Source organism: Leptosomus discolor, chromosome 9 (assembly GCF_034619465.1).
Source record: "Leptosomus discolor isolate bLepDis1 chromosome 9, bLepDis1.hap2, whole genome shotgun sequence".
In the NCBI taxonomy this organism is placed as follows: domain Eukaryota; kingdom Metazoa; phylum Chordata; class Aves; order Leptosomiformes; family Leptosomidae; genus Leptosomus; species Leptosomus discolor.
The window spans coordinates 44,873,387-45,017,565 of record NC_141399.1 but is presented as its reverse complement, the minus strand read 5'-3'; the positions used below and the strand labels follow the sequence as shown (position 1 = coordinate 45,017,565).

The following is a 144,179-nucleotide window of genomic DNA, read 5'->3' as shown; positions in this document are numbered from 1 at the left end:
CTTGTGAAAAATACAGTTCTTATCAGATGTTCAACAGGGTAGGCTTTCCCTACTGTATTTGGAATCAAAAAGTTGCATCTTTGATACCTGTTCATCAGTTTTGAGCAAATTTATATCTGAGTTTTAGACATCACCAGTTTTCAATTCTTTGATATCCTAAACAGTTGTAGCTTGTCAAACTGTATTCAGAAATATTTCCTGTAAGATTAATCAAGAAATCAGTTCACAAATATGATCCCAGAAAGAGCATACAGAACCGTATTTGCGTGAAGGAACCAAAGTTCAGAGATAAAGCAGGTGACAAACTGACAGAAGCACCAAAAATTGTAATTTAGCATAAATATAAATTGTAAAACCTTTCCCCTCTTTATCAAGTGGTCTTACTTTCTATGAAGCTGCTCTAGATTTATTATGCAGCTAAGAACAGAAAGAGCCTCGGAGAAAGGGGAATGAAGTACACTCATATCCTCTGACATGCGAGAAGTAATTTTTTGCAAGGAAAGCACTTTACCTCCCTTTTTTGCTCTTAGAACTGTAAGATAGAATTCCCTTTCCATAGCTCATAGAAGGAAAATCAGCTAACATGCACAAACGCATGACTCCACCCGAGCCTCCCATTTTAGGCTGCACCCACTCCCAAAATAGCAGTGCTTGTGCCCCTCCGTGTCAGTTCACTCAGCAGCAGCTCTAGGGGCTGTATTTTCATAATGGACTGTAGACACAAGGAGGAGAGCATTTTATTTATTAACTGTGTGAACAGTAAAAACACAAATTTTAATTTACAAAGGGATAAAAAAATCAAGCATGTTTACCTAAGAAATGTAATATTTGCTTACAGGAAGTTTGAGAATGAATACAGTTAAACACGTATTTGAGCTTTGCCCACGCAAATGTGAGCAGCCTTCAGCAATCTTCTTTGTTATCTGTACTGATCCATTACTCCAACACATAATTATTTTAGAAATATCACGATGACATGATGTTGTTGCAGAATATTATCTGGTATTCATTTGAAAACTAATCTCTGTCAGCTCTCCCATGAAACAGAAGAAATAAGATTTTCTACAAACAAACTCCACCCAAAGTAACATTTCTTCTACTATATAGCAACTTCCTTGGCTCCAAGTATTTGGAAACAAATCAAAACCTCCCTAAAAATACTGGTTTTTCTTTTTCCACATAAGTAAGCAGAGGCAAAGGTATTTTAAATGATTTAAGTGTGAATATAATCCAACAACCCATTATAAACACTGTCTTTCCAGAAAGCACCTAAGGAATTACCCCTGATTGCCGAGATATTTGTCATATGATTACCAAAACATATTATGAAACACTGTTCCGTTTTTTAAATCTTCAGATTTACGATCAATAATAATGCTAATTAACTCCATTAATGACATTTAAATCTTATTGCCACATACAAACTAGTTTGCAGGCCTTGTAACTATACATTATAGTTCCTTTTGGCTCGTCTATTAAGAAGTGGTTCGTAAACATGTGGTTAAATTGCAGAGATAGTGGCTTTGCCGGATCACAGACGTTCTGAGCTTGTATAATTAGAAGATGAAATTCCTCTGAGGTGAGTGCTTTTTAGACCTGGAAACACTGGGATGGCAGAATGTCTCCTGGGTCCAATAATAAAGCGTTTGCTCTGGCAACAATTGAAAAAGTGTTTTCATTACCCCACTAACAACTGCAGAGGAGTAAAACTGTAACAACTTCAGAAATGGTTAATTATACACTGTATCACACGCAGAGTCTTCTGAGTTACTCACATCAACAGGAAATACAGCAGATAATATAGCAAACACTGTGTAGAGGATGTAACCACTATTATCTTTAAAGAAATATTAATGACGACTTCTTTTAGGAATCTCCTTTTATTTCCTATGAAGGGAATGACAGTTCAAGATAGAGAAATCAAGACAGATGAAACAGTGGAGGACATGTTTGTCAACTGAGTAGGAACAGAAGTTTTCTGGATGAAGATAAAGGGAGTTTGACTTAATCAATAGGAGCAAAATAAACGGAAATAGAGGAAAGGATTTTATTTTGAAAATTTCCATGCAATTTTTATTTTCCAAAGTTTCAGAAATTCACTTTGCCTTTTATCTTCAGCAATCTCTATGTTACTTGCAGATATTTATGCCCCAAATTTGTCTCTGTCTTCGAAAGATTACATTGATAGCTACATCAATGACAGAGCTAACCATCAACAGAAATTAAATCCTCTGGATTTCAAAGAAGCTTTGGAAAAACAAGAAATATCAAATTCAAACTAATAAAATTATTATTTTGTTACATTATTATTATGTTATTTCTGGGTTTTACATTTGTACTGTATGTGTGATACAATGAACATTTACTTAATTTTTTTTCATTTTAATTTCATCAATTTCCCTCTTAATTTTTCTTACAAATAAAAAATTTGGGAGCAACAAAGAAATAGGACAGAGAAACTGTAATGATGACCATATCTTCCTACTGACTTATGCCGAAGGCAAAAGAAAAGGTACTGAGCAATTAATAATATTAACTAAAGTATATTTATATTACTTTAATACTATATCCCACTGTCAAATTCTGCATGTTTTCCACTGTTGTCATGAGGATACTGATGTCAATTCAAGACAAAAATCTTTCCTAAATGGACTGCCACAGACTGTGGATCCAAATTTACACCTAACCACTGGAGGAATCTGGATCCAATTCTAGCAATAGAATGTTTCCTTAACACCATAGCAGGCATGACTTCAGCACTGACTCAGCTGTAATGATGAAACCCTTTAAACCACTGACATCCTTTCTCGTAATACGATGAATTTTTCTTACACATCTCCCATTCAAGTACAGACGAGGACCAACTCTGCTTAGTTTCTGAGATATGACATGATCCTACCTCAACCACAAAAGCATTTAAACTAACATACTTATTAGCTTTCTCAAAGTGATTAACATGTTACCTCTTGCTAATTTAGTGACTCAAAGAACAAGATATTTGGCATTGCTCATTTCTTGAGTTTTGTCAGGTTTATTTACTTTTTTCACTATTGCAGCAGTTGCAACCTACATGAAATGAGACACTATGAGATACCTTTTCTATAAAAATCTTTTTCAATACCTAAATATATATATGTATTTATTACAGAGAGGTAGTAGTATATGTGTAACAAACCAAAAGATTACCTCAAGTCCTGTAATATACTCAATGCTACTGCTGATTATCTAATGACTAAATCTATTAATTTAGACACCCATAATCTATGTTTATAAGGCCTATATTAAGGGGTTTTTTTCTGTTCTGGAATACTTGTTCCCTAGTGAAGATGCCTTGCACACGGATATTGGGCATTACTAAACAGACATGCCGGCAGACCTGAACTCACGCTGCTTCTCTGTTACGCTGAGGCAAAACCAACTTCGGGCAAAAAAAGTGCACAGGTTAACAGCCTGGTTGAGTTGTTGGATGACTTAGTCCAGGCACACGATCATGCTAACATACCTGTATGGCTTCTGGATGCCACAAGGTTTCTTAGCTCTGTGACAGCACAGAATTAATGCTTCTGAGTCACAGCTAGATCGTGGCTATCTTGGACCACAGGCATAAAAACTTGGGTCTGACTGCACAGACATGCCTAGACCCATTCTAGTAAAGATTTCAAAATGGATATAATCTATTTTGTGATCTTGAAATAAATATATAGGGCCAAATACTACCCTTACTTACAGAAGAACAAATCAGGCATAACTCATAATTTCTGTATTTAATTTGCAGATCATTAACTTCAGGTCTGCTTCTCCAAATCTGCCGTAATGCCACTGAAAGATCTGCTCCTGTAACCTGGGGGTGGCAGAAGCAACCGCTCATCCATTTCAGATTCCAGCTCAACATGTGTGAATATTTACCCTTAAGATAGCAGCATAGAGGACTATAAATTTTTAATGGAGAGAAATTTGCTGAATAAAGTAGGATTAATGCTACTGTTAAGTTTAGTTATTTAATTGATCTTAGAATGTGAAGGACTAATTAAAGGTGACTAGAATATGTCAAGAACAGCCAAATTATTAAAGATCTCCCTTACCTCTCCCCTTCACATCCTAATGCCACCAATTCCAGTTTTACTCTTTCAGTTCCAATCTTGCTACTACACAAATGATTGCTCCCACTTTTTATACATGGCATTCTTCATGGGTAAAAAAATATTTTTGCCTTCCTTCTTTCACTCTTTCTTTCCTCATTTTCCCTTCTCAGGTTCCACTTTGATAGTCTTCTAGAGATTTTAAACTACCCTGTGTATCAGACACTTTGATGTTAAACAGCGTCAGCAAGGTCATTCTGACAGAAGGACCAGAAGGAATGTTTGTTTAGAAACTGAGAGCTCTGTTTAAATCTGTTTATTTCTGTCCTAAGTCTAGGCACTTTGAGTTGTCATGATGACTCAAAGCAAAGTTGCAAAGCCTCAGTTCTACAAAGAGATTAGTCATGTTGTTTTTTTGCACCGAGCTGCTCTGAGTCAGCTTCACGTTGTTGCACACAGAGTACCTGGGTGCAGGTAACTTTAGTGCAGATTTCTGAGAGAAAAGCAGGCTCTGTATATCTGAGCAACAACTGACTAGCTACCTTCTCTAACATCCCCAAATAAGAACTGGGGTTTAGAATGAAAAAAAATTGTAACAGTGTGAATGTTGATCTACATTTTTTCTCTTAGCCAAGGAGAAACTTTAGGGTTAGCAGCCTAAGTTTAATAAACTCTCAGTATATCAAACAATCGGTTGAGCTGGGCTCTTAATTCATTAACTATTTCAGCGATTAGAAATTTAGACACCAAAAGGTTCACTTCATTTTTTTTTGTCCTTTCAGTCATTGGAAATATTTCTTCTGCTTTTGAATTTCAGCAAAACTGAGAACTAGGTGTACACAGTTAGGCCAGCTGCTTTCCTTGATTGTACACAGTGACACCAAGTTTACCATCATTCTAAACAAGTGACTCACTTGTATAGATCCGGTTTTTATTGATTGTCTGGGCTATATCTTTTCTTTTACTGGATTTGCATGTATTTGTAGTGTGTGTGTATATATACGTGGATGTATGTGTGTGTGAATCCATATTGTTGATTGTATAACGACTGGGGTTGGTGTGGTATATTCTTTAGTCTGTACAATTCAGACCATTGACACTGTATGTCAAAACTCAGTGTATTTGCAACACAGGGTGTGAAAATGAAGGGTATTACTGTTGTATAAATATTTTACATCTATAGATGTAAACTCTATAAACTCAACAGAAAAATACACTAACCCAAATCTCTAGCCAACAATCTCATTCTGATGCTTTTTGGAGAAAAACCCCACAAGACATCTTAGAAGAAACTGCCAGACTTCTCTGAATCACACAGCTGTATTAATGCTTGTATGTGGGTCTGCAAGAAGTGTGTAAAAATAACCTGAACAGTAAAAGCAGTGAACTTCAGAGAAGGAAGGAGAAGGAAGATGACCCAATCCACTTGTCAGTTATGACAAATCAGTGCTGCTCTAAGGCCATTTTGAGCTATTTCCACCTGTAGGAGGCCTGCATTGCTCCCCTCTCCTGACAGTATGTTAGCTGCCTTTTCATGGTGGCCCTCCTTACTTGTTTTTCTGTTCTTCAGACCATTTGACACATCCTGCTCTTTTACTAGGCATTCAGATGGCTTTAGCATGCCTTCTGATCATAGCACATTAAAGAACAAGCAAATGTTCATGTCTTCATTAAAACTAAAATATTAATGTCACTAAATTATTTTCAAGGAAAATATTGTGGCTATTTATTTTTATTTAATTAATTTTCTAGAGAAAATATTATGGCCAACACCCCTCAAATGTGTAATCACTGTATGAAGGAATCTTATCAAATATGACTTTTTCTGCATACGTCTTTGCCGCCGGTTTATACGTTGACTTATTTAACAACTATTAACTACTTATCAAACTAACAATAGGCATTGAAACACGTAAATAAGAATAAACATGAGGGTATTATCTATTGCACTTGTTCATTCTTTAAACTTACTGATGTGATTTACACATATACCCTTGATCCTGTTTCATAACTACCCACCTAAATGAGAAACAAAAATAGCAACGAATTCTATAAACTTATTTGGGACATAATTTATTTGTAAGACAGGATGAAATGCAGCTTCGTTACATCATACAATGCTTTTATGTTCAAGGGATTAGCACACAATGCCACGTTCACTTTTCAAGATTCAAAAACAATTGAGATTTGGAACACGAACACTTCAGAATCTGATTTAAGAAGCAACAGCAGAACGTTAGGTAAGATTTTGAAAACTTCTGAACACTATTCTTTTATAAACTGCCTGGAGATGAGAAATACATTGCTATGAAATGGAGTGTTACAAATTCATACCTTGTGTATTTTATCTTCGGGAGGTTTAGGACAGAAATTTTGGAGAAGTTTTATTTAAAAAAACTGAGGAGTACTTTATTTCAAAATACATCAAATGCCTTGATGGAAAAGAGACGCAAGCCTTTTCTAATCTAGTATGAAATATCATTTAGAGACCCCCCTGCCCCTGTGTCATTATTTATTCTTGACGCTGTGGCAGAGGCCATCATGCTGCACATTGTACAAATACCCAGCAATATCACTGAACTGCCACCAGTACCAAGTACAGAATATTCTATTGCTGAAAGCACAGTAGCAGGAGAAGCCCTGAAAGGCATTAAGTGATTGATTTTGCACCGAGACAACATATTTACACACACTCTTTCCCCTCCCCTACTCTCACTCACATCAAGCCACGGGTATAGGGGAAAACGACCCTATTCTCCGAGATGCATCAGTACGCAGAAGCGTTGAGTTCATCTATACTGATGTATCAAAAATAAGAACAATATTAAAAAAAATCATAGAAATGATGTGACAATTACCTAAAAAGGCACTAGAGATAACACCTCAGAACTCCATAAAACTGTGACTAATACCACGGAAGCAGACTATCACTTGTTCACTCGTCACATGGTACACCCATCAAAGAGACAGCCTAGATCAGGTTTATCAGTTTTACCTTCTACACCGTAAGGGTATATCTTTCAGAATGACTGCTAGGTTTCTAAAAAACACAGGCACATCATAATTTTTATAATTATGATAATTTATTATTCAGTCTATTCTTCATTTTCGCAACGTGATGGCAAGTAAAGCTTGGTAACCATAAAAGATTAACAAGAATAACGGATCAGTGCTGACGATCGAATATCAGGAGACAGAGGAAACAGTCAGTGACAATCTACTGTTGTTTCAATTTACTGCAACATGTTTTTCCTGGCTTTATTAGAAAATATTTTCTTTCGTAAAAATTTGTAGTTGTTGTGAAAACTACATGTGAAAGCTCTTTCTAAAGAACAAACGTAGGTGTAAGGATCATACAGAATGGAATTTCAAGTTGCATACTTAAAATCAGATTGCACAATCTGTATTTGTGTTGGTGAGCAGCTACTTACCCAAGCAGTCCTACAGGCTAAACGGAACAAATTGATATTTCCTCATGCATTTCTTCCTGTATTGATAGGTGCATAATTTGTCCCTTAAGTACATGGTTCGGGTAAAATTTTCTTACAATTTCACTACAAAAGTAAAGATGTCTAATATTGACACGGCCAATTTCAACATACTCTGTCCTATCTACTTTACATTTTTCTCCTCCATAAACCAGGAAAGAAAATAAATACTATGCACTGCCAGGCTTCATATAGAATTACTGTTACTATCAAATTAGGAATTATAAATGCTCCATTCCTGGTAGGTTTCCAGAATCATTAAGCTTTTTAACCACTAAGAACAATAGACCTTTGCACTGCTAGCGGATCCAATACTAACAAATGAACACTTTCATCTCAATTATTTACAGGTAAATCACTGTTCATCTGTAAAATCTGGTGTCTAAATCTGTTAAAAGTCATTGCAGAGCTTAATTAGCTGATCAGCTGATTATCTGCTGGTGTTATTCTTAAAGTTAATGCGCAGGAAATATTTTTTTTTGGTGGTTTGCATGTGAGTACAATTCATTTTTTAAAAAAAAAATCCAAGAACTCAGATTTGGTTAATGATATTTTACTTGGTGATTATTAGTCTTGCCAAATCTGCCTGGACTCAAAGGGTACTCTGCAAGCCACGTAAGTGTTGCTGATATATTCTCTCACTGTGACAGATTTCCTTCCTATAGGATGAAAAGTGAGTGCCCAAGGAGCAAGCATTAAGTTTCAGACTTGGCAAGTGAGTAGAGCATCCCACCTACCTACAAAAGAGCAGGAAAACATACTTAATAAATACACCAGGTGTCTGATGGTCACAAAGTGCTGTGTGGAGGTTGTAGGGCATTCTGGCATTCTCCCATGTCATCGCACCACCCTTCCTGAAAGCTGTACTAAGGGCTCTGTATTAATGAGCAAACCCCGAAGAGACATTATTTCCTTCCATTAGCAGGTGGGGAAGTTGTGGGGACCGGGTCGGAAGGACACACACAACCGTCATTTCGGTCCCTTTGGTGTCAGCAGAGCTGACTGGACACCAGAGCGAATGTGCTCCATCTGGCAAAGGGCTGACAGCACACTCCCCACTTGTGCAACGCCACAGCTCAGGGGAAATATGATTCAGAGGGCTGTCTCTGAGTCATAACTTCTTTCTGAGCTCCTTCTGAACTGGTAAGGCCACGCTTTGTCCTGCGCTTGGAACGACAAGCAAAGACTCCGTCTTACCCTACGTTTTGAAATGTGTCGAGGAGTTCAAACACGCTTTGCGAGGGGCACCGACACACGTCATTTTCTGCTGAGCGCTGCTTCACTTTGCAATAATTAAACAAGACCCATACGCGAACAAAACAGCAACCACCCGCTGCTAATGACTTTACACAGTAAAACACACTATATAGTACCTGTGTTTTCTAAAACGTCTGTATTGTGCTGCTACACGTTTAAGATAAGCAGTAGCTCATACCTAGCGAAGACATGTCCCTCACATACGCGGACAGCTCCTCACAGGTTACTGACCGCCCGCGCACAGGGACCCCGCACCCGCCATGGCGGCCGGGCCGGCGGCGGGGCGGCAGCTCCGCGCGCGCAGGGCTCCCCTCAGGCGCGCAGAGGCCCGCCAGGCGCCGCAGGTCTCGCGAGAGCCGCCGGCCAGACCTGGGCGTTGCCGCAGCAACCGCCCCCCCCCCCCCCCCCCCCCCCCAGCCCCAGCAGCGCGTCGGGTGGGGGGTTTGCGCGGGAAATGGGTGGTCGCCCTCCCAGAAGGAGGTGAGCTGTGGTGTGCACTCGGTAGAAAGCCACGTCCTCCCCACTCACCAGAACGGATGTGGCAACCCAGACTGAGCTCCCACGCAACCCCGCAGCCGTCCAGGTCCCAGGCTGCGAGGGTCTCACCGCTGAGGGATGGCAGCCGTGACAGCAGCCGTGTGAGGGGGTGACCAAGCGGAGGATCTGCTCAGCCTGGTGGCAGAGCTACAGGAGGGAGCAGAAAGGTTAAGGAGCATCAAGGAGTCTGACAGAGAGGCTGGTGGAGCCATGCTCTGCCCTCCCCAAGACAGAAACGGGAACAGCCACCAGAAAACCAAGATCAAGGGGATCCTGTATCCTCCCCCCGGCAGAAGGCAGCAGCTTAAAGAAAAGGAGTGAATGGAGGTAAGGTCACGCTCAGGGCAGGAGGTAAACCCCCTCCTTGCCCACCTCGCCTTCCCAGGTGCCTCTGTACAGCAGCTATGAGGCTCTGGATGTGGGAGGGCAGTCAGTGGATGATGTGGGTGACAGTCCACATATACCAGAGGCGTTGCCAAGGTCACAAAGGCCTACCCCCTGTATCATGACCACCTCCACGAGGAAGAAAAGACAGGTTATAGTTGTAGGTCATTCCCTTCTGAGGGGAACAGAGGGTCCAATATGCCGGACAGACCCTCCTCTTAGGAAATCTGCTGCTTCCCTGGGGCCCAAGTTAAGGACATTGCCAGGAAACCTCCTAGCCTCGTACGGCCCTTGGACTATTACCACTACTGCTTTTCCATGTGGGTGGTAAGGGCAATCAAGAGAGACTTCAGGGCCTTGGGGGGGTTGTTGAGGGAATCCCAAGCACAGGTAATTTTTCCCTCTACCCCAGTTGCAGGCACCGACACTGGAAGACACAGACGGACCCAGTCTATTAATGTGTGGCTCCACGGTTGGTGTCACCACCACAATTTTGTGTTTTTTTGGTAACGGGATGGCCTACATGACACCAGGCCTGCTGTTATCAGACAGGATTCACCTTTCTCAAAGGGCGAAGAGGGTCTTTGCTCACGAGCTAGCGGGGCTCATTGACAGAGCCTTAAACTAGACTTGAAGGAGGAAGTGGGATAATATCAGGCTTGCCTGTGATAAACTATGGGATGACACGCCCAGGTTAGAGGGATGGGGTGCTAGCGAGGGCGCTCAGCCTGTTGCTCTAAGACTTGCAGGGTACGCTGCAGCACACTTGAAGTCTCATGGAGCTGAGCCAGGGGCTCCTGAAGTAATGGGAGCAAACAGGGGAACACCGGTGAAATACCTCAAAGGAATTAAGGTGTGTTCCTCTAAGAAGGTGACACGGCCAACAGCCCAGCTGAAGTGCCTCTACATCAATGCATGCAGCATTAGAACTTGGTGGAAAATACCGCATTTTGAATCACCTTCTTCCATATGGCCCATGTGCACAGGATGTCCTCTGGATCTTTGGAGACCTTGTTATTATCTAGATCACTGCAGATGACTTTCAGCACCGCTAATTCTCTCAGGTATTGGATGCCTTCATCAGCAGATGTCTACTTTCCTGGGTAGTTCACAAGATCTTTCTTCAATGGATATCTTGAGAGGAGCCATCTCCAGAGGCTGCAAATCACTGCCTCTTTTTCAATTCCTCATTCAATTCCCTGGTTTGTAGCCAGGGATCCCAGCTGTCGGGTTTCCTTACCTTCCAATTGCTGACTGTTGGCCCCTTTATTCGAGCATCGGAGCAGCCTGGCAGCAATCCGTTCACCTGGCTGATGGCTGTCATCTTTCTGCATGTCTCGAAGTTCTGACGAGGTCAGGGACTGGGTAGTTTCTGTTTCCTGTCTGATTTTTCTCACTCCTTCCTCCCATTTCTTTGATGAAGGACCAGCTTTTTGATCAAACCCTCCTTCTTTTTCCTCCTCCCTTCACTGACCATGGTGTCTGCATAGTTGTTGCACACACATAATCCTTGAAATCCAGTAGTATCCTGAAATATTAACAAAAGCATCTGCATTTTTAGATGGCCTCAGAAAAACAACTTTGACAAAACTGTTTCTTGAGATACCTAACCCACAGGGTAGTTCATGGATTGCTAAAGATAATCCATTTGACAAACGAAAAGTTTACATTACTCTGGCAAGAGAAATTGCAGAGGAAATGTTTCGGCTTGTCCACAGCAAAGTTTTTTCTCAATGGATCACAGAAAAGACATAACAAAAATGTGATTTGTCTGGTTTACTCCTTATTTCTCCCTTTGAGGCTACCTGCTAGCCTGAAATGTCCTACCACTAGCTGTCTTCCTCATCAAGCAGTGCAGTACAACACGAAAAGTTACAGTGCTGAGGACACGAAGTCCATACTACACGGATTTCCAAGGTTTTACTTTACACTAACTTGAATCGGGCCCATAGATTGACTGTTCATTGGCAGCTGGAGAGCATCACGGGTACGTCTGCACTAGCAAGAAATATGGAACAGTAGAGCAGACCTGGAGGGCAAAGAGTCAGTGTTGCAGACTTGATGTCCACTCTACATGCGTTTTGCAGTTTACCTGACAGTAGTTCTAGCTGGTTCAATAAAAGATAATCCATCATCGTGCTGCTGTCCCACAGCTTTTGGTCTAATTTAATCTGAAAGGAATTCAGATTATGCACTCCAAGACTGCTGCACATTGCAAATCAAAGCAGGTGAGTAGGAACAAATGAAAAATTAATTTCAAAGGTTAACTTCCAATCCAAACTAACGTAGACACATCATGATAATACTCCTAGAATGCATCTTTTGGTCTAGATTCATCAAAAAGAAATTCAGTTTCCGTGCTCCGACTGTCCTCTTCAAAAGTGAACTCTTAAACCTACAGTCCTGATGCAGACGCTCCCTTTGCAACCCAGGCAGAGAGTCCTGCTCTTTGCTTCACCCTATGCTTTCTTGCAGAGCTCAGCACAATTTGGTTTTTTGGTAGGCATTTGTGCTTTAGAACGGTGAAGTTTTTTGCAGCAGTGTCATTTACTAGAACTTGTATCATTCCCAGTTCAATGGAGTGAAGAGACATAAACCACCCTTTTACTGCCTCGCATGGGCTACCTGTATTTAGATAACAGTGTGTAAGAGAAACACGTGCAGAGCCACTATCATCCTTTCCTGCAAATGTCTAAAAATGGCTCCATACAGCGAGGGGCAAAGGCACACTCCCCCTGCTTTGTCCCTGCGCTGCCTCCTGCAGTTACCACAGATACTGTTTGAAGAGGACTGAAACATTACCCTAAGCTGGCACTTCCTCTACAATGGAAATAGGCCATATTTGTTTAAAAAAGAAAAAGTAATAGTGAAGCTACAATATTATTTCTTACTGACAGAAGGTCTGGTATCCTCACAAACGGATTATGCAGCCTCTACGCCACAAGTGGAGGCATTTCTGAGCTGTCAGTTGAAGATACCGTACAGCAAAAAATACCAGCCCAACTTTTCCAACCAAAAGCTGAGACTCGGCTGAAAAAGAAAACAACATGTGGGAGTACCAGCTTCTGTGTGAAAAAGGATTCTATATGCCAGGATTCCTTCTTTAAAATATTTTCCCTGAAGTTAAATGATCTTTTCTCTTCTGAGAAATACTTTTCTCAAGCGCAGGTGATCATCTGTTGCTCCATTATACACCACCACAATTCTAACAAAACCTGACTCTACTCCACGGTCTTGTATCAGGAAGTACAAGAAATCTAAATAAAGAGCTGGTCAATTAACAACTGTGCACTCCAATTCTTTTTTCTAATTCAGTTGTCCATAATCATTTAAAATATATGCCCTTACAAAGAATGATAATTCAGACACAGTTAGGAGAGTCCACAGGAATTATTTTCAGAAATTTGTTTTGTTGGCCATGACTAGACTAAAAAGTCAATATATATTGCTGTACAGATGAGATAAGAGTTCTTCCTGTCTTACACCAAAAAGAAAGGACAATTTCTGTCAATTAGACAATAAAATACAGAAGCTAAATGAAAATGACACCACATAAAACTGTGTGATAGTCAATTCATTAAGTGTGGCTGCAGTTAAGACAAGCACATGCACACTCATTCCCTGAGACAGATAGTGCTGGAGAAATTCAGGTTAAAATCAATCTGACCTCCACTGGGATTCACGTGCTGACACCCCAAGACTGACGCTGCCATCAGAAAAAGCAAGTACATCAAACACAGAGCTTGCAAACTTCGGTTTGCTACCCTTACTGCTACAGAAACCTGCATCGGGAAAGGGAGACACAAGTGACTTGCAACTTCCCAAGTCAAAATACGAAACTGAAAGGCAAATACTTACTTTTTTTAACTTCAGGCATTTTTACAAGCGAGGATGGAGATAATAATTGCAGCAGCTGTAACACCCAGCATAAAGCTGAAATTTCTCCTTTAGAAACTTGTCTAGAGGGCATTTACTTTAACTTCCACTAATAATTTTTTTAAATCAAAGAATTAAAGACATGCTGGCTAATCAATATCTAACACCTTTTTGGTAGGTATGATGTACCAGCAAAGAAGGTAATAGGAAAGGTTCATTTACGCTCAGCTTGGGGAAAAAAATGCTTTTCCTTCATGAAAACAGTCCTGTCTGCTCATTACCAGTAATATTTGAAAACTGACACTAATTACCACATTTTATTTCCAGTTACATAAATGGGTATCTTTAATTTCTGTTCCACCCTGCTGTTCTCCAAAGACAATCTGTGAAACTGGTGACTAAAAGCCCGGTTGCTTCAGCAGTTTTCATTTCTTACTGACCTGGACGTACAGCCAAAAGCTGTGTGTCGTGAAGGGGCACGTTTCTGTTTCTTTCACTAAAGTAACTACTCTACTTTACATAATATTGCACATAATCCCAAAGCTATCATCACTATATGACCCAAATAGCAACTAGCCATAAAAAGGAGAACAAATAGGTAGAATAATCTCACTATTCATTCCTGATCCAGTGAGAAAACGTTTTGCAAGTTGGAGCGTATGCCTTTGAAAACCAATTCTGTGGTTCTTTTCACTGCATGGTGACACTATCCCCAACTATACAAAACAGTAAAGAAACCAAGCGACTGAGTATTTTCTGTAGACAATTATGTGATGGGATTAGACAGACGGTGAAAGGAGTATAATGGAACAAGTAAACAACCAGATCTTCATTATCAGAGAGGTGCTGAGTACCCGCAGCTCCCTCTAAATTACACTGGGCAACTCTTTAATATGTCTGCCTGTAATCTTTGTGCCTAAAAATCTTAAATTCAAATCTACGCATTTTCATAAATGAGCATCATAACAAACGCTGTCAATGTTCCTCCGGTACCTTATTTCCACACGGCAAGGAAGGCCTGGATGAGAGCAACAAGAGTGCGTGTAGCTCATGGCTGGAAAAGGCAGGTTTAGGGGACTCCTGACAGGCAGAGGATTCTACGCATTTGTAGGGATGAAGGGAGGCCTCCCGACGGCTTTTATGCTGTTTTTTATATAACCCTTGATATCATAATACATGATGTTCCTAGTTATTAACAGATTTTATCTCCAAAAACACTGTTTGGAGAAAGGGAGGAATTAATTCCATTTAATGACTAAGGAACTGAAGAACAAGATAGGTGGAGAGATCTGCTCAGGGATGTTGGGGAAACCTGCCACAAACCGAAGTGACAGCTTCGGATTCCTGATCTGTGCCTTAAACAGAAGGTGGGTTTGTCCTCTAGGTCTTGGTTAAGAAATGTTCATTTTCTCATTCTACTGACACGCAATGAATGGGGAGGTTTCCCCGTTTGCAGAATAACCTAGCTGTAACTGGTTAATTCAGAACCGCTGTTCTGTTTGATTTCGTGAGCTAACTCGGCCTCTTGAAAAAACCACAGTATGCCCACTCTGAGCACAGAACAGCTAAGAAGTGAATGAAAGCAGGCTGCTTTGGAGATGTAAAGGTAAAATGAGGCTCCCAGGGGAAGAGTTTGCGCCATAAATACACATTATGAAGAATTATATTAATTTAGTTTGCAAACTAAGCTAAAGTAGTGAATGCAATGTTAGGGACATGTAAAAATCTATAGTCAGTCAAACAGTGTAACACATGAAATTAAAAACTACGAAGCTTCCCTTCCACTCAACATCCTTTGGGTGCCAAATACTTCTGGGATATTTTTATTCTAAATTTCTACAGAGCGGTAATCTGGAGTTCCTTTCCGTGTTATGAACATGTCGGGTAAGAGTGAGCTCAGCAAAACTGATTTCATCAGGTAATTCCTCCTGTAGATGCAACTGAGGATGGGCATAATGTAGGCTGGGGAGACTAGAAGGAATGAGCAATAAATGATGCGACATTGTGTCCAAACCCATTTGCCCCCGATACCTTAACTGAATTAATAATACTGTGGAATTTCACGGACACCCACAGGAAGTCATTACTTGTCCCTCAGTACCTCTGCAGCAGATGACATACCTGGCCCTCCGTTTGGCTCAACAGCACGACTACCGATCGCTGAATTCCTCCGTATTATAGACATTAGAGCCACTTGTGGAAAGTTTAATGAAAGAAATGGTTTCACATTGCTGGTCTGCTACCGTGCCTGCCCCATGCAGACACTTGGTAGGGCAGAAGGAGCAAATAAATGAAACACAAAGCAAACACACCTCCAGCTCCAACAACTACAGGTTCTTCAAGTCTGGTGAAGATCAAGGGACACGGAGGGGATCTTCATTTCCCTTCACAGTTGCTGGAAGACAATGCAACCGCGGTTAAGGAAGCGTTTCACACGCAGCCTGTGTTGGTTTCTAAAGTAAAACGGAAGAACATAAAACTGGCTCTGTCCAACAGCGGGGCACTGACCTCGCAGAGTAAATCACGGCTGTGTGTTAGACCCGTAGCCAGACATGGTGAGACAGAAACCTGCAGAACTTTGTGAAAGTTATACTAATTTGGGACATAAAAGATAGTAAAATCAGGTCCCAGCCCATATCTAGACAATCAGTTCAGTAATGGCAGGGTATCATCTACCGACAGGTGTTCTCACACACTTTGTACGAGCTACAAAAATAAAAAAACATTCCTACGGAAAATTGGTAACTTTGATTCAATAACTGCATCAAAGACTCTAAACAAGAAGAGAGATAAAACAAATTATTCTTCCTACCAATGAAAGTTGAGAAAGCATATGCAGGTGAATGATTAATTTGCAGTTTGGGGAAGTACTCCCTAATAGTCACGTAGAAAAATACAAACAATTTAAGTTTTCTGGAAGCCCAAGCACTCTTTGAAAGCCAGAAAGGGCCCATCAGAAAAATCCGTGTCTCTTAGCCCTGCTCTTCGCAGCTGCCTGGGGTCTGATCACACACATCCACCACCCCAAAGCTGTACATGACTGAATTACGCACATGCTCCTTTCTCAGCCCCCAGCAAAACCATCTCAAGTGCAATGTAATAGCAAAAGACTTCAAAAGAGACCAGAAAACACGGATACATCTCTCCTTACATACAGTTTATTCATCGTTATTGTCAAGCCAGCGCAGAGGTTGATGACTAAAAAAACTCATAAACAAAGTAGGAAACCCAAGCCCTTTCTTTCAAATCGTTTCCTTTCTTCCTCCCACACGTATCCTTCAGCAACCAGCTGGAATAAGCATGTGATGAACACAGTTCACCTTGCTCTATAGTTTTAACATATTTAAAACTTGAAAACCACTTTACATTTTCATGTAAAGGTACAGAAAGAAATCCAAACAATATATGGAAATGTGTGAGCAATCTCAGCTCCATCCAACTGCTGGACCAGGTAGAACAGAATGAAAAATACAAGGACTACATCTCCAAAACCCAGCTGAATTCTACCAGGGGCTATCAACAATATAATGCAACGTAACTGCACAGCCATCGCATAGCAAAACCAACGTTACTGGAGGGTTTAGTTGTGTATTTTCCTACTAACAGGTTTGAATCACTTTAAAAACTAAATTTAATCTCAGTTTCCTGGTGTTTATAATACTTGTTTTGGGAATAATTACATTTCTGTCGTTACAACTTCCTCACTGTATTGCCACAACACTTAGCAGCTATAAGCACGGGCAAGAACACATTGTGTTAGACGCTGTAAAAACACAAACCCAAATGAGATCGCAGTTTGAACATGTGCTGAGCAGCCACTGAGCAGACAGAGAGTGGAGAAGTACCAAGGCATAATGAGGCATTGACAATCGATACGGCAAGTCCAGGACTTGGCAAGTCAGGTTCCAAACCGAGTAACTGGAGACTCCAAAAAATACCTGTTCCCACATCCGAGAGGCAGAATAAAAGAAAATATAGAGCCATTTATCCAAAAATTTAACGTGTGGGTGGTGGAAGTTGGTGTCAGGGACCGGCGAGAGTTGTCATCTCAATAATGAATCATAGGTGAGGTAGACAAAGAATGACCTTGAAAGCAAACCAAGTACGTTGTGTTTGAGTGGCAGGGCAGGGAGAGCTGGTAGAAGCTCAGAATCCCTGGGTAGGGAAACGATCTTTGCAGTGGTGTCATGGAAAAAAGATCATTTTTACACTTCCATGACTGACACGCACAAACTCCTGATGTGAGTTAAACACACCTTTGGCGGGGGCATTTATTACCGCGGGAAGGGGCTGTGGTGGTGGGGAACACCCTGACCCTCACCGCCACACTGCAGCGCAGGGGGCCCACGGCTGCTTCTGCTCTTGGCCACAGACAGGGTCACAGACGGGGTCACAGAACGGGACGGGGTCACAGAGCCGCTGCGCTTTGGTGCCAACCAATTGCCGCCATCAGGACAGCTAGGGAGCGGGCACAGGCAAGAACGGATGAGAAGGGGAAGAAGCACGTGGAGGGCGGTAAAGGGGTAGGAAGGGTTCCTCACCCCCCAACGGTCTCCCGTAAATGGTGGTGGGACACCCGTACACCCGAGAGCGTCCAGCCCTGGCCTGTACCGATACAACCGCACGCTAGATGGGGGGGGGGGGGGAGAGAATTCTACGGCACAAATCCGTAACGGGGCTGCGCAGAGAAGGGGTTCGCTCCTCACTCATCGTCTTTTGATCAGAAATTCAGGGACGGTGCCAGAGGCCCGCCGGGACACCGCCGCCCGAAGCCCACACGCTGCACCCAGCACCCGCACCAGCCCCGCCGGCGGCCGATCCCGCCAACACCGAGCGTGGCCCCAGACGCTCCCCAGCCGTGACCGCCGTCAAACGACGCGGTAACGTATCGAAGACAAACCGCGGCGCTTCGGAACGGGCCACAGACGTGGCGGGGAACCCCCCGCAGGGCGGGCGCGGCCGCTGGCGCGGGGCAGAGCCGTCCGTTGCTGCTGCGCCGCCACGGCGGGCCCCGCTCCCCGCCCCCGCCCCCCCCCCCCCCCCGCGCCCGGCCGCCGCCCCGGCTCCGCCGCCTTTGCACTCGGCTCCAACGGTCGCTCGCGCGCTGACGGGTTGTTTACTTCCTCCGCGGCGCGCGCCCGCGCACCCCTCCCTCCCCGCGCTCCGCCACCGCCCCGCGCGCCCTCCGCCGGCCAATGGGGGACGCCACCGGCCGCGCGCGGAGAGGGCGGGTCCCTCCGAAAAGGAGCTGGGCGAAGACGACGTCAGCCGGTAGCGCTCCTCGCACGGGATTTGACCGCTGATTGGCCTGGAGGCCTGCCCTTCTCCCCAAGCCCCCGCCTTCCGCTTGACGCGCCCCGCCGAATACACACCGCTCCCCGCCCCCGCCTCCCCTAGCTGTGTGTGTGAGGCGCGGATTGGCTAACGCTCCGGCCGCTCACCCCCCCCGCCAGTCAGCGTCGGCCCCGCCTCCTTCCCCCCTCACCCGTCTCCAAGCACAGGAAACGCCCCGACAGATCGCGGCCAGGCCGGGGCTGCCGCCGCCTTCCATTGGCCCACTGCGCTGCCCATCCGCCCGAGCCCCGCCTCCCCCGGACAGCGCGCAGCGAAGCCCGCCTCCCCACCAGCTCCGCCCGCTGATTGGGCCGCTGGGGAAGGGCCGCCGTTCTCTATTCGCTCTCTCCGCCGCCGCTCCGGCCGGCCGCCCGGCCGGCTCCCCGCCGCCCCCCTCGCCCCGCACGCCTCGGCGCCGGGGGCTCCGCCCGCCGCCGGCCGGGGCCCCGCCCCCGCCTCCCTCCCGGCGCGCACCCCCGCCCTCCGCGGGGTCACGTGATGTTTTCGCCGTGGTGCCGCCGCGGCTGCCTGCGTGAGTGCGAGTAGCCGGACGCGGCGCGGCCGGCGGGAGGGCGCGGACAGGGGCGGCGGGTGGGCGCGCAGGCAGGCACCGCCAGGCACCGCCCGCTCCCCATGCGCGGCCCGCCGCGGGGGGCGCTTCCCCGGTGAGGGCGGATTCCCGCTGCCCGCCCCGTCCCCCTTCCCCGGCGCTCCGGACCCTGCCTGGCCCCTAAGATGGCGAGTGGGATGAATGGCCCGGGCGGCGGCGGCGGCGGCGCGGCGGCGGCCGGGGGCGGCGAGGAGGAGCCGGGCGCCCGCCACACGGGAGGCGGAGCCGTGCCTCAGCAGGAGCCCGGCGTGCCCGGCGCGGCGGCGGGCGAGGGGGAGCCGGCGGCGGTGGGCGAGGGCGGCCGCTGCCCGTCCCCTCAGCCCCACCACCTGCTGCTGCTGCTGCGGCGCTCGCCCAGCGCTTCGCTCTACCCGGCGCCGGAGGCCGCCCCCGCGGCGGGCCGCGCCGTCCCCGCGGCGGGCCGCGGCGGGCAGCCCCCCCCGGCGGGCCGCGGCGTCCCCCCGCCCTCCGCCGCCGGGGAGGACGTGAGGAAATGCGGGTACCTGCGGAAGCAGAAGCACGGGCACAAGCGCTACTTCGTCCTGCGGGCCGAGAGCCACCTGGCCCCCGCCCGGCTGGAGTACTACGACAGCGAGAAGAAGTTCAAGAGCAGCCTGCGGGCGGCGGGGGCCGGCGGGGCGGCCTCCCTCTGCTGCCCCCCGCCCAAGCGGGTCATCCCCCTCTACCAGTGCTTCACCGTCAGCCGGCGGGCGGACGCCAAGCATAAGCACATCATCGCCTTGTACACCAAGGATGAGTACTTCGCCATGCTGGCCGAGAACGAGGCCGAGCAGGAGGCCTGGTACCAAGCGATCAGCGAGCTCATGAGCGAGAGCAAGAGGGGCTTCCTGGAGCAGGAGGACCATGCCGATCAGCAGGTGGACGAGGATGACGAGCACTACGGGGCTGCCCTCAGGCCCGGCACCGTCTTCAAGGAGGTGTGGCAGGTCAACGTTAAGCCCAAAGGCTTAGGACAAACAAAAAACCTCACTGGAGTGTATAGGTTGTGCCTCTCCAGCAAGGCCATCCACCTTGTCAAGCTCAACTCGGAGGTGCCCTCTGTCCATTTGCAGCTCATGAATATTCGCCGCTGCGGACACTCGGAGAACTTCTTCTTCATCGAAGTGGGCAGATCGGCCTCTATTGGCCCTGGAGAACTCTGGATGCAAGTGGACGATTCGGTGGTTGCCCAGAATATGCATGAGACTTTTCTGGAGACCATGAAGGCTCTAAAGGCCTTTGCAGAGTTCAGGCCCCGAAGCAAGAGCCAGTCTTCTGGTGGTGGTAGTGGTACCAATCCTATCTCCTTCATCACCACCAGGAGGCACTTGGGCAACCTGCCCCCTAGCCAGACGGGCTTGCAGAGAAGATCTAGAACTGAGAGCGTTGCCGGAGGGACTCCTCCTACCACCAAAAGCAGCAACTCCTATCGCTTCAGAACATCCAGCGAAGGAGAAGGAACCATGACTAGACCTTTTAGGTCGGTGACTGGGAGTCTGATCCATCTGAATACTGCGAGGATGAATTTGGGCCGGCAAGAAGGGAGTGGAAGGTACGTGAGAGCCGCTTTCAGCTCATCTTACCACACCAGGTCTGCTTCGCTGCCCGTTTCTCATTTTCCATCCACTACAAGTCCCATCAGTGTTTCTTCCAGTAGTGGCCATGGCTCTGCTTCGGACATGTTGACCAGGCCTTCTAGCTCATCCGTTTGTGGTTCCCCGAGTGATGGGGGATTTATCTCTTCTGATGAATACGGCTCCAGCCCTGGAGATTTCAGGTATTTTCGGGTCAGGAGTAATACACCAGATTCCCTGGGAAACACACCACCTATCAGAGAGGAGAACTGTCTGAGCGAGTACATGTCCATGAGTAAGCAACAGGCGGATGATAGCTCAAGAGATGACTATATGGAGGCTGAAAAGTGTTTCAGGAAAAGAACTTACTCACTCACAAAACCAACTTCTGTAGCAGTGCAGCAGAAGATGACCCAAACTACAGCTTCATTAGATGAAGATTCTGCGGGAAGTCACGGACGATTACTTTACTCTGAAACACCAAAATTGAAAGATAACCATGAATCGGAGTACAATGACACTAACCTTGATTCCGTATGTAACCAAAGCAGGAGTAAAGCCAGGGATGATGGGTACATGCCAATGATGCCAGGAGTTGCATCTTCTCTATCCAGCAACAGCGATTATTTGCCAATGACTCCTAAAAATATGTCTGTTCCGAAACAGATTAACAATTCCTGGTCACCGTCTCAGGTTGACTCCAGAGGATACATGATGATGTTTCCAAAGGCTAGCTCTTCACCTGTACGAAGTCCTTTAACTGGATTTATTTCTAAAGGAAGTAATGAGAAGATCATAAACAATGAGTATATGGATATGTCACCTGGTAATTCAGCTCCAAAGCACCCCGGTGATTCGAATTATATTCCTGCCACTTCTGTTTCCAAAGGTTTTAGTTCGTATTTTTCTTTGCCCCGAAGCTTTAAGGCATTGTCAGGACAGAACGGTGACCACAGCGAATACGTTCCAATGTCTTCACCTGGAAAACTCTTGTACGGTGGACCAGAAAGTGTAAAAGGGGTCAACAGCGAGGCTCTGGCTAACGGCATCTCTAAATTGCCGGTGGTGAAAGGTTCAGATGAAGGACTTGTGCAGAACAGGGCTACTAGGCCCACAAGACTCCCCCTGGGTACAAGAGGGAGTAACACTATCCCGAGAATGTACGATCGTACAGTTCCGCCTGAGCCAGCGAGTCCCGGTGAATACATAAATATTGATTTTAATGAAAAGGCGAGTAATACGCCATATTCCTTATCTGCAGAAGGATCGCCATCATCCCTAGGCTCAAGTAGTGACCACAGGCAGTCCCCGCTTTCTGATTATATGAGCGTTGACTTGGATGTACAGTCGCCGAAAGTAGCGAAGGAACTGTCGAACTCTCTGACAGATATTTCGATTTATGCAAGTTCCAGTATTCCTAGAAACCAGCCGAATCCTGACTACGCTAGGCTGTCATTTGGTACCGCTTGTGTTAGCACCGCGAGTAACAGGACTGATGACTACACGGAGATGACGTTCAACATGGCAGCAACACCGCCTCGGCCGTTTGCCGCCGAATCCGACAATGGTGTAAAGATGGATAGTCCTTCTTCCATAGTTAATAGACTGTGCATCGTCGATCGATACGCCGGTAGCGGTAGCTTCTCTGTTCCTAGCTCTGAACCTCCCATGGGACCGAAAGTGATTCGAGCCGATCCTCAAGGCAGGAGGAGGCACAGTTCTGAAACGTTCTCTTCTGCTGGGACTGTGACCACCTCCTCCTCTTTCTTTACCGATAGTAGCAAAAGACACAGCTCTGCCTCATTTGACAATGTTTGGTTAAAACCGGATGAAAACATTTCTGATGGTCAGGAAAGCAAAATGTCCAGGGATACCTCAACTGGATTTCAGAATGGCTTAAACTACATCGCTCTGAATTTGCGCGATGACCCTATAAGCTGTGAGGCAAGTACTACAGCGCCAACTTGCCATCTCCAAAATGGTACTTCAGGTTTGGACAGTGGAGCTTACGTAAGCATAGATTTCAGCAGGTCCGACGGTCTGAAGTGTAACGCTGCGAGAAAAGGTTTGTAACTTTAAAAACACTTTCCTTTTGTGCTTGCTTAAGTATAGGGATTAGGTTCTCTACTTAACACTAAAATGTGGTCTTCAGAGTGGGGTAAATGTTTTTCATAATTTCCTGTATGATTCCAGTACAGCCAGTCTCCTCGTAGCGCAGCATCCTAACCGCTAAACAGCAATGGAAGGGGACGTGGTCCTTGGCCTGAAGGATTGATGCGGCCCTCCAAGGCAGTTTGAGGGGTTATCAAACTGTCACCTGCCTTGGTTTTTTTAGAAAAGAATTTTGCTACTAGAAACATTAATTGTGTTTCATATTGTGAATTCTTGGCCTGAAGTTATGGTAGCTCTTTTTTTCCTTCACTTCTGTTTTCTTCTTTTTTTCCCTTCTTACAACTAGATGACTTTTCACTCTTTTTTTTTTTTTTTTTTTTGTGAACTTGGTATTTTTTAATTTCTGCTGTGGATAGGGAAAGCTGAAAATGGCTACACTGGGTTTAGACGTCAAAATTTGGGGCTTAGATTTGTTTCTTTCAATAAATGTAGGTGAAATGCATGGTTTAGGGTTTTTTTTTATGTGCAAATCTGCCCACATTTATTTAGTTGAATCTTATGTAAACAGGACTCAGGGCTTTCCCTTGAAGGTTTGCTGTCGAGCTGTCTCCTTTTGAGCTCTGCTCACCAAAGTATCAGTGTGTCCTGCGGAGAAGCCATCTCCTGGTGGCTGGCTGGGGTGGGGGGGGGCTCCTGCAGCCCATGCCCTCCACCTTCTCCACTCAGCAGTGTCCAAGGGTTTAGCTGAGCCCTGACCCTTCCCCGCTGTACAGAGGGATCTGCCTTTTGCGTAGCAGGTGAGGAATGCCCGTGATAGAGGAAGAGCAGGCTCTGAGCGGCGTCTTCAGGTCTGAAACTTGGGGGGGGGGGGGGAAGGCTGTTCGCTTTCCAAGGGATCAGTGGTGTGGCCCGACGCAAGGTGCTGCAGCTCGAGGCGTGCAGAGAAAAGAAGGGTGTTGGGGGTGGGCAGGAAGGATAAGGGAAAGAGGAGGGACGCTCCTATTCGTATGATAAGCTCTTCGCTCTCATGGTGGGAGTGAAAAACAGTAATCAGCTGTTGGCGGTATTACACACATCCAGGGCCTGAACAGCAGCGTTTGTGCAAGCGCCGCGCTGTAACTTTGGAAGCATAATCCTTATTTTGGTGTTGGTGACCCACTGAACTCCTTACAGCAGCTCCCCCGCCCGCATAGGAAGCTGTACGTGTTGGAAATTGTTTTCCCCTCTTTGCAAATGTACGTGCAGTCAATAATTGATGACTACTAAGAGGAAATATTTAATCGCTGTTGGACATTGATACTTGTCTACTTCTCTGTCAACAGAGAAAGCAGTAAAGGGGCAGGCTACTGCTGGCTCTTCTATTTTTAATGCAATCTCAAACACTGAAGTGATAGGGTCTTTTTTTCTAGTTTCACTTTAAAACAGAGTGTCTAAAGGCAGAAGGTATTGCAGGAGCTTAAAATTGTGTAGCCTTTAATAGTGGAAGGTATAAGCCTGACTCAGCTCGCATGCCATTCGCAGTCTGGCAGCACTGCTTGGGGCTGCTCAGAAATGTGTGGTTTGCCTCAGTGGTTTTTTTTCCTCTGCTTTGTTTTGTTGGTTGGAATCAAATTTAGAAGACGTTGAAAGTTGCCAGTCCAAAAAGTGCTTTCTTCCAAAGTTAGTCTTTCAGCACTTCAAAGATTTGTCTGCTAAGTCAAAGGCACACTGATGGCTGTAGCTGATTTGTTTGTTTGTTTTTAAAAGCACCCCCAAAGACAGCAGAGTTCCTACTTGCTCTTCCTCCCCTCATATGATTAAACCCCATGTTACAAAGTAAAACTTCTTGCAAAAGGAGGGGGGGGGGGAGAACAGAGATTATTTCCTTTTCAGCTGTACTGCAAATATCACATTTAAAAATGTTTTTCAAGAGAGAATGTATTTAGAAATTGTATTTATGGTAAACATTTTGCTTACTCCTGCTACAGCAGAAGGTCTGCAGCTCTGTGCTTGGGGATTTTCCCTTGCCTGTTACAGGTTGTGGAGGGGCAAGAGACTCACAGCTGCTGTTTTTTGCTGTGAATTGAAGTTTTCTGGAAATGAAACATGCATTAAGATGAAGTGAAAGAAACTGTGCAGAAAAACATGGGCTTTGGCAGGAAATTAGGCATGAGAATAGTAAGAGCTTAGGTTGGTGGTTTCTTTCTAGTCCTAAAAAGACAGACAGAATTTCAAAACACTGCTCCCAAACAAGGCCCAACAGTTTTCCATAGAGACAGCATAAAATACGGCTGGTCTGTAATACTGCTGGTCTGTAGTATGAGGGCAGGTGGGTGTGGACATTGTTCACTTGTAGGTGGCTCGTGGAGGGCTGAACAGATTTTGGACTAGTCCAGCCTCAAAGTAACTTGCCAGCCTTGGATACAGTGTTGTGAAGTGGTGGTGTGTGTCAGTCCCTTGGTAGTGATTTAAAATTCCTGATTATAAAGATGCCGGTTTTCATTCACATACTGGATCGTGTCTCTGAGCTATAGCGAGCGTAATTTTAGAAGTTTGTATTCTTTAAATAGCTTCTACTGCAATAAAGCTTTTATTTCAATATTTTAAAAGTTTTTCTGTGATCCAGAGAAACGTTGTCACATTCCTTTGGAATAGTGAAAACAAAGCTTCACTCTTAAACCTGTTGTATCCTGAAGAGGGGTACTGTGTCTCTGCGTAACTGATATTTTTAATACTTTAGGAGGCTTTCAGCAGAACTGAGTGCTGTCTTTCCTTTCCTTCTGCATCCCGCTCTTTTGGTCTCTTTGCCTGAAAAATGCTCTGTGGTTAAATCCATTCTTAAGGAGAATATTTAGCAGATGCGTTTACCCTTCCTCGAAGGGAGCTATCCCATATGTATTGAATTCGATCAGGTGGAGAGGTGCTCTTCTCCTTAAGCTGCAGTTTTACTGGAAGGAGAACGCTTCCCAACTTCGGATGGTTTGCTTTTTTATTTTGTTTTTGTTTGATTAAATGGAATATTGTGTTCTGTGACTGAACTGCATTCTAACTGCTGAGGGTGGTAGAGCGATTTCCAATGCATCACTGCCCCCTCATTGTAATTCCCAAACTGGGTCTGGTTCAGGTTCACTGATGTGAATCAAACTTTTTTTTTTTTCTTCTCCATTCATGACATGGAACGAGGAGGGGGAGGGCACAAACTTGAAATGGTAAATAGGCCTGACTTGTTACTAAACTTGTATTTGAAGTTTAGGCAAAATTGAGCTCAGGTTTTATGTTGATAATGATGATGGTAAAATGAATATAAAGTTCTGATTTTTAATGCTAGAAGCTTAAGGAGGTCATTAGCAAAACAGTTTCATCACAAAATTGTTACACAATATTGAAGCAAGCGGTTTGCAGTTTTGATTACATGAATCTGAGTCATGAAATTTTGTGCTAGGAGTACAGAACACTAAAGCTACTTCAAACAGGGCTTAGCTAATGTGTACCTTGTTATTGGACCTTGTAGAAACTGAGGAGGATAATGAGAATGGGGCAGTAATAAACTGCATAATGGGTCCTGTATAATGCAAGTTTCTTCAGTCTTAATTAGAAAATTGAACCTGCAAAGATACCCTGGTCTCCAAAACCAAACCAGACTGTTTAAATGTAATGTTCAGCTTAATATCAGCCCACCTATTTGACACCTGCTCTTTAATCTTATCTCCACCTGATACCCTAATGCTATGTGAAGATATTATTTCAGAAGTTCTCTAAAGTGCAGGATTATAATTTAAATGTTCCTCACCTTTTTTAATCTCCTCCTGTGCTAGACTGGGTGAGAGCCTTGTGTACGCTCTAGGGAGCTGCTGAGAGGAAGGAAAATGAGCACAGCTGTGAAGCAAAACTTGTGTTCCAAATTGTCCAGATCCTTTATGGTAACTTGCATGTTTCAAATGCAGAATCTAGAAGAATATAATGAACAATATACACTTTGAGACATTCAGAAGCTGGAAGTTTTAGCTATTACTAATATAGTAAATTACAGTTTACAGGATACCAGGCAAATAACTGCCCCTTTTGGGTTTCAGACTAGTGGTTTTAAAAACTTTGCTTCAAACTGAGGCTCTTTTGTATTGACAGAAGACTTAAGGCACGGGCCCATTTAAAAATAGCTTGAAGAACTGTACTGAAGCACATCCGAACGCTGCTGTGTATCCTACGTCTTTGATGTAATGCTGGGATAATAATTCTTTTAAAAAAAACCCAGCCCAACAACTGAGCACCAAACCATTTTAATCTTGCTGTAACAGATGCCACTTTAACAGTCTTGAGTGACTTACAGCTAGGCTTAAAAATACCCAGGGTAACTTTCTCAAGTAGTGCATGAGCTGCTGAAGGCAGAACAGATTTTTGCTGTGCAGCGTGGGAGTGAGCTAATTATGACATATTTGACCAAGAATCAGTTGGGTTTTACTTGTGCTTGGGTGAGAAAATCTGAGGCAAGAATGTTCCCCTGCCATTGAGAGAGAACGCTTGCTTGTAGTCAGTGTTGAAATACTTTTGGAAATGAGCTTTCCAGACTCTAAATCCATGCTTGCAGCTGATGGTGACATGTGTGGTTTTTGGAAGTCTAAAACTTTCTGCTCGTAGCGGTCTTGTAGGTTAAAGCACGGCTGCGGGATGCAGGGAGCTCTGGGAGTAATCCTGTACTGATTCAAAGTGCCTTTTTTTTTTTTTAAAGCCTTTTGGTGAAATCTTAAATGTCTTATTACCTTTCTAGTTTTCCCTCTAAAACTTCCCGTTTTCTCCTCCTCCCTTGGTGTCTGAGGGCCCCTTGTTCCTCGTCGCTTGGGGGGCAGGTTGGAGGAGCAGTCGGTGTGTGGCGCTTGCTCAGTCCTTCCAGCGGCTGTGTTCAGCCTGGGATTACTGGGGTGGTTTGTCTCTGGGTATTTCTTAGGGTTTTTTTGTATGTCCAGTGGCATGTTAGCAGTAGGTAGAGTTTGGGTTTGGTTTTTTCTCTGCATAGGCTGTTATTTTATGAAAGGATCTTTAATAAGTTTTCTTCATATAGATTGCTGGGGGGAGTTTATACCTTGAGGTTTTGGATGGTAGTAGAAAGAGTTTATAGTGCTGTGTTGTACCTTGAGGGGTGTGTGTGTGCTCTGTTTGCAGACCTGTGGTGCTCCCAAAAACATGCTGAATGGTGTCCAGTATGTCGATTGCACTAACAAGTTTGTTTTTCTGATCTGAAGCAGGAAACAAACTCTACAGTTTTAAGTCCTGCTCTGATCAAATGTGGTGTTCTTCAGCTCCGAGGAGAATGGGGTGATAAAACTGAAAGGCAGGTGAGAGTCAAGCTTTCTGCAGCCTGGGGATTTATTACTACTGCTGTTTTGTCCTAAAAATGCAGCGTTATCTTGTGACTCATCCTTAAATGGTATGTAATGATTTGGCTGGAGAGCTGTCCTGTGGCCCACCCTGCAAATTTGCTGTTTCACTTCTTTCACGTTTAGCTTTTGCATATTAACCACAGTCCAACCATCAAGTTGCACTGTTGTCTTAAAGCAACAAGTAGGGGAAAAGGAAAAAGTACGTTCTAGTCTTAATCAAGCCCTGCATCTCTGTAAAGGTCACTCAGCTTAGGGATGGTTATGATTTAGTTGAGAACCTTGATCAGTAGGGATTTGTGACATACTTGAGGGCAGTGGGAAGACAAAGGTAAATTAGCCTGACTCATCAAAGGCATTTCAGAGGTGTTGCTGAGTATCTTATCTAAATGATCTTAAACATACAAGTGTTTGGATTTGTGGAGATTTTGCTTCAGGTGTAGCATTGCCCCAAGAGCAGCAGTGCAGTAGACTTAGCAAGAATTTTCTGCCCTGGTTAAGTCGTGAGCTGTATCTGAAGGGGCAAGGGTTGCTCGTTTTGAAACATGATTTGTCTGTGGATTTAGCCGTACGGTTGGATGCTCACAATTCAGACTGCTTGTGTGCGTGTGTGTGTTGTGTGCCAGTGACTGGTGAGTTAAGTGTAAGGTCTAATCTTCTTTAATCTTCTGAGAAGAAAGGGTTTTTGAAAGAGATGGCTTATAGTGAAATTAATAGAGTTAAGATCTGGCTATAATTCCAAGGTGACAGTGCAATTTATTAGTGTGACTTAAGAAAGTTGAAAACTTTAAAATTACTACTAAAAGGTGAATGGTCCTTGTGTTTGCTGTATACCAGATGTATATTGTGGACTCACGTAAACATTGAATTATTATTTAGGGCATGAAGTAGGTAAGAATAGTGTTTCCTTTTTGCTAGGGCATGACCGGCTCATAAAGACGCTACCTGCTTGGAGACGGGCTTCCCTTTTAGTAGAACAGGACTTTGTGGAATGACCGAGGATATCAAAATACTTTTTTCTTTTTCTGAAAATGATGGGAAATAATAGCAAAAGGTGCACAAGCAACTTGGTAAAATTTGCTTCTAAATTTGTCGAGGCACTAATGAGTGATACCCTACTTCCCATACTCCCGCCAAGCCAGCTCGCTTTGTTGTTTATGGCTCTGCTGAACAGCTGAATTTACAGGATGACTTTTTGTGATGCTGGATAGCCTGAGCCTGAATTATTTTGGGGAACTAGTGCTTCTTTTCACACGGATCTCTTAGGCTACCAGGAGTTTGCAGAGTTCTTGGTGACAGTGAAGCAGATGCATCATTAGATAAATGAGAACCTGTTGCATACTAGTCCAAGAAGAGCTATGAAACGTGAGCTGTGTGGTACCTTATTTGTATGAAAACCTTCTTTAAGCTACTGACAGACAGGCATTGACAGCTTTTGTGGCACTTTATCGACAACTGAGCTAAAAGGGCCAAGACAAGCCAGGAAATGGTGCAGAGAGGCTTCTCCTTGAGTCTGGACACCCTTGCTTTCCTGGTCTGTGTAACCAGAGCCTGTTGGCAGGTGGGTTGGCTGAGGGAGTTTTTCAGCACAGGTTGGATGGAGGTAAAATGTCCATCGATACACATGAAGGAGCACACTTTAAGGTCTGTAAGTCTAAAACAATAAAGTTTCTTAAGTCTAAACTAATATGGGTTAAGGGGCCAAAAAGATACTGTTTGCTGTTTGGAATTTTTTTTGTATTTTGTCTGTTAGAAAAACTGTAAGCTGTTTCGGTTTTCAGCACTAACATCCACTGTTGAATTCAAACTTGCAGAGTATTTGCCGTTTTTTTGTGTGTGTGACACACTTTGGGAAGTATTTGCCATCTATATTCAACTCCATGGTGTGTTTTGGGGTGGGGTAGGTGAGTTTTTTGTTTGTTTGTTTTTAGGACAAGATGTTTTTAAATTGCAGATTGTGGCGAACAGGAAATCGGTTAGAAATGAGTTGAAAAAATGAACAGGTTTGATCTTGAGGTCATTCAGACAGTGTTACAACAGTGAGTCTGTTAAGGAAAGCTGGAAGCTTGTAGCTCCAGACGTGATCTCTGCTCGTTGTAGAACCTGAACAGGTAGGCAGGACGGAGGTCCCCTGCACCATGCCGCAAATGTAAATGTGTTGGTCCCTCTCCTAAGGAGCTTACAATTTAAAAGATGAAACTAAAGAGATGGATGAAACTTAATGTGCTGGGGTGGAGGGTAAGATAAAGATCAAGGCTGCTACCATTGGCAGAGTGAAGATAAGAGTCAGCCTCGCAGAGATAAGAGGCTGCCTGAGAGCGGCTGCAAGAGGGGAAGCTGGTAGAGGCACTTGGAGGGGTATGTAGGGAGCGATGGAAGGTAGCGAGCTATAAATACAGCGGTTGTAATGGTTTAAATGACTTGAAAAGGATGAGGTAAATGTCAGAACACTGGCCAGGATATTAATCTTGGTAAGAGGAATGCAGGCCAACATGTATCTCCGAGTTAGGAGCATGTCCCAATGTTTACGTCTCCCTTTTAGATGTGGAATGTGATTATTATTTTTTCTTTTTTTCTTTTTCCTTTCTGTAAGTTCGTTTTCCTGCAGCCATGTGACTGACAGATTGGGCGCAGGAATGCATGCTGGAGCACAGGATCACCCCGTGCAGCATCCCTAGGCGGTTAGTGTCATGTGGACCTGCGCCCTCTGTTCTTTGTGAGACTTTGCTCCAGAAGCAGTGAGGGTGATGGAGCTGCCTTGGCAGCGCTACTGGTTCCTTCTTGGTTTTGCAGGGGCTTTTTAGGTGGCATCTCTGGGTTTCAGGCAATCTTCTAGCGTCGGGGAGGAGGCAGCATGATGTGTCTTGGGAGATACATTCACCTTTAGGATTTGTAACCACTGTGTTGGAGTGTTTGGAGTCCAACTCTAACCAGGGAGGTCTGGATGGCACCCGCTTATCGCCGCTGCGGTGCTTCCAGCTGCGTGAGAGTAGCCTGCAGAAGCTGGAGTGCAAAACGATAGCTTTGCCAGGAGAAAGTTATTTTATTTCTGTGTTGGTAGATCAGGTTGAACAGACACTGTAGTGGTTGTGGGTAAGTCTGGAAGTGGTGCTAGCAGTGAGGCTTGATTCACTGTTGAGGGTATTAAGTGATTGAAATATTAATGTTGGCGTGTTCCACAGGGTAAACACTAAACAAGAGTTGCCTGCTGTTGATTAAAATGTGTTTGTGTGTAGACATGGTTAAACTCTGTCCTTGTGTAACTTGTCCTCAGCTGCTCCTGGGAGCTGAAGACCCTATCCTTGGCTCCTGGGCACGCGCTGTGATTTGAGAAGACCTTGCTTCACACGTGCGGTGCAATCTGAACCCTTCTTCTTCCTCCCCGGCATAAGCCAGGGTTTTGGGTATCCTCATGTTAATGCAGACTCAATACTGTAAAAAATTGATGCGTGCCACTGCTGTGTGTGGTAGCAGAGAGTGGCTGACAGCAAAGATTTTTTTTTTTTTTTTTCGTGCAGGCACACATGGGCAAAAGGTACAGCTGAGGAGGGTGTCGCTGTTTGGGTATGTGGCCGTGCAGTAACTTTGTGCCTCTGACAGTCATTTATGGCAATAGAGGGAAAAGAAAAAGGTGCTGCTGAACGCTTTCCGATGTCGATGGCTTAAGTGGGTGGGAGGAGCAAAGGATGAATTGGAACAGGCGAAACTTTCTGCAGAAAGAACAAAACTTTCTGTAGAAAGGAAATACCAGGAAAGGTGATTTGAAAGGTGGGGAGCTGTTTCATTAGTCATGAGTGACACTGTCCTTTCTTTTAGTTGTGTTCACAAGAACAGTTTGGCTCACTCAAACCGAAGACCTGTGCCTGCAAGCAGACACCGCCCAGCAGAGGAGGAGCAGGGCAGGTGTATACAATACTTCCCCACAAACGTACACCCAGCCTCTGATTTTCTTTCTTTCTTTTATTTTTTTCAGCTTGGGGGATTTCCTGAGCCTAATGTAGTTTGTCTGTTTTTAATCCGTTATGGATCTTTAATCTGAGTACTTTTCCAGCCTCTCTTTGATCCTGTGTAAACTCCCTGAATCCACAGCAGCCTGCGGTCCGTCAGTACACGCTGCGTGCGGACCTCTCTGTTTTGGACCCTGCTCTGTTCCAGCTTTGTCTGGCAGCCCCTAGTTTGTGTATTGGAAGAGGTAACAAACCCTGTATTTTCTCTCCATGCTGTTTGGGATTGGGTAGAAGCCGTATCCCTCTCTGCCATACCCTTAGCCAGTGTGCTGTCAGCGGCTGCCTGTACCGCGCACAGCAGGGACCTGCTGTATAATATTATTTTTTTACATTTCCTGATACGTCCTAATGCTTGTCTGCAGGCTGAGGGGTCCCTGTGACCTGGCTGTTCCTCGCCAGGAAGCCGTGTCACACCTTTCATGAGGTTTTTCTGCACTACTCTGAAACTCTCCCAGTTATTCCAAGTCCTTTTTTGAATGAGGGAACCAGAGCTGTGCGTGCTGTTCAGCACCGGTATTTGACGTGGCTGTTTGCTTTCCTATCCGTTTCCCAGCAGTTCTTCACGTCCTGTCTGCAGCAGGAGCACAGGCAGGGAATATATTCCTCCCTCTGGGCACTTCAGGGCTCCTGACCTTTGTCACGAGAGGAGAGTGAACTCGAGCAGGTGGTATTGTCAGAAGCCACACAAACAAGATTTTCTTTTCTTTTTTTTTTTTTTTTTTTGGCTAAAATTTACTTGTTTTCTGCAGTTCAGGAGGTCAGTCTTAGCATCTCACACACTTGCCACGAGGAGTGCTTTTGACAAAGCAGAGCTTTTTATCATTCTTCTGCAATAGGAAAATCTGAAACTTTGAACTTCGATGTGTTCTTAAGTGAAGTTAATTTCTAGTATTGTCTTGCTCTATTGTCATAGAAATTTAGTTAAAAAAAAACCCCAACAACAAACCAAACCCAAAAAACCAACCCCCCAAAATCCCCAACAGCTTCTTGTCAAGCTTTCCAGTGCATTTTGAGTTGGTGTTAGGCCCCTGCCAAAACTGCGTGCAGGTTTCCTAATTCTAGGAATAGTATCAGTAAAAGATGAAATCAGGGAGCGTGTGTCCTTCCAGGAGGAGGCCTTCCTGGAAACAACCCTACTGTTTATTAAGAAAGAAAAAGAAGCCGCTGTTGCAAAAGATAAGGCATTTCTGCAAAGTGGATAACGATGATCTTAAAGCATGAGAGAGGTTTTTTAGCTCATGAAGTTGCGAAGCGCTAAGAATAGCGGAACCATGTTTTGAGTGAACAGTTGCGGATAAAGATTATTTGTGAGAGTAACTGTCTTCTAGATTTTAGAAATACAGCTTGAGGAGGAATCTAATTTACTGGGATGTGTTGTTGCCAGTTGCTGTGTTTAAATAGTTTATCCAATGAAAAGTGGGTCATGTAACAGTTTTTTTAAAACCAAAGTTTGCTTTTTTTGCTTGTGGAAAGTCAGTGAAATTGTAGGTACAAGATATATTCATTAGCTCCATTCGACATCATTAGTTTGTTGTTGAATGAAGAAAGTATGTGGAGTATGTGCTTAATGGTAAGCACGTAATTTAAGACGTTTCCCAAATAAGGATGTCTTTCTGCGCAGGGCCTCGGCTGGGTTGCCCAGGTGCAGGAGCTGCATATGCAGTGGCCACAGCGAATGGGTCAGGTTTTCTGACTTGCGTTTGCAGACCTGGAGTCTGCGTGTGCCAATGAAGAAGGAATTCTGCTTTTCTCAGCCAACACGGCTTGCTTCTAGCCAGGTCTAAAGCTATGCCCTTAAAATAAGAACCTGGAACAATAAGACGATGACATCTGAAAGTAACTATGTGTTTGGTAAGATTTGGGGCAAAAAAAATTTCTCACTAATTTGTGAAGGTTGTATTGGGCAAATTCCCTCCCCCCTGACCTGCGCACCGTAGGGAAGGCTTGAAACATAACACATGGCAGAGCTCCTGCCCTGTCCCGGCGGCGCGAACACAATGCTTTTGGGCGTGCACGTCGTGTCCTGAGGTGGTGCTGGGATTCGGTGCTTTCCTGAACAACAGGAATATTGTGTGGCCACGTGCACAAGAGAGTCTAGGGCTGTTCTGCTGCTTTTGATCTGCGTAAGTCAGATTAATTCTGATTCCCCTGAACCTGAAGTTCAGGAAATGGAGAATTTCAGTAGTGCTCTCCAGAAAGCATTAAGCTGTCTTAGTCTTTGACGTGGAGATTTCAATCATTTAATTACCTTAAATTAATATCTTCTGTAAGCAAAGCTTTTATCCTTTTAGGAATCAGTTGCAGAATTATGTCAGTAAAAGCCTTTCCTGTAAAAACAGATATTATTTAGGAAGGATTTCTTTGAGAGAATTAGGGTATGTCTGCTATGTTCTTAAAACCCCTTGGTTTGTTTCAGAGTTGCATGGCTTGTATGATCTTAATAATTCAGATGCAGGAAATGAAGTGTAAATTGAATATATTCTCATTTGATAAGTTTTCAAATGGAACACACTGGGCTTGCAATCTAATGAATTAAGAGTAATCTAATCCTATGCCCCTAATTTTTATAGAACTATAGATTATTGTTGCATAGAAAACTTGCAGAGCACTTCCTCAGTGTGTTCCTTAATTTTAAACAAAACATTTTTGAGCAATGGCATACTGCCATCCTATTTGAAATATATGCCCTCTTAGTTTCTCTTCTGCCCTTGCGATCCTTTTCCTCCAATTGTTTGTTCCTCAGAAGGATTCGGACAGCTGTGTGGGGTTTTACAATCTGATCCCATCTTCAACGGATGAATTTAAATAGAATTGTGTAATGAATTGTCTTAATTTTCTGAACTTTGCTCATGTATTTTGAGAGGTGATCTGTGCAAATGTTTGGCTGCTTTCTGGACTTGTTTTCCATATTAAGCATTCATAGGAGGTTGAATTTGTATTGTTCTCAATATTCTGACGCGGTAGAGCTCAAATTTTGAATAAAGGCCGAAGCTTTTGTGTAGAATCTGTTAACGGAGCTGAAGTTTGAATAAATGGAAAAGCCCGCAGTAGGGTGCGGTGAAAATGACTGTGTATTTCTAGGCTGCTTCAAAAGTGCAGAGTTTTTTGAGTTCAGGTTTTCGCTGCTTGTTTTGTTGTAATGATCAGTTATCAGATTTTTTTTTTTTTGGTAGATTGAGCAGATTTTCTTGGAAGAGCTCGTGACAATCCAGGAACAGCTGTGTGTTTACACCGCAAGTGAAAGTTATCTTCAAACTTGTCATGTCTGATCTGGCCACTGAGTTTTATTTGGTGTCATTCGTGTTTTGAGAACTCCAGGGGACTCACGGGTTGCTTTTGTGAGCATCGTTCCTCTCCTCCCAGCCAGCCTGTATCTCGCAATTTGCTCTCCTTTTAGAGTTGTTTCATCCGTTTCTCTGACAGCTTCCTTTGCAGATAGATTTATATGGTATATGTAATGAAATGGTAATCTGGTTTTTACTCTTGATAAGCAATGCTCATATTTGTACTGTTAACACAGCAAATTGTTGGCTGATGAATCTTACGTTATGAAGAGCAAAATAAGATCATCCAGCTTCACCGGAGCTGTGTTGTTTTCTTTGAGCACTTCATGACCTCCCTTAGTATATCTTCATCTACTGCCTAGTCAAAAGGTGGGAGGAGATCAGGTGTGGGGGAGAAGAGCCACCGAGGAGCTTCATGTGTGAGCACTCTTGCAGCCTCGCTAAACAAACCCACGTCACTTCCTAAGGGTCCTTCTGGTGAGGAACCACAGGGGTGGAAATCCACAAGTCAGCTCCGGGTATCAGCAGCACAACAGACATTGGACTTGTTCTCGCTGACATTAAACCCGTTTTCATAGAATCCTAGGCCGGTCACACCTCTGACTGGTAACTTCTCGTGTGGTGGATGTGCACGCGCGGTGCCTTCACACAACTGGGCACCAGTGCCTCTCGCCGAACGGAACGAGTGCTCTACTGGCACTGAGGTCCCGCTCGCTCCCTGCAGGCACCTGTAGCGCTAACGTGTGAGCCGCAGTCAGGCGGGTGGGTCAGCGCAGATCTTCTGGGAGGACGGGCTGGGGGAGGCTGCATCAGCTGGGGCTCCTACAAAGGTCATGGTTCAGAAATCTGGATCAGGGCTGGTGACTGCGACTGCAGAAACTGTCCCTGGCTCTGCTGGAGGCCTCGCTCGCCCCTGGATGCAGATTGCACTGGTCATGATGGGGCTTCTTTGATGCCTGGAGGTTGTTGGTGGTGACCTGCGGGCCTTCCTGGCTGTGGCCCCGCTGTAGGGAGGAGTGGACTCCTGAGTGGTGGGCACTGGAGATGCTTGGCGGGAGGGATCTTGCAAGACCTCAGTCTTGCCTTGGATTTCAGAGGGAATTTTTTTTTAATGTGGTCAAGTTTCATGAGTTTCTCTTTGCCTTTTCTATCTGATACTGATACATGTTTTCACATACGTATATATCTATCAATTTATATCTGTATTTATCTCTCTCTAAATGCTTGATGCTTTTATCCCAAAAAGAGCTGATGACTCAGGGCATCAGCCAGCTGTACTGCTCCAACTCCAATACTGAAATTTTCAGCTTTAACAAGGGGATTAGAGAAGTGGTGACAACCAGTAACTCCAGGTCTGAAAGACTCAAGGCTTTATGAGACTGTTATCAGCTTGTAGGTAATGTTTGCATGAAACTCCCTCATGTTTATTTACAGTTCCCACAATTCTATTTTAGCTTATAAATGGAGAGGAAGCATGCTGAAGTATAGTTCATTATCAGAGGGAGAGAGGGGGTATGAATTAATGAGATCTTGTTTAACGAGCACAGAGTTTCGGGAAGGGAGGATGCTGCAGGGAGGTCCCAAGGTTGGCTTTTAAAACTCTGTTTGAGCCAGGACATCCAGGGAATTTGTAAGCTGCAGTGCAGTTTAGCTGAGGATTCTTTCTTCTGGTTTCTTATAATTAATTTGTGTTAGTCTGGGCCCCGATTAGAGTTACCTGGTGAGCTTGCTTTAGAATTGGTTACCATGCTGCCTTCCGAGCTATGCCAGGCTTGTTCTAAGAATCAAACTTGGGAGTTAAGCAGGGTTTTTTGCTCTTAAGCTCTTCCCCTTTGCCTCCAAGTATCTTAAATGTAATTTGGCACAAGTGTATGAAAGTTTTTGAAAAGCTTTAGGTATAAATACTGAGTTCTGTCACATGGGATTGTCTGATTCAAAGAACTGCGCCTTTGCTCTTCAAAACGTTTTGGGGATATGCTTGGAGAGATTAGAATAACTTGTCAAACAGCTTTCAGGTGTGCCTTGTGTATTAGGCGTGGAGGAAAAATGTCCTGACAAAAGCAGAGACAGTTTTTGAAGTTCCTTTTATGTAAGCTTACAGGTCCACAGCAAGGAAAAGGGGGGGGGAATGCTGGTAAATGTTAATTTTTACTAAATGTAAGTTTAATACAGAGCTTTAACTGTTTTCACGTTTGACTTGCATGCATCGTTGAGGTGTGATTCATTGCAAGCTGTGGTGCATATTTTCATCCTTTGGTCCTACAACAAAACGATATTTTCCTAAAGAGGAAAACTATTTCAAAAATAATAGCTTCCCTTGGCTTTTGCGAAAACAAAGCCATCACTAACCACATCACACTCTGTGTGTAACAAGCAATAGCTTTTTGTAGTGATCTTATGATGTCTGTGAAATAATACAAATGGAGATTCTTGAGTTGCGGGTGTATTCTGGCTGTCTCTTCCTTCAATTGTGGAAAACCAAGTTACTGTACTTTTGAAATCACTGTGTATTTGAAAAATGAAACTCAGCAACCCCAGACCTTGGTGTCGGTTATGTAGGGATAAAAGGGAGTTTCCCCTGAAGTCAAAGGCCCCCTCTGTACCCTGCACGGCTTCCAGCCCTGCCGTGGCCTTTGCTGCTCTGTCTGTGGAGCAGCGGGCAGCCTTTGCTGAGAGCTGGGGCTGTCGCAGCTGCAGTGGCAGGGGCAGGGCTGCTCAGTGCTGCTCATCTGAGCTTTGTTCTTTGTTTTCTTTTCTTTCTTTTCCTTTTGAAGGGACAGTATTTTTAGCTGGATGGAAATCAGAACTTCTGTAACTTAGGGTGGAGTTTGTGTGTGCATACTTTATGATTGGTTATGTAAGTAAACATACAGGTTTGCATTATTATCCATGATGCCTGCCTGTTCTTTAGATGGTCACGTTTTCTTCAGCATATTCCTGTGGTAGAGGCAGGGAGGCGCTATGCTTGCTTTAGCATTGAGATTTACCTGATTTCCTTGTGACCCTGCAGAAGAGCACGGGCAGGATTAAGCTCCGAACCCCCTTCCTCTGTTGCAGCAGGCCGTGCCGCCATCGCCGTGCTTCGCAATGAATGTTCCCCGCACTGCAGTTGTTCTCAACGGCAGCAAGTTCTCCCAGAGCAGTGAGGGAGCTTGTACTGTGTAGCTTTGAGGGGGAAAAAGTAGACTACATTTCTGTATTTGATGTTTTCTGAAGACTAAATCTCTGACGCTAGCTGTTGTTCCTCACTGAGAGCAACCTGCGGTTTCCCTCTTCCCTGTAGTGCCAGGAAACAGATCCCGCAGACAGATACCTCAGCCCTTGAAGAGAAGGTGACCAAAGCCACCAGACTGGCAGAGGACAATGCCCTCAGTCTTGGCAGAGAGGACAAAAATGGTGGAAGAGGACAGTCTGTCAGGACTGGGAATGGCGTAACCCAATGATTTGGCTGATAGTGCCCCTCCGCACTGAAAATGAGTGTTGGCACCGCTCTGTTGGGAGCGGGAGGGGTTTGTAGTGAGCTGAAAAGTGACTTTTCGTACGTTCCTCAATTTGTGATCACGCCGCTGTGGAAGGCGTTCGCATCCCTTCCATCAGTTTTTTTTTCTGTGTCAGGCACCTTTTGAATCGCTCTCGCCTTGGCACGTGGATGGCTAATGGCAGAGCTGGCGCTCTGCTGCGAGGTTGTCCTCTCTCCTATTTCCATTTCTGCTTTGTCACCTGACTGTGGCTTTTTGTATGACAAGATTATATTTCCCCCCTCATTTTACCAAGCACTTTGTATTTTGCCTTTTCTGGTCAGTTTTGCTGGCAGCAGTGGAGGTGGCTGCCTGCTGTAGCTACATGCTTCTGTACCGTGTGTTGCCTTTTAGTAAGGCTCTCCTGAAAAAGCGAAAACTGTACTCTGAGGTGTTTCTTATTACAACTAAATTAAGCATTTTCCTGAAAAGTTGAGGACAGGGCACACAGCTGTCATGACTTGCCGCTCCTTGTGCGGAGCTGGAGTCGCAGGGACCGTTTATATTGCAGTCCCGTCCCTGCTGCGAATGGGAGTGTTCGCCACCGCCTTCACTCCGTCGGGGGGACGGAGCTGCTCTGCCTTCGCCCTGCGCTGCGCGCTCAGCGGTCGCCTCTGCGCGCCGCGCCGTTGCATTGAGAGGATCGAGGTCTTGGTGAATGCCAGATCGATGGCGAAACAGGCGATGGGTGGCTGCGAGCCGTGGGCCTCCCCACGGCACGTGAGCTGGCGGTGTGGTGCTGGCCGCTCCTGTCCAGCGTCCACGTGTCGGCTCTGGTGGCAGCAGCTCTCCGGTGCTTCCTTCAGACCTCGGTAGTTCTTCCCGATGGCTCGGGATTTCGGAGCGTGGCGTCCCCTCCCTCTGTCAGGGACCCGCGTTCTGCCTTCAGCAGCTGTCACTCCCGCCATGGATAAGCTCCATGTATTCTCCTCGCTAGAAAAGATCTTTTTCCAATATAACTTGCATTTAAAATGTCACTGACTTTTTTTTTTCCTCTTCCCCCCTCCTTTCTAGACTGACTGCATTGCCATGGAAACCATTGCTGGAAGAGAAGACTTTTCTGCTGGTAACTCCAGAAACTGTGTGGTGCTTTTGGAAGCAAAGCTCAGCTCCAGCCGGCTACTTTCATTTCCACCAGCACGGACATAGACACACATCCTTCTAATTATTTTTTTCATAGACATCAGCTCTCTACAGTTGAATTAATTCGAATTGAGATTTTTTTCATAGCTGTGCTTTGGTGATGGAATTTGGTCTTTCATGTCATATCTATTTGGGAGGCAGTGTGAATGCTAATAGGAGATCCCTGTATGCCCCTTTCTTCCTCCTGCCTCTCCCATTAATTTTTTTTTTTTAATTTATATTCTGAGAAGTCAAAGCTGGTTTCTGATTGTCTGTTTAACATGGGTTTTGCTTCTCTGGTACATTAACAAGTGGTTAGCTTAAAACATGTATTTAGAAATATTTTGGCAGTTCAGGATTTTTTTCAGGTGGCTGGGCGGAAGGAGGGAGGGAGAGGTGCACAGTAGCTTGAGGGGTGAACCCGTGGGCCTGAACGGGTCTGAGGAGGAGAGACCTCTTCTGCCTTTTTTCCTTTTTTTTTTTTTTTTTTTTTAAGGTTTTGCTTTTATGGTACAAGAGGTATTTCTTGATCATAGGCTAGAGTATTTTAAATCAAATGTCTGTCAGAGCTTAAACTGATTTTTTTTTTGCTCAGAATTTTGGTATGTACAAAGTAGGATTAATGGGCTGGTTGTCTTGTAGATTGTTTTTGTTCTTACCCTCAAGATACTTGTTTATAAATACGAATTGTGTGAAATGAGGTTTTTGTTCATGCATTCAAATGGAGAACTGCAGAGTCGTACCCAGCGTTTGTGACTTCTGCATTATACTCGTCAGCTGTAGCTTTTAAAGGGAAACCACCCTAATTGATCTTACTTTCAACCGGATTTTAATTTGGGACTATTTTTGTTCTTTCTTCCTGGCATAATGGGGAAAAAGTAAAATGTTGGCTCATCAATTGTCTTTATCCCACTTACAGAAATGTGAACAATGACTATTTGACATTTTTAAAATAAGCCCTGATTTTTCTACAATTTAAGTGCTTCACTCTTGTACTGAATTTTTTTTTTGGTTGAAATGAGTTTAGGTTTTTAACACTGCTATGAACTTAAAGAGCATGACACTAGTCGTTGGTACATGCAATGTGTGATAAAAGGCACTGACGATTGACCAAGGGTTTAGAAGTGGTACACAAATCCTCATGCTGTACTGCACCACACAGCTGGTAATCCTCTACATTGTATATTGTACAACCGATCTGTCAGGCTGCCTCACCTCTAACATACAACCTTTAAATTGCTTGTACAGTTTGTACAACAAATTAGACACTGTCAACCTTGACTGTTCAGTGATGTGTACCCAAATCTGGTTTTGAGTAGTATTAACACGTACATGTCACTAAAACGTGAAGACTTTTTCTTTTTTTTTTTTTTTTTGGAAACATGGTACCAATCAGTTTACCCAGTGTCTAGTGACAGGAAAAACTGTTGCTACAGGGTTTAAAAGCACAGACCTGTTTTTGATTCCGGAAGACAAGTTTAAGCTGGTACAGTTACTTGTTGCTGCTAAACATCTATGAATTAAAAGTACGACCACTCTTACAGACCATGATACTGTCTTGCCATATAGCTTTTGTTCAGTCTCGTAAATTAATAATGCAATATGTAGACAGCTTTTTATAAAGCTTTACATCTTTTCTAAGAAATCAAAATTTGGATGAAGATAGTTCTAAACATTTAATGTGAAAGGAAAAGGTTGTTTTGAAGAAATTTGTTACATACTTATTTCATATTAGATCCCTGAGGCTGCCATTGTACAATATACAGCACTGATTTAATAAATGCTGAATAAATAAGTAAATGGGTAACCTCAAGTGTAGTGGTACAAATACTAATAGGTACGGCATAATAAATATGCAATCTTTTTGAATCTCTTAGTTTACAGCAACTAATTTATTCAGTATTGTGCTGGAAGAACATTTTCAGATGATGTAAAACATATCACTATATATACTACCTTCCAGCTACCCGTTTATGCTGCTGTATAGTACAAAAATACCAATGATAGAACAATGTTTGTCCTGTAAATTTAATTTGATATTGGACAGTTATTGTCTGTACAAACTAAAACATATATGGTTGAAACTGTTCATTATATTTGCTATTTCTGCTTCACAGATCTGTTTTAAAGTCGAGCTGATTGATCTGGCTTTGTCTTCCATTGTAAATATTGTTATGTTGTTTTCTTTGTAAAACACATCGCGTTTGCGGTTTTGGGAGACTGGCTTGAAGCTCTGTATAGTGTTTATATTTATCTGACTTGGCTTTCCATAGAGCTACTTGCAGTAAATACGTGTTCATGTAGCTCCGTGTCTGCGTTTTATTTTTAAACAAACTTTTGGGTTTTTCTCTGTCAGAAGTGCATTTCCTCCTCCTGCAGCTGCTTCTCAAAGTGGTTTTGTCACCCCATGTCCCTGAAGATTTGGAGAAGCTTTTAGTGTATTTCAGGGGAGTGATTCCCCAGTCTGCCCAATTTTCTCTGCCACTTAGTGTAAAAGGTAACAGAGCAAAGCACCCAGAAGTTTCTTTGTCATAGACCCATAGTGCTCGTAAAAAAAAAGAGTTTCTGAATGGGGGGAAAAAAAATAATCTGTGCCTGATACTTTATTTTTCTGCTTTAAATGCAGAAGACTGGCAAATTTTTGTTAATAACTTTGTCCATGGCTGGTCATGGAAGTTTCACAGTCAAAAAGTACTAGTCCTGGAAGGAATTTTTAGGAGTGTAGTATCAAATAGGTTCCTGTCTTTAGGGTAGAAGGGAAAAGTATGGCCTGCAGTTCTGTTTTGTAGGAATACGTTGGTGTGTTTTGTGTTCAATAAGGTCTCAGTAAGGAACACCAAAACCTGTATAGATATCTTAGTTTCAGGTAATGCATCCACTGCTAAAAACTGAACTTAAGCTGGAAAATACCAACAAAATGTAGTGCCTGCTCCAGTTCTGTACTGACGTGAAGGATATGTCAGTTCTGTATAGTAAGAGTTTTTATCCATAGATATGAGCATACATGATCTCCAGAAATGTGAGTGACTACTCTGACATGCCTTGGATTACTTGTCTGTCTTTAGAAATACCTGTTACTTACCCTGCTACTCGGAATAGTGCATTAAACCAACTCCCTGTAAAAGTCAAGTTTGCTGGAAGGACAAGGTTTTCCTCAAACAAACCAGCCCCCTTACTCAGGGCCTCATTTTATAGCACGTAGCCTGTATGGGGAAGAACAAGAAAACAGTGCTGCTTGTACAAGGCAGAAACAGCCCTACCAGCAGTAAACAAACAGTGAAAATTATCCAAACACTGTCAAGACCGTTGCAACAGTCTCACAATAACAGCTTTAAGAGCCCTTTGACTGAATGTCTCGTTGGATCTGAAATGGGCTAACTGCTTGAGGGCTTTGTTTTGGGGGGTGGGGGACATAGCTTTGCACCAATTTTTCAGACCCCTTTGGGTGACTCAGTGATAGGACTCAGTTGCTTCTGAAGCATCATGAAATCCCTCAATTAAAACCAGAATGCAAGTCAGACTTCCTGTCTGAATCTGAAGACAGTCACTCGAGTACGTAGTACAAACCTTTGCTTTGAAATGCATTGACCAGTTCTAACGGACCTTGCATCTCACCGAGCCATGTGGTACTGGAAATTATCAAATAACTGGGAACGAGAGGTTCACAGCAAGGAAGAAGGACCTTTTCAGAGTTATTTTTATTGCATTTTTTTTTCAGTCCTGCATTCTCTTTGGGCTATAGCAATAGCGTTCCCTCAAATATAAAGTTCCCTCCCCCCCTCAATTTGCCATGAAGGGTTGTGAAGCAACGTGTCTCTGGCGGGGAGCAGAAGCACTGAGCTTGCTGTATAGATCTTGGGAGGTAAGAACTTCTTCCCCCCCCCCCCCCCCCTTTTGTTAAAGAAACCCACCAAGCTCTGCTTTTCTTCTGAGTTACTGAGTTCATTTAAAAAAAGTTTTAAAGAAGTGTTATGGTTATAGGAGACCGGCAGGAAATCTAGCTCAGGGGGCACTGCAGGTGCTTGTTGGCATGGCAGCCTCAGCCACTGTTCTGTGCTCCCCCCCAGGGGCTGTAGCTGGTACCTTTACTAAAGGCAGCAGTTTGTCTGCTTTACTAACCAATTACTCCTCACCTGGCTGCCAGCTGAGGCCGTTCTTAGGCAGTGGGGTTAATAATCCAACTCTCAAAAGCTAATAGTTCTAGATACTTGCCCTACATTTTAAATGTGGAGCACTTGTACTGCTCCCCTGAGCTAATCACTGCTCCTGACTTCCATTAGCAACGGTGTCCTGCTTTTTGTCAATAAAATACCCTGGAAAGACTAAATTATGCTGGTCACTCGCACAATTGCAGTTTATGGTTCTAGTGGAAGTAGCCATAGCAGAAGTATCGTATGTCCAGCAACAGTGCTGGATTGCCTAAAGCATAACTTCTGGGAAGGACCCGTTGAAAACACGGAATGCTGCTCGCAGCAGTGTAGTTCTAAGTCTGGCAAAACGACCTTCCCTCAGTGGTGGCCCTGGGAGGGCACTTCTGTACAGGTCAGGCAGCACACTGACACAAAATACTTCCCCTAGATATCCAAGTATATAGAGTGTAACTGCAGAAGATCAAATTTTAGAACCAGAGCACTTGCTGCTTGCCAAATCAATATATCACTTTTTCAAACTCTAAAACTGCTTTTTAAAACAGGTACTGCCTCCACCCTTTGATGTGAGAAATCCTCACTATAGAGGGGACTGACCTTTACAGTAGAGGACACAGCGCTGCAAGCTTAAGAGCTTCTAAAGCATAAAGTGTAGTCCATGGTACAGAAACGTTGCTGCACTGCCCTGTGTGCCCACTGTGGTTTATAGATGGTACTTTGCAGAATTGTTTCAGAAGTTTAAAACCCACCTTATAAATGAATTTGAGGTTGAGGGAAGCCTCTTCCTTTCAGTCAAGGATTACACTAGGACTTACTAGAATGAAGGAAGATACTGAAAAGCCTGTCTTAAGCAGAACTTTGTTCTTTAATACTAGAACAGTGTAAATCCAACTTATGCATAAGGTTGCCGGATTTAGGATTTACAAACCAGTATTCTTTTAAAAGTTGCATTTTTTTCACTCATCAGCCCAGTTGCAATTGACCGTACACCATCTGCAGCAAGCCTTCAAGAACAAGAACGAGGTAGTGAGCAAAGAAAGGTAACGCACTCCCCCTTCTAGTAAGGGTTTTTAAAAGTCCTTGCTGCATGCAGGCACTTCAAGGGCGTGTTTCTGTTCCAGCTTTCTTTCAAAGCTAGATGGTGCCCTCGAGTGGCTGAAGTGTGCAGCTTGCCCCCATGCCACAATATACACGAGTTCTCTTCCACATTCCTGCTCAAGATTCACTAAAATAGACTAACTTTCCATGATTAGTTAAGAGAGTAAGAGCTTTAGTTAAAAACAAATCAGAGTTCAGGAAAAAGAGCCTTAACTGTAGCTGGAGAAGCGGTGTTCTGAGCCAGATCACGGTTAGGTTATGTTAAAGACTATTTTAAGGCGCTGATGTTCGAAACAGGTTTTTACTTTTTTTTTTTTAAATAATAAATCTGCAAACACAAGCTTTTACCTGTAGTTTAATATTTATATACTGATGGATAGCACCTAGAGGCCCCAACCAACATTTGAGCCCCCTCAATGTCTCTGCCCCAAAGAGCTTACAGTCTAAGCAGTCAAGAAGCAGCAGGAGAAAATAATAACCATGCTTTCTCTTATAGACCATAACTCCGATCCAACACAGGTCAAGTCATTTACCTGCACTAAGGCACAGAATGTGTGGTGGGAATTAAACCAACATCTCTGGAATCTCTGCTGCAGGTCTCAGTTAAAAGATGCTCCTTCCTCTCTAGACCACTTTTCTCTTAATAAAACTTAGCCCATTTGGAAATCTCAGCCTGAAGCCGATTAAGGTTCAGGACTGTTCTCCAGGTCAGGGTGAGAGCTGCAGGAACAGAACAGAGAACGCATCTGTCAGAAGTGTAGCTACTTTACGTATTTCCCATTTTCTGTGGTCATCCCACAGGTTTGGGACCTAAAGCTGCCACAAGACGAGCTGTTCTGGGTGCTGTCTACCTGAGATTGGAATATCTCCTCTCTTTTCCATTCAGCAGGCTTTGTTTTACATGCTGAGAGAGAAGGCCCAATCTTAGAAAGAAGCACAGTTATGCACTACTGGAACAAACATGCTCTGCTCTTTCCCAGGTCCCCATATACAAACACTTCTTGGTGGTGGGTGCAAGGCTGGGAGAGCTCTTTCCTTTGGGAGCTCCTTGACCTTAGCATCCATTCTTCGGCTTTCTTGGGGCTAGGGATAGGCTACTATGTTCAGCTCAGACTTCTGAGGAGCCCAAAGTAAGATAAGGGCTTTTGTTTACAAGAAGAGACTTACTATTTTATTTCAGCTTTGGTAACAAGTTCTTGCCTTGGAGGTAGCAGCAGGTTCAGTTTATTTCTATATGCACCAGCAAACCAAAATGAAATGAGTTGAAGGATGCACATTGCTGAATTGCCCACTCTCTACCAACATACGTAACTGCAGCTAACTGAAAAAAGACAAAGCTATTAATATTTTTGCACTTTAAACTACAGAACTTCAGTTTCATACTTGGTTGAAAGCTTTTGAAAGCAGCACCACTCTCATTGTGTGAATCACTGGCACCTGGTCAGTCACCGGTCCTATGTCTTTTGTCAAATGTGCGTAAAACAAGGAGATTGCTGATGCTCCTTGTTTACAGTGCTAACTGAAAGGTAAGAATGAATAGCCATTAGCAGATAAATTACTTAATGACAGTCAATAAACAAATACACTTCACCTGTATAAAGCAGTGTGTTAATTCACAAGTTAAGCTGTATTGATAGTTGAGGTGGCAATATACAATGAAAATATTAAAGTATCATCCCTTGAAAAACAGTCTTGCTTTGTCAGGGAGCTCTGTTTGTACATAAGGGTAAGTGAAACAGCACTGACCACAGAAGCTGAACAGTCACGAACCAAAAAGTGATCGCTTTTCAGCTATTGCACAAGGAGTGACACCAAGACATACACAGTAGGATTCTTACAAAATGACATCAGAAAGACTGCATGCACCATCTTTCAAGGCCTTATGTGAACTATACATACACAAGAGTTGCTGTATACTGTAAATACATTGTGGATGTGTATAAATTCACATAAGATTAAAAGATTAATTTGTAAATAGGAAAGTTTCCACCAGCTTATGCTTTATTTTATTCAGAAGGTTTCTTAGCGTGTACACTATTTTGGATAAAATGCATGACACCACTTCAGAGTAGAGGTTTGATGTAAGCATAATCTTAAATGCTTTGGTAACTGGATATTCCCAAGGAACAGGTTTTGTTAAACCAAACTGATTACTAAAATGTGAATGTGACTTTTATTCAGAAAAGAAGGATATAGAATACGGCTAATAATTTCACATATTTTCACAAGATACAAAAAAACCCTTTTCAAGTGGATGGGGAGTTCTAAGCACAAATAAAACCACCGATAGCATGGTGTACAACATTTAAAACCCTGATCGAAATTACTTCAGAATAATTGTGCATTCCCCAAATAGATCAGGTTGGCAACTGAGGAAGGAAATGAAATATTAAATGAATAAGTTGGCGTAAGAGGGGTAAACTCTCTCTGTACCACAAGTTCCATAATAAAATACTGCTGTATCTTTTCATTTTAGACATAAGCATTTTTATATCAGTCTGGTTTGTTTCTAACTGACTGAAAGTTTCAACTAAAAAGGTGTTTACACAATATACACATTTCATTACTTACAAAGAGAAATAAGCTTAAAATTTCATATTAAAAACCTGGGATACAGTAGGGTTAGTAGCACCATGAAAAATGTTTTTCAAAACTGCAGTCTTGTTACTTTAAACATACTCAGTGCGTCATGTTTTTCTTCTTTCTCTTGGTTGATCAAAAAGGTGCCATTTTGGTACAGGGAGAGAAATGAAAAATTTCATCTTCCGATCCTTTGTGAACCTCAAGCGTTCGTTTCAGTTTCCAAGAGGTCAATTCTTTCGTCTTAGTCCTGTTGTCAAATATGTACCGAACAACCCTTAGTTTGGCACATGAGTGAGGTACACTTGAATTTGCATGGTTAGAACAGTTTGGATTTGTTTTTTCTTTTCTTTCTGCACAGTAGCACCATTGTTGCAGCTGGAAGACAGTGCATCTTAGAAATTTTCAACTGTTTTATAAAACATTCTCCAAGACGTTACGTCTTCTTCATGCAAACTTGACAACGACTAATACGTGTCCTCAAGTCTCCAGCTTTCAGTGTCTCTGACTGAGGTTTACTGGTTGACAGACACAAAGGTAAGGTTAGGTTAGCTTTTTCTTTGCTTACAGAACTGTTCCTTTAAACTTCTACTTAATTCACAGTTTAAGAGAACACTTAAGTATGTGAGTGGGGAATTAGTCCTGTATTTGAGAGTTTTCCTCAAGAGCGATCTTTCTATACGTCCTCAGCCCCAGGTGACAGATGCTCATGCCGTCCAGTGTCTCAGTGTACCCAAGGTATGCTCAACTACTTCAGTCTCGTGTATGACAATATACACAAATACCAAACCCAGTGGAAGGAGAATTTTGTATATTTGAGACAGTATTTCTGGAGTCTTTCTTTGCAGCCTTTGCGTTTCTCAGTTGAAGGGTACTTTTAACAACCCATAAAAAATACTGCTCCAATGAGATTTGTATTTAAGTGATGGCTTCACCAAATTATTTATTATATATTCTGAAAGGGTAGGGAGGTGGGAGATTAATATAACAGATTGGTGCGCTATGCATGTACACAGTGTAAGTCCAATTCTGAAAAGTTTCTTTTAAAAAAATAGAATAAAAAAGGAAGTTGTGTTTATAGGAGACAGAAAACAGTAGAGACAGCAAACTCAAAGGTGCATGGTAGTTATTAGTAGGCAGTTTTCACTAGTGAATCACCCCTGATCAACTACCTGAAAACTTAGTGATGGCTATTTAATGCACGTTAAGTGTCATGGTTGTGGGCATTGGACACAGCCAACTCAGGGGCCACTGCTGCTGTGCAACGCAGTGCACATTGCCAGCCCTGTGCCACAAAGCTACATGTTTCACTTTGGTGGCAGTGGGATTATTGCTGAGGTTTTTATCAGTACACAAACAGGGCGGTAGCACTTTATTCTATGAAAGGAGATGGTTGTTCAAAGAAAAAAAATACTTTGCTACTCAAGTTGAAAGGGGAAAAGTTTAAGGAGCTGAGAGACTCCAGCCGAAATGCTGACTGCAGAGGAGCTGAGGATAGAATGTCCAGTGGCTTCCTTGCTGCCAAAATGTCACCCTAATTCTTCGGCAAAGTACTGGCAAAAATGCTGGCCATGGAGGGTATGAAACCTCCCTCACACAAGGCTTTTAAAACCAGGTTATATGAACAGCTGCCTTAAAAGGGTTGACTTGATCTTGCCCTTCATACCTGTCCCTTGTATGTCTGTGAACTACCTTTTCAAATATTTCAGTCTATTGAAAGGCCCAGCAAAAAAACCCAAACCAAAACAAACAAAATTGATCTTTTAGACTCTAAATAAAGTAACTACAGTAGGACTACTTTCAGAGAAGGTACCTCTAAATGTGAGTAAGAATTGACATAAAAAGAATCTGACTCCTTGCGAAAGAGAATGTGCCCTAGCAAGTTTTTACATAATATTAAAGGCTTACCAAGGAGACACTTGAAAAACTGGTTGTAAGGAGGAAAACAAGCTAAACTATTTCCCTATACCACTGTAAACAAATCTCTCTTGCTCTTTGGAATAAATTCAGTTTAATTCTGGAATAAAGCAATATATAAGAAAGAGGTTTTCTTACCTGAACATTTCTGACACCTCTACTGTTGCCAGCCAGAAACTGTATGAATTGGCGTAGTAATTACAAGTGCCACGACCATGGCATTCAATAAATGGAGCTGAGCGGAATTCTTCTAAACAGGATCCGGGCGATGCCAAGGCCTGTCCAGAGCCCTCTGCTCCAGCACTAGTGTGCTGATGTCGGGGTGGAGGAAAGAAACACACAGACAAGAACCTTACAGTAGGTGCTAAAAATTAAATAGCAAAGCATTCAGCTACTAAAAGAGCCACTGCTCATTCTTGGTTGAGATAATGTGGTGTCAGACACCTCCATAAATACCAGTTACACTGGGCTCTGTGTACTGGAAAATCACTGTTCATCTTGGCTACATGGTTAGTAATTGAAGGTAAAGGCTTTCAAACGACAGCCACTGTAGTTTTAAGGAAGTCCTAAAGCAGCTAGTTGAGGACACAAGTGGGTACTAGCCACTTCTGGAGTAGGAGGCAGTTCTTACCATCATGAAAGAGTAACCAATCCAAAGGGAGTCCCAGCCTGAAGGACACGAAGGAATCTGAATGGTCTGACTGTGGACAGCTATCACCATTGCAGGAGCTTCACACACAACACATCTGGACACAGGGGAAGTATCAGAGAAACACGTGATATTAAAATATAATAGGAGTATGTTTTATTAAGAATTCTTACACAAAGAAAGGGATGAAAACCAGCCTGTGACAGGCTGTCCTATTAATCTAGACTTCCACTTCTCATGTATTTTGTAACTGCAGTAAGACAGTATTCTGGAGTGCAAAATCTGCCTGTATTTCCACCAGCAACCATTGAGTAAAATACCGAAGCAGTTCCTGAAACAAAAACTGGAAGCTCAAAGTCCCCAAGTGAATGCCTTCATCCTAGAGCTAATGGGTCTCATGTTCTTTCCTGTCCAGGGCAATCCTGCACTGCTGACTACATAGCTTCCTCAGTCGAGGAGAGCTCTTACAGCCTTTCAGCCTCTAATTATCACTGCTGCACACAGACCTTTCAAGACAACGTACTCCAAAACGAGCTATTTTCCTAGTATTTCCCAGAGCAAAACATGACAGATCCATCTCCTAATATCCAGCCTGAACATTTGAAATACACGGATAAGATGTGCTATTTATCCAGATATTAAAAAAAAAAGAGACCTGGTAGCCTGCTTTGTCTCACCGGCTAATGAATGGCTGGATGCTTTGCCCAGTCAGTGGCTCCATGCTCATCGGCATTGGCTCTGGAGTTGACAGCCAGTAGGAATAGTCATTCCTTGATGCAAAATTACAAACATTGTTGATGTTGCAGAACATGAAGGGCATGGTGCTGAAACGTCTAAGACAGCTCCCAGCAGTACCTACAGAGTAAGATACATAAAACGTGACAGCAAAGTTTTCACTTCATTACTTTTTATGGCAATTCTTTGAGAATGGTAATTGCGTACTCTTCCTCTCCACCTGCGAGCGCACAGCATGTGCTATCGAATTGTCACAAGTGGAAGAACTTAACTTCTCAGTTTTGGATTACATGCTTTCATCCTGAATTATAATGTGCAGCCTCTGGAGGTAGCAGATCTTAGCATGCAATCCCCACCCTCACCTAAGAAATCTCTAAGACCGTCGTATCTTCAGCGAATCGGAGCATTTGAAGAAGCAGGTACAACCTCTTTTCCCTTGAAGACAGAGCATACAGAATATCTCACCCAAATCCTGGCCATGTGCTCTCTCATTTCCTTGAACATATAGAAGAGAGAATCCATCATATATTCTTGATGTTCCTTGTGGGCATAGTGGTGTATCCCTGGTCTGGCTGTGCCGAGTTATAAGGAATCCGTGAGCAACAGAAGCTGTTCCAGGAGGACCCGGTGGGCCTTGTAAGCCATCAGGACCAGGAGGACCCTGTATTCCTCGTGAACCTGTTCACACGAGAGAAACACAATACACAGTACTTATTAACACCATTTCTTGCTCTTTTAGGACTAGTGTAGCTCTGAAAGGTAGCACCTTGTGATTAAGGTGCTTGGGAGCTGGGGGACCTGGTGTCCGCCAACACCATCTTCCTCAAATTATTTTTTCATGTAAGCTTTGTTAAATCACCGAGGCTGTCATAGCTAGTTATTTCATAAAAGCGCAACTTCCCTGTGTTGTAGGGGTACTGTGAAGTTGAATACGTTCAGAGCTGTGAGGCACTAAGACAACAACTGCAGCGGCCATGACAGCCGCTGGAGCGAGTCCAAATCAGCTTCCCGATTCCAAACCACATTACTCTGTGTATGCAGCTTAATAAGATAATGTTGAAACATCTTTGAGCAAGGTCACAAAATAAACGGCAGAGCCAGAAACAGAAGCAAGTCTCACTCTAGGGCATGCTGTGAGAACACCTGAGCCAAAGGCCACCAAAATGAATAGAAAAGCTGCAGTCAGTTGTGGAGTAGGTTACAAAAGTGGAAGTAGGCTAGAACAACCCTGAATAAGAGCAAGAATGAGTCATATGACTGAGAAAGGTATCAGAAGAGGCATTTGCTCTTGAACAGGAAAAACAGCAGGAAATATAACTACAAATATTTAGACTAGGTTGTTCCACAGCCATTATTTATGTTATTTCACTAAAATAATACTAACATTTCATAGAGCTACTCAGAGAAAAAGGCATTAGGGATTTTTGTACGATTTTAACTGTTCAAATTCTAATACTTTTTCTCACAAGTTGCAATATATAGCTACTTAATATGTATCATCATCTTCAGAAAGTTGTCCCAGTGCCTAGTCCGATTTCTTTTCTCAAATCGTAATTCAGTAATTCTAAGCAGTAGGTGCATGGTAGCCTGATCTCTGCCTTTGGTGAAATTCTTTCCTTTAGTAAGTCTGATTTATCCCATTCATGATTTTCATGCAAAATTAGAATTATTTTACTAATCTCTCCTGTTTCTTACTATCTTCATTATTACCTGTGCATCATCTGTGCTGCAAAGGAGATGCCGTTAAGCTTGAGAAACAGCACTTTACAATATTATTCAGCAATGACCAGCAATGTGTTTATTCCAAGAATATTCCAAACCAAAGTATGTTCAGCTGCCTGCAATGTGTTTGCATTCAGAAAATCCTGAAATTATGGTTTTATTTTTATTCCCACGAGGCAAAGATCTCACTTCCCAGTACTAACCTGCATTCACAAACAAAAGGGAGCACCTCTTTTTCCACTGGGTCCTCATAGGATGAACATACCTGGTTGGCCTGGAAGACCTCTCTCTCCTTTACGTCCTGCTGGACCATCAAAACCAGGTAGTCCATCTCGCCCTGGGTCACCAGGAAGACCAATTGGACCTAGAATAGGCAAAAAATGCTGAAAAGCTTTTGAAATCTCACTACAGAAATCTTTAAATTGTCTGGGATTCATCTATTCATGATACATTAGACAAGAACAGACTGTTAAACCAGACGTATATGGTAGAACTGAATTCAGTAACTTGTCTCTACAGCCTGTGCCAGGTGACACTGCAACCTGCAGTCTGCCACACTTCTTAAGTCATCTTCTCTGCAGCCGCCTAGGATCGTACCTGGCAATCCCTGTGGCCCTGGCAATCCAGGCGGCCCTTTCGACCCTGGCTGCCCTGGAGGACCCGGGGGACCAGGGTCTCCTTTGACAACAATGCTTCGTCCAATGGTCCCTGGTAAACCCGGTGGACCTGGGAGAAAGCAGCTTCGTATTAGATAAACCAAGGTGGAAGAAAGCGTTAGAAACAGTTTCTGTTATTTATTGCAGAGTCAGAAGCCAAGAGATCTATCAATGCAAAGAACAAGTGTATATATAAGGCAAAAAAGCGCTCTTGTGACACTCCCACCAACCCTCCCAAAGGACAGCTCTTGCAGAGGTTATTCCACGTAGACTGGAGACAGAGTATAAAATATGGTAGGATGACTTGTAGGGCTAAAAAGTATGGCCCAGAATTGTATTTAAGCTGTTGCTCATTTAACTACTTTCATTGCTAGCTGAGACCGACTCAGTTCTACATCTGTGTAACAAATTCTACTGGCAGGAAGCAAAAGTGACAATAATGCTATCCAGGACTTCTCCTACCTGGTGGGCCTGGCAGTCCTTGACTGCCTGTGAGGCCAGCAGGTCCTGCAGGTCCAGTGGGACCCTTCATACCTGAAACATCAAATTCACACAGTTACGCAGTGAAAGAACGTGCTGTCTTACAAAATTTGCTGCAGGAATGGCCAAAGTCAGGCTGCTTTTCTCCCTGAGGGGCTGTTACTGTGTCTGAAGGTTTTCACTTGAAATACTAGTTAAATACCTGGGAATCCTGGAACGCCTGGAACCCCGGGGTCGCCCTTCATTCCATTCAGACCTGGACGACCAGGATCCCCCTGAACAGAACAGCTCCACGTTACTCACTCATCTCCTCAGCAGTTTCAGGAAAACAAATAGAAAAGGTGGCTGGGGGACAAATAAGCACACTTTGGGTCTGTGAACTAGTGCTTTGAAGGGCTGAGGCCACATGTTCTGTTCGCTGCCCTGGGTGCTGTCAGAGAATGCTGTAACATGAAGTGTGCATTGACAGCTCCAGCTCCCATGGGAATGTAACAGGAACATCCTGCCCAGATAATTAAGTGGATAATTAAGGAAAAGACCCTCTTACTTGCTACAAGACAGGGTGTAGCTACCATATTTTAGCTTTTATTTTACTATAATGAACTGCATATTCCCCCCAAATATATTCCATTTTTATTGCATTTAAAAACAAACTAGGGGGATAACTCAATTTCTTGTCCTACCTGGCGTCCAGGTGGTCCTTGATCTCCCTTTTGACCAGTCAGGCCAGGTGGGCCAGGTTGACCAGGGTTCCCTTTCTCCCCTTTAAGTCCTCCACTGCCTGGTGGCCCTCGTGGACCCTCTGGGCCTGGTGGACCTTAACGTTGCAGAATAAATATGCATGTATCAGTACATATCAACCATTCTCCCCAAGTTTGTGCCTTCAGCGTAACAAAAAATTTAAAGACTTGACTTCCCAGCTCTATTTCAATGCTGAATTCAGGATAAACTAAATGGAAAACAAATAGAGGGATTATTTGCACTACCCAAATCAGGAACCAAGGCTCCTTATCGAGCTGATGTGAGAAGCAGGTCTTTCCAGAAAGCCAAGCAACTCACCTGCGTTAGAAGCTTACCAGTGACCAGACCAGTGCCTTTAGTAGGAGCCAAGAAACCCCAAATTAGATGGTACAAATATCCCCTCTGCTGACCTGCATTACATTCACCACCTCTTCAGTGCTATCTTAACAGACTGAATTCCTTTTGAAAGCCAGTCTCAACAATGTAAAATGTTGCTGCTTTTTTGCCATTGAAATTTGACATATCTATTAAGGAACCCAGTATATACCATCTGCTGACTGCTGGGCAGCAGGAAGCCCATCATTCTGTCTTGCCTAAATAATAATCTGAGTTGCAGAGACTTCCTCATGTTGAATGACTTTCCCTCCAGCTGATTTGTGTCTCCTTAGTAGAATTATGCTGTGTAAATCCAATATAGGAATCAGGCTGGTCTTTAAATATTTTCCCTTTGCTACAGCCACATTAATCCAAAGCAAAGCAGTGGACTTAAAAGAAACTTAGGTATCTGGAGAACTGAAAGGTGAGACCCCCACCTTTATGCCTCCATCTAAATAGAAGGGAACCAATATTAATTTGTGGCAAAACAAACCATAAGCAAGTGCAGCAACAGCTAATAACATTTTACAAGTTAGATCTCATAACTGGATTAACGAAAGGATTTCTTTGCAGGACAGCGCTATGACATTCTCCCCTGTAGAACAACAAATTTAGTAACATTTATCAGTGTGCTGGATTTTCAGTTCTTCTGCAACCTCGAACAATTTAGCATCTCCTTTGACATCCTCATAGTCTATATGCAGTGGATAACTCTGATGAGCTCTATTTCTGCATGCAAATCTGAGTATAGAATTCCTTCCAAAATTTTGCTTTTCAAATCAACAGCAATTTTGTACCAGATTTCACACATATCCTGTAGCAGCTCCAACTACAGAAAACATCCCATCATGCAAGGATTTTTTTGTGTTCATTTTGTTCTTTTATACTGGTCTAGTACTGTACACATGCAAAATAATAACAGGTTACCATCTGAGACAAGCTAATCAAAACACATACGGTCTGCAGGGTAACCACAGTCCTTAAAAAGACAGATTTACAGGAAAGCACCCGTTTCTCTTACATCAAGTGCAACGCAGTAAAATAAATTGACCGAGTTAAGAGTCTAACCTGGAGGACCTGGAAGGATCAGAGTTCACCAAAGCCCAATGATCGATGTTAGAAGGGTCAGACATCACACAGTACAAAACAAGATTACTAGTTAGAAATAGTACAGATGACAGCATATACACTAGACAACAACCCATTTCACCAGCATATTTTGTATTTACAATATAATCCACATGCATGCATAAAACCATACATGAATACACAATGATATGTATTTTCAGATACAAGTTATTCTGGTGACTAGGCTCTGCTAAGACTAATTTGACGCTCCATTTAACAGCAAACTTAAAGCTTTACTAAAGAATGTGTTACTGCTTTAACATTACAGCTGAGCCTGTGACTGGTTAGTTCTATTCACAATGGGGCTTGGACTATGCAACCATTTCACTGACAATATTCAGCATCACAGGGCCCGGAGCTTCGCAAATATGCAGGGAAACTGTGAATGACAGCTTACTCTTGAGCAAAATTCTGCTTTGGGCAGGGGGAAGTGTGACTAACAGGAGGACTCATCACCACTAATCAGGTATGAGCCTCAACTACCTGTGAATACAATTCGAGGACTGAAAAGTAGGCTTATACCCTCTTCAGAATGGTAAGCAGGATTGACATGGATCAACAGGGCTGCAAATGCTATATGCAAAAATACAGCAGAACTGACACATTTCGTACTTGTTGTCTTTACTGTTGGCATTCTTTTTTCTTGATAAAATACCCCAAGATGCTAATTTACCTGTTTAAGGTTACCATGGAGAATGGGATGTGATAACATCCTTAGAAAAAGCATTTAAATGTCCTCTTTCAAAAGGTAAGCTGGTTGTCCCTACCATGCTCCTGAATAAATACGTATTTCAGCTCCTGTGCCACTCGCATCTTTCACGTCAGTGAAATGATTTAAATATATCAACATCACACCATGCAATAAATACACATCAGGTTTACCTCAATGCACTATTTTTACATTTTTGGTAAATTATTTTAAATACCAACTAATACAGCTGTTAAAAATAATGACATGGACATTTCATTGCTACTGGTAAGTACTTATAAACTATATTTCACAGTTAGGTAAGTTTTGCTATGACTTGTAAATCTGTCCTATACTTGTTTATTGAATTCTGGCTGAGCACAGTCACAGGGCGGAACAAAACATGAAGCAATTGCTAAGTTCCTCTCAGCATACCCATGACGGTAGCCCTCTTTGAAACTGTGGTTACTGCCTGTGTGACCACAGTTTAATTAAAAGGTAAAGCCACATTCATTTCTTTATATGACTCCATAAATCTACGATTCAAACGTCAGGGGCTACCACATTTGCTACCTCACAGTGCTTAGGACAGCACACTAAAAAACTAAAATGTATTCCTTTACGGAATTTTCATGACAGTTCTTTGCTTCCTGAAAGCCATCATAGCAAAACCTAAAGACATCATTATTATTAAAACAGATATACTAAGTCATTTTCAATCTAGACACAAATTACAAATCTTCCCAAGAGCTAGCTTGTGCTACATGCTGATATGCTAAAATTATGATAAGCTTGTGAAAATAACCATGTTCTTACCAATCCTGTTCCACTGCCCTAGCATTAGGGAGGGGAGGGCTGTGCACTTCATTTTCATTATATACATGCTAAAGGAAGAGCTTTCCTCATTTCCTCTAAGTGTGCTGGTGAAGCAAAACAATGGAAATAAGGATTTCTCTGCACTGGAAAGTTACAATGCTCTAAGTTGGGAAATGTAAAGCACCACTTACTCTGTATAAATTTTGCTACAGACACTGTTGGAATAAAAGAATTTATTTAAGTCACTTGACAGTGTCCAAAATCAACAGTAGCAGGTGTTACAAAAATGAATACTGTCACAAAAATGAATACTGTCACTTGCCCAAGCTACAGAACACAATTATACAGCCAAGACTTGGGAGGACAGCGCAATATGTTTTTTAAAAAAAAGATAAAACCCAGTATATATTGTTTTCAACTGCACTGAGAATAAATATGCTAAACCAAGTTTCACAGCTGGGGGCACTTTATAAAAGCCTTGCAAATCTGGACCTACATGATCTTCCACCATGGGGAGAGCAACACTGTCCTTCCAGTGTTAGTCCTACAACAACGTGGAGGAAGAGTCTGAAAGTCAACACTGAGCTTTTCTTTTCTACCACAAATAAAAGGTAGGCCTGAAAAATGACTCAGCATATCTACATTTAGACACTACAAAAGTATAAACATTCATTTTCATGCAAAGTTATTATTTTGGAGTTAAGGGGCTAACCTGAGGGACCTGGGAGTAGGGGTCAGAGTTCACCAAGGTCATCATTAGAACGAGGGGAAAAACATCAAAACTGTTAGAAATACCAACAAGCTAACATATTCAACTAAACCTTTCTTTTTAGATTTAGCTCAATATTCCTTTACATACAGTATGCAAAACACCAAACTATTATTATTCATAGCAATGAAAATAGACACGTGGAGTAAACAGCAATGTTGTGTTACTCTGGAAATTGGCTTAATTTTATAATCAATTAATAAATCCATTCCACCACTACCTATCAACATTTGTTTCAGGGGTAACTCAACTGAAGTCAGAGAGCTACATCACATCTGACTTTATCACTTTTACTAATTTTAGAATATACCCAGAAGTCAACGACAAACTGTATATGCATACAGCTCCTGGTTTTATTTATGTCCCTAGAAGGGGGGTAATTTGACAGCCACACAGCTGCTTTTATGACTAACTGCCTTATGTTAAAATGTTACATCAGCGTTCCAACAATGGACTGTGTTATCATTTGAAACAAAAGGCTGGAGTGCTGATTGTACCAGAACTGCAATAATAGTTTGGTTTATCCACATTAGTTCACGCATAACTGAGCCAAACAAATGCTTCACTTTATACATTGCATGCAACAAAAATGTAAATAAGAGAAAGAAAGAGAGAAAGAGAGAGAGAGAACATAGCTGAGCAGAACCTCACTGGTTGTTTCCCCCCTGCCAATGCTCATAAAACTGCACAAAATGAGTCCCACCATTCCTCTGCCTCCCCAGCTGATTAGACTCAGTAAGCACTTGATTTATACAGGGGAGTGTGGGCAGCATGAGAAGCTTCATAAAACCACCACTGCTACAGCAGAGCACAGACTCTCAGTTGGTAGTTTTATTATACATCAGGAGCTGCTTAGCTGGTGAGGTTTTTTATTTGATTTTTAGAGTTTGGAGATATCGTCTGTGTAAGAAACTTTAAAAAAGCCTATACTCTCATGGCCCAGTCTGCTTCCTGTGCCAAAGTTTCAACTGCTGTACCACTCTACACGCAGAAAAATTATCTCTGGAGGATCTTGACATCTAAGATGTCTCAGGCCATTATTTGGGCACACTCAAATTACAAAGCTCAAGTCCAGCATCCCACCATCTCTTCTCCCTTCACTCCTTTTCCCGCTTGTCCCAGCTGCAACTCTAACCACAGCGAGCAGAGCTGGGATTACTCGTCCCGTATTCCTACCTGCCAGTGAGCAACTAGGCAGAAGAGGACAAGGCTGCACAGAAACAAATCAGGACTATCAGCTTGCTGCTGGGATGCTCCACTGACTGGTTCGAGCCCCTGGGGCACAGCAGGGAGTAAGTTCCTCCATCAGAAAGGGGAAAAGGCGTGTACTCCTCCTTCCACTAACCAAATAGGAAACCAGGAAGAAATTGTGACTGGCTGTGAATTAACCCCCTGGGTTGTTCCACACCAGTCACATAAAAAGCAGGTTTAGGATACAACACAATTATTTTTACTAGGCCTAAAAGAAAATCTTGTCATACTGGCAAACAGCACCCCAGTTTTAAGGTGTTATAAATTAAAACCAAGTGTTGTTTACAATGACCCATTTTTTAAATGCACAGTTAGGATAGATGAGTTCGCAGCCTACTCTGCAAAACACAAAAGCTCACACTGCCGTTAATAATAATCAAATATTACCCCATTCCAGTTGTAGTGAAAATATTTTTATAAAATTCCATTCTAAAAAAGTTTTTCAGTGGGATTGCCTCCTCCTGTATCAGGAGCAAGCATGAGGAAAAAGCGAATCTTAAAATCTTTCCAAGTGTGTTCTGCAAAACTAAACTCTAGCTTGATACCCTAAAATGAACAATATCCGTGTAGCAGCTATTTTACAAACGCACTAAGTCTAACTTTCCCCAAACAAATCTCTGAATAACAGAAAAATCTGAGGTCGTAGTTTGAAGGTAAGAAATCAAAATAGTACTTCTCCATTAATATGCACAGAAAAAAATCTGTAATCAACTGATTTGGTTGAAAGTAGTTTTGAAAGTAGTCTTGGTTTGAAAGTAGTCTCCTTTAAGGAGAGTATCAAGCATGTTAAGTGAGATGAGTCTTATTGGTGGCGAAGTACTTCTGGACTCAAGATACAGCAATAAGCTTGAGCCAGAGCGCATTAAAGTCAGATTTTTGAAGACTGGTATCTAAATGCAAATAAACATTTTATGACACAAAATATAAACCAAATTCTAATACACGCCAGGGAGTTGCTCAGCAATGTTAACTCAGGATAGTGGTTTTTTCATTCCCAGAATTAGTTGGTGCAGGAACAAGATGCAAACATGAAATAATGGGAAGATGAACACGGCATGATGGTGACTGAGTCCGTGGGAGCCACATGACACAATGGAGCAATGACTTATGTTACATGACACGAAGGTGAAAAGGCAGCTATCCAATCTGATCATGCTGTGATGCTAGCGTGAATTTGATTGCCATGACTCTTAAAAATGATGGGGTTTGTTACTTTGGGTTTTTTGTGCGCGATGACATTTGCTGATCACGTGACAACACTGCAAAGGCATCAGATGTTCAAAAGTCGGTATCGTGCTCGCTAGATGATTACTGTGACAGCATGCGGAGAATCTCCCGTTTATTAATGCAGTAGATTTTTGCTGCCAGGTATCAGAAATTAACAGAAACTGAGGCTGTTTTATTTTTCAATACTGTTACTTTTGGCAACAAAATCCTCTGGTTGCCCACAAACATTGAGACTTACGCCGTGAGGCTTGAACTTATCCATCCAAATAAATTGAGAAAGTTTAAAGGCTGATAACCTACCAGCAAAACATGAAAGTATTGGCAGATGCCGATAGGTATGGATCGTGCTCTTACCTGGCCTTCCTGGAACACCTGGTGGTCCAGGGCTACCTTTAGGACCTTCCAGAGGTGGCCCTGGTAATCCTGGTGGACCTGGTGGACCCTGTAGACCAGGGAATCCCTGGAAACCTGGTTCTCCCTTCAGACCTGGAAGTCCAGGGGGCCCCGGTGGGCCAGGTAGCCCCAGTTCTCCTTTTTGCCCTGTAAAACCAAACAGCCATGTTTATGAATACTGTTACAAATTGATGTGCAAGCAAGTCCAAATGTCCATTTGCAGAGCTGTTTCCCTTTCTTGCAGGAGGTGCAAGTCTGGCCACAACTCACCTCATCTGCACAGACAAAATGGATCTAATATTCAGAAAAGAGTCGGGGCTAATAATTCTTGCAGAGGAAAGCGCTATAGCTTCTGGCACGTTAAAAGGTCTCACTAAGTCTCAGTTTACTACTCAGGGATGCTGTAATTCATAAACATCCTGAGTCTGCAAGCCTACAAGCAATGCTTTCTATGAAGAAATCTGTCATTACTAAGACCTGATCATTTTTTTGAGACGCTGCTGAAAGTTAAGACATACATGCAAAATTTTCAAATAAGCTTGAGGAATTTAGGAGCTTTAATGCCACTGGAAAGTGATATAACTTAGGTTGTGAAGTTGCTTTTGAAAATACTGCAAGCAGCTATATTTTCAAAAGCAGCTTCATTTGTCATTTGTTGTACGAATGCTTTATTTAACTGAGACAAATCAGCAAAGTTCCACACAATGCAGTGGACTGTTATCCTCTGTGGATTTATTCTGTCTGCATAACTGCTAATATACAAAATTCAGTACTCAGTAATGAGTGTCTTTATTACCATGGTTAATTAAAAATGGTGTGCTGAGAAAAAAATGTGTTATTTTAGTAGTTGCTATGGCATTCATTTGTTGCAGAACATACAACATGCCTTCTTTTTTTGGTCTACAGATGTATTTTACATTCAAACCTTTTTAACAAGGAACAGAGAAACTTTACCTGACAATCCTGGGAGTCCTGGAGGTCCTGGGCGCCCAAAACCTGGCAGACCTGAAAAGAAACAGATTCAGTTAATAATGAACATCTAGCTTTCAAGTTTCCAGGAATAGGAGTATGAGGCTGCGAGTGATGAAAGTGCAGTTCATCTAAATCTCTGATTCCTTGAGACTACCAGGACTCTCATTCACTCAGTCTACACCAACGCTAGAGATTTCGCTAAGGATGCACCTGTAACTTTCCTAAGTATTTCTATCCATTCACAAGATGCTCTTTCAGATATTGGGAGTTAATACATTTGCATTTTTGGTTGAGGTTCTACCTTTAAGGCAGACATTAGACTGTTTATCCATTCTCTAACTGAGTTGAAGCAACACAGCTACCGTGGAATACACGAACAGGGGCTGGTGTTTCAGTCAGGTAATTTCAAAAAAAAAAAAAGTAAGAGCTGATTTAATTCTTTTCCTGTGCTTCACTGGCAGTTTGATGGCACCCTTTGTGAACCATTCAGCAGCTGGGAACCACAGGAGCAGCTATAGGAAAAAATAGAATAAAAAAAGCAGGACATCACAATGCAGAGTGAACAGGAGAAAGCAAACAGGAAAGATACCGGACCTGGTTCGCCCTTCTGACCAGCTGGTCCAGGGATACCATCTCGACCAGGCTGTCCCTTCTCCCCTGAAGGACCAGGAGGGCCAGGACGACCAATATCTCCTAAAAGGGGGATAGAACATAGTAGCACAGTAATGCCTAACCTGCAAAAAAGAAAGCAACCTCTTCCCCTTCCCTACCATCTGAATCTGAAGGTGCGACAATGTAATAACAAACTCACAAGGGTGTAGTCTTAAAATTAAAGCCTTTCTCTCTCTCCCTCTCTCCCCCTTGACAATTTAGAAAAGGCTTTTAGACCTGTGACCTTTTAAGCAGTCAGTGTTTGCTAAAAATATAATACTTCCCTTTAGGATAAATTAGAATTTTGCTCCTATAAAAGCAGGCTAGACCAATGGAGTACTTAAATAAAGCTGGTAAATACTGAAACAGTTAACTTCTTGTTTCAATAATGACAGCAGACACAAGTCACCCAGAGAAAGTTAAAACTTCTTTCTTTTCTGTTTAACTTCAGTGACCTGTGTGCAATGGTGTTTGTGCATCCATATAGATACATTTTCATGAAGTTAAAGAGATAAGAAGAAAGGAAGCGGCTTCATGTGTTACATTTTCCACAGAAGCAGCCGACCTTTGCTGTGCTGTTCATGCTCACCTACTGGTCCAGGTGGTCCGGGTAGGCCAGGATTACCTGGAGGCCCCTCGATACCTTTTGGTCCTGGAATTCCTGGCGTTCCTGTAAAGTACGGGCATTTCAATCAAATTAAGCACAAAACCGGCTTTTCAGCAGATCTTGACATGCTATAATCTGAGATCCCCTGAGTAACAAATGAACTAATTGTATCAAGACACCATATTTATGCTTATTTTGCAGATTTACAGCTGATCAAGGAGATGTTTTATAAAGCAAGGAACCTACAGAAACAAAACATACTAGCACACCTGTCCTTACTGCTACTCTCAAGACTCTGTCTTCTTAATTGTGGAGTGCCCCTGGCCAAGGACGCTGAGTCTGGCAGTCTGCTGGGAAATTACCATTTTAGAGACAGATGTTTCTGCTTGACAACAAATTGAAAGCATTATGAACTATGGTTGGACAGTCCTTCCCCAAGCCTCTTTTCCTTTCCTGAAAAAGGATCTGAATAGACATGGTCTTAGTTAGAATTGACACTGGATTCTCAGCCCTACAGCATGAACAGAGCGGCAGGTAGGACAAACAACGGATCTGTTGCAGTATGCCTCTTTCGAACAGCATCAGAGCCTGCTCAAGGTAGAGTCTCAATACACTGTTTTAACTGCTCACAGCCTCTCAGGCATGACATGAAGCAGAGGTTAAAAACTGTCAGGTTCACAGCCAGGTTTTGTTCTCTTCTAAGCTTCCTGCTGCCATGACTACACTGTCACAAATTCTCTAACTTCCTACACAAAAGCAGCTCAAGCATGCTTGTACAACAGCCTTTATTGCTGCAAATGCAGCATAGGTAAAAAACTCATTTCTTCAAATTGAGAATGAAAGAACTGACATATACCCATAAACAATCTCTATTAATATTTTTTAAAGAGTGCAAAATCTAATTTCATCATGTTTCAGAAAGAGATTTCTCTTTAGAACATGTTTTTTAGGCAGTAGATGCCATCAAAAAAGCCCAGTTTTCCTGATGACACTTTTTAATCGATCATGAAGGAAAAATATGGAGCCAAACACAGGTATGATGTGGGTCAGAGGAAGTGAATCCGACTGCTGTGGGGAGCATTAGCTAACACAACTGCTACTTCCCCTCAGAGCAGATGAATCATTTCAGAAGGCAATCTTAAGTGATGCATTCACACACTTACTCTTGCAGGGACAATTCCAACATCACAAAGCTTAGAAGCAGCAAATTGCTAGAAACTTTGAAAGCAGCTGCAGCCCTCCACCAATTACCCACTGTGTTTAGGTGTATATACCAATATAAGCAAGAGGGAAAATAAAAAAAAAGTCCTGCTCAGAATTACCTGGGAATCCAGGAAGGCCTGGTTCTCCTTTTGCACCTGGACTGCCTGGAAATCCAGGCAAACCCGGATTTCCAGCTATACCTTTATTGCCTGGACTACCTGGGTATCCAGGCAAACCAAGATCACCCTAGAAGACATTAAGCAGAAATAAGAACCCAGTCTTTGTAAGATGGGTAAGCCCTTCTTGTATGTTCCCAGTCTTACCATCACAAAAATGTCACCATTATATTGTGTACACTTCTCCTTATATCCAGTTAATGTTAACTATCTCACACAGAAAATTAATTGGAAATAGCAACTGTAAAGATTTTAACAGTTTTCCCCTACAATCTTGCATCGAGTACCACAGCTTTTCCTCAGAACTAGCTGATATTAAAGACAAGCGTGCTCTCTCTTCTTTCAGAAGAGATTTTTACCCCATGATAATGCAGAAGAAAAAAGAAATCTGTAGAGCTTTAATCATGCAATATTTTTGCTAAATTAATTTCTGCTCAACATCAATTGTAAGGCATCAGTGAAGGCTGACAGATAGTCTGTAGGTATCTTTGTCACCTTTCTGTGGGTGACAAAAAGGATGATATAGGTCAATGTTCATGCAAATTTTCTATATAGGAGTTAAAAAATTTTAAGGAGCAGTAATCATAACGTATCAGCTCCCTAGTAATTTATTCTTAAATGCATATTGTCTTAATTTTTTTAGAATTAACTACGTAACTAAGAGATCAGAACATTGATATTAATTGTATAAATCCCTACCAACTACCAAAATGCCAGTGGGTGTTGCAGTGCAGACCAGGCCACTAGCTGAACCCAACTTGAAAGGTCTGGTAAACAATCTTTGCCTTTAACCAGATAAAATTATACAGAAATATTTTCACCTTTAAAATTACAAATTTTTGCTCCCACCTGAAAAGTACAAACCACGGTCAACCCTGCTGGTTAATGTATATATGTACATATTTACACTTATACATAATACATACTAAGTTATAGTTTTAAAAAAATCAACCCAGAATCTAATTTCCTCATGGCATTTTCTACTGAAGTATGTTGTAAGTGTACCTTTGGTCCAGGGAGACCAGGAATACCGATGCCTGAAAGACCAGGGTCACCTTTCTCCCCTTTCAATCCAGGAAATCCTGCAGGCCCAGGCTGCCCTGGACGTCCTGCTATTCCTTGGCTGCCTTTAACCCCCGGGGGACCTGTCCAAAAGATAAACCACAAGTTTTATAAACATAAATAAAACTTCTGCAGTGGTTTAGAGAAATCACCCAAACTACAACTACTGAACTAGAAATGACTACTCAATTCACTGTCTGGGCTTTGAATACCTAATGTGTTTTTAAAAACAAACTAAAACAATTACCTAAAAATCTCACATGGCTTTTTGCATAACATTTCTAATCTTTCTTTTTTTATTCTTAATTTACACAAATCCAGCGTATCTCATTGTAGTATCTAGGCACAATTTAATATTAGAATCCCCAGAAACTGGAATTTATGTTTCAGCAATCTGTCTAAATAACAGAAGTCACTTTCTTCTTCCCCTTTTGCTTGTGTCTGATGTCTGTCTTCTGACAGATGGGTTTACAGAACCATCTTTTTTCTGAACTTTCAGAGAGCAGAATCTGAGAAACCAGAAAAGTAGGAAAGTTATAAAATATACATCACTCTGCTTCTACATCCGTAACCACTTTAAACCAATAGGTATTTACAACGTATTTGCTATTTGCATTTTGTTTTAACGGGTATGTCCAATTTCTTATGTACTATTTCAACAAATATAAATGGAGGGATTTATGTATTCCTCACCTGCATTGCCACTTAAATCACTTAAATATATTATTAGATACTGCATACAAGCAGATCCACCTTTCTACTATATAAAAGGAAAACAATGGCCAAAATGAAGTAAAATAAAAGCAGAGAAACTAACCTGGAAGGCCCATCTCTCCCATGACACCTTTTAACCCTGGAGGTCCTGTTGGTCCTGGCTGCCCAGGAAGCCCCGTGTCTCCCTTGATGCCTAGAAAAATTGTGGGTTTAGTTAATTAATGGCAATAATTAAAAGTTTCTGATATTATTGCGTTCTCATATGAATATGAGCCAGTAATGTGCGCTTGCAGCCCAGAAAGCCAATCGCATCCTGGCCTGCATCCAGAGCAGCGTGGCCAGCAGGTTGAGGGAGGGGACTCTCTACCTCTACTCTGGTCTGGTCAGACCCCACCTGCAGGGCTGTGCCCAGCTCTGGGGCCACCAGCACAAGGAAGACATGGACCTGCTCGAGCAGGTCCAGAGGAGGCCACAAAGATGATCAGGGCCTGGAGCACCTTCCCTGCGAGGACAGGCTGAGAGAGTTGGGGTTGTTCAGCCTGGAGAAGAGGAGGCTCCGGGGAGACCTCCTAGTGCCCTTCCAGTGCTTAAAGGGGGCCTGCAGGAAAGGAGGGGAGGGACTCTTTGTCAGGGAGGGTAGTGACAGGACGAGGGGTAACGGTTCCGAACTGAAAGAGGGGAGATTTAGGTTAGAGATGAGGAAGAAATTCTTCCCTGGGAGGGTGGTGAGGCACTGGCACAGGTTGCCCAGAGCAGCTGTGGCTGCCCCCTCCCTGGCAGTGGTCAAGGCCAGGCTGGATGGGGCTTGGAGCAACCGGCTCTAGTGGAAGGTGTCCCTGCCCATGGCAGGGGGGTTGGAACTGGATGGTCTTTAAGGTCCCTTCCAACTCAAATGATTCTGTGATTCTGTGATAATACGCTTGTCATCTAGTTACAAAGGCAATGGATTTGGAGTTGCTTTAGGCCTCATACTGCTCCTACACACTTTTTCACACTCATTTGTAGTAAAAAATTAAACATCTTCAGTTTTTTCCAAGCCAAGATTTGATCAGGGTAATGTCTTTGTTTTAAAAATTAGTCTAATGAAATAGGTCATATCTCAGTCCACGATTCAGTAACCATCTGAGAAAATGTAGTACTGGTGTGAATTGGTCTCTCTGCAGAACAACTCTGATGAATGAACACATCATCTCCTTCTCATCTGCAATAGGTATTCAGTAGCTTCTATTATGGAATTAAATGCAACCTACAATGCTCAAAACTCGTTTCAGTAGTCCTAGATGGTTAAAAAAATTCCCCAAGCCCAACAAGATATTTAGAGCAAGACCTACATTAAACATAGCGAGCAAAGAATCAAGATTTCAGATAAATTGTTACAGCTGTCAGAAGCAGCAGTGCAAAACAAAACTAGTGTTCTTGATCCTTACAATTCTTTAAGGCAAAGATGTGACATCCAGACAGCCTTTGCAATACATTCATTTGGCCACTTGCAAAGTATGAGTATAATGACTAACAACATAAGAAATAAACATGTGGAACAGACAAGTCCTGTTGGCAGATCCTGCAGTCACGTTGCCTGCTCAAGCAGCAAGCACTTTTCCAGTCATCTTAAGAGCTATCCTAATTTTCAGTGAGATCAGCTTAAAACTGCTTTTTTGGTCTGTTAGAGGGAGAGAGCTCAAAGCAAGCTGTTTGGATAACGATTTTAAATACCCCAAAACTGTGCCGCAGCTTTAAGTGTAAATGCCTAGGCTTTGCTTAGGCATATCTGGATTAACACCCCACTCCCACGTGATAAAAACGCATGCAAATTTTTACACATCAAAACTGTCCATCTGAGGTCTTGTTCACTTACCTGGCAAGCCTGGCACACCTGGTGGGCCACTAAGTCCTGGTGGGCCTGGGTCACCTGGGAGACCTTGATAACCTTTCTGTCCTGGTAAACCAGGAATACCTCAAAGGAAAAAGATACATCTTATTATTATTACTATTACTACAGTAATAAGTAAGTTTTCTTTTACCTTAAGAGATCAGATGTAGCTATAGGTGAAGAAAAATCCAAATAAGGATTTTTCTTCAATAAATATAATTCCCCCTAGTTTAGCAAAGAGAAGTATCACAGAACACAAAATACTGCTTCTGAAAATTTTACAATTACTACAGAACAGGAACAACATAAGTAAGAAGAAAAAACAACTTTATGACTAATGCCAATATACTTAATTCAGAAGGAACTGTCTTTTTGGATGAGCAGACTCCATGCTAACCTCTCTATATTCAATCAGATTATTTATGTAAGTGTTTAATTACATCGCTACACCAGAAGCACTTTGGGACTGACATATTATAAAAAGTAATGCAGGTTATTTTAGCAGACTCTCACAATTTCTATGTGGTTATTATCCCATACAGTAACTTTGTGCTGCCTGCAGGCGTGGTTAAATCTGCCCTCTAAAGCTCTTACTTAACAGATGGTGAAAAAAAGGAAAAAAAAAAAAAAAAAAAAGGTGTCTTAGGATCCTACCTAGGCCTCATAGATATTAATACAATAGATAAATTAGCACAATAATGGCTGGGCCAACATTAAAGAAAGGCATTCTGGTTCTCTAGGGTAGAATATTTTTTGCTCTTCAAGACTAAGTCAGAGTTCAAAGGATACATTAGAACCCTTGGTGGGGGAAGAGGGGGAAGCCAGGAAATGACAGAGAAAACAGACTTGAGTGAACCGAGAAAACCTTCCAGGCTGCCAGCTTCCCAAGTAGAAAGACACATAGGGATGACATTTAGCTCAGGGGAGGGTAAGCTTACAGCAATACCCACAGGGAGAATCTGGAGGTGACGCAGGAGCAGATGACCTGTGCAACTCCATCCTACAAGGCAAAGGCCCAAGGGCCTTCACGACAGCAGGAATGCAGCCAGCACAGCAGCCATGACAACTATCTCTCATCATAGAAGACTGAATCATAATCGTGCTGAAAGCACCTTAGTGCTATTACAATATGCCAAATAATAGCAGTTAACAAGCAAGGACATTGCAAACTAACCATACAGAGTAACTTGGTCATAGAACCACTTAAAAAAGTCTAAAATAAGAAAGGCTTCAGCCACCTCTATATTCCAAGTTCATTTTTTTCTGTAAGAAACAACGAACTGTAACGGATTCAGTTACAGTCACTTATCTGTAGAGGATGAACCACCTCCCCAGACCCACATGCAAAGTTCTGTACCTGGAACGCCTGGCTCGCCTTTTTCTCCTTTTGCTCCTAGCTGTTTGGGATCAACTTTTCCAGGTGGACCTGGCAGGCCTGCTTCACCTTTGATGCCTTTCTGTCCTACCAGACCAGGAGGCCCTGGTGGACCAGGTAATCCAGTATTACCTACAGTAGGTACAGACAACAAAAGGGAAAAGAGTATAATTGTTAAGGTAGGCTAATATGTTTGTAATGCTTTTTCTTACATAGGAAGTCCATAACTTATTCAAGAAGTTGGAATTTACTAAATGATCAGTCAGTTTATTCAAGGTTCTCCACAACATCTTAAGCCCTGGAACAAAGCTGAGTGGAACAGACTGCATGGGGATGTCTGTATGCTGCAGCCTGTCAGCTCTGGCCAGCCCAGCTCAGACGAAACTGCTGTCTGTATGACCCACATCGAGATTGCTCCCAGAGCCCCACCACACTGTGACACTGGCAGAAGAGTTACAACAGCTACAGCAGCTTTGGATTCACAGCCTCCTTACTGGGAGAGATGGTTGGGTTTTTCTTCTACCAAACTCTTTCAAAACTCATCTCCAACAAGTGGGTTGGGAAAATGTAGATAGAATAGTTTCTCTATGATACCTATAGAGCTGATTCTGGATGACTCCATAACCCGAAGCTATGATTTTCTTCTTTCTGCTGCTTAAAGCAGACTTAACAACATACTTCAGAAATATTGCCCTACTTCAATGCCATCAATCCCAAGGTAATGTTTTAAAAGTGACTGAATGCTATGGCTTAAAACTGCAAAGCAATTCTGAACATCAGCACTGTCAAAAGAAGATAATCTAAGCAGATCCCAGTAATGAAGATCTAGATGTCAGTATTACAAAGCCTCTTTCCACACAGGACATGGAAAACAGCATTCTGTACTCTCTTCAGGGGCGGATAAAACAAACATTACCTTTCAAGCCAGGCAGGCCATTTCTTCCAGGAGTTCCTGGAGGTCCTGGAGGACCAGGAGCTCCCATGACGCCCATCTCACCTTTGGCACCTAAATGCATTGAATCACTATTGTCATTGTGAACAAAAACTCAAGATCTATTGGTATCTAACTTTTAATTCCCTGCATCTCTATAGTATTATGATATTTATTAATCATAACATGCACATAAAGCCTGTTTTAAGGGAATTAGAAGCACTCAGTTCTTGTATAGATCTAAAATTTAGTTCTCTGGTTTGAAACACAAATACTTGTTTGAAAGCAAACTTGAATTCACTGAAAGCCAAAAAGACAAGTAAGTACACATACTACTTTTAGAATCTTTTGTATCGCCCCCTCTATCTAAAGACAGACTCTCAAAATTCACTTTTGAGATTTCTATTCCAGAGGCCCAAACAGACTATCTTAACTGAATAGTCTAACACATAGAATAAGGAAATCAATATTTAAAACTATGTGTTGGATCTGACTGATAGCATTTGTAATTATTTCCTTTAAACAAATTCTATTTCTAAATTGTAGCAGTGACTAGAAAAAAAAATTACAAAATAAATTAGAAAAGTGTCGTAACAATGATGATCGAAGTCATGTTTGAAAGTTATGAAGCAGTTTAATACAAAAAATACTTGAATCAATTTAAAGGGAAGAGTGGAGAGGTGACAAGAATTTTAACTCAATAAATTTTGTTATAATCTTTTTTTAAAATTACAAGATGTAACGGTTACATGTACCCAGCTTTAAATGGCTAGGACAAACATCAAAGCTCATTAAGCTAGAGTGCCCAAGCATAAAGAGCATCCACCCGCAACTACAGTTTGGTCTTTGTCCACAGGTAAAAAAATGTGAACTTACCTGGAAATCCAGGTATTCCGTCCCGGCCAGGTGGTCCAGGTGAACCCTGAGGCCCTGGGAGACCTGGGGGTCCTGGATACCCTGGGGTTCCTCGGTCACCTGGAGGACCAGGAACGTCGAAGCCTGGAGGACCTGGATCCCCTTTCTCCCCTGGAACGCCCTGCAACCCTAGACAATGTTGTTAAGACACAACCTTTTAGCAAGAAGTAAGGCAAGGCTGAGATCTGTGTGTGTCTGGTTGTAGTGCTGTAGGAATGGCTAAGTTGTAGCTGCAGTCCATTCCTAGCACTGACGAAAACCCTGCAATCCTTCTAAAGCCGTTCATTTTTGAATGGCTTCCAGGTGTTAAAAGGCCATATTCTGCCGAAGAGAAGCATTACTAAAATTTTACCAAGTTGTAGCAAATGCAATTCAAAAAAATCTCAAAAGGAAAACAACAACTCTCTTCAACAACCCCTTAAGTCTGATTAATAAAACAATTACTATTTTTTAAAAAATAGATTTTATAATCTATTAGATTAGATTGATTGATTAGACTGGTTTGTATTTTATCATTAAGTATTAAGATTCCTCCAAGTATTAATGATTCCACTTTACTACATTCTAACATCAGCTGAATATTTCTGAAGGACAGCAAAATTCTGCATTGCATTACATCTCCGTGAATGAAAAATATGAATTGTCAAAATACGCTTAAGATTGTTTAACACTAATAACACCAAGCTCGAGGCACTGCTGAAGCAAGCAGACAGCTTGTTTCCCTCCAGTGCACTGTATCAGTAAAGATGCTCACTCTGGAAATGTAGCTGACAAAAAAAGATTATTCTTAAATCTGAAGTTAAGAAAAGGCTTTGGTAAAGAAACCACAGTACCTGGGGAACCTGAGGTTCAAAAGCCAACGAGTTAGAGCTCATCAGGAAGTTGAGACAGGTAGCAGTAAGGAGTTGTAATAGTCGTTAAGTTAGGAAACAAAATAAAGCACACACAGATTAGAACAAAGAAAAAATCTACCCTAAAGTTACTGAAAACAGATCTAAGTACAACAAATACAACACTAATGCAGTTGAGAGAAACCAGACTGCAAGGAAACTTGGAGGTCTTTTTCAAAGTGCAGCCACCACTGTATGCAGAAACAAGAAACTCAGTGAAATATTTTCAAATATTGATGTTACGTTTTAAAAATAAAATTATTCTTCCCTCTCTCCCTGTCTAGTATCATCTCTGCAACTGGGGAAAAAGTTTTTTCTGAACTGTCATTACTAGATACTTGTACATCTTGTGAACTTGGACATCTTCTGAACATGAGAGTACATCCTACCAATCCGCTTCCTGTTGATCTGCATCACATTCTGGTAAATCCCTTCAAACAGGGATTTTCAAAAGATGCTACTTTTTAACACAAAAAACCCCTAGATGTTTTTTTCTCCCATTCTTTTAGTTCTATTATGCTAATTTAGTTTGTTACACCTACAGAGATACTCTATTGCATGTCACATGCCCTAGTATCGCCTACTGAGATTATGACAACACTGTGCCAAAACCTCACCCATAACTACAACACAGTGTTACCCTGTAACTCTATAATGGTGATCCCCACTCTTGACTGCAGGAACAAGCTGAGGAGTGATGTCATGATGTGTTCTTTGCACACTAAAAAGGCAGATCAAGTTTTCTGGACAACATAGGCTGTAGACTTCCATTTATTTAATGATAAGCATGCTCCCCTTTGGCGGCAGCTTATCACTGCATTAAACTATGGTGTTAGGTGCCTGGAACTGCTTACTTTGTGGAGAAAAAGCAGTACCAGAGGATGGAGAGGGACTGCACATGCTCTGTGTTTAAGGGGTCTCTATCACCAAGCGGAAAAACATAATGAGAAAATTTATAACCCAAAGAACTCCATATCTAGAATGGTAAAGATACTCTTTCAAACACAAGTTCATTCTAATCAAATTTCTGGTTCTCAAAAATGTAACTATATCATAATTAGAACAATATAGACAAAACAATAAATTGTAAAGTAATTTGTAACATATTCAAAAAAAGAACGTCAAGTTACTGAAAACTATTTGAAGAAATGGTGGTGCAGAGAAAGGAAATTCTGAACAGTGAAATCCTTTCAAGAATTTTCCAAATTACCTGAAAAACAGAGCCCCAGAAACTTTACCCTAATGTTGCATAAAGGAACAGAATCAAAACAGCTTAGTAAAACAAACAAGGGATGGGAGATGGGAATGTAAGACATTCTGCACAAAACAGAGAAACAGCAGTGCCAAGGGAATTAACACGGACTTCTCAAGCGCGACCTTCAACTATGCACTAGATTTCAGAGCCACCACGCTGTTAGTAGGCACAACGATTAGTCAGTACAGACACAAAGAGCAAAAATATAAGCATTTCAAATCCACCAACTCCAGTAACGATTGTGCATTTGTCAAAATTGGTATTTTGCAGAATAAATCAGTGATCCCATGAAATCAAATTCTGGCTAACACCAGAAGAGATGTCACAGGGAGACAAAAGAACATGCATGGGGTGAAACACTCAAACCCATACTAATACATCCACCCTGCCCCCCACCAAACACACACCCGTGTTGCTTTCTGTTTCAGTTCAGCCTCAAGTGCAACCATAGGCTCAGGACGGTATCGGTAAGCCAGGCAGAGGACCCAACTGCTGGCTCAGGAAACTTCTCTGCACATTGGCCAGGCCCCTTCTGTCCCTATCCTTAATACCGGACACATTCAAGGCTTGCTGGTGCAGTGACCACATATTTCTTTCCCCACCGGGAAGCTTGTGAAAAAATATTCACTTAAATGTGACCCACGCTTTGCGTATGCGAGTAGAACTCAAACTCCATGGGCCTACTCAGTCAAGTGCTTGCCTGCCTTCAAGTTAAGCACTTTGCTGAACCTCAGCTCACAGTTCATAAAGATCTGAATACGATCAGCCAATCTATGACCCATGGTCTTGTAGCTGGCCGTGAATTTTTCAGCATGTATTGCTAACAATGCCAGTCCCAGTGCTAGCATACAAACACATCCAAAAGGTGTAGCTCAAAAACATGCAACGTAAACAGGCATGGGAAGAACCAGCTGGGTTTTGAAGTGTTTCAGCAGCAGGCATGCACAAGTCCACAGAGAATGTTCTCGCTGTGGTGGCTGCCACACATTTGCAACATCAGGAGTTGGTGCACAGCAAGCCCATTCACTGAATGAAGGGGAAAAGGAATTTCCCTAAACAAACTTTGTGAATAGAATGACGTGCATGCATGCACTTGTACCCATTGTGCACAGAGATGGAACAAGCTCCTGTCTTCACCAGTCACCAGCCATTTTAGACAAAAGACAATCAAACTCCCTTCAGAGACATATTCCTAATTATCACTATCCTGATACAGTCTACTTTGTCAATCTACTTTAAACCTATCAGAAGTCAAAAAACCTGTTAGCTTTACAGAAAAAAAAAAAAAAAAAAAGTGTGTGAGGGAATTAGAAACCCCAGAACTCAGAGGTTTCTATAAGAGGAATTCTAAAGGTCTTTTCCAGGTATCCTTGTGACAAGATGAACGTGTATGACCTTTTTTACTGACAGGCTTTTGTTAAAACAGCCTCACATCACTAAAAGAACATTTTCTCTACAAAATAATGAACCAGCTAGTTTGGAATACTCATGCTTTCTTCCTTTGCACATTAGCCAAGTTAAATTGCGCTTCAGCTCCCATTTGGAATAAAAAAAAAGGTGCCTAGCCACATCAGGGAGAACCTGAATTACCCCCTTGATTTTGCACTCACCATGCAAGTAGAGGGAGGACAAATAGCATTCTATAGGGGATTGAGTTTATCTGCTTTTTTTCCAAACCAGAATTTAATTTTCTAGATAATAATGTAAAAAAAGTTATTTTAAAATTCCTCTCACTCAGTGAATTTGGAATACAATTTGGTAAGCTAGAAAACTGCTTTGGAACTTAACAACCATCCTGTTATTTGAAAGCAATGTGATGACAGCACAGTTCAGGCAGCTAAAGCCAGCTTTCCTCCTCTTCTGTATCCCCAAAACCTCTGCACTAACAGTGTGCTCCCTTCTGTCTTGTCCTGAAGAGTATTGTCATAAAGCCTTTCACAGAGATTTTGTCACTATCTAGCACAACACTGTCTAGAATTTCTCCTGAGGTTCCAAGTCTTCTCCAGAGTGGGCTTTTACACCTTTGACACCTCTTTAAGTTGTGCAAATGGCAGGGCTGAATCTAATTCCACCTCTGACTTCAGTAAGAAACGTGATGTACCAAGTTTTCCCCACCTGACTGCCAAAACAGCCAAGCTAATAGACGCAAAGTCTTTATCTTTCCTTGCCTGCCTGTTCAGTGGGACCTTCAGTGTCCTGTGTACCTGCTCGGTGTATGCCAGAAATAACCTAAGGGTACAATTCATGCGAGTTTTACCTGGAGGGCCAACAGGACCTGGAGGTCCTGGAGATCCAGGTGGACCCTGACCACCAATGCCAGGGATGCCTGGTGGGCCTGGGAGTCCTGGTGGTCCACTTGGTCCAGGGTCACCTAGAAGAACACTCTTGTTTAGTTAAATAGCGAACTCAGTTCTGAGATACTTGCTCTCAGAAGCAGAGAGCCTGCACATTGTACTTGAAATCTCATCCTTGCATGCAAACAAATACGGATCTGACACAGCAAAAAAAAACCCAAACAAAAAAACCCCACACTTCAGAGGCTGTTTCTGAAAGCCAGAGATTTGTCCTCACTCTGCGTGGAATGCATGCAGTTTACATTTCTAGGCTACACAAAGACATGTTGTTGCATTCTAATCCACATCAAACTCAACAGATGCTCTCCAGCAAACCAGGCATGCTCTGTAGTTCAATACAAACAAGGATTAACAGCAGGAATTCATGAATCGCTAACCCTCTGCATGTTGAAGCACAGCGCATCTAAATGACAATTATTCTATTGAAAAAGTTTTACCCCCACGTTAACATTATTTTTCTTTAGAATACAGACTTTCAGATACTGACCCACAGATTGGCATTTACTCCCTTGCTTGCTTATCTTTTGAGAATGCAAACTTCCACCTACACAGGTGTGTCTGAGTTGGAAAAATGGATCCTGAAGTAGTTGCTCTAGTCAGCACTGCTTGTAGTTAACTGCCATATGACAGCCAGCATGTCTACATGTTTGAAAATTCAATAGGGAACAGAAAAGCAAAGAGTTCTCCGTACCTTTGGGCCCTGGAGTTCCATCAAAACCTGCCCGTCCTGGGAGACCAGGGTTTCCTGGATAACCAGGATCACCTTTAGGTCCTTGAACTCCTTTTGTGCCTGGTGGTCCTGGCGGTCCAGGTGGTCCTGGAACTCCAAATCCACGATCCCCCTGTAACAATTTTCTTTTTTTTAAAAGGGGGGTTTCTAAGTTTAGCCTCTCTTAAAAATGTTAAAGCAGCAAAGAAAAAATGCCCACCATCTTAGAGTTCAATTTCTTTTTTCCTACTCTCACTCAAACCTTAAGTAGAGAATGTGACTTCCCTTCAAAAGCTGACAACAAGAGGTGAAATCCTCCCCACCAACATCCCACTGATGCAGAAGAAGCTCTAAGAAAATGAAGTTTTATATTAAACAAGCAAACACAGACCTTCTGTCCTGGGAAACCAGGTGGTCCAGGAGGGCCATCTAGACCAGGGCGACCTGGAGTTCCTGGAGCTCCAGGGGGGCCTGGAGTCCCTGGGAAACCTACACATGACATGGAGGTTAGGGCAGCAGAGAAGAGGACACCAGAGAGCATTAGAACAACTCTTCCAGAAATGCTTAGGGCCCATGAAAATAAATCTCTGAAAAGGTTCTATGCTAGCTCAAGCATACTTGAGGGGTACCGTTTGGCTGAGTTAACTATCAAGTATACAGCCTTTGCCACAGAAGATCTCTGGGACTCCTCCCAGAAGAGGGCACTCCCCATGCTGTGGGCTCTAAGAAAAGTTACAAACAGTTCATGTTGGAAATATTAACATCTTGAGGCAGCATTTGGAGATCATTTATTGATTCAAGCTCAGACATTTATCATTTCCCAAAGGTTTACCCATTTACTTTTGTGTCCTTGGTTTATCAGAAAAATGTACCGTGAAGGAGCAATACAGTGAACAGAGGAATAAGAGCTCAGCAACTCTTTTTTTCCTGATAGTTCTGAAGCTATTATATAAAGATGGATAAATTAAAGACAAACATTTTCCAAAGGACTCCAGAGACAGAAATCAACTCACTAGGAAAAAGTGAAGAGACGCAACACTATGTCCCCTCTTCCAGCCAGTACAATACAGTAACATTGCTGGAAACATACCTTTTGGGCCTGGTGGACCAGGAAGTCCAATGCCAGGAATACCTGGCTCTCCCTTGGCACCTGGGATGCCTGATAAGCCACGCTGACCTGGCTGACCAGGATCCCCTGTAAGGAGAACAAAATCAACGTAGTTATCAAGAATCAATCAGAATAAAAAGCTCATAGAATTCCCTAGATATCTAGTAGCTGCTTTACCTGGAAGACCTGGGTCACCATTTCTTCCTGGAGGACCAGGGGGGCCAGGAACTCCTGGTTCTGTAATAGTCTGGCCAGGGTCACCTTTTGGACCTAAAACCAAACCAAAAGAAATATGTATCACTGAGTAGGAATTTCTTTTCTGTTTTTCTTTGAGCAGAAAAAGACACTAGCCACCTCTCAAGCTTATGAAGAACTTGAACACCAGCAACACTTTACCCAAAGGCTATCTGCCTCTGAGCCCCATACAGCGCTTGTGGGCTTAGAAGCATTGTTTAACGTTAAGGCAGTTTTCTTGAAAAAAAAAATTTTGTTCTAGCTTCCTCCTAGGTACCATCATGTGAACAGTATTCTCCGTAGCTGACACCAGCACAACTTGATCAGGATCTGTGTAGCTGACACGAAAGTAACAAAAGCCAACTTGTTCAAAGCAAAACCTTGTATTCAAGAACTGTTGTAGTTGCAGTATCATTAAGCATAAGCCAGATGGTAGCTACAACGCATTTCCACTATAGTCAGTCGACAAGGAGAAGCTTCACTAGAGGCCAGAGCAGAAAGGTCAGTCATATGCCTACAGTAACGTGGCACAAATTCTGCTCACTTTGTGATTCTGCGATGACCTTCAGTAAAGGAGCTTATAAATACCAGGACCTACAACGCCTTTGGGAAAAAGCTTAAAGCAGCATTATGTTCTGAGAACCATCCAGAGCAAAAAGGACAAAACTTGATTTTACAGCAACTCACCAGGAACTCCAGGAGGCCCTGGACGGCCTGATACACCTTGGATGCCCTTTTCACCAGGTGAACCTTGTGGACCAAAACCAGGAGGTCCAGGAAGTCCCTTGTCTCCAGGAAGACCTGGTATTCCTGGATCACCTGGAATACCCATTTCTCCTTTGAATGCAACACTGCCCTGAAAAAAGGAAGAGCCGGATGGGAAAGTGGAACATGTATTTACTAGCAAAGGAGTAAAGTGTTTCATTGCTCCTATTTTGAAACTCTTTGGCAGTTTCCATCCTTCTGGCTCACAAGGCCATTAGCTGCCTGCATCTTACTAACATGGTAGAGATAAAGTCTAAACCTGGCTACCTAATTCTTCACACTATGTAGTGAAACGTAGACAACAGCAGAAGGGATCACCTGACACTACCCAAGAGAACTCTCAGCTTATTTTTAGAGGCACTGACAGATTCAAAGAGTACCTCTGTATGTCATCACTAGATTGGCATCTGCTGAAGAGAATTGCTGCATTAGTCACAGTGTGAAAATATACATTTGCCAGTCCTCTTATCTGCACTATGCCAAATGCATACAGGACTTCCCAAAACATCTGTCCAACCAAATACAGCATAGACCAAAACTCACAGGTTCCCCCTTAGGGCCAGGTAAACCTGGCAGTCCATCTCGTCCAGGAGTGCCATCTATGCCAGGAAGACCTGGAGGTCCTGGGAAGCCGGGGTCTCCTTTGTCACCTTTCATTCTTGGAGAAGTCAGGACATCCCCTGGGTCTCCTTTAGGACCAGGTCTCCCAGGAGCACCTGGGGATCCTGGGAATCCCTGAAAGGGAAAAAGAGAAGAGGAAAAAAAAAAGTTTAATTTTTTCTTTCTTGCCCTCTCTGAGTTTGGCACATTCAAGCTAGTTATGGGCCAAGAAAAAAAAAGCAAACCAAAAAACCTAAGTATTAGACAAGAATCCATACCTACTGTGCACAGATCTACTAAACATGCAAGCAAATGAGACACTATTTTCCCACCAAAACATAACACCACCACTTACTGGTGGCCCTACAAGGCCAGTTAATCCAGGAAGCCCCTTTTCACCTTTTGGTCCAGGAAAACCAGGAGAACCTGAGTAGTGCAGAAAAACATAAAACAGAAAACTATAGAAGCTGTAACTATCAAGCATGCTGTTTGCATAGGATAATAGCTAAGTTGTTTTAAAACCAGACAAGGTTTAGTCTGTTTTTTTTTTTTGACATAGTGATTTTATTTGAGCAGAACAAAATTTGCAACTCCAAAGTTAAATCAGTAGTGTCAAAAAAATGTCACACTTTTAAAAAGCTCCAGCTCCTCTATCATTTCAGGAATATCAAGTAGCAGACATTAATTGCTCTCTTTTAGTTAAATCTTTAGCAGACCATAAACCTTCAATATGCAGAATGCTTGCAAGTCTGTCTTTGATCAGAGAATTGTTTTTAAAGACTAGATCTAAAAAAAAGAGTGATTGTTTTACATGTATCCAGCCTGTTTCTTCCTAACACTCCCCAACTGTGCAAAATACGACATGCAGCAACTATAATACAGGAGTTGGCAACTGTGCATCTGAATTTGTACACAATATATAGATATATCATTAGCATTATACACAGATACAAAAGTGACTTTATGGACTGTATTAGGCAAAACAGTGAAGACTACAGCCTTACCTGGACTACCTGGAGGTCCTGGTGGTCCTCTCTCCCCAGGAGGCCCAGTTATTCCAGTTCCTATGCAATTGAAGCATGTGTCTCCTTGATCACCTAAAAAATTTGCATGGAAAAAGCACACTTGAGCATCAGATCTTAGAAAACACTAAAAGAATTCAGCACAACAGCAATTATTTTCTTGCTACTGATCTATAATACCTAGTCCAAAATGACTATTTTATGTAATTATATGATTGCTTAAATACTAGAAGGCTTCACCCATGAAAGCCAAACAGAAGCTTTTTTGTTGCTAGGAGTCAGACAAGCAGTATCAGATATACTTAGAATTTATTTAGGACAGTGCAAAATTAATTAAAACAAACAAACAAAAATGCTTTCAAGAATAAAAAATAAAACTGTGGACTTTTTTTCCTCACCAAAAGAGTCCTCTTCTAAAGTAGGTAGACTTTTGACACTTCAGAACTACAACTCTAAACCACATATATCAAAATCCCAAACTTCAATGAAACAATCCCAGTATTTATTTTGCACTCTTGGAGTTTAATTAATTTGACAATAGGCTAAACTTATTTAATTGAAAAAAAAGAAAGAATGATTTCAAAAAGCTTAGCTTTTCTTTACATACAGTTTTTTCTGACATTTGTCAATGTAGTATTTAAGCACATAATTTAGGTTAATTAATTACTCAATCCTTAGAAGCTCAATGAGAAAAAAAGACTTCTGTTTGAAAGGAGTACAAAATTAAGTGAGATGCCCAAAGTCATTTAGGATGTCCATGGTTGAGCTAGGAAAAGATTCTCACTTACCCATATCAGCATCCTCATTGCAAGGTTGTCTTTTTGGAAACAAGGATACACATTAAAGATGTCTTTCTTTTGCTTACCAAACAAACAAACTCATTGTAGATTGACCAACTCAAATTAGGAATCTTGCATTTATAATTTCAGTGTTGCTTTCCATAAAAAAATGTCAAATTTATTAATGAAATAAGTATAATTTTTCACATAGAGTTGGCAACTGTTGTTACAAAACACTTAGTTTCTCTCTACCTGGGAGGTACTCATAAACCTGAAGTTGCATTTTACTTTAATCATAATCAATGCATTGGTTGTACTCTCGGTCACTTTGACATTCCTGCTCTTTAACACTCGATGAGGGACTATCCTACACCCAAACAGAACAGCTTTCTTACTCGGAAACAGAAAATATCTGCACTCAGCCCTACTGGGAAGAGACACTGTTTATCCTTATTTAATGCAGGCTTTACACTGTTTAACAAACTTTAATATAAAGAAAAAAACCCACAAGACATCCATGACACTGCACCTTTTTGTCCTCGCTCCCCAGCAAAGCCTTGCTGTCCTGGAATTCCTGGAGGACCCTGCGGCCCCTGCTCACATAACCCTTCACCTAAGGAGAATCGGGAGAGGTTTAATGATCGATTTGTTAGACTGACAGCAGCACTAAATACATGTATTTGGTACAAAAAAATGTGCTTCCTACTATTTGAGTGGATATTCTAATTTACCCACACAATCACAGAACAAGCATTTTGGCAATTCAGACAGAGGACTGCTAATGAAAACCCACCAATGTATTCCACACTCAAAAGGAAACAGTGATATTACACAACAATCAGTTCTCCTTCACAACCTCAACTATCTCCCACTGCTTCCCACAGCCTACACATGTCCATCTCTACACTGCATTCTGCTATTCAGTCTCATATGATAAAAATATGCGTATGAAATACCATTGGAGCGAGGGGACTTAAGATGCCAATGCCATCTAGACACTGGATTCCTCCCTGAACCATGTTAGCCCCTCTCCACTACAGCTTTCCAGTTCTCATATTCCATCTCCCATATACCAAAAAGGAGCTAAGAGGCTTCATCCGAAGTGTCCACTCCCAAGCTAGTTTTGTGTGGTCTACATGCTAGGATATTTATGAAGCAGAACTGCAATTCTGTGAAAAACTACTCATTTGACTCTCCTACTATCACAACTCTTAGTAGGAAAAAGTCCCTCCTAGCATTTATTAGATTGTATCACAAAAGCTAAATATAATCAAGACAGTGTCAAAGTAGTTACCTCCTGCTTTATGCACCAATTTTAATGTAACTTTTATTAGTTGGATTAAATAGGATGTTACATAAATTGGAAAAATACTTAATTTTGTACGCTTGGGCCAAATCTGCTTGGCCCTGGAGGACTGTCATTATTGTGTGAGTTAGCACAAATGTCCCTCAAGTCTGACAAGATTTATTCTCCTTCACTCTAGCTGAATCTCACAGACAAGTCACAGCAGCGCTTACTTGAGGTAGAAAGAGGCATGATAAAGCCAGGCCGCAACTCACACCATTGAATTCCCAAGTTCTGCAATTGTCCTTAAGGCCAGAGTTCTCCTGCAAATGCCCTGATTTGCAATGGGAGTGACTTGGAAAATGGAGAATGCATACGAATAACTTGGAATCTCATGGACTTCAGCTGCTGATAAAACTACATCTTTGGAGGTAGAATTAAAAAAAGAAACAAACAAACAAACAAAACCTGAACAAATGTCAAAGCTGTTCAGTCTCTTGCTGACTATGTGGCCATCACTTACCAGGAGGAACAGATGGTGCAGGTGGCCCCGGGGGACCTGGTGGTCCTGGAGGTCCTCGTGGTCCATCATGTCCTGGTTGCCCAGGGATAGAAACACCAGGTAAACCTGGATCTCCCTTCTGTCCTCTCTCACCAGGTAAGCCAGGTGGGCCAGGAGGTCCAACAGTAGTGATCCCTAAGATGAGAAGAACTTAGTTCCTTGATAGCTCAAAGGTTTAAATCACTTTATTGCAAGGATGACAATGACATACGATGAATAATGTGTTACTGATAAGACTGTGTTTTTCCATGTAAGTACTCCATAACATTTCTTGTACGGAAACAAACTACACGTTTACATGCATTGTTTTAGATATGCACATTTTGCATTTTCAGAGATTTTTGTTTGTAAAATTGACCTGAGACTCAACAATTAAGTTTACAAAGAAAAACCAAACCAAAACAGGACTAATGAAAGGAAGTACTGATGGAAAAAAGAATATTTACAAGCTGTAACAGTAGAATCATAATGTTCTTCTGCATGTATAAGGCAAATACAGGTGTCACTGCTCACTCCCACTGTAGTCTCAGATCATCTCCTTTAGTACTGGCCAATGTACAGCAGAGACTAGGTTTGATGGCCAGGAACCAGACTTCTGGTACACAATACTTTCTTCTGTGTAATGCAATGGATAACGTATGTCATAGTTAAGTGATATGAGATAAATTACACCCAAGACCATCAAGGTAGTATCTGTTTGACAGTCTTGATGATTGGCATCCTCTATTTGCCACAGCAGGAGCAATGAATGCTCCGAAATCCTCATATTACCCCCATAAGCTAAGGACCACCCTTAAAGCTCAAAGGTAGCTCTAAATAGTTCTGCCTTCACTTTCTGCTCAGTCCACCTGTCAAAAGGAATGTGAAAAGACTGTGGAGCTAAATATCCATTCAGACCTGTGGTCATACAACTTATAATGCTTGCACTCCTACCTGGAGAACCTGGCAAGCCAGGCGGGCCCGGCCTTCCTGAGAATCCACGCTCCCCTTTGGCTCCTGGAAGTCCTGGCAATCCTTTGCTACCTTTTGGTCCCACTGTTGCATCAATGCCCGGTCTTGAAATGACCTGTAAAAGTTTCATGTTCATGTGAAACAACTTGCCAAGAAAAGTGTCACTGGAACAGGAAAGAGATGCGAGGGAGGAAAAGCTCAACATACTTCAAACCTTATACCAATGACAGGATGCTTTTCCCACTCTACTGAATTACCAGGTAAAATTCCAGTAAAGAGTACTCCCCAACAGGAAGCACTTCTACTGCCAAGCCAACATGGTTAGAACAGGCTTCAGTGAAGCTGACTCAATTTCTGCTGGTCTCAGGTTATAGTCTAGCCTTATGTTTCCCTATATTCTAGAGTCTAGCATATCCTAGAGCACAGAGTCTATCTTTAAAGACAGAAACAATCATTTCTGTTAGTGAATATGCAAAAACTTTACTGGTTCTGTTATTGTTATACCCAGAGATGGGACCTAAAGTCACCCAAGAACTATGATGAAACAACACCATCAACCAAATGCAGAAAGAAAAGAAAAGATCAGCAACTTACGATTCCAGGAGGACCAGGGGGACCAATGTCACCTTTTTCACCCTACCAATGAAATCCAAGAGCACTTTTTATACTGCACATTAGTACACAAGAAAGTTATTGCACATATTCCTCAACACTGTCACAGCATGGGCAACGCAATTACTACTCAGCCAGAACTAACTCAGTGATGGCAGTTTTTCAAGCTATTATAGCAATAACTCAAAAAACCTGGCATACCTTTTCACCCTCTCTTCCTGGAGCACCATCTATTCCAGGCCCGCCAGGTAAACCCTTCAAGAAAAGAGAAAAATAATCACACTCAGATCTTCTTCATATCAGAAGAAATGCTTATAAGAAGTCTTATATTAGAAATGTACAAGTTACTCACATCCCTACCAGGATGACCAGGTTCTCCATCTTTGCCAGGCTTTCCCTTCAAAGACATAAACACGCATTGAAATAAAATGCTTCAGTGGTGAAGAATTCTTACGGAAATTATGTTAATTATTTCCCATTTTTCAATAAACCAAACTTTCTCTAGAATGCAGTCCTTGTGACAAATACGTCAAAGACATCAACCAAGTATAATTGCTGGAGTTATCTCAACTGAGGGTTTCATTTTGAAAACCAGAGCACAAAACTATGGCAAGTCTCAAAGAAATGTGTGAATACAGCACAAAATGGTCTCCCAGTTAACTGGTGCTGATTCATTGCGTTAATAACTCCCTTTAATTTGACATTAGAGAAATCCTTTATCTGAAAAACAGATCTTAACTCCCTAAACACCACTGTATTTAATTAGGAAATTAGTATCATGTGACCAGTGAAATTAAATACATGTGTTTGAATCTTAACTCCTTTAAACTAAATGCAATTTTCTGAAGAAAAAGTATCAACAAAAATACAAAGTGCAATTCTGCTCGAAGAAGTGACTTCTAAAAACCATATATTCTTGCTGAACAGATTTGTCATTGCTGCAATAAAAATAGTGCAAGCTCTACTCTATTCCAGACCATTCATTGGGCAAGACAAGTAGAGCTCTACTGTTAGCATTGCAGCAGTATGTATGGGGGACACCTGCTGGGACATAACTAGAAGAGGTGATTAAGTTTCACCACATTGCCAAGTTCAACTCTCACAGAATCACAGAATGTTCAGGGTTGGAAGGGATCTCAAAAGATCATCTAGTCCAACCCCCTGCCAGAGCACGACCACCTAGAGTGGATCACCCAGGAACTCATCCAGGCAGGTTTTGAATGTCTCCAGAGAAGGGGATTCCACAACCTCTCTGGGCAGCTCAGTTGATAAGACCTGACAGACATAATGTATTAGAGTATAATGTGATTTGTGAATTCTTTATTATTAGTGATGAGCTCTGATTCTCAAAAATAAGGTTTTAAGATTTCCTGTGAATTTGCTGAACTACCTGTTTGACTATATATACTGACATTTTATGAGTATATCCGAAACGAGTTTGAGACACTTGGAATCGTATGGAGCCCTAAAAGGCAGTTTCAGAGTAATTTAATAGCAAAACTGCACTTTAAGTATGCAACATGCCCAAATTCAGAGTAATAAAACTAAACAAAAATGTCGATAAACAAGCCTTTGGCAAAAGTCAAAGGTAGGTATCTGCCATACCCCCTCAGGACTTTTGTCCTTTCAGATCTTTGAAATTTTATGTGGTTCTCATTTACTTTTGCAGAGAGAAGCAACTTGGAAAATATAATTCAAGAATCACTCAAAATATAATAAGAATTTTGGCTTTGTAAATCTGCCTCATTTGTTATGTTCCTTAAAGGCAGGAAACCAAATCCCTCCTATAATCTCAGCAACTAAGAAGTATTTTATTTAGAATAGGAAACATTTGTTTCCATTGTACTTATTTGCTATGGAAATGGGAAAAAACTATTACCAATGTGTTTCTAAACAGTGTTTATATATTGTACAATTAACCTGAGCAAGACTTGTGTCTCGGTTTTCAAAGGAGCCCATTAAGTTGATGAAACCATGGGTTCAGTAGCTGTGAAAGTGAAAATACAGAATGCCTTGAACTCATAGCAGCTTCTCCTTCCTTTGTGGTCCAGCCCATGTTATTTTCATCCTATTTCTTAGTACTTCTATGACCTTCCTCAGCTGTGATATCCAAGTAAATTTAAATTCCAGGATGGATTTGAGTCTAGACTGGAACAAAGCGACTCATGCTATACCTAGGTGCAGCTATCCTGACTTGTCTCCTCTCCAGATAGCACATAAACTGAAGTGGGAAGTAACAAAATGGACTTTCGGTCTTAAGGCAGTGTTCAGAGACTTGGTTTTGTGACTCACCTCACAAGTAAACCTACTGAGACTGAGTTTACATAGACCAGCTTAAATATATACCAATCTCATGCTGTTTGGCAACCCAGAACATAGCAAACTGAATGAAGACCCTCTCTAAAAGGAAACAGAAAACTGCTGCTTCAGTCAAGCAATCCAACAACTTCGAAGAAGGTTTCCATATGTGACCAGACAATATCATTTAAATTATTTTTCTCCTGCCCCCGAAACTAAGATCTACATGTAGATAATTCTATCAGAAAGCACTGAGATCCATAGCTAGAAGCACATACACGAACCAGATATGTTATCTACTAGTTTGCCAGATTATGGGGGGAAAAAAAAAAAAAAAAGTCTCTTACCCAGAGGCTGATGGCCCCACCTGAATTCAACATTTGCTTAATTCTCAAAGATAACACTGATTGGAAAGATAAATGTTTGGTTAAATAGACTACTTACTCTTTTGCCTGGTTCTCCTTGCTCACCTTTTTCACCTTTTACGCCACCGGGAAGACCCTGGACACACAAACGTCATCTTAAACTGAGCCCACAAGCCAGAGTAGAATGAATTTACAGTTCTGATGCAGATGCAACAAAAAAGAACTAAAAGATGACTACTCACAGGAGGGCCTTGTGGCCCAGGAAGTCCTGGTGGGCCTGGATCACCTGGAATACCCTGTCAAGCATGGGCAAAGAAAAAGAGGATTAAAGCCTTCATCACTCCCTAGTAGCTCAGTTGATTTAAACAAAAAAATTTTAAAAAAATAATTATTTTTTTGCTGTCATTTAGATTTCCAAGTACTATGAACAGTAAAGGATCATATTTATTCTTTGTGTGGAACTTGGAGTGCATCTATAAATTTTACTAACTGCTCATCCTGTTTATTTAGATGATTCACTCCGTATGACACAGCTGCCTCCTGCGTGCACTGCAGCAGCTGGTTTGGTGGCCTGCAGCTGCTATACAATAATAAAAAGAAGGAAGGAAAAAAGTACAGAAAGGATGAACAAATGCCAGATCCTGCTGAAATTACAGGAAAAACAGTTATTAGATTACTGGTAATCGCTGAAGTTGAGGCCATCAGGATCAATAGCATATCAGAAAAGTGCCACAGGGGCACTGTGTCAAAAAGTTAAGAGTTTCTGTTTTGTCTTGTTACACAAGTTCTCACATCTCTTCACTATTAAACTAAAGAAAAGTTACAGGCTATCGAATCCACAAAAGGTTTCTGTGCAGTTTCTGTTATTGTCTTGGAGGCCTCCCTGACTCTTACAAGCCCATCTATACACTTGATTTTTCAGTCAGAACTTTGTGCATATTTCACAAAAAACCCAAGTGTAATGTTGAAATTTTTTACTGATTGTGTACTACCAAGCATAAACTTTGCTGAAATAAAACCAATTTTTTAAACTTTGAAATCATTGTTAATGTTGGTCAAAGGCAATGCACTCAGACTGCGTTTGTAAGTCTTGGTGCTTTAAAAGGAATGTGGTTAGAATGCTCTTGTTTTGTACATTTATATAACTTAATGCCAGTATAATTAGTCCTTCAGAGATCTCTGATGACAGTGGCAAATTACTCTGACCCTGATCAAGTCAGATGAATTTTTGCTTCAACTACAGTGTGTTTAAAATGTCACCTTGTGTTTTCTTAGAACTATAAAGACACACAATGCTGCTCTTTACCTTCAGTCCTACTATCCAGTAAAACAGTGACAAAACCCGAGACTGAGACCTTCCTAGGATGGCCGTGCTTTGCAAATGTACATCAGTGGACAGCTCTAGGTAATGCCTTAGTGGTGCCTAATGCTTGAAGGGAAGGGTAACAAATGCTTCCGATCAAGATGAAGGGCAGAATTGTCCTACACCCTGCCAAAATAAAATACTGCTGCGTACCAAAGCTTTTCTTCTCCGATACATTTCCAAGATGAAAAGGTGGAAAGGAAGAAACCGATCTCAATACAGTTGGAGGAAACTAATAGTTTAAAGCTCAGGTACCATAGTGACGTTTGCAAAATAACCAGAGCATAAAAATGCTCACTCACCCACCACTCTTGCCTCAAAATATCTACCTCAACTCTTCTGTTACTCAGGGTGGTATCTGAGAATACCACAGAAACTTCAAAGAAACATGAAATCCAGGCACCCATGACCCTGCTGGTGTTGCTCAGGCTGTCTGTGACTGGCACCCAGAATCAAATGGTACTGTGAAATGTTCCCCAGTGAATAAGAAAGGGAAAAATATAACAACTTTAAAAATGGCAATGAGTTTTTGGCATTTATGGGTGCAGAAGGATCCATACAAATCAAACCAACAGTTTGAGCTTACTGTCATAACACGGCTTGATATTTATTTTTGAGTGAACAGAAACAGGGAAAGCACTTTATTCAGACCACAAGGAAGAAAGATCTTGAGGCATCAGTAATGACCAAAGAAAAAGGAGAAAAAAAAGAAAAAAAATTGAATTAAACTTTTTGAAAGACTTCTTCACAATGGATGACATAGTTGGTTAATTAATGGGAATCTGAATCCCCAGACAGCTTTGAAAATCGCAGTCTGGGTGTTCCAAAGAATGAGAATATTTTAACTGCTTTTACTGTTACTATGAACTTCCCTTAAGAAAGTTTCTGAAGAATAGCTATTTTACTAAGGGAAGTAACTGAGCTAATGTGACTGGCATGCCTTCTATTAAAGGAAAAGTACTCAGACCTGAAATATCCAGTACTTTGAGAAAAATAATAGAACCTCTGTAGTAAGCAGGATGTGAGTATATATGAGCCAAATCAATAGAGGCTGCAGCTTGATCACATGCTCATTGCAGATGGATATAGTTTCCCACTCACCTGATCTCCTTTCTGAAACTCAATGTCGTTTGGTCTCTTCTGTTCTCCAATTTGTCCTGGTGGCCCTGGAGGTCCCTGAAGACCTTGTTCACCCTAACATGCAAGAAGACGGCAGTTTGTTACAAGCAACAGAAGACAAAATGGTATGCGTAAGTATTTTGAAAGTAATAAGCAAAAATATCATCATGATCACCTACTCACTTTTTCACCTTTGGGTCCTTGGAAATTCAAACCCATATTACCCTGCAAAAAGTATAACTCATCAGCCCTTAGAAGTCACAAATGAACAGAAAGAAAAACAAAACAGTCCACCACCACCATAAACAACGGAAAGAAAATACCTTAGGTCCTGGCAGCCCTGGTGGACCAGGAGGTCCCTATTAAAAAAATGAAACAAACAAACCCCAAAGTTACTTCCAAGCATTTTACATGCCCCTTTGCGGCAAGGAAACTAAAACCAAAACAAAACAGTGTTGCTACTTTGACTCCTGTGTATTATACCCATGTTGACAAGGCACCTTGCCTTCCTCTGAAAGCTCTCCCTCATGCCATTCAACTTCACAAGTATGTAAGAAAGTAGTTCTTCTTTTAAGTGAGAGAGTCAAATAAAATGAAACAGCCAGGTATTCAACATTAACGAAAGAATCATCCTGGTCTAAATAAACTAAATCTCTTCCCTCAGGTTTCACACAAATAAGGAGCCCGCACAAAGATTTAGCCTGATTTAAAGCAAAAAGAGGTCTGGGAATGGGCTGTTTCAAATGCATCACATTTAAATATGCACAGCAGCAGCTCCAGGGTGAACTGAATGATGGTTGCTGCTGTCTTCATACCAAGACTTGACTACTACTGCACTTTACTGATCTGCCTCTGAGAACACGAAACAAAGAAGAAACTGCCCCATTTACCACCTTATGAGTAATGGGTTGAAGAAACTTACTGTCAAACCTGGGGGCCCTGGAGGGCCAACTGGACCTGGTATTCCCATGGAGCCCGGTGGGCCCTGTTGAGAAAGTGGTAGAGGCTATGAGAGGCACCTTTTTATGAAAAAAAAACAGCAAGACCTTCAAGGTCCAAAAACCCCAACAGCTGGCACCCCATACACGTCAAATCAAAGTAGCTGACCACTAACCTACCAATCTGTCCTTGTGGAAAGGCCTAAATGACTGTACATTGTGTTAGGAGCATTCTGCTCTCAACATCAATACATCTCTCTGGCTTGGATAAGGGAATGCTTTTTTGTTTGTTTTGAACTACTTTTGCACTTTCTTTCTCTTCATGCACTGAGAGAGAACAACAAAACACTTTGTATTTGTGATTCCTCCCAGCCAGAAACAGACAATAGGGAAGCACAGATCAGAGGAACAGAAATGCTAACAGGCTCAGTCTGGTCAGAATAGCCTGGAGCTTGCCTCTCTGTACCAGGAAATAGGAGTCTCTGGCTTCTGTCCAGTCCAGGCTGATAGACTCATTTTCTGCTCCCCTTGTTCTTCCACTAAAGCAATGAATGGCTCAGTGGGGAAGCACAGGGCCTGGAGTCACTAGCTGTTTTCACAGAGGACTGCTGGGAGAACAGAAACACTGTTCAGGAGGTGCAACATGAGGAGAACAGCTGAGACATTATCCTCTCTTCCCACCATCCAAAACAGCAGCTACAGCCCACAAAGGTAATGTTACTTGCTTTACCTCAGGGTGAAGAAGGGATGGGAACTCCAGAACTGATACAGATAATGTCTAGGAAGGGGGAACAGGCAGGGGAAACAGAGAATCAAGTCAGTATTGCTGTCTGTTGGACACCCCTTTCCTGACCAGGGGGCCTTTCTGGCCTCTGTGGGTCACACTTTCAAGGGCAATATGGAAGAATGCACTTCCCCCTTGAGCCATAAACTAGAGGTACATTAAACACGAGCCCTGCTTCTCCTCATAAACATATGGATCCTCTAGCACCAAATGTTTCAATTTTGCTGTAATGCAAATGCTTTTCATGTTATCATTTTGGCATAACAGCCTAATAGCACTTTACATAACTTACAGGTATCCCTGGAAGACCTGGAAATCCCGGGTCGCCCTTCTGTCCCGGCAGCAAGGATGTAATTATTTCACCTGCTTCCCCCTAGAAGAAAAAGAGCTGGCTTTAATTAATAGCACATTTTACAATTCTTTATCACCACTCTGACTCCAAAGGACACATAGTGGCTCTTAAGACTCTGACAGACTTAAGTGTTATGCTACAACCTAGCAGTACTTTTTAACAGAAGTACTAGATTCTCCAAGAATAGCTCAGTTTAGGAGAGATCCTTGCATATTTGGAGGATTCATTAAATGGCTATATATGTATAAATATATCAGAGTTAATTTAAATTCCAAAAGATTAGGGAATTGGAAGACAAATGCATCACAAAAGAAAGAGACATCCTAGAGCCCTATGAAAGCAATGGATAGGACACAAATAGAAAAAAGGCTCATTCAGCATTTTCCAATGTCCAAGCTCATGAGATGAACACTGAGTATGCTGCTATAATAGTCATGCTTTGTGTTCTATACTGAAGCACAGTTTCTTATCGATTTGAGGGAAGAATTTTGTTTTAAAAGTGAATGTTTTGATCAGCTTGCCTTTAAATATCGTTGAAACAATTGGGAAGAAAAGGAGCTGAAAAAAACCAATTCAGCTTAATAGTCACAATTTCCCAGCACCAGTGGTATGCTGTCCTTTCAGGAGTTTATTGGAATAATTCTGTGGGTCAAGTTTTCTTTCAAACAGATCTGAACCAAAACTGCTGTTTTGGTCCATGCTCAAGTAGGTCAAGGATACCATAAAAAACCACTTAAAAAACCATAAAAGGGGTCCTTAAGGTCAGAAAATCAGACTACGTGACTACATTAGGAGAAAAAGCCATCTATACAGTAGAATACAATCTATACAGTAGAAAGCACGTTTTCAAAAGGAACATAAGATGTTGCACTATTCTCTTCATCAGATATTTTAAGCTGTTACTGCTTTGACTCTAGCAGCATTCTTGAACATGCACAGGTAGACTACTGCTGCATTTGGCTGTCTGTAGGCAATCTGCTAAGCTGATGCCTCACAACACAGACACTGTGCCTCACACTCCCAAAGAAACCAGCTTCAAAAAACAGTCTGCTACTTCTGGAATTACTGACCCAAATTGAGTGAAGCTACTGCAGAATTTCCAGTTAGTTGCATTGGAGTGGCCTAGAAACACTAAGCTTTCTACAGAATGTCACTCCAGATTCCAGTGGATGCACATGGTCTTGCATGAAAGCAAAGCAGGTTACTTATGCCAGATTACACTGCACACCCATGCCTAGTCAGCACTTACCTTTGCAAGTACAGAACACTTACCTTCATACCTGGCAGACCAGGGGGTCCCTTTGTTTGAAAGAAACAAAAAAATAAAAAAGATCAATAGAAATAAATCATTGGTATGTTATTTGCAAACCACTACTTAGACCTACACCATGAGGCAAGCATTAAAGATGGAAGTCTGAAAAAAAAAGATACGATACAGGAGAAAATAAATTTTTATGGTCTTTAGAATCAAATGGAAAAATCAGAGAAGTACTTTCACAGTGAATGTTGAGCATTAAAGGGACTACACTTCCACTTCCTAGCAATTTGTTTTATTTATTGCCTCCTATTACCCATCCTGTGTACCAAATTTCTTTCTGTTTGTGCTTCTGGCAGTCACTTTGCTGTACATCTTTGTGTTTCATTATGAAAAGACCCTACACCGTCTCTTTTTTCTGCCCCATTAGTCACCAGTAAGACTCTTTAGATGTAGTGAATGACAGTATCAAGACTTACTTCCCTGACATATATGCATGTATTTCCATTTTTCTGCAGGTGGCAAAGCATCTCAGCATGCGAGAATTCAAAGGGCTTTTTATTAGCTTTACCACAGCATGCAGCAGAAAAGCTCACTTCTATTGGACACCTGAAATATTCTAATTAACCATTAAAAAAAATATTCTTACTTATTAAAAGAACAACTGCAAAAGAGGCTGATATTTATCTGATCTTTCACAGATCTAAGTAAAGTCTTTCAGTGGATTACATGTAGCTGATCCAGAAATCTTCTACTTACAGGAGGCCCTTGTAAACCAGGAAAACCTGGACTGCCTGGGAATCCACGCTCTCCCTTAGGGATGAAGAAAACGATTAGCCAAAAAACCAAACCAAAACATAACAAAACCAGAAAGACAAATTTTGACTGAAAAGTGCAGTGTCATTGTTAGCTTATGACTCCAGAGTAGCAAACTGTATTGCAACAAGCTATAGGATAAACAGCCAGGATAAACTGACTGAAACAGAACTTTCCACATTCAAATATTTTCACATACTTCCAGGCAAAGTACTATACTACAGAGACGGAAACCACATATAGTGCTGTAAAAGATCAGCTTCTCTTATGGAAGGATCAAAATGTGAAGCTAAGTAACATGTTAGAATGAAAGTGACTCTTTCCAAAAAGGATATCGAATTGGTATTTTCAAGGTAATATTATTAAAAATTAATAATTAAAGACTCCCACTGTTAGGTAATGAATTTTCCTTGGCAGCAAGAGACTACTACAAGGATGAGATGCAGTATATGATCTAATTATCAGACATTCTTCTCAGTTCTTAGCTATAAAATTACAGATTAGAACAAAGAATTCAACTACATTGGCTGCAGAGTATAAATGTTGTGTCTTGATGCTGGCAATTTCTGGCAAAACTTGTGCTTTAAGTACCAGACCATGACCCCTTCTCTCAGATGTGTAAGTCTGAATTATCTCAGAATTACCTCCACAACTCAGTAACAGCAAGTACTGTTGCACAGAATGAACTAAACCTACCGGCCACAGCCAGGAGAATGAGCTCTTTATCATATTATTGTTGCATTGTTAAGAATTTTAAAGGGATTACACCTTTGTTCCATTGCATCCTGGGATACCCTGAGGTCCTGGTGGCCCATCTTGTCCTGGTAATCCCTTTGAAGGGGAAAAGAAGAAAGAAGAATTAGCTTGTAGGATGCTCTTCTCAGTCTGAAAGATAAAAAGGAACAGATTTCTATCTATACAGCCCATTGCTACTTACAGGAAGTCCTGGTGTTCCTGGAAATCCTGGAAGCCCTGGCGGTCCCTAGAAGGAAATTAACCACATATGTTTTAAACAGAACTGTATGAATGGATGTGCAAAAGGATTTACCAAGATTTTACTAAATATAACCTATTTGTGCATATGTAAACAATGAAAAACAGAAACACCTGAATCACCTGTGAAAAAAAGAACGCCATGCTGGACATCCATCAAGGTTCTCACCCTTCTTTCACAGGGAAATATCCACAAAAACATAGAGAAGACAATGCAGAACTAAAGTAACAGTATGTAGCTATACAGAGAAAATAAACGAACACTCATGGTGTGGAAAATGGATGTGTCCCAATAAAGTCAGAGATGCATCAACTGTCACCAGCTGAGGGGTCTGACAAAAAGAAAAAGCAAAGGCACAAAACCTAAAGGATTTCCAGAGAAATCAACTTCTCCCATATCAACTCTACATATACAGTGTCTACATCAGAATAAACTGAAGCAGAGTTACTGGCACTTGTTTACGTCCTGTATAGCGAAACAGCTCAAATAAGTACTGGGGCTATTCTCCCTAATGAGTTTATGAAAGTAAGACAAGCAATATGTAAGACTGTATTACTTATGCAATCTTACATTACTTATAGAAAGTAATGCAATCTCTTCTAGCTGTTAGATTAAAATTACTCTTTGGATTTAAGTTACTTCCCCGCCCCATAAACCACCACTTCTGTGAGGACCCATTCAATGCCTGGCAGTCTTTATCCACAATTCCAATATATCACACCAAAAACTGCACTAATACTCACTCTGATTCCTTTGGGTCCAATGGGCCCTGGAAGTCCATCGTCACCCTAGAAAAAACAACAAACAAACCAAAAAAACCCAAACCACACTCAAGTTTGCAGTTTGTTTTTCTATCAAATTAAACCGTAAGTGTGATAAAATTTCTTCTACGTGTTTTTATTAAGTGGACTAGAAGTTGTATTAGTTGTCATTTTCTGAGTAAAAGGATTCAAATTTATTTTATTTTGGGCATTGGACTTTGAATTGAAAAGTATTTGTTACAGCTGATAAACCATGACTTAGAGGAAATGTTTTTTAAAAAAAATAATTTAAAAAACTCAAAGCTATTTAAGATTGTGTATAAGACACCCGTCATGCGCTTTCATCAAATATCTTACAGTGACCTCTTGTGGGCAAGACAAGGTATACAAGATCAAATGTGAATGATACCACACCATTATTATTTTGTATTATAATGCAGGACTTCGTATCAAAGTCTCAAGAAAAGGCATTTATGGAATAAAAACATAATCAAGGTTTCTAGTCGAAGATCCCTCTGTTGTTTCACTCTCGTTACATCCAATTAGTCTTTTGGTGTAGACTTCCATTGTTTGTTATCAGCTACCTATTGTTTTCTTTGCTTCTTTTTGATGTGCTTCTGTAGTTTATACTATGAGCCTTTTCAAAAGAAACGGCAGACGCTGGATAATCTTGTGTATATTAAACATAAATGCACTTAGAGGAAGGCTTTTGAACATTTTAATGTTGTATTACACCATCTGAACCTTATGATGTAATTCAGTAGAAAATAAAAATAAACTGAAACCCTCCAGGGAAAGAAAGGAGCATTCCTCAGTTGTCTGTGCACAGGCTCAATGAGGCCTTCATTTGCATTGCCCCACCAGAAACCAGCCCAGGAATGCCACCAGGGGCAAATGAGGGTTTACCTATGTGGTGGGACCCCTCCGGGTAGCTGACAGCCCAACACCACTCTTATCAGGAAATTAAACGATGGAGTGCATTGTTGCAAGGACTAGTAAAATTACATTACAGCACCTTGCCAAACCTGTTCTTCTGACCTTAATCTGCAGTACCTAGTGGAAGGACAGAAGTGCACACGTGGTGTTCCGCAAGCACATGTGCAGGTGAAAAGGAGGAAACTCACAGCAATCTTTTTCCTCTGGTTCACTATTCAAACCAACCAAACAAAAAAACCTATGTCATATCCCAGTATCTGAAGATTTTGACTGTTAAATTAATGATAATCAGGAGTTCTGGAATGCTTTGAGGATCAGCACTACAAGCAAGCTAATACTACCTCGCATTTCCACGCTATTCAAGTGAATTGGGACCTACCTTCGAGCCTCTTGGACCAGGTGGTCCTTCGGGTCCTGGAAATCCAGGCAAACCTGGCTGTCCTTCCAAGCCTGGGAATCCCCTTTCACCCTACAAAAAGAATAGGTGGTGGTGGAGGTGTAACATGACAAAAGCACACGTTATGATAGAAAAATGCAGAAAACACATTATCGTTCTGGTTTTCTGTAGGAAGTCATCATAGAGACACACACTAACACTGTGATTAAACATCTCACCTGCTTAGCTACAGAAATTCCTGAACATACACATACCTTGCCTTTAATTGCACCACTGAAACAGGTTTCATAGGATGTTTATCCAGTATTTAAGCCATCTATTTACCAAAGTAATTAAAAGTGCTGCTGTGCTCCTGTGCTGCTTAAACACATAGAATTCTCCCCACTCCCTATAAAAACACAGCTTTCTTAGTAACTAAGTCCCTCCCAAAAACTCACCTCGGCTGCAATACCTAGGGCGTAGAGTGTTGCTATACCATGACTGTTTATTATTTCACAGTTGCAAGATTGGCATTTTTAATATAAAAGCAATTAAGGTCCTAGCCATGCACTGTAGAAATACAGAACATAAATAGGGTTCCAGCCCAAAGTGCTTACAACCTAAATCAAGTGAGACAGACACAAGACAGCAAAGAAATAAGATTTCAATTCCTTTTATGTCACCTCCTGCTAAAATCGTAAGCTTTCAAGCAGCAACCATATTTGGCTAAATATTTATGCAATGATTAGCCACGACAGCCCACAAGTAGTGTGACAAATACCATATAACATCATAGGCCACCCTCTAACTTGTTAGTGTAAGCTAACAATGTCACTTACCTGCAGTTTCAGAATATGCATAGCTGCAAATTCATAAAACATTTACTTTTATTCCTTGTATGTCATAGATTCACAAAAATCAGTAAATATTAAGGTTTCAATTGGTACAGAAGTTCAGAAATACCGGAATTAATACACCTTTTTGTGCACGTACATGTATTATGTTACACATTTCAGCTGTGTAAACAGGTATTTCCTACAGCTCTGTTACATCAGCCAGTATGCATAACTGCTTACGAAACAGGCAGCTGTTCAGCATTACTCCTTATTGCTCTACAGATAGGTTTGGTTTGGCTGGTAGGTTTGGTTCCTACCTGCGAAAAACCCTTCTGTTTGTTTACCCCAATTATTTTTTTCATGACAACAGCAGGAACTGCCAAAGAAATGTTCCATCCTAACAAGCACCTTAATCACTAGGTTAGAGTTGTGTAGGCTTTTGCACGTTCTCTTTAAACCAGTTCATCCTGAATTTTTATTTTCTTGCACTGCTTCAGCAAGAATGGGAGTAGTAGCTCTCACATCTATTATCTGTCTATCCCACATTATTATGCTATGGCACTCTCTAGGAACTTGGAGATTTTTCATTTCCTTACTGTTTTGCTATAGATTTGTTCTATTTTTCTGCTCAACAGGAAAACCATCTGACTGAAGCTGACTTGTGACCCCCAGCTTTCAGTTTGACCCTTCCCAGCTGGCTCATAATTTGTCCAAAGACAAAGGTTGATCTGGCAGTGTCCAAGCAGGGTTCCTGGGACTACACACAGGGCTGCTGCTCCAGAAGGGTGAAGGCTGTTTTGATGGGTCTAGGACAACTCTGTGGGTCAGGAGATTCCACTGGTCCTCCCCGCTGCATGGCAAGCTTCGGAAAGCCCTTGAACATGGGCAGGGGGTCTGCGTGGTGCCGTGGGGAGCCCTGAGCCCCTGGCAGCGAGCAGTCTCTCACAGGAGGTGCAGGGGGGGGCCACCTGCAAGCTCATTCCTGCTGTGCCTTCAAGTATATATTACCTTACATGTTGCCCCCTCAACATTCACTGCTTCTAGGAAACTGTGTCTATATAAGGGAGTGAAGTGTAAGAAATAATGAGTCACACAATTTGTAACACGTGTAGCCAATTAATCACAACTTCACTGTGCTCAGCCATCAGAGGTGTCCACCTTGCTCTGTTTTTGATGACTCATTAATAAAGTAACATTTAAAGTAATAACGAGATAAAGGCAATTAAATCAAATGTGAAATAGAAAAATTTAAAATTCTGGCCAGCATAAGAACAGCCAGCTAACGCAGAGGCAGGATGCAAGGCGGGCAGGGAGAACAACAAGAGTAGTGTGTAATGTATACCCCACAGGCACGGCAGGAACAAGCTCGCAGGCAGTCACCTCTTTGCCTCTGTCCTGGGGCTGAGTTATCAAAAAAAATTACCCTTCTAGCTTGGCCTGGCAATGGATATACATTAGCTTTGCTGCTTTTCCACTGGAGATTATGAGATTCATTTCTCTCAGCAAGAGTGAGCAGGAAAAATGCTGAGATTTCCTAGTTACTAATAACACTTCTAGGTAATTCTGAGGCTTTAAGTCTCCAAGCTGATGCAGAAATGGAAAATTTTCTTAAAACTTTCACAGAAAAACAAACCCAACATACGACATTTTTGCCTATAGGAAACCTTTCCCCCCCCCAGTAAAATCTGGAGGGGAAAAAAACCATGTTAAGACAACCAGGTGGAAAAAGTGCTCTAACCTACTGTTTTTCATGAGGCCAGTAAGCCTTCTGCACCTCTTTTTGAACGAGGTGAAAGTGGTCATCTGGTTTGGAGGCTATTTCAGGCAGGGAATAATTGAGAGAAGTACAGATGGCTAGCACAGCGACAAATTTTGTTGACTCAGCCAGGCAGGTAAAAAAAAAAGAAATAGATAATTTTCTTGAGTTTTTCTTTTAATCTTTAAAAGTGAGAAATTTTTATATTTATTTGCCAATTAAAAAAAAAACAGTTTGTAGGAACTTCTGAATGACTTCTTTCTGGTGACCTAGTGCAGGGGCAGCAATACACAAAGCAGTCTCAAGACCAAACAAAAGCCTAAATAAGAACACAGGAAGAGAGTTGCCTGTTGCCTTTCATGAGATAAGCAGCAGTAGGAAGGCAAGACCACTCCTGATAGCCGCACCGAGCTAACAAAGGCATGGCTGTTCAAGCAGGACAATTCTCCCTCCTAGGGGAAGTGCAGAAAGATGTGAGGGGACAAGATCAGCCTGGCTCTGAGGCGGTGATGTTAGGAAGGTGTGCAGATGCTTGCTTACTGGGAAGATCCACGTGGAAAAGTCTCTTCCCAACAGATGGACTTCAGCTGAGGCCATGCTTGCTGTGTATCCAGATAAGTAAATAGCCTATGGAAATTCAGGATGGAAAGACTGGGAGAAATTTGTGGGATTCCCAGGAAGTAATGCCTCTTACTCAATTAGATGCACTGTAAATCAATTCAGCTGCAGAACAGAAGTCTTTAACAGCTCTGGGCAGCAGAGATGTGTGCTTGACCTCAGTGTAGATCTAGGACAGAGGGTCTGTCAGTGCCTCACCAACACCAGGAGAGGTAGGGTGGCCTGAAGATGCTCCTGTGACAAAAAGACAGCTGTCCTCTGCAAATCTAAGTGCTCCAGCCCTGGAGTGAATCAGTATCTCAAGTATGATTATATTAGGAAATCCAAGGAAATTAAATCTCCAAGTTCATCCAGGGATGAACTGTGAAGTCAGGAGCACATGACCAAATGTCACAGTCAAACATCAGCCAGTGTTGATTGTAGGTTGATGTCAACTGTGGGAATATCTAAACAATCTGCACAGAATAAGCTGCTCAAGGTTAGCCTTGAAATGGTAAGTCATCAAGACCAAGTTCAGTAGCATGAAATTCTGTAGGGGTTAGGGCAATACATGGATCTTGACAGCGCTGTGTAAGCAGTGCAGTAGCTGTGATGTGGAGGCACCACAGACCTGCAGCCAGAGACATCCAAGTGAGCAAGTGTCCCTTTCCCTTATCACCCTCACAGTCAACATCAGTACAACTTGCACAGCTTTGGTACGTGCTCTCCAGACAGACAGGAAGAGAGGAATTACAGCGCATCGATTTGTCCCTGCCTGGTTGGCTTTATGATTCACACCCGGTCATCAGGTTGGTCAACAAAGCAATGAGCCATTGACAAGCATATCATAGAGGAACTCAGCGTGATGTTTGCAGCCCTGGATGTGCCATATCCTCAGCGGGTGCTGGTGGCTTCGTTCAGCGGGTCCATGACAAAACTTCTTCCTGCTCTCCTCCCCCAGCACTGCTAGCTGGCTAGGCTGCTTCTCTCCCAGAAACCGAGGACCTTGATACTTTCTGAACAATCAGAAAAGAAGAAAAAAATGCCTACTTGTGCACACCTCAGGGTGTACACAGGTTTTTATCACACAGTCTCTGGTTGCTGGATATGCTTTCCTGATTATTTTCATTTCCAGGGCTCAGGAACTTGCCCAGAAAGGAACAGACTGAGACGTTCAGTCACTATAATGCTGCTTTTGAGCATATTAACTGCTCTCCCCTATTTGATGTCATCTGCAAACCTTGAGCAAGTATTCCATCCTCTCCAGGTCATTAAAGGCACTAAACAGGGCAGGTCCCAGTACAGACCTTTGAAGTACTCCACTTGCTGCTAGCCTCCAGGTAGAGTTCAGTTCCTCAAGCTCATGTCCAGGCATTCCTCCCCATAAGGGCAGAGGCCCTGTCTCCAGAACAGACACTAAGTCACCAAGAGTGTGACTCCACCCTTGAATGAAAGTCACTCTGCCTTTCCCACCACAATGTTTATTATAGAAGGGCTCAGTTGCACTCCTGACATTAGAGATGTTAGCAAGACAACACTAGGCATTTTTACTTCTTGACTGTGTGAGTCAGATGTAGCAAAGAGCACTCCAGTCCTCAGCCGTACGGGCAGAACAATTTCTCTGTGTTTACAAGGTCATTCAGGTGAACTCCAGGTACCTTCCTCAAGGTTCTGGCGTATTTTCAGGCTTGCAAGAGATGTACATTGCCATTCCAGAGACTAAATGTACATTCATCATGCATTTTTTTCATAAAAATCTATCTACGTTCCTTACTTGGTTGATCTGTCCTAGTTACTAAAGAGAGCTCAAGGGATTTGGCAAGGACTCTGAAGTCCTTGGTTCCTCCCCCAGCTCAGCAACAGTTGGGAGAGGAAAGCAGCGGATAGCATGAAATGCTTTGTCTGTTGCTACCTATACACCAAAAAAAAAAAAAAAATCCTTCCTGTGAGCACTAAGTTTAGATGGTCCATAAGAGGCCAATCCTCACCTCCTACAAGAGACGAGGCCCCTCCCATAGTGGGGTTGATAAACATAAGCCATATCCTATTTATTCTGCAAAGAGAGGACTTGAGGGGTCCTGAAATCAAAGCATTTTAGCATGTAGCTGAAAAACAACACTGTTTATAATATCTCAAAATAGGTTTCCTTGGGTAGCGGCTGCAAGCTGCTACTGCCACCCAGCTAATCATGCTAATGGGTAAGCCTCTAGACAAGGAGGGAGAGCTGTGATGTAGCTGGAAAGTTAAAGTCGGAGGTGTGGCTGGCTGCATTTTTTTTATGCCTCATTCTGGACAAAAACCTCTTTCACTCAACAAAACACTTTTCGTCTTTACAAAAGATGTGAAGCACTTCCAAGAAAAAACATACTCCATGCATAAGCCTACCTCACTTTTTTTTCAGGTTTTTTCTTCTGGTTTTATGCTCCCAGCAGAGGACTCATGTATGCAGTTCCAGCCACATGCAGTTGAAGCAACCACCTACTTGCTCCCAGTCATCATGGAGCAGCAGAAGCAGAGCTGCTTCCTTCAGGAAGGTCAGCCAAAGCAAAGCACACAGCCATCAGGGCCGGGGCCAGCCAGGACCTAGTCCTAGTCCCACATTACCCAAGCAAGGCAAGCAGGACAGACACAGAAATGGTGGCCAGGTCCAACCAAGAAGCCCAAATTGTAAGGCAACACCATGGTGATGAGGCAGGCCCAAGATCAAGCTGGGAAGTCCATCTGTGGGTTAGGTGCATCAAGCAGGTCCATAATGACAAGGCAAATCCATGGAGGTCAACCTGAAGATTGAGGTCCAGATCAAGTGGCTCTACAGCCAGGACAGGGACTGATGGCTGGGGCTGAGCTGGACATCAGCACAGCTCAAGGAAGAAACAAAAGTGTGGGGCCTTAAATAGCTCTCTTGGGCCTATGGGTGTGGGTGGAGGCCCCAGGTGGGGCTGCTCAGGGCCATTAAGGCTTGTTGGTGTCCTCAGGGCTGTTCTGTTTGACAGCAGTGCTTTCAGCGTGGCTTCACTGGTTGTTTCAGTTAGCACAGCTTGAACAAACTGGCCAAGGTGAACAACTAGAATCATCTCTCAACATCTCCTTATTTATGTGTGCCTGTCAGGAAAACCCAAACCCCACCTTCCAACTTGGCAAGTCCTTGACACAGCAGAAGCATGAGAAAAAATCCAAATTAGTTAATCAATCAGGAAGCCACGAGGTTGTGAACGGTCAAGCCTTCTGACACCTGCAGAGCTGCCTGCCTGGGGGAGAGTTACCTTCGAGGGTTCCTCCTGCAGCTCGTGTCATGGGGCTGCCACTTGGCCACAGGCTCCTCACTCACAAGAAAATATTGATTATTTAGCCGATTATTGCATTATGCCCCAGGAAGTAGTTGATCGCAACCAGGTGGGGTGAGAGGAGTGGGGGCGCTGTGGGATCGATGTGCCAGCGATTTTGTGCCTCTCCAGCCCCAGAGCCTCCCAGATGCAGTTTGCATCAGGGCCCATCTCAGCCATTAGGAGGTTAAAGAGGGTGAGTACCTTTGCTGTTATTATCAAGGATGGCTTCAGGACCACAACTCTCCACATACCCTAGAGAAATAGCGTGACCCAGCTGAGCAGAGAGGATCCGTGCCCAAACCTTGGTGACTGGGGCTGGTCTGCAGCCCAACTACAGACCAGGCAACGCCCATTTTGGGTGGTCCCAGCAGCTCCTGGCTCCTGTTAGAGGCTTTGTTCCCAAAGCAGCTGAATCAGGACAGCAGAGCATGTAGGCTGATGGTTACCCCAACCCTGCCTCCCAGGAAACCCCTGCTGGGGAGCATCTTCTGGCATGGATGGGGTCAGCCACATAGAGCTACCCACATGGGCAGCATCCAAAGGGACCCAGAGGTCACAGCCAGACACATGCCCCAGTTCATCTCAGCAAACATCTCCAGCAGAGCCTGTTATTTGACAGTTATTTGTGAGCAAAGCCCAGATCCTCAGTCCTGTTGACCTGAATGGGAATTTTGCCTAAGGCCTGACTGTTGGGGTTGCTTCACAGGCTAGGAAGCAGGTACAGATTGCTACAAGACATGAGATCATAGCGATACTTCATTACTGACTAATAGTTTATTAATAAAAGGTAGAGTTTACAGGCTGCTTCTGCAAATGTTGTTCATTCACACATGCTCAGAGATCCTCCCCTGAGACGGCAGAGGTGTTCACACACTGATCTTTGCCCCACATCTCCCCATCCTTTGGCTGCTGCTGTGGCACTTGGGCCAGTCTCCGGCCTGAGACGGAGCAGAGAGCAAAGGATGCCTGCATGATGCCCACCCTCCTGTCCTCTCCGGCCATAGCAGAGCAGAGGATGCTCCTCCACAGCAGTGTGGAAACTTGCAGTGCCTGTCCTCAGTCACTGCTGGGGAGCTGTTTGTCTCACACTTTTGCAAGCAGAAAATTCAAGATGGCAGCTTGACATGGAGCAGCAGGACAGAACCACATCCCTCTCTCTGTGCACCCTCTCTTCCACGAAGTCTGAAGAGCCATTGCAGCCATTCCTCCAGTCCTACTGCTCATGCCTGCAAGCACCCTAAGTAGGTGACTTCTACTGGCCCAAACGAGCCTTCAGGACCCCTGCACCTTTCACTGTAGCGCTTGCCCTGGGATGTCAAAGGCCTGACCTGGGTCTGGTCCAAGGAGATCTGGTCATCCATGGCTGGAGCTCTTTCAAAACACAATCAGTGCTTGATTTTCCAAGATGTTTGCCTCAAAGAGTCCCGAGGTCTTGCTGTTATCTGGCAATAATTGCAATAATTCAGGAGCTGGATTAAACTGACAGAAGAAAGGTGCCGTGAAAGCCTCTCTTCTTCATACACTATTTAGGGAGCTAGGACTGCTAAGCATCAGCCACTTGGGTTTTCTTCTCCTGGCTGCTGGTGGCTTTGTTCCTGGTGTGTGGTGAGTACACCCAAGCGCCAGCACACTGTCCTGGGTCAGCACAACCCCTATTTGCTGGGGGTGCCAGGACCCTTTGCAGCTCCTGTGAAGTCCCCATGGTAAAAGCTGGAGATGTTTGTGTCTTAGTGAGCACACTGGTTGCTCAGGGATCTAGATGTTGTCCTGAGGCTGGGTACAGCAGCATCTGGGTGATACACAACAGCTTTTATAAAGTGTCCTCACATAATCTTTTTTTTGTTCACCAGAAAGCAGGGTCTCTATGTTTTCTGCAAATGAAGCACCTCTAAGTATCCCAAGTTAGGTCCCTGAACATGCAGCTCTAGAAATCCCCAGTCCATGTGAAAATCACGGTCCTGTACTTTGCCTGACAGAGGTCCTGCCTAGCTGTCCTCAGTCAGGTAAAAGAAGTGAGCGAGCAATCTCCCATCTTCACAAAGACAGCAGCAGAGAACTGAAGACTGGGGACTGCAAGCAGACAGAAGCATCTAACTGCACCCTTGAGCACAACATGCAAAAGGCAATATTAAGGCTTTTCTCATCTCTTCTTCATTTTTCATAAGCAGCTGTATGCCGAGCATGACAGCAGGTATTCAGCACAACAGCAGTGTTAAGTCTCACTCTTAAATCCTAATTTTCTCACTGCCCTGCTCAGGTAGGTGCTCTGTAGTCCACTATGTGGGGCAGGAACTTAAAAGCTGCATTCAAAACACTTACAAGATGCTGAGATCTCACAAAAATTTTCAGAGAAAGCAACAGAGCTTCTCTTTCTGCCTTCTTTTCCAGTACTTGCTATACTGCTTCCTTGGAAACACAAAAGGAAAACATTTTGGATGAAAGATGGAAGCCTGTGTGCAAGCAAGACCTTCCAGAAGAAACAACTAAGCTGTACTTAGTGCTACCTATACAGTGACCCTCAGAAGGATTCCTTGGATAGGAATGGACAGCCCATTAACTGGTCTGCTAAAGTTGGATTCCTATTAATTAAAATGTAAACATAGCCCTCTTTCACTGTAGGTCATATATTGCTCTCTTATACAGGATAGGCACCTTTTCTTCCCTGTGGATACACTGAAATTGAAAAATCATAAATTGAAGCTAGCTTAAGTCTGACTGTCAGGGTTCAGACTGTCTTTTTGCTCACAAAGGGCCAGGCTGTACTTTCACATGGAGCTATACAGCTCGCATGCTACCTCATCTGAAAAGCAACACTGTGGAGGAGTGTTACTATCTCAGGCCAAGATATAAAAGGGTTAGTGTGTCCCTGAAGGAAAGAGAATGAAGAATTTGGGAGTGCCAGGCAAGAAAAACATTAGACAGAGCCAGACTTTGGAGCAAGCTCTGGCAAGAAATGTGTTTGCACACTAAGGAAACACACCTGCATACAAGAGGCATGTCAGATGTGTCAGGTGCTAGCTAGGCTACACGATGTCTACTAATCTCAACTTGGTCACGCTTCTTCACATTTTTGTCAGAGAAAGCACCATCTGCAAATGTTTACTAGAACAGACTTTCAGCAGAGTTGGCCTTGTGCGTCATCTAAGGCTGAAGAACTGTTCTCTAAAATGCAGCTACTGCGAGGTCTTCACTCTAAGCGGTCACAGAACTGGGAAGCCAAGGCCTTTAAAGTGAAGCCAAACAGTTAAGCAAGAGACATGCAGGAGGCAGCAGATGATGCTAGTAAACTGCTCTATTGAAACTATGACATGAGCATTTTCCAAGCCCACTTTCTAAGTGAGCAGCAACAATGAGAGCCTTGCATGAGGAAACTGTTGCCAGGGCAACTCCTGTGGAGTTTACCAGCAAATTACCCCCAAGAGTGAACAGATGATTTGAAGGACTATGCTTGGGGACAGCTGAGGGATTACACCAGACACTTCCCGAGGGAACTGTATCAAACTAATTACAGAGGAAATAGCTGCACTATAATCACTATTTTTGACCAAAAAATTGGTCGGAGAAAGAAATGTAGGCAGGTTGGGTAGGGGGAGAAACCAAGCAGCTCCAGCTCTCTGGAATACAGATGATGTTGGGGGGATTTTTTTTTTGTCTTCCACTTCAACAGCATACAAAAAGATTCCATAAGTGAGAACAGTTTTCAGATACTGCTTTTGCCTCCAGACTTTTCCTTTTGCACATCTTGCATATACCATAGTGTTTTCACAAAGATTCAGATGCTCCCAATTTGCCAGGAAAAACTGCCCGCCGCCTTGCAAGAACATACCAAACCTGAAAATATATCTAAAAAGTCTCCCCCAAAAAAGGACATTATATCATTTGGACTATAATGAGACTGAAGTCCCTGGGTAGTGTGCAATGTATTTTTCTTATAGATGCAAAACCTGACAGTCACTAGCCAGTTTCAATTGCACAGAAAGAACTGAGGAAGCCTGGATACTTTCTGGTTTAGACTAGGAGCTACTAAAGAGAAACATAAATATAAAACATAAAATAGGTTTAGGTCAAGTCATATCTCATCTTCCAGTCCTGAAAGTACAGGACTGTTTCCACAGCAGAATAAAGATGCATCAGCTATAAATCATCATTTCCTTGGGGAAAATGGACAAGGGATCAGATTCTGATTTCATTTAGCAATAAATCCAGAGTAGCTGGCAAAGCAATTGCCCTCAATCAGCTACACAGATGTGGCAAAACTGTCAGCTTGTAAGCTTGAACATGACTGTTGCTTAGGGGATAGAAAAAAAAAGTTGAGAAATACCATAAAATTATGCTTTAAGTTGCAGCACAATATAGCAAATTAAGCAGGGATACAGAAAAATTTGGCATAGTTTCATGTACTCTAATAATACATCACAAGTATTTAGGGATAGATGCAGTTTTAAAGCATGCACGAGTAATTTACATTTATAGACTTCCTTCCTGAAACCAAAACACTTATGAATAGACACTATGGGGAAAGAAATCAGGATATTTATTTACATAAACGTGGTATACTCATGGAAAAAAAAAAAACAACACTTTAAAAAATAAGAAGAAAAAAGTATTCAGGAAAGCAGTAGTTGGACAGCCCATTTCGATGCCTAAACACCTGCAAGAGCCTGGCTGTAGCATTTGGCAAGAGGCACGTACTTGCTTCCTGCCCTTGCTATGAAAACAGTGAACATCAGAAAGAGTGTAAAGACAGTTAACTATGGGTGGCTGCTTAAAACTAGATTCATACACAAATGTCTGTAGCAACATTAAAAGATGTACAGCATGGAAGAAGTGATGGAACAGACAGTCATATTATCCTCTCCCTTTCTAAACAGTTCTCCTTTTCAGGTGCTGTGAAAAAACCTTAAGCCACATGTTGCTATCACAGCTACACAAATAGTTGTGCTGCAACATAACTTGCATGAAGGAACTGATCAGGCTGAAAACTAACCCAGTTTACAAAGAAACTTGTTTTCAGTGAGATCAGTTCACTGACAGCTCTGAACACAGCCACACAAGCCCCAGAGGAGAAACAGGAACACCCAGCTAATGGAAGGTATGAAAGCCTATTTCAGCAGCAGCATGTACTACCACTTCAAAGCAAAACCACAGCAGTCTTGGAGTACATGCCCTCTTAGTGACTAAGATACACGCAGCTTGCTTGCTGTAGTCCCTAGCTCAGTCTGCATCAGCTGGAGCAGCTGAGATTCAGTACCACCCCCCTCCTCCTCCCAAGTCTCTAGAGCCGATCTTATCAGCATCTTTGGATCTTGTCAGCTGAGGTAAAACCAGCCTAATAATATGCAAGCCTTACTGGTTTGTCTTAGAAATTGCTTCATGTGCAGTGCCTATTGTGTTTGTTTATTTCTTTAGCTAGCTTTTACTCATGAACTAGCTTTTACTCATGAACTAGCTTTTACTCATGAACTAGCTTTTACTCATGAACTAGCTTTTACTCATGAACTAGCTTTTAAGCATTAAAGTAGGCTGATCTCAGAAGTGCTGAGCAATATTTATTTAAAACGCAATCATCATCCAGTTCCTTAAATGAAAAGCAATTATACACTTCTCTTCCAGTTGAAAAGTGAAAGCAGTTCCAATAAGCACCTGTATGTAGCAGCTTAATCATTTACTTCAGTTTTAACACTCTTACCAGACCCAGTTCACTACTGAGCAGCTTACTGTGAGTGATAGCACAGTGGCTCCCAGCTGCAATCAATTTTTACTGACTTCTCCAGTGAATTTCTCTCATTTCTTCATTATACCATTTTAGACATGTTTGAATTTTACGCTACCCATTTTATGTTTAAGTTTAGTAAGGTGGGCCAGAGCAGAGGACGAAAACTTTAGTGCACCAATTTTTGTCGACTATTGTACTATGGGCTTCCAAAAAAAAAAAAAAGCTTACTGTGCTTTGACTCCAACAGATAACATGCTACTGATGCTATAATGGCTCCTGGCAGGGGCAGAGTTAAACAAGAATCACTGACCGTGTGGAAACAGTTAAGTAAGAGCTGTGGCTCCCCAAGGCAAGACAAGAAAATAGTTTTCCTATTTGTTACAGTTCAATTTGTAGTACTTTACGTGATCTGTTAAAATTCAGATATCCTGAAGGGAATGCTAGGATGCTTAGGACGAAGGCTACATTTGAGTCTCCAAAAGAATGCATTAGGCTCTGCTACACTGAACAAAGCAGCACTTCTTAGCTGACTTAATGCAAGCGGACAGCAACTTGGATGCAGAAGCTGGTTTCAGGCCAGAAGTGAAACACAGTGGAACAGAAGCACAGGGCTCAGCTGAGTGCATTTGACAAGGCTTTTCCTGTCTTCCCAGTACAGAACCAGGTTCCGTACGCCTGACTTCCAGTTCCACAAGTACATTGTCACACTCTCAATGGGAGAATCAAAGACGGGAGATTATTTAAACAGCTCCTTGTCTAATGCTCTTCATACACCAATTAGGCAAGGAGCTACAGAGTTTGACTCCTGGTTCAGAGGTCACTGGAGAAAGAAGCAGAAACACCAAATGTCAAGTGTCAAATACAAAGCAAAAGCCTGAAACTTGTCATTGTAGCAGCAGTTTCTCAGCTGGAGTAAAGATATTATTTGCAAGAAGGCCAGGTTGAAGATAGCATCACATTTGGAAACTTACATCAAATGTGTAAGTGGTACACTGTGACGGATCAACCTAATCATCTCAAGACAGCCCTTGATGTCTTGTACTGCTACAAGACTCTAGAAAAAGTTTAAGGCTGTAAAAAAAGCAAACGAAAGAATTTATAAGAGAAAGCATTCTGGATGTCAGTGACAGAACTCTTATGGTTCCCTAGAGCTGAACTGCTGAGTCCATCAACGCATAGCGAGGGCTTTGTAACTATAGGGCAACCAACATAATGGGGCGTGTGCAAGTATGATCAAACCAGTTCCACTAGCAACACACCATACTTAAGAAACACGGGCTTTGCTCTTCACTGTTCCTTTACATAATGCACGTGATGGTCTGCCAGTTTCAGAAGGGCTGTTTAGGAAAAAAAAAAACAAACACAAAAAAGCCTCTGGCATGCCTCAGGATTATGCTATGTTTACCTTGATTTAGGTGGAAAATGAATCACAGTTCCTAGATTTCAAAGCGAATCTCCCAGCCTAAGGATGGAAACTTGCCTTATATCTATCACTTTAACAAGTGGGAGTCTCAGGCACACACCCCCTTCCCTAAGGGGACTCAGACATATCAAAAACCCCCAAACAACTCAGAAAGCAGCCTTACCATAGGTGAAACACTGTTTTCCTTTGTGTATTTTCCTTTCTCTTTTTTTAAAAAAATGTTACTAAAGGATTACACTTTGATCAATTTGCAGCCCCCTAAGAATTTTCCAGGAAGACACAGAACTGTTATATAAGTGTTTGGTCTGATGTTACGTTTTCCTGGAGACTTTTTCCTTCCCTGCTTCCTCTTCACAAAAGGTTACCAAGCTTCTCACACTTCTGCACAGGACTTGCTATAATTCACTCCAGAAAAGGCCAACTGAGGTTGGAAACTAAACGTGGAAGAGTTTCTCCTGTGCAGAACTGTTCTCCTTAACAATTAGCTAGGACAGTTCGGAGAAGTAGAAACAAAACTCACAATTCATAATGACACTTGAGAGCTCGATCTTGAACAAGGCTCATATGAACCAGTTGTTGGCTGTATTTGGACAAAAAGCTCCCTCTGACTCCAAACACACAGTCCCAAGATAGTCATTACCAGAGAAAGGTGACTATCTCAGTTTCATTAAATGACACTGAAGGACTGGAACGTATCAAGTGGGTCACAGTCCCTGCATGTCTAACAGTGGTATAAAGAAAAAGCTGAATCACTGGGAGAATATAATTACTTGAGTGTACCTAGAAAGCCAAAAGATTTACTTCTAGGTTTTCCTTATCCATGCTAGCCAGATAATACCCATTTGCTCACTAAATTCACAAAATAGAAACAGGCCAACTTAGAATTACAGAAAGGTTCTCCAAAGTTGTACCTGCTATGCTTGTATTGGCAATGTAAGCCTAATACTTAAGTGCCTTCAAACTAAATGTGAAATAGTCCTGTTACTAGTGCTAGGATACATCTGGTTTAGCCACCTCCATCTGAAGATCCTGTAGAAATGCACCAAGCAGGTTCATGCTTTGGCTAATTAAATCTAGCTCTGAAAACTTGCTATCAAGGGGATACTGTTCTTCACCAGGTACATAAATTGGGAACATACTTGATGAACTAAAAGAAAGTAGATGCCAAGGAATGACCTCATCTATCTGCATCTATCTGGATGGCAGGTGTGGCTCCAAGAATTACTCTGACTTTTGGACATCTGCCTTGTTTAACCTCAGCCAACAGTAAAATTCTGTGTCAGCACATTGTAGTGCCAATGCAGTGACTATTTTGCATTACTTCTGTTCATTTGAGGTTACACTTGTTCACGTAGTGTCAAAAAACACCTTTGAAATGTGTCAGAAATTAATCTAGAGCACTGAAGCCCTTCTAGAACCTTGCTAAGATAAGGTAAGTGGTTTGATAAGACAGGGTTATCAAACTCTTTTTTAATCAGCTCACATCTTTAAGAAGACTCCATTGTATTTTAAGCAAACTGTTTACAAGACTAAGAGTGGAAGTGTTTCAGGCAGTTTCTCCCTCTTCCAGTGATCACATCACATTCATTGCCTGTGACAAAAGCAGTTACATGGGAACTATTTAACCACAATTTACTTAAAACTAGGCTCCCACCCTTGAGAAAGGCTCAATTCAGGCAACTGCTGAGCTATGTATCTACACTGCGTTGTAACTAATAGAAATGCTGGACATCTGCTGTTTCCTCAAAGGAAAAAATCGTAAAAGAGTAAGAAATAATGGTGATAGAACATGAAGTACCGCACAGATATACTGCGCTCAGGCAGTGAGCCTGGACGTCAAAGCTGCATGGAAGCAGGAAAGCTCTGAGATGTCAACATGCATCTCTGGACACTGTCTGGGAAACCCAAAACAGCCTGTTGAACTGAATGAACCATACAGGGATGTTTTTTGGGTTGGGGATGGTTTTTACTCTGCTTGATTTGAGAATACATGCTTGACCGTAAACTAGCTGCTTACTTGGGTGGCAGTTGTGTATGTTGGGAAAGCTGTATCTGAATTGGTTCACTTCCACAGTCCAGCTGAGCATCTCGCCAGCAACAGCAATCACCTTAGTAAACAGCTACACAAGTTACGAGGTAAGAAACAGTGCAAGGTGACAGAACATTAGTGATTGTCAACTACTTATGAGCAGTTGATGCATGAAAAGGGGAAAAACAACCCACGCTCCCTCTGGTTTTAAATTCCCACTGAAGCATTACTAGCATAGCCATTACTGTACAATCCATACCTTAGCCTGTCCACACTAACTAGTTAGTGAGGAAGACCTTGGCAGTAAATAGGAATTCTTTCTATTTTACTAGTATTTGTGCTTTTTCTGTTTTGATTTTTTGGTTTTTTTAACTGCCACACAGCTAGAGAAATTTGTGCCACCATTCCCCATTCTTGAGAAAACAACAATATGGGATTCTGTACACCATGAGCTGGACCAGTTGGTCTGACTCAATACCCGAAGTTGTTATTACAGCTATTCTCTTTGGTGCACACCCACATTACGGTCAAAGAATACAAGACATGAGAAAGAAACAAAAGTTATGATCCATAAGCTTCAGTCGTCTGAGTTGGCATATGGCTCAGTGGATTGTGTGTTGGTCTGCCAGTAAAAAAAAAAAAAAAAAAAATTAGATATTTACCTTTTCACCTTTTACTCCACTGCAATCACATTTGGATAAAGATGTACATCCATGGCAAGCCTTTAAAGACATAAGAAGAAAAAAAAAAAAGAAGTTTTTAATCAACATCAGACTATATGCAGTCTTTAATACTATTACAAAAGCTAGTCTAAAATATAAGCCTACAAAATCTGTCATCTAGCCATTACACATGTCCAAAGCAGACACAGTTAACTGAAAGCTCCATCACCTTTATTAGTACCTATGCTTGAACGGAAGTATGTTACAGTCACAGTTACCCCAGAAACTTGACTTTCAAATTTCTGCTTAAACACCACTTACTCTAGGACAAGGTACAGTACACCACTTATGACCAAAAGGGCCAGAACTTCAGTAAAACAGGCTCTTCAGCATACGCCTCCACACTGGAAGAGTCCAATTATGGTTCCCACCAGTAGATGTCAGGTTTTGCACAAGAGTTTAGCCAAGCCTGAAGCGTACAAGCATATTTGTGATAGCTATTGGAAAATATACTTACTACACGATTCACTCTTCCCTTCACAGCTCAGTTATTGAGAAAAGGTTTTTTAAAACCCTGAGATTTCATCCAGCTGCATTCATACTCCATTACAAAGCATGACAAGTCAGCTACAACAGCCTCTAGTAAGGGAGTGACAGCCAGATATGTCTGGAGGGAAGATATGGAAGCTTCACTCACAAAGAGGATCCAAGTTTGGTAACCTTTCCATACCACATTTACTTAGTCCGTATTCTTTCAGCCCCAACCCAGCATGAGATACTCATTAAAGCTCCATGTTGATTTCAGACATGAGCAGATGTGTTTACAGAAGTGAGATTTCTAGATTTTATTTTTTTTTTGTAAAATGTCAATACATAATACATAGAGTCACCAATTTTCAAACCTCTTTGTAGTTAAAAACTGGGACCCACATTAGAAGATACACTACCTGAAACACTTCAGGGTTTAAATTGTTCTGAGAACAGGTGAGGCATTGATTAAAAAAATACAGTACATACTTTAAAAGTTTGAAAAGCTGAGCATTTGGGGTCCTCCCCCCCAGTAACCTACAGAGAATATCATTCGCAAAGTTTAAATCAAGCAGGAAACCAGTTGGTGTGTCAGATCTAAAGTACACCCACACTTCAATTCTAGTCTTTGTTACCACAGAAGCATTTAGAGACATGACCCATCACCTACCTGGCATCCGGAATGTCCTGGCTCTTAGCCTAAACACACTACCAAGCATCAGACTGAAAAAGCAGAGATAGCTTAATTCACCTGGAGCTACACAAACCTGGGATCAACTGAAGCACCTTGTAGCAAAAGGCAGAGCTTTAAGTTCTGCAGTAGTGCTACACAACATGACTAGGGCATCTCTTCAAATCCTCCATTTAGCTTTTGTAATCAGTTTCTTGATTTGATGTATGGGAAAACTCAAAATTCTTCGTTAACAGGAGTTTTTCAAGCCATTTTCTAAAGTGAAGTTGAACCTTACTAGCCAGTTCAGGTTTTCAAAGATCAGATTGACAAAGCCCTGAGTAACCTGGTGTGACCTCATAGCTGACCTTGTCTGGAGCAGGGTGTTTGGCTAGATGCCCTTCTGATGTCCCCCTTCAATCCAAGTTATCCTGTGAATTTAGTATCAGATCCTTTTCACTTTCAAAAGTGGATTTTTTAAAAAAAAGCAAGTTCCTTGTGAACCAGTTTTAGGATTAATCTCGTTAACAAAGCTTCTTTTAAAAGGGATTAACCTTAGTTGTGTGCCATATTCCCTTGCCTCACAGTACAAGCCTAACACAAAGAAATAGCAAGTTACCTAGCAAGTTGTGCAGCAGTGCTGGTTTCTCATCACAAGGAGGGCACAGCGAGAGCTACGTGAAAATCTTTGCTGCCCCCAAGAGGCAGGGGGAGGAAAAATAAAGTAAACCAGTACTCCTTAAACATCACCAAATCTGGTGCAGTGGTAACAACAGGCTGAAACAATAGACATATGGAAAGCATGATCAAGATACTATACAGCACAAGGAGCATTTATTTAGGTTACAGAACAGAAGAGACTCATTTAGTCTTCTTCACAGCTTTCAGAGAATGTTTCTAATAGAAGTTTCCTGAGTTTTCAGGCACAAGAGAGCTGTTGGGGTAAACAGGAAGAAAAGGAAGCTGGAGGTGAAAGAGATGGTTTGAGATTACATTGCCACTTCCCAAAACAAGCTAGATGTACACATTTTGTGAAGGTGAGATTTAGACAGTGAAACTCAAGAGCCTCTGCCCCTTGCATCTCTAAATTAAAGCAGCAGAACACTACATTGCTGGTGCCAACACCTTCAACAGTGATTCTGTCAGCATCAAGACTACACAAAATAGATCCGATTAATAGAATCATGGAATAATTTGGCATGGAAGGAATCACTCAAAGCAGGCCAACTTAGGGCAGGTTGCACAGGCCCTTGTCCTGTTGAATACTGAATAACTACAGTAGTTGAGATCCCACAGCCTCTCCAGGCCCTTGATCTGGTGTCTGACTGCCATAACGGTAAAGCTTTTTCCTCCCCAAAAAATCTCACCAGAATTCCCTATGTTGCAACTCGCACCTATTGCCTCTTACCCTATGAAGGATGAGAGAAGCCTGGTTCCGTCTTTGCCATGCCCTCCTAAGTGGCAAGACGACAGCCATAAGATTCACCCTCTCCCCTGACACCTTTTTCTCTCAAGTCCCAGCACTTCCCCATACACACAGCCTCTCAACTCTGGGTGTCCCAAAATAAAGCAAAGAGAGGAGTGATCTTTAAGTTAGCTTGTTTAGAATCAAGGACCTACTTCTGCTCATTTTGAAAGGGCTAACAAAGAAGCACCTTTCCTGCATATGCTGGCAATAAATAATGGTGGATACGATGCTGAATGATAAAGTATATCCTTCCTAATTCTGTGGCATTAAAAGAAATAGCATTTAAGATGAGTCTAAATCTTCTTGTATAAAGTTCTTTTAAGAAAGTGCTTCTCTCCCTCACTCTATTTGTAGTTTAAAGAAAAAAAGTCCTTTGATTTAATCAATATAGGTTTGTGGTTTTCTAAACCTGTGACTGTCTTCCAAAGTAATTTCTACATTCAGACTGGATTCCTTACACTTTGAGCAGCCTCTTAACATATACAATTAGCCTGTCTTGAAGAGCCTGCTGTACTTACTGAACACTTTTTGACAGACAGTTTTGGATATCTAGTTCAGATGCATTACTTGCAGGAAGGGCACATGGTCTTTCCCAGACACCAGGGAAGGGAAGCTAAAAGAAGTCTGTAATCAGTAAACTCTACCCACTGTAATCTGATAGTAGTGATTTTTGGCTTAAATCCTGGGAAGATCTATTCACCCACAAGTTTATCAAGTATTCCCTCAGCAGGGTCACTTATCTTCCTGTATAAATGCTGTATTTGGCAGATTGTGTTTCTTATTTGCATCAACTTATATCTCCACCAAATTAAGGTTTTTTTTAACTAAACAGTTTGAAGAGAAAAAGCCCTGAGAATCCGTACTGTCTCAAGACCAATTCATGCCACTTACGGGTCATATCGCACTATAGCATAAAACACAACAAAGTAAAACATGTTGGCACAGCAAAAAAAAAGCTTAATGACCTATTCTAAGTGAAAACTTTCTTCTTGTTTAGACTTTTCAATAATCTCAAGGCCTCTTTCACTTGGGAAAACAGGCACAAAAATTGTGCTACAGGAGAACGCAAACTGCATAGCAAGCTAGTACAAGTTTGAAAGCTACTCAGCAGCCACAGGCTAGAGATTTCTGATGTCACAGATTTAATTCCTTATTAATGCAAAGAAAATCCAGGCTCCATACTATGCATAGCAACACTTGGAATTTCTCCTGCACACGAGCAGTAATTTATCTACACCTCAATCAAACAAAGCAAGCAGATATGACTACTACAACATTTCAAGCATAGAAAAATCTACATTAAGAGGAAGATTTAGATGCCCTTAGTAACAGCTTAACCATCACTAGTTCCGAAAATCAGGTGATTTACTGGGTTTTCAGACATGGAAAAATGAAATTACTCCAAACCTCAGTGGAACTCTGAGTTACACTTGGTATATTTGTTACAGGTTGGGGAACTGAACAAGTCACCTGCCTTGTATTAGGCAGCCAGAAGCCTTCAGCTCTGGCCAGTAGTACACATTGTCTAATGTGACAAGGAAGATGATAAAACATTGGATGTAACAGTGAGGTGTGGCCTGATCATAAGGAGCTGGTCACAATCTCCACAATGCCCATTAAAATCTTTCAGTTTTCAGCTACGTGAAGATGGATAAGGAACAGAGGCAGCTTTTAAGAGCAAGACTGAAACTCCTCAGATTTGCTGCTTACCTACTGTATTCCTTTCACCTCCCCTCACTCCCCACCACATACCTGTAAAGATGAACTCACTATCATTGCCATTTCCTTTGCTGTGACTTTTGCATAGCAAGACGCAATCAAGGGCTCTAATTAATCTATTCGAGTTTAGCTAATCCGTTCATTGGATTTTCCTGACAGCTTCTACCCCATTGAATCTGTGTGTGGAGAGCAAGTTCTTTTCATTAGTATATAAAAGGAGGGATGGTATTGGTTTACTGGTCAAAGGATAATTCTTCCAGAACAAGCTCAGTCTTTTGTGTCTTACACGGGCTGAGGAAAACTGCTTTATGCCACCAACAGAATGTTTTTTGGGGTTTTTTGTGTTTGTTTTTTCAGTTTGAAGAAAAAAGGACACATCTGAAATCAAAGTCACTTCTTACTTTTGGCCACAGGTTTGTTACAGTCAGCACAGTGAAATGAATGAGCCTAAATTATCCTCAAAATCTGTTTTGGCTAGACGCCTGCCTTATGTACCAGTACATTCCCCTCAATGTATGTTTGAGATGCCAGTTACAAGGCAATTTCAGCATATTCCACTCCCTCCCCACCTCCCAGCTGTCATTCACAACAGTGTTGGACAAACTATTTCTAAAAATCACCAGGTAGACGAATGCTATTCCTGGAGAGAACAGCAATTTGGAACTTCCTAAAACTGTGAAGGGAAAAGAGAATCTCTTTTAATGATTACTAACAGCAAGTTAATAAAAGCTACAGACAACTGGTTAATGGCTTCAGGTAGGTTAGCTTGACCTTATATCTTGGTCTGTCAGAATCAAAGTAACACAGCACAATATAAGCAATACATTAGCTGCCTAACCACAAGATTTAGATGGGAAATTTAGTTGTGCTTCAGAAGTGATGTATCATTACATACACACAGCTGCAGGGAAACTAAACAGTTCATTGCATGCATGTAGGGAGGGGTGCACGGAATATCTAAACCCCCAAACTAAAGTATGCATTAGTACTTAAACAATGTGTAAGTACTTGAATATATAGGAGTTTAACATATTTTAATACACTTTCCATGGGAAAGATTACAGGGATGGGGAGGGAAGCCAGATATTTACAGAGCTTGAAATTTACAAATTAGGAGTTAATAATAAAGAGAAAGAAGTGTGACTTCTTACAGAAGCACAGCAGGTCAATCGATAAGTGCCTTAGCAACTATCAGTAGAGTTCTGATACGACCCAGGTTGCTCACAAATGAATTCTCAATCCAGATATCAAACAGTTCGATAAAAGAAAGAAACAGTTTGAACATTTACAGACTTGGCCATTTCCTCAAGCATCCTCCTTACGTATTGTTTTATCATGAATCCAGAATTTCCCATTTGATAACCCCTCTCATTTCTAGAGGAGCATAGTGACATTACTGAACCTACGTAGCAACGCAGTTTGTACTGACAGACTACAGGCTTTTCTTGACAGGTCAGTTCTGGTGGCAGCAAGAGGTCAAGAATCAAAAACTGATTGTGGACAGCCACTGATTTTAAATGCTGGTGTGGACTGTAACGTTTTAAAACTCCCTTAGAAATTTAAATGACCATCAAGCTTCAGCATGCAACATCTGTTGGGATTAACATGCACACCCCAGCTTCATAAACAGATGTCGTCCTGGCACCAGACAGTTATTTAATACCACAACATTGTAAGCTACCTCATCAGGTAAGAAAAGTTCCCTCCAGCAGGGAAAAGACGCACAGAAGTCACTGAAGTAAGTTCTGCCCAGAAGTTGGCCAGAATTGTAAAGCAAATGTAAAACTCCACAACACACTGATCATAGGAGCACACCTGAACTGTGGAACAAGACCGCACAGTTTGTGAGGGAAGAGCAGAGAGCACGCAGCAGCAGCTAGAAAAAAAATCTTGCGTTCAAGCCACACTATGCAGCAATTGCTGTTTGTGTCCTGTATTTGTATGTTCTCATACTTCTTCTAATGACTTCACCAGGATTTATCTGAACACATATCATTAAGCCTTTTGATAGTCTGGTATTACTAAGACTGTCATTCACTAGAATGGTCAAAGGAAGAACAAGTCATAAAACCCATTCAAGAGCAACTCATCTTTGAGGGCTTCCGTACAGCACATGGTCTGTCTCCCCTAACAGTTCCTGAACCCAAAACTTGCAATTCAATCCCATATACTTTTTAACAGATATGAGTAAGGGAGTGCTTCTGCAAGGCTGATGTGCTTAGGAGTTGTTCTACTACCTGGCAGCACGCTTACCTGTACAGCTACTCAGGCAATGAATTACTGTTATTCAGAGGTACAATCTCAACTTCAGCATGGACACGTAGTAGACTGAATACTTCAAGGCTTTATATTTTCCTTTCCTTCCAAGTGTTATAAAAAGTTAATACAAAGAACACTTGTTCCTAATAGTAAGGTTTAGATTCATTATCAAGTGCCTCAGGTCTCTCCCTTCAGTATTTACCAGCATCACGTGACCAGCTATTCTTGCTCACAAGCTAATTAGATAGTAAAATTAACACGGCACTACTTTCTTTGGAGAGCAAAGAAAAAAAAAAGCCAAATGAAACATTGAGTCTTGCATTCTGTTAGAGTCATATCAAAGCACAAAGCCCAGTATCACAAGAACTACAGGTATATCAAACCCCTCAAGTTCTTGCACAGCATGCATCACCATCACCAGGCTTTTATCGACAAAGAGGAAGGAGGAAAGGGGTTAGAAACAATAGAAATGTTAATTAGGCTAAACAACATGTTTTTGAAGTCTTCTAGTCCAGAAAACAATGAAATAGGATTTCACAACTCTCAAAGTCTGTCTCTAGACCACGTATATGGTAATTCATTCCCTGGAACTCTTACAATATCCGCATTGGCTCAAATACATGCAACTTCACTGCTGCGAAGCATTTTAACAGTATTTCGTAGCTCACAAAACTGTGGAAACCGCAGATTTATAACGAAAAAGAAATTCAGCCTTTCAGTTCCAAGCAGACAAAGGTTAAGCTTTATTTTGGTGGTGGTCCTGAAGAACATACTCACATTTATTAGCTTGCCAAGATCTGTGTAACAAAACACCTGCGCAGCTATCCAGCTAAGGATTTACTACTCATCCAGGTCAAAGATTTCACCATTTATCTTCAGTAAGTTGAGTTTCCTTTCACTTGCCTGGACATGAATATAACCAAGAAACAAAAGGTTTTGTGGGGATTTGACAAGCAGAGTTAAAGCTGCTATTGTGAGTCCTAATTATGATTTCACATACATGCTCTTTAGGTTTAACAAGAGTACAAGCCTGCAGATAAGTTTATTACTCCAATATCTGTGTGAAGTCAACTATGGCAGCAAAGCCATCAGAGCTCCATAATCCAAATGGCCATTCTTTTCTCACCGAGTATTATATTTATAAGTAGTAACATTTCTAAAGCAGAATCTGAATTAAAAGATTATTACATGTCCTTTTAAGTAATCGTTTCCCTCAACTTACTTTAGCTAAAGACACTAAGAGAATAATTTTCATGGTCTAAAATATAGGAGTCAAAATATGTTTGCAGAAGTTCTTGACCAACTTTTTTTTGTCTGAAGTAAGGGAACTTCTGACATGTAATTTAACCTGTTACACCTTCAGGCACTGTCTTTCTTTGAAGTCTGCACAATACAAGATCTGTTCGGACTTGCAGAGGAAGCTCTTAGCTGTAGTAGCCACAGTTCTGGCCATTGTAAATGAGAACACAACAGAGGCAGGTTAAAAACAGATTCTGAGACACCTGACGGATAACCAACCCTTCTTTTTCCTCTTAACGGGCAGCACTAGGTTGTTTGCTATTTAGACACCTCAATAGCTTATAGCAGTAACATGAAACATAACTGTAAGAGATCCACTAAATCTAGTTACCACCCCCCAAACGACTGTTCTGATTATACATAAAGTTTATGGATCAATAAGTTTTCTCTTAGAATACAGTTACTATGATTTGGTTGGAATTAAAGCACTGCTTTTTATAAATATATCTATCTATCTATCTATATAGATATATATATATAAAAGCAAGAGAACCTTGCCATAACTACCTTCAGAATACACAAAACTGTAAGTATGTCTATGTTAAAAATTTTGTGCCACAAGAAATAGTGAGCTCTCTTCTAAAGAGGATTGAATTTTCCTGCCTGTACTTTGTACTAAAATAATACTGAACTTTACTGCTTTAAATTGAACTAATTATAGCTTTTTAACACACAGTTCTCTGTAAATGTTATCTTTCACAGCAATTTCTAGTTAAAATAAAGGCAATACCTGCAGCAATAAATCTTTCCTTAGACCAACTGACAAAGTCTAACCACAGACAACTTTCAAACTCATACTGAATTAATGCCCAAAAGCTTGTTTAACTTTGACTCATACCCAAACTGCAACTATTTGCCCATAAAGATTTCTCCCTACAAACCTGAGCGCAACACAGGGAACAATTTCTCTCTCCATTCCTGGAAGCCCCTAAGAAATGTTCAGGGACAAGATCTACAGTAGCACTCACCTACAGATTTTGGCAGGTCGAGTGACCCTGCCGTGCAGCAGCTGCTGCTCTTGCACAAAAGACTCAATTTGCAAACGAGGGGAGTAGAAGGGCAAGCTATTCAAACGCCTGAACTGCTGATCAGAGTTTCTAGAAACAGAAAAAAATGGGAAGGGCTCATCCCTAGCAATCCCCAGAGAAGCTGCAAGTCAGCAGGAAGAAGCTTATACAGAAACAGTTTTTAACCTCCCAGAAGTTAGGGGTTGTCACCTCCCTTTTTTAACAATTAAGGTGTGAAAGCAACAGAGAAATACACATAGAAGTTATCCCCCCAGAACAGGAGGTATTGCAGCCTGACAGGATCTTTCTCTACCCGATTCCTGAGCCAGAGAAGAGGACAGAAAGTGCAAGAGCCCAGCTGGGCATCTCGTCCACTTCCCTGCTATCCCAGACATTGCTCCCTTTCTCCATACTTAGTTTTAAAGGGGGAAGACTGAGAACTCTTTAGGACACAAAGAAACTTGAAGCAGGCAGTACAAGGAACAGCGTTAGCCCTTGCAACTCACAGTAGCTCATTCTCATTTTCTACGAATCTTTGAAAATGACTGTTGCTACCCTGCTTTAACAAGTACTGCCAGCCTTGCACTCAACTGTAGGCAAGGAAAAGGACATGGACAGTTCTTGCCACTTCTGAAAACTCTCACATTTCTGTGGTCTGTTAATCTTACAAGACCAAGAGTGAGCTTCAGTGTAGTATACTGGGTGGGACACGCAGAAAGCAAAATAATCGTAACAAGCTCTACTGCCCTTCTCACAAGTATTTCAAAGCTAAAATTGAATAGACCTGAGAAGCCAAATACTTTTACTCCTATCCTAATGAACATAAACTTCTAAACAGCTCCACATCATGCTGCACGAATCTGCAAAAATTTCCTTTAATAGCAACCGAGGTTAAGTACCACCTTTATGCTGCCATCCAGAGGCAGCATCTTAAAAAGCATCCATGTTTGGATTTGGGAAGTACACCTCCTGGTAAACAGTGTAAGCAAAGAGCACAAAAGACAGAATGTAAACTACCAGGTGGTCTTCTAGCCCATTTCATGAATCGGCAGATGCCGAACACCGCACTTCCCTCTTCAGCAGGCAGTGCAGCACCTGCATGAACCACTAAACAGACAGCACTAAGAGAGCAACACCCTAAATAAGGTAACTCTGGTTGGCTTTTCAGTTTTGGAATGGGAGGCTTTAGAATGGACAAGTTTTATACCACCTCTGTAGGTAGTCTGCACTTCACTACTGCTCATTTCAGTTCTAAACGCTGAATTTGGAATGCAAGCCATCCTCTAGCTTTTATACAGACAATAAGCAAACTCCTTAAACAGTACCCAGCAAATTAGAGGAACAGCTTGTTTCAAGCATGCCTCCATCTTTGCCTGCCCAGTCACACATTTCTGCAGCACTAGCACTGAGACATGAGCATTAAGAACCTGACATTCGGTCAGTGGCAGCATACAGTAAGCCACTCTGCTTTTCAGGAAGTCTCAGTTTTACTTGAATTTTACACACAAGTCTCTAATCACCAGCCTCTTGAGGCTTCCTGATTTTTTCCAGCTGCAAATAAGAAGTGCCATATGGTACTCATTACAGGTTAAGATTTACTAGTCACTCAGGACCTTTCCCAAGTGACAGGTGTTAGATGTTGCCACTTTCTATAACCATGTCCAAATGTAACACAAACCTAGACCTAACTGTCAGCTAGGCTTGTAAGCCTCAGATATGCTTGCAAGCCAAGTATTACACAGTCACAACACCACTCATGCTGGCAGTCTGGTTTTAATCCTCTCCTGGTTAAGGAAATGGAATAAAGACACAGGCTCCAGACTAATTCCCCAGAGAACCTCCTGTTCCTCACCTTCATCTATATAATATGCAACAGAGGAAGCTTCAATTCTCGAGTCCTGTTAATGGATGTCAGTCATTTGTCACTGGCAACTGCACCTTCATGTGTCAAGTGCATAAAGCAGACCACACAAGAACAGAAATCCACTTCTTCCTCTGAGAAAGGAGAGGCAAAATAGAATAGCATTTCAGACTAATCCAACCCCACCGTGGTCTATTTTGAAACTACTGAAAGCACTAAATTAATACCAAAGATTAAGCAAGTATACACGCTAAAAAGAATAGAGGCTGTGCACAGTGATACTGCATCGAGATGTTATCGAAAGAAGTACACACCCTCTTAACTGTCAGAACAAGACCTAACTCAAATACTTAAGGCTTGGTGGGTGTCTGGGGGATTTTTTTTGCAGTGGAGGTGATTATCATCAACTCCATTCACCTTCAGTTCTTGGACCAAGTATCATAGCTCTAAGGTTCTTCTAGTTAAAGCTGTTTTATCATTTGTTTATGCCTGTAGCATCAGCATACTCTGTGTGTGCATTTTAATACCTGAAGACAGCACTATGGGCAGCGCCTTCTCCCTTAATTACTCCTTGTATTGCTCAATACTAATAAAAAGCTACTCTCCAGCCTCAGGTAATCAAAACTACAAAAGTGACACCGAAGAGGGCCAAGTTAAACAAGGAAGCAATGAAGACAAAGCAATGGTCCTAACTCTAAGTCAGAAGCACTTCCAAAAGAATAGAGCATCAGGACCTGATGAGTTGGGAGGTACTTTTCTTCTTTTATCCACATGGGTTCAGAAATCCCTAAAGCTGTTAAAAGTTGGATAGTTGGTGCCTGTTCAGGAACCAGAACTTCAACAGATAAAAGACTGGCCCCTCAAGTTTATTTACTAATGCAGTGGCTATGTGCTAGCAGTAGCTCAGGGTCTCCTTAGAGCATCTGTCACTTCAAGTGAGATGCTTCATAGCAAGGTGCACCTTGCTATGGAAAAGTGATATGAAGGATCACAATAGTAATTTCCCACAGACTGTTTCACAGGGGCAAAGCAAAAGAGGGCCTGAATGTATTTTATTGCCTTTAAAATGCTGGAAGAGACAGCTGCAGGCTCGTGCTAATAGATAATTCTACCTAGCACACAGAGATCTTGGAATTAGATACTCAAACTTGATTAGAAGAAATAGATTCCATTCCCTTACACTACAGAAATTACATCTAGAGGCTATACATTACATTTATCCTGGGAATCATTACATTTGGTTTGCACTGATCATCACTACACAAAAAGCACGCCCTGGGAATTAAGTCACACTTGTCAGAGGCTTGCTACGTTTAAAAAAATTGAACCCTTGCCAAGGAACTAGCTAATAGGACCATAAATAATATCTTTACAAAAAGTATTGAAAACCAACAAGTTTTTTTAAGTATTAACATTGTATCAGTAGTAGGAAAAGCAAAATAAATCTGATCAGTGCTAGAGAAAAGGGGTGCAGAGGGAAAGGAAATGTACCTCGTATTTTTGTTTCAAACAGAAGCTGATGGCTAAGCCTTTATAATAATTTCTTCTATATTTTGTCTCTACTACCCCCCAACCACACAGATATTTTTTAAAGAAAGTCACAATGGAGTATTCCTCCTGAGAGGTTCAATAATAAAAATATTTCAGTAGTACATAAAAAAAGTGTACCAGATAGTGCTTTACTAAAAGAGACAAATTAAAATGTGTAACCCAAATATTCCTTTTCCAAAATAGAGGGATGCCATCCACTTAAAACTCGTGAGCAAAGCGTCACTTTCAATGGATGCTGTGTAAGTAGTTGAGTACTATCTAGTTTGGGAAGGGAAGAAGTCTTCAGCAGTAGCATTACACTTCTCCTTGCTTCGACACATGTAAGTTTAGTTATTGCTTTCTCCAGCAATTTATTTTGTTCAGTCACTCTCTGGAGGTTACTCAGTGCAAGTTAACAATATCCAACCTAAAGTATCTTGTTAAGGTGATTCTCTGACCAGGTCTGAGTGTGTCAGTAAGCTGACTTCCTTGAAACATTGCACTAAAACACTGTCACTTTCAAAGAGCAGGAGAAAGCAAGGAGAGCACACACATGGTTCCAACACCCTAGCACAATAAAGTGAGGAGATCCACTCATAGGAAATAGCCCTCAAGTATTATTAAAACTCAAGATGCAGTTCAGTCTGAAGCTTGGCAGCAGTAAGAAACAGCCCCTGGCATTTGTACACATTCCAAAACAGAAAGTCACTTTCTCTAAGGGAAAGTACTCCCTGAGGTGCCCTGTTTTAGGGAGTATACCAACTCCCACAAGCGCTATTCGGAGCTGAACCTATGCCAAGAAAATAACCTGCTGCAAGTTTGTGATATATGCTCTGCATCCTGCAGTAACCTGTAGGTTAATTACAAGCACTCAATATGGAGCATTTCCACAAAGTTTTAACTGTATTCCTACAGCAAGCAAGGTTTGGAATAGAAGATACTGTTTAGTCTGCAACTATCAGGAGAACAGATAGAGAACTTCGAAGACAGTTCTGCTTTGAGCAAGAGGTCACCTAATCTAGCCTCCAGAGCAGGAGGATTATACTCGCAGTCTAAGTTTTTCTATGATTCTACAACAAATTACAAGCTTGGAATTTTAGCACTTTTAAATTTTGTTCTCCACATTTAAGTAGAAGTATTTGGAGATTTAAATCCAACAGTGTATTTGTGGTGGGTTAACTTTGGCTGGACACCAGGTGTCCACCAAGCTGCTCTATCAGTCACCTCCTCAGCTGGACAACAGAGAGAAAATATAACATAAGGCTCCTGGGTCAAGATAAGGACAGGGGGATCACTCACCAATTAACCATCACAGGCAAAACAGACTCAACTTGAGGAAGTTAATTTATTGACAAGTCAGAATAAGATAATGAGAAATAAAATCAAATTTTAAAAACACCTTCCCCCCACCCCTCCTTTCTTCCCAGGCTCAACTTCATTCCCAACATCTCTACCTCCTCCCCTGCAGCAGCACAGAGGCACAGGGAATGGGGGTTGCAGTCAGTTCATCACACATTGTCTCTGCTGCTCCCTCCTCCTCCTCTCTTCCCCTGCTCCAGCATCGGGTCCCTCCCACAGGAGACAGTCCTCCACAAACTCTTCCAGCGTGGGTCCCTTCCACGGGGTGCAGTCCTTCAGGAACAGGCTGCTCCAGTGTGGGTCCCCTGTGGGGTCACAAGTCCTGCCAGCAAACCTGCTCCAGCCTGGGCTCCTCTCTCCACGGGGCTACAGGTACTGCCAGGAGCCTGCTCCAGCATGGGCTTCCCACAGGGTCACAGCCTCCTTGAAGCACCTGCCTGCTCTGGCACGGATTCCTCCACGGGCTGCAGGGGGGTATCTGCTCCACCATCCACCTCCAGGGCCTGCAGGGGACAGCCTGCCTCACCACGGCCTTCACCACAGGCTGCAGGGGAATCACTGCTCTGGCACCCGGAGCACCTCCTGCCCCTCCTTCGCTGAACTTTGTGTCTGCAGAGCTATTTCTCCCACATATTCTCACTCCTCTGTCCCAGCTGCTGTGGCACAGTAGGTTTGTTTTTTTTTCCTTCCTTCTTAGATGTTATCCCAGAGGCACTACCACCATCGCTGATGGGCTCAGCCTTGCCCAGCAGCAGGTCTATCCTGGAGCTGGCTGGCATTGGCTCTATCTGACATGGGGAAAGCTCTTGGCATCTTCTCACAGAAGCCACCCCTGTAGCTCCCCCACTACCAGAACCTTCCCACACAAGCCCAATACAGTTTTCTATGCTTACTCTCTCCAGTCAAGCATAGGAGAAGACAGTAAAGTTACTAAAAGTCTCCAGCTCTGCAAAGTTGAATGGAATACAGAATCAGTACTGTAAGAACTACCAAAGTACAATGTAGCTCACATTTCAGATACCAAACACATCAAACATTTGATCAGTATCTGTTACCACGGTATGAAATATGAAATAAAATCCTTGGTCTGAAGCACTGCCAAAAAGCTAGAGAAAGTTGTTCAAAGATTACAGCATTTTGAATATACGCACTGGTTTGGACAGTAGTTTTCTTCTCCCAGGAGACAGCACGACAGCATTCCAAGGTAACTGAAGTTTCTTCAACAGCATACTTATGATGGCCAGTGAAAACTGCTGTTCAAGAGCAGCAAAATCTTGCATGACTGAAGAATGTTTTTCCAGACTTCCTTATCAGTTTGTAATGATTAGCATTCAGAAATCCATCTTTACACTTTAAACAGCATCTTCTGCACTTGTCCTCTGAATCCCTTTTAGCAATTGGCATTTATTTTATTTCAGGATCAGTGTTTGTTAACTTAAAGAGTTTGTCTCTGGACGCTCCTGAACACCACCAAAAAGCTTAAAGGCTTCCTTGCTGTTTTAAATAATCTTCTACCAAAATCATCAACATACTCTTTTCTGCCATCAAGACAAAAAAAAGTCACCAAAAAGCTTACAATGAAGTTCAGGGCAATACCTTCACAGTGACACCTCATCTTATTGATGTTAAACACATTTGCCTAGTCTGGGTGTTTAAAAAGAAGAAGAAAACCAAATAATACTATTTCCATCACTGCCATGACTGGCTGTGCTGTTCCTCTACGATTACTTCTGTAGTATATTAGCAATTTAAGGTTCTTTAGAGACCTATTTGATTATTCTCAGTCTTAGGTACAGCATGCTGATCTTCTGAAAATACACATTTTCTGAGCATGACTAGACACGCCAAGCATTTTTTCATTCAAGCCTAAAGTTAAGGAATTTTCTGGGTTCACTTAGGATACAAAAATTCATACTTTAGACATAGGTGTTTTAACACTTCATTACTACTATTGCTTTAAGAGATTGAAAGCTTTTAAAATAGAAAAGATACTTTCAAGATTTTATGCATGTGCACGCATGAGTAGAGGAGTGTCACCAATTCTATTGCCAAGAAGTTTCCATAAGCATTCTGGATCAGAAACCAAATGACACTACATATACACTTTCCCTTCAGACAAAAATACAAAAAAAACCCCCACCTAAACAAATACCAACTTTTGTATTCACGTTTTCAGTGTTTGCCTGGGCACACTCTGGGCATAGGCTTCTGGAGATTTTCATGGCACTACTTTCCCCATCAAGAAAGGGCCAAATGAAATCGGAAGTTAAGCTGACTATCAAAACAGAAAAACACTTGAGCCTTTCAACTTCTCATCCTCTCTAGATTTTCTCCTTGTTCCTGTAAATATTTAATGACTTAAGAATTTAAAAAAAAAGTAATAGTTTTGCAGAAACATCAAGGTTTTGTCCTCATGTTTGACTACATGGTGACTGGATAAAAAGAGATAAGAGCAGTCCAATAGAAATTCTCATTTTTCAGTCCAGTGAAGAGGCTTCCTTTTCCTTCTGAATACCTTTGCCCTTTAAGGTTCAATATACAAGAGAAGTGTTCTTTCACTCAGAATAAGTGTTTTCTCTGATCAAGTCAATTCATATTGTCTGAATGACAGCTAGAAGTTACTTTGCTTTTCAGAAGCAATGGCTTCTGCTGTCATTCTGTATAACAGGTTGGTTCAAAGTAAGTAGACCCAAGAAAAATCACTGCCCCACAAAAAGGATTATTTTTAAAAGGCTTTCAAACTGAGTTCATAAGCTCCTTCACCCAAATGCTGTTTTGCAGTGGCATTTCTTGTCAGGAAATCAAGTTTTCTGAAGGCTTGTCTAGCCTTGCCTGCAGGTCACATTAGCTTTCATTGCTTTAAGTAAAGCCATTTTATTGTGGTTTTTAATAATTGCTACTTTGATTCAAGGTGTAGACAGAGTGCAGTTCATTGCCCAGGGTGGTCATTTTCTTCCTCTCTATTGGACACCTGCAGGATTTAAGTGCATAAAGAGAAAGGTTTGCTTCTGAACAATCAATGCTGTATTTAGTAGACACAGATTGATGCTAGATAGTCTCTTCATGAGTTGTCAATATATTTCTTCCTTAATTAAGGAAGATTAGCCTTCATTGTCAACAAGGTGAAGCCAAAAAATTAATCAAATGCAAGTGTTGAATTAACAGCTGCTTAAGCTTGACAGCTTTATGTAATTCATAACTAATGCTTGTTATATTTCCACACAGAGTGCAGGAGTTAGAAGCTGGGAATCAGGATGGACAGTAATAAAATTAACTATTCTGAATACACTGTAAAGCTTTCAACATTTCTCAGAGTACTGGAGAAACACCATAAGTCCAGTACATATTATCAAAGTCATCGCTCAATTTCCCTAGCTTGATTAAACAAACAGGGAAGGGATACTAGCATTACTACCAGGAAAACGGCAAAGAAAAACAGCGTTTAGGATAGAGGTGAAGTGTATGGACTCAGAACTTTAACACATGAAGATGAGAAATACTGCCAGGAAGTATTTAATATGAAGTTAATTTGTTTAGCAACAGGTAGTTATTAAAAAAAATAGGACCCACAAGTCCACAGTTGAATGAAAAAATGCTTCTGGCACTGGTCTTTTAGGCAGTCCTGGATTCTAAGTCACCATTTTTGCATCACACTGTTTATACTAGTACACAAATTAAGAAGCATAAGCAACATCTTTCTAGATTAAGACAGAAAAGTAGAAAACTCCTACTATAAGAACAGCATGGAGTTGATAACAGAAGAAAAAAAGATTGCCTGCCTATAGCATCATGGGCAACCAAAAAAACCCAGCACCCTTCTCACAAGGGTTTCCGAAGCTCCTAAGCAGACAGAGTAACCAGGTACAAAGAGATGGCCTTCCCAGATTGGAAGCTGGGAATGAAACCCAGGCAACTGATTATTCCAAACACCTTGCTAATGACATGATTCAAACATCATTCAAACCCCATCACTGTCATCAAGCGCTCGGGGATTTTTCTCAAGTTTTGAGTTGCAAGAGACACTCAGTTATCTTATTCCCTCCTCTTCACAGGATACAAATTCCACTTTACCATATTAAATACAACACACCAATACAGATTACCAGTGCACAGTCAGCCTTCAAGTTCTTCTACCAGAGCCAGTGAGGCGATCTTACCTATCATAACTACATCTCCAAATACAGTACAAGGAGGTGAAAGACACAACTATTACAGTAGTGACAGAGATGGAAAGAGATGAAAGTCTTACTTCATACCAGTAAAGTATTTCAACACAAACCAAGGATCTCCTCCATGCTCACCGTTCCTTTTAGAGAAGGGGTGTCCACCACATACATACACCTCAGCTGCAACTAAGGGTTGTGTATGCCTGGTTTCTAAAATATCCAAACTCCCTAGGAAACAGTACAGCATAAATATCTTTCTCTAAATTAATGATGTGGTTTAAAACTAAGATACATTTTGACAACAACTGGAGTCCTAGAATAAACACACATCCTAACACGTTTAATACACTTCAGCAGGAAGTCCTGACAGATACAGACTAGCAAAAATACTGACTAGCCTGTTTTCAGCCAGGGAAGCAAACAGAGCTTTGCTTATCTCAGGGAAAGTTAAGAGGAGGGAAAGCAGGGTTTCAGCAGAGCTGCAGTAGCAAAGCTTATCTAGCATACAGCAGGGTCATATCAGACTACAGTAGGACAGTTTTGCAGTTCTAGCTATATGCCTCAGTAAAGAGAATCATTTTGTAGATAATAGCTATTTCACTTTTGGTTCTAGTTTAAGTGCATTACACACAGATGCCTTTTACAGTGCCAGGAGAGAGAAGAGATTGAAATTCAACTCTGACATTTTAATTCTCTGTAGAGATTAGGTAAAAGAAACAAAATACATACGAGACTAAACTATTTTCCCTCACCTCCAAATTGGAGAAGGAGACAAAGAGAGAAATCCAACAACAGAGCCGCAATAACTAAAAGCCTTGAAGGCTATTGCCTTGAAGGCAACCAAAATCCATAGCTTTAGAGTACCTCTTTTTCTGACTCCTAAAACACACACTTCAGGCAGGAAACCCCCCACATTTTCAATATTGCCACTTAAATTTGTTTTTCTTTTGTTATATCAGAATAATACACATACAAACACACACTGCATGAGACATCCTTCACAAGAGGAGAATACAAAAGTAAAATTCGGACTGCTGCTGTGCTGACAGCTTAAGAGATGGCTTCTTGACTACCTGCAACTAAAAAAATTTAAGAAAATATGAACCTTCCAACTCACAATTTAACTACACAATTATGAATAATTTTTGACTACAGGATATGTCAGTTATCTTAACAGAAAGTACACCTAAGAGCACAACTGTACTCTCACATAACTTTAGACTTACCAGATAATTCAGTCTGGAAGGGCCTCGGGAGGTTATTTTGTCCAGCCTCCCACTCAAATCATGGCAACAGAGATGCAGAGTTTCTTAAGTGAGGGTCACACAATATCAAAGTCTTTTCCAGCAGATGACTAAAGACATGTCTACTAATACATTACAGTACAAATAGCATGCCTTTTAGAGGGAGAGAAACTAAAGCATTAACAAGTTTAAGAAAATTTTTCATTTGCAATATACCTCTGCAATTACCCAGTTGCCCAGTATCCATCTCCTAACACTAAGATCACATCCCCCAGTTTTTGTTTCCTGAATCTCCTCACAAGTTCTCCAAGAAAAACTCAATCTCTGCAAGAAAGACTTGAGACAGCTGCAAAGCAATTTTTTAAAAATAAGCATTAGATTTTTTATTTATAACAGGACCCTTTCCTCTTCAGCTCAGCTCTGCTGTCCATAATTTCACGTTACATTGAAGCTTTTCCTCCACAAACCACACACTTAGCAATCACATAACCAGGATGCTCGGTACATCTCCTTTTTCAGAAGCTGCACTGTACCAGTCATATTTAGTAATGTTTAATTGCACTGTTAACCTTTCACACAAAGGTAAAGGATGCTGCTTAAGGATCCTTAAAACTGTACCAGCACTATATCGTTTGAACGAGTTTTATTTCAGGCACTCTTGAGAAGAGATAGTTTACAGCACAGAAGTCTGCAGTCAGCATCAGAGCGCCAAACGCTGCTTATAGCAAGAACTTAAAAGCACCCCAGTGGTTTTAAACCTAACTGAGTCCGAATGCCTCAGAGGAAACAGAGAAGCAAAAGGCGTCTTCATTCAAAGCGATTTGTCGGGTATTATCATCCCTGGCAAAGGCTGCTTCCCACTCCGTACGCTTGCATAACGCTGTTCCTAGAACGTGTGAGGGTTATCTAGATATCTTGTGACGTGAGGATATCAGGGGAGCACTTACACAACCGATGCAACTACAGAAGGAAGCGTTTTAATTGAAGCGAATGAAAGGTAAAAACGCACAATGCATCTTTACTGCATGTACAGAACAGACGCCTTAGTGCACTTTGACACAGATAGAAAATACGCATATTAGATTCGTTGGGACAATCTTACTGATTTCAGTTGGTTGGTAACACAGAAAAGTTTCCACACGCTCCAGTAAAACCAACAGCAACTACCTGCATTATGGTAAGCACTACTGGTTATTCATGATGAATAAGATCACTGTGCAAATTTACACTTGCTGTTAAATAAGTAACACTTGGTCCTAAGAAAATTTCCCTTTCTACTTTAAATGAGGCTAAGTGACTTCGCTAGTTGCTTTCAGTGAGTAGATTAAATTATTCATGACGAGGAAAATTAAAGCCTGGGAGTATCCGTCTATTTCCATCATGTGGAAAAACTGAATAAGACACATAAAGACTTTGTATGCTCAGCTGCAAAAGATCCTATTATGGTCCAAAAGGCTCTTACATCAGGTTTCAGTCAGGATTCCTTCAATTTGTTTGCATTTCAGCATGCGCCAGAACACACCTCAAGATACAACTTTTACTGTATATCTTTAGCTAAGAGCCATGAAAGGTCAAAAGTGAAACACATCACAAGTGACAAGTTGCAAGTGGGAGGGCTTGAGCCTTGATGTTACGAAACTGAGCCAGTCTTGTGCATGACTAATCAAGACATATCCATGGAATTTCAAGATGAAATACTTTTTGAATCCTAGAAGCCAGCATCCATGTCTTTCTGCTTTTATAGATCTAGCTTTCGTAACGAGGAAGAGCCTCAGCCAGTTATGAAATGGGAAATAACAACAACCACCACTACCATGATAAAATAGTTAAGACAAGAGAAACACAGATAACCATCATTTACAAATTAACCATGATTAATGAAGTACATTGTATATAAATACATGCTACCATGCTAACTTTTGGACTGACAAAATCTATCTACATTCTAAAAACCTGGGCCTTAACTATGAGGACAACTTTTTTCAGTATAAACCAGTAGACAGTCACTAACTTCAAGTGGGTTTCATAGATTAGCACAACTCAAGAACCTATGTTCTTCAATCAAATAGATTTCCCATTCACAACTTGCAATCACTTTTCTATAACACAGTGCACGTGTAAACCTGCTAGAAGAGGAAAAAAAACCTGCTCATAAGAAGAGCTAATTGGCTTATACACATGTACATAATTTACACTAAAGCCACCAGGGTACTTAAGCAGTAATATTGTCCCTTAACACACATTATGAGCGCCCATATCCTCTGATGAAAGCATATAACAAATAGGCACCTTTTTTCATAGCATAACCTGAAATCACACACTGATGACACCATCTTCCACCTCATTCATTCTCCCACTCCAAAGTAAGACCATTCTCAGACTCCCTGCTACTCTTACACCGTTCATTGGTAGTTACACACTTGATTCTACATCAGCGAGACTGCACAAAAGTGGATAGCATGAGCCACACACTGCTCACCAAATTTAGACAACAGGCTACGGAAACCCAGCAATAAAATCTGGGCACAGAAATTCATCTTTACTTGATTATGAAGCTTTGGCAACTTTTTTTTCAATAAGTCACTGGGATTTCCCTATGGTGCCCACATTGGCACATGACTTTGAACTATATTCTGTCACCTTGTACCGGATCACACAGCCATACGCACTATTTGAACAATCCAGAGCAAAGGTGGTATGACTTTTGTGTTTGAAATGTGTATTACAAGGTTGAACAACAATTTTGGATATTATTTTAATATGGACACCAGAATGACTTGAACTCATCCCACCAGATTTATTCTCTTGGGGGAAAGCAGGGCAGATTCTGACACAAGGTCCCCAAACAAAATTCAGAGCAGAGACAGCGTGTATCAAGCGTACTGCTACAGTGTTGGGTCAGCCCTTTCCGACAATGAGAAAGCTAAAATGCTGATTCCCACAATAAGGATCAGCACCATTTAGTATTATCATCATGGGAGATTAAAGGACTTCAGAACACCAAAGTACTGAGAAGCCATTAGACCCTTATGACAAAGTGTCAGTGGGACTTCAATAGGCTGGAACAGAGGGGTCTCTCTCTGTCCCCACCCCCACTAGCCCTTGGGTCTTCAGTTAATCTTATCTCATTCTGGGGCAGTATATCCCCAGAGGGGCTCATCCTTAATGACGGGCCATGCACAAGGTGGTGTTAAGAACCAGGAACTCCACCATTATCTTTTCTCCTTTCTTCATTTCTCCCAAGGCAGAAGGACTGCCTGCAGGGTCAGGCCAGCTCAGTCCCCTTCCCAGACCCCACAGATTCCTGCCAATCGCACACACGAAACTCTGCTTAGGCACTTTCCTGAAGAAAGAAAGAGACCACATTTATGCACCTGAACCTCCCCATCTTTAACCCCTGCCTGCTACAACAGTAAAGCCCTGTAGGTGGGACGGACCAGATCCTCCTTTGCGGGTGAAAGTTACGGGAGGCAGCCTGGGGGTGGTGGTACTCAACAGAGCAGCAGAACTAGTACTGCAGACAATGTGCAGACAAGCAGTCCTCCAAATCAGCAAGCACTGGTGGCACACTGGTATCACTTACACTTGGGTACACACCTGGGCACGGTACAAAGGAGGGGCAGAAGAAGAAGGGAGTATATTATGGCCAGTCTTTACTTTTTGGAAGGGCAGATGAAAGGTCTACAAAGTCTCACTGTAAAGGAATGCACTTCAAAGGAGAGTTCAAGACAAATAAGATTTTGTCAGCTCTATCTACAAAATTGGAGGGGGCAGGGAGTAGCAGAAAGGTATTCTACACCTACCACCATAAAGCGTTATGATTTTTCAACTAGAGAGTAATCCTAAACAACAGAAATCTGGATTCATTTTCCCTTCCAAGTAAACTCGGAAAAAAAAAAGTTAACAGCCAGAAGAAGGGATTGCAAAAAAATCTGAAATTAACCCATGGTAGGGTTCGAGCTTTAGTTAATTTCACCACTTGTTAACAGCTGAAGGTCTTAGCCAAATATCGTGGAAGGGGAAGTCAGTGATCACCTCTCCCTCCTCTCAGTTTCAAGGCCCAGCCACTGCAGGGAAGCTGGGACAGCATCCCTCTCCAAAAGGCAGAAAACAAAATTCTTCTCCAGGCCACCTACTGTGCACCCTCTGCAACTCTGCACGCATCTACCGTCTCTGCTTGCATCTCAACGTGGGTTTTAAGAAAGAAAAAATACAACCCTCAGGAAAACCGAGTCACAGTCTGAGGCAGAGTCCTCCGGCAAGCCATGCCCACAAGCCTCCAACTCCCTACCACGTCCAGGTGTGACTTACAGATGCAGGTGAAGGCTCACTGGCAAAAGCTCAGACCCCTCTTCACGGAGGTCCTTGGCGGGGGGGAGGAAAGCGGCGGTGAGGGGGTGGCGATTTTCCCTCCTTTGTCCTGGAGGAGCAGCGGGTTCAGAGCACACCCACAGCCCGCCCGGGCTTCCCCCGCCTCGAACTCACGCTCCCTCCTGCCTCCCCGCAGCCGCCGGCGCACCCAGACGTGCCAAGGGCACGCGGGTACCGCGGGGAGCCCGTCCGACGCCGGCAGCCCCGAGGAGCCTTCGCCCGGGGCGGGCGCTGCCCGGGAAGGGGCCGCCCCGCAGCCCCCAGCACCTGAGGGCAGCGAGGCAAGAGACCCTCCCGCGCGCGGCCGGGCCTCGCGCCGCCGACCCCCGCCCGCCCCGCGGCGGAGGGCGCCGCCGAACTCCTGTCAGGAACCGCGGCCCGCTACGGCCCCCTCAGCCCCAGCGCGGCCGGCGGGGAGCCCACCCTCACCCCACCCCATTTCTGCAGGGGCTCGAAACCTCCCCGCGAGGCTCCGCACTGCCGCCGCGCCCGGCGGGGACAGCGGCACCGGGTAGCGCCTGAGGAGAACAAGGAGGGCGCTCCGCACTCACCGCCGCCACCGCCTCCTCCGGCCCCCAGCACCCCAGCAGCAGCACCAGGCAGCCGGCAACCAGGCTGCGGCTCCGCCACCGCGGCTCCATCCTGCCCGCTCAGGAGCTCCGGGGCTGGCCCTGCGGCGCGGGCATAGCCCGGCGGGGCAGCGCGGCTCCCTCCAGGCGGCTCCCGCCGGCCGCCCCGACGCCAGCGCCCGCCCCTCTGCCGCACTCGCCCGCTTCTCCCGGCTCAAGTCCTCCCGGGACTACTTGCCCCACAGTATTCATCCGCACCGTGGGCGGGCAGGCGGGAGGGTGGCCGGCGGCGGAGGGTGCGCGCGTGTGGGGCAGGGCGCGCTGCCGCCCCGCTTTGACAGGGCCGTGATTCCCCGCCGCCACCCTTCCCCCTGGGCGCGGGGTTTTGTCAGCTCGAAGGGCGGGCGCCTGCCTCTCCCCGCCCCGCACCTCCACCGGGCGGGCAGCCGCTGGACCCCGGACTATTTTCCCCAGCGGAAGCACCTCGGTGTGTGAGGGCAGGGGGAGCTGTTGGCAGTGCCGGGTCGCACCTCAGGAGGGGCGGGCGGCGGGGCGTGGGGCTGCGAGGGGCGCTCGCTGCGGCTCGCCCGGTTCAGTCCCGTCCCGCCCCGCCCGGCTCCGCTCAGGTGCGACGCCTCAGCAAACACCGCGCAAAGTTTTTTTTTGCCCGGGCACGCTCTGGCACGGCGCGCACCGGCGTGGGGAGCGGAAGGCAGCGGGTGCCCTGAGGGGGCCGGGGCACCGCGGGGAAGCGAGCGGTGACCGACACCGAACGGGCAGCACCGGCCACGCCAGCCCGGCCGCTCCCCTAGGGCAAGGCACCCTCAGTCCGCCGTTGTACGCGGGGGAGGAGCCGGCGAAGCGGCCGCACCGCGGAGGTGAGCGGCGGCGGTGGTGGCGGTAGCAGCGCAGGGGGCCTGCCCGCCCCGAGTGACGGCGGCGGGCCCTCCTCTTCCTCCGGCGGCGCGGAGCCGGCGCCCGCGGGGGCGCAGCGGCGCGTAACCGGGCTGCGTCCTCTCCGCCGTCCCTGCAGGCTGCCTGAAGCATGGGCCGCGGCCGCCCCCCTACCCCGCCGGCCGCGGGGCGCGCAGGGTGAGTGCCGAGGCGCGGCGGCCCCCTCCCCGCCGAGCCCCCCCCGGCCCCGCGGGTGACTCTGTCCGTTTGTTTCCCTGCAGGGTGCTGGTGCTGGTGCTCCTCTGCCTGGGCGCGGAGCCGGCGAGTGGGGTAAGTGTGTAGGTCCCGGCCGCGCCAGTGCCTCGCTGGAGGTGGACGTGCCTAGGCAGACCTGTCGGGGCTTGGGCATCCTTCGGCCGGAAAACAGACACCTCGCCACCCCCCTCAGAAAGAAACGGGGATTTGGTTTTTTTAATTGCCCTACACCTCTTCTCCGAAGTTCCTTTGTGCCTTCTGATTAGGTTTTGCAAAGTGTGCTGGGGTGGAAGACCATCTTTGTGTGCTTTCTGTGTCTGATAGGATGAGCAGTATCTCTCACTGCAACTGACTGCCTTTCGTTGTCTTTTAGCCTCTTCTCAAACCTTTCTGTTAACAGCTGACCCTTAAGATCCTTGCTCGCAAGGGATCCAACCCGGAACACCTCATGACTAAGTGAAAATGGTGGGAGAAATTAAAGAATTAAGATGTTAAGTGTTGTATCAAGGTTCATGACTATGAATTAGTAAGTGTGTTTTAAATTCCAAGTTGTATCAAGGTTCATGACTATGAACTAGTAAGTGTGTTTTAAATTCTAAGGTGGCATACAGAAGCAATGCCTTTATGATCTGCCAATCTGACAATTTTATGACATAAACACAGATTTTTGTCGTGCTGTTCCTAATTAATGTTTAAACAGATTAGTAAGGGATCACAGGCTTTTTAAATATTCGTAATATTTTTGGTGTTGTAATAGGCTGTCTGGGACTGGGATGCTGAAATTGTTAGCCTACTCAACTGTAGTGAATAAAAGAGTGCTTTGAAAATTCTGTAGCCTAAAGTAAGTGTCCAAGTGATGTACAGTCAGCAGTTCAAAAAAAATCTCTTTGTTATATTGTGAAGTAAATTAAGATTGTACAACAGCCTTTGTGGTCCGGATTTTATAGCACATATGTAATGATGGAAGTAGTATAACGTGTTTTAAACATGTTTATTTTAATTCAACTTCTAACAAAAACAGTTAAAACAGGAGTTCTTGATTTGTCAGCCAGTGTTTTTCTACTGGTTTTGCTACTCTTGATTAAAACTTTGAGGGTTTAGAACTTTCCTGTGCAACTGAGAAGAGATGCTTTGAAAAGGCTGTAACAGCAGAGGGGTTTTTACTTTTCGTAAATATGAAAGGCTTGATTCTGCTTTGAACTTTTTGTAATCAATTGCACTAGTAGAATTTCGTCATCCTGATCAGGTGGTAGTTACAAGCTCTAATCTTCTCAAAGATTAAAAGATTAGACAACTTTCTTCAACAAAACCGAGAACTGTTCTGAGTATTCTTGCTGCAGTGGAATCTGTGCAGAAATGACTTTTATAAAGCAAGAATTTTCAAGGCATTTTGAAACAAATGTGCAGCATTTTGCAGTCATTTTTATAGACTCCTGGGATGTGTCAGTGAAATTATTCCTGATTGATGCAGATGTAACTGACAGCAGATTTTTAATAGTTTGCTCCAGTCTTACTTCATACCTGTTGGAAAGCACATCTCTTAAGCAGTCAGATTTTTGTTAGTTCCTTGACACGTGTCGTTGCCCGTAAAGGGACTTTGTCAATTTAAGTCCGTTGCAATGAGTAAAGTTAATCTCTACATGCCATTTCTAAGTCTTCCTGCCAGTTTTCTTCAGGGTTAGAAACCAAGCAAAATCTTTGTTATTGTGTAGTCAATCTAAAAGTATGGAAAAGAATGAGAAATAGATCCTTAAAATACTTAGTTTTGGTACTTTATATGCCTAAGCAATTATTGCATTTAATTATTCTTATTAGAAATGCTGTCAAACATGCTCAGCATGAAAGATACACAACTATGCTTTTGTCAACTTCGGATACAGTAGTATGCAAATAACTTTCTGGTGTTGCTGAACCTAACACCTTCCAGCATGAAGTAAACTGCTAAGAGAAAATACTAGTGATTGAAATTGTTTTTGCAGTAAGCAGAGCTTTTTTAGGAAAAGCAGGATCTCTCATTCATAGTTCTCTGCTATATAACTTGAAGTGACTGAGAATAAAGTACAATGTTAATAAAATGAGGTTAAAACTTCAGGTTAATAGGGAATAATAACTTCTAGCAGACTATTCACAGAGACAGTCAGCTATTAAAGCACTTATTGCTGAAGATGATGTGATTTATAACTTTGTGCATCTTCTCTTTCTTCCAAACAATCTCATTAAATAAGTTACCTGTTGTAAAAGAAACATCCTAAAATACTGTACCAAGCTGCTGAGCGTTCTTGAGGAATGTTGCTGTGGACATGACTGGCAGGCAGGGGCTGGCATGTCAGGCCATCCTCTTGAATAAAGTTGTATCAGAGATGGCTTTGACTCAGAAGTCTCAATTACAAGGTGTAGTTATCCCTCCCTCTCTAAGAATAGGATTTTAAAGTGTATCAGAATTAATTTCCCAGCTTGTACTTGTTTTTCCTGAATATAAATGATGATCTGCTTTGAAGGGCAGTACAAAATCAGTGTTGTAATGCAATGTGCGTTTTCTTGTCCCAAATGTTGAAAACAGGGATGACTTGCTGTTCTGCATGGGGTTACTTTGCAGAGAGATTGTTATCTCGTTTGTAGACCAATGACTGGGAGCGACCTAAGAGTATCCCCCAACAGCTTTCAGCTGAAGTCACTCTAGAAGCTATACTTCGTTCATGTTTTCAATTTTTTATTATCAGTAATTTACATTAATAACGGACCAGGAGTGTCAGTACAGGATGCTGTACAAGCATAAACCAACAATGTAGTACTATCTTCAAGACATTCATTGCACTTTTAGACAAGTGACAAAAGTTGGTCCAGAGCTGGGGGAATAAGACCAAGTGTTGGAACAGTGCTAGAGAGGCAGGTATTTGCCTCTGCTAATCACTGCCCACCCCTGAGGCTTTTCCAGGCCACAGGACAAAACACAGTTTTTAGAAGAGGGACTTTTAAAAGGCTGATCAGAGTTTTGTGGGTGTTTCTGGGATGTCCTCTCATAAACGTGAGGTGGGGCATGAGATGAAAATGGTCACAGAGCTTAGAGACAGCCTCTTGGGATGAAATTTGAGATTCTCATCTCTTCACAAAGCTCTCAGCTGAGCTGCATCATAGTCCTAGCAGTCATTCCGTGCCCACCTGAGAGCATCCCTGACACACAGGAGAGATGTTGACTCCTCACTGACTGCCTTTCTGCTGCTGTTCTGCTTGTTGAGCGCACCTGGAACATGTGCTGGTCTCCATGTGGTGCCCGAAGGAACTGCTGTAAGGACTTATTGTCAGACATGCTCTCTTGGAAGAGAGCTTTCAGACAGAGTTCAGTTAGCTTGTATTTTGTGAGTCTGGACTTCATGTACTATGGCAACTCTTCCAAATCTCCAAATCTTCTGTGTTGTTTTTGCTAATAAATGTGCAGATTAACTAGAGATAGCCTTTTTTCCTAGTGAGTGCTTAGTGTCTTGTTCAGCAGGACATCTACAGTTTCCAAGTAAGGCAAATAAAAACTGTGCGCCAAAACCAGTTCTGGGCAGTCTGCTCTATTTTGAGTAGCTGAAGCTCTGTTAGTTTGTGACAAGCTAGCCCAAGTGATCTTGTTTCTCTCTTCTCTTACTATATCCCGGGCTTTCTGTGTGGTTTTTTTTTTTTTTTTTATATCTATGATACAAATGTTTTGTGATATCTTTTCATTTAATATGTACTGGACCAACTTAATTGAACCAAGCTTATTGTTTTCAGTGGCCTTATGCCAAAAATAAATTTTATCCCAGAGCTCTGACAGAGGGGAAAAAAATAGCTGTTTAATTATGGATATTTAAAATCAGAGTTGCAGCTCTCATCATTCCACTTTCCAATTCATTTTCTGCAAATCTGATCCTTATCCTTTTAAGAGCTATTTTAAAAGGCTTTTTCTGTTTCTTTGCCGTTTTAATCAGTATTTATAAGTATGCAATCCTGCTGTAGTTTGACTTTTACAGCTGTATCTTTACAGAGAAGTGAGCTTTATTGGGAAAGAAGTAGTGTCTGTAGTAAAGTTACTTGTATAAGGAAGGACCCTACAGAATTGAAGGAATAATGTAAAATGCAAACCTAATCTTGTATATCTCAGTTTGCCAGATAGCGCAGCTTCTAATCTGTAAGAATGCATGGGTGTAGAGACACTTTTTGGTGCAGATTCACATACTGCGTTGAGAATGGTCATTCTGCAAAGGTCAACTTTGAATAGTAATAGATCTATAGCAAAATTATTCCCTGGTTCTGTAGCAAAATAATGAGAATTACTTTTTAAAAAATAGAAGCAGCAGACAGTTCATAACAGTGCTAATTATCTAGCCCTTGCCAAGACATGTTGAATTTTATGGAAAATTTTCATTTAAAACTGAATATCCCTTTCTCTCCCATGTGAACAAGTAAGTGTTTATTTGCTGAATATTTTCTGGGTGCTGAAGATAACTGAGCATAAAATGTGGCATTTTATTTGGCACTCAGATATTGTATTAGCTCACAGGGCCTATGAAATGAAGTAATGTCTGTGGATGTGCTCTGAGGAGCTTTTCGATATCATTACCCATTGCTAAGGTTGTGGCTGCCTTTTGCATAGGTGTGAGAGGCATCGTGTGACCCAAAGAAGCATTTTATTCCCCCATTTCGACAAGCCAGCTTCACTGCCAGCCACCGTGCTCCCCTGACGTAAGAGCTGCTGTAAGTCAGTCATGCTGGTGTCCCTGAAGTAGGCAGGGCATTTCACGGTGG

The 144,179-nt window shown here is 42.4% G+C and overlaps 2 protein-coding genes across 2 annotated transcripts; one reads left to right on the top strand and one right to left on the bottom strand.

Moving 5' to 3' along the window:
• The first annotated feature begins 19,690 nt into the window (after positions 1–19,690).
• IRS4 (insulin receptor substrate 4) lies at positions 19,691–42,836 on the top strand. The gene is made up of 2 exons (XM_009961357.2): positions 19,691–23,204; positions 40,426–42,836. Exons 1-2 carry the CDS (start codon positions 19,691–19,693, stop codon positions 40,428–40,430), a joined length of 3,519 nt encoding a protein of 1,172 aa, XP_009959659.2. The 3' UTR covers positions 40,431–42,836.
• Positions 42,837–48,795: 5,959 nt separating this feature from the next.
• On the bottom strand, positions 48,796–138,332 carry COL4A5 (collagen type IV alpha 5 chain). The gene is made up of 51 exons (XM_086470416.1): positions 138,243–138,332; positions 114,211–114,270; positions 97,869–97,958; positions 96,536–96,580; positions 95,736–95,780; positions 95,567–95,629; positions 94,742–94,795; positions 94,000–94,026; positions 92,668–92,748; positions 91,576–91,638; positions 90,977–91,012; positions 90,837–90,878; positions 90,636–90,728; positions 88,414–88,467; positions 88,251–88,307; positions 85,861–85,905; positions 85,710–85,763; positions 85,491–85,532; positions 84,879–85,011; positions 83,907–84,080; positions 82,628–82,711; positions 81,302–81,394; positions 80,653–80,723; positions 80,241–80,432; positions 79,620–79,788; positions 78,876–78,968; positions 78,681–78,785; positions 77,982–78,079; positions 77,573–77,723; positions 76,785–76,898; positions 72,344–72,511; positions 71,453–71,542; positions 70,519–70,668; positions 69,147–69,245; positions 67,395–67,484; positions 66,521–66,660; positions 65,459–65,585; positions 64,119–64,199; positions 63,473–63,571; positions 62,861–62,911; positions 61,868–62,053; positions 55,202–55,335; positions 54,721–54,793; positions 54,501–54,572; positions 53,980–54,108; positions 53,648–53,746; positions 52,126–52,338; positions 51,603–51,780; positions 50,908–51,022; positions 50,415–50,587; positions 48,796–48,877 (listed from the first exon to the last, which is right to left on the bottom strand). The coding sequence occupies exons 1-51, from the start codon at positions 138,330–138,332 to the stop codon at positions 48,796–48,798; spliced, it is 5,067 nt and encodes a 1,688-aa protein (XP_086326542.1).
• Positions 138,333–144,179: the final 5,847 nt, after the last annotated feature.

Coding starts and splice junctions, on each gene's coding strand:
- COL4A5 (XM_086470416.1), bottom strand. CDS start 138,332: ATGGAGCCGCGGTGGCGGAGCCGCAGCCTGGTTGCCGGCTGCCTGGTG. Junction 72,512..76,784: donor AGGTCCTGTTGGCCCTCCAG/GTAAAACTCGCA, acceptor AACATTGTCTAG/GGTTGCAGGGCGTTCCAGGG. Junction 50,588..50,907: donor TTGGTTACTCTTTCATGATG/GTAAGAACTGCC, acceptor CCCCGACATCAG/CACACTAGTGCTGGAGCAGA.
- IRS4 (XM_009961357.2), top strand. CDS start 19,691: ATGGCGAGTGGGATGAATGGCCCGGGCGGCGGCGGCGGCGGCGCGGCG.